Source organism: Tamandua tetradactyla, chromosome 9 (genome assembly GCF_023851605.1).
Source record: "Tamandua tetradactyla isolate mTamTet1 chromosome 9, mTamTet1.pri, whole genome shotgun sequence".
Lineage (NCBI taxonomy): Eukaryota > Metazoa > Chordata > Mammalia > Pilosa > Myrmecophagidae > Tamandua > Tamandua tetradactyla.
The window spans coordinates 13,022,811-13,164,596 of record NC_135335.1 but is presented as its reverse complement, the minus strand read 5'-3'; the positions used below and the strand labels follow the sequence as shown (position 1 = coordinate 13,164,596).

The window sequence follows — 141,786 nt, the reverse complement described above, 5'->3', positions numbered from 1 at the left end:
AAAGATTCTTCCCGCTTTTAAGTTTCTCCCTTTGTTTTTCAATAGTTTGACTCAATGTGTCTCAGTGTGGATGTCTTTGAATTCATCCTATTTGGAATTCATTGAGCTGCTTGGGCATATTCGTGTTTTCCACAAAATATGGGCATTTTGGGTCATTATTTGTTCAAATATTTTCTGCCCCTTTCTCTCTCCCTTCTTCTGGGATTCACATGATGTGCATGTTGGTATGTTTTATGGTATCTACAGGTCCCTCAGATTTGGTTCTCTTTTCTTCATTCTTTTTTCTTTGTGTTCCTCAGACTGCATCATCTCAATGTAACTAACTTTAATTTTGTTGATTCTTTCCCCTGCCTGTTCAATCTTCCATAGAACCCTTCTAGTGAATATTTTATTTCAGCTATTGTACTTTTTAGCTCCAGAATTTCTATTTGGCTTCCTTTTATAACTCTGTTTTTTTTACTGGCATTCCCTATTTTTTCATATTTCATTCTCCTGATTTCTCTTAGTTCTTTTTACATGGTTTTCTTTAGTTCACTGAGCATATTTGAACAGTTTTTTAAAGCATCTTTGACTAAAACTTTCAATGTCTGGGCTTCCTCCAGGATAGTTTTTAATTATATTTATTTTTCCCTATAAATGAGTCATATTTTCCTGTGTCTTTGTATGCTTTGTAAATTTTTTTGTTGCAAACTGGACATTTTGGGTATTATAATGTAGTGCCTCTGGAAATCTGATTCTTGGCCCCCTTGGGGATTACTTTTGAGGACTGAAATTGTCTGTTTGTATAGTGGCTTTTCTAAGCTATTTTCAAAGTCTGTATTCGTCGTTGTTTGTGGTCAATAAGTTTCTCTTCTATTATCTCTGAAGTCGATCTATGACCTGGCAGGAATTTCCTTAAATGTCTGGATAAAAATTAAAAAGGAAGTGAGTTTATATCTCTAATTATTTCAAAAGACATCAACAGGGAAACTGCAGCAGCCCAAGTGAGCCAAAGCAAAGGCAAGTATCTACACCAATCCCCTCGAATTTTTTTTTTTACATCCACCATGGTTTCAGTCATCCACTCTAAGACCAAGGCTGCTGCTTCCATGGCTTCAGGGGGCTGTATAATTGTCTATGCCAGTCTCTCAAACTGAAGTTCAGTGGTCTTTCCCTTCATCAAGCTTTTTGCTGCAAATGTCTGATAAGGTTCTAGAGGTCTGAAATAGCTTATTCTGATCATCTTTTCCAGCTGAATGGTTGTGTTGGTGGAGGGACCAATTCTTGGATCTTTCTGCTCCACCATTTTCCATGAGTCCACTCCATAAGGGACTTTTAATGTGCTGTAATGTAACCCTTTTATTTTATCAACAGGGAAATCAAGGCCCATAAAGTTTAAGGGCCTGGCTCAAATGCATGCCACGTGTGAAAATAATGCTAAATCTGAACGCAGACCTCATGACATTAATCCTGTGAGGTTTTCTCTGAGATCATTGAAGTTCCTCTAACCTAATTTACCTCAGGCTAATACCCAACATTGATAAGCTGGCTGATTAATGTGATGTTGTATGAGATTCTTAACACCAAATCCTCTTGTGAAATCTCACTTGACCATGGACTGCATAGTGGATGTCTAAACTTAATCCAAATATAAATCTTTTATCATAGTTCCTTAAGACTTAAAAGCACAACCTCTTCTGATGAAGAACCCTTGATGAAAAGAAAGTATTGCTTGGGTTATTGATTCACAGATGATATAAAGAAGCAGAAGGCAGAATTAAGTCAGTTTACCCCGACCCCCGACTTGCTAATCATCTCTTGCTAAAATCTCTTAACTTCTCTGTATTTCAATTAAGTGGCTTGGGAAAGGCAGTGGAAAGAATGAAGGCTTTGGAATCATACCAGAATTCACACATCCACTCCATCAATTAATATCTTTAAAAAATTTTTTTTATTGTAAAATAGGACATATATACAAAAGCAATAAATTTCAAAGTACATTGTGACAAATAGTTATAGAACAGATTTCAGAGTTTGGTGTGGGTTACAGTTCCACACATCAATGAATATCTTTATGGTTTTCAGTAAATTACTCATTATCCCTGAATCTTTGTCCTTCTGTAAAATGGAAATAATAAACCTACCTCAAAGTTACTGACTCATCAGTAAAACAATACAGGTAAAGAACCTTGTATAGTTCTAATACATACTAGGTGTTTATTGCCTTTTCTTTCTATTTTCTTCCCGAAAACATGATGAAGTAGCCTGGCTAAATCAGAAACATCAGAGACCTTAAAACCCTTGAGTATATAAACCCACTGGTGTTACCAATACAGCACAATGAATTAGCATTTTTCATAGAAATCTGGTAGAAGTCATAACAGCACCTTGAGAAGTTAAAAGTCCAATAAAAGTGTTTTGGTGTGGTTAAAATTGCTCTTTAGAAGTGGTGACTAAGCTTCCTGTTTCCTCTTGTCCAGGCTTTGGGACATATTATTTGGGGTGAGAAGAGAAGGAATTGTATTTCCTACCAGCACGTTAGCAGACACATAGGGGAGAAGATAGACGTTTGAAACTTATCCCAAGTAAATTACCAATAGGCTTTGTGAATTATCAAGAATGTCAACTCTGACTGGAGCCTATATGCTGGAGAATATTGGGCAGCACTCTCTGACTTTTGCCTCTTCTCTTCGCCTGCCCATGTGGGTCCTTGGTGGCAGTGCTGGGGTTTGAGTGTAGGGTGGGAGGCCCAGCTGGACAGTCTTCCAGTCGTCTGACCATCTATATGTGCATTTATATTTGTCTGCTCCTTCTTGTGACACAGATTCAGTCATGCACACTATATTGGTTTGGTAAAACTGCCAGAATGCAATATACCAGAAATGGGTTGGCTTTTACAATGGAGATTCATTGGCTTACATATTTGGAGTTTGGGGGCCATGAAATTATCCAACTCAAAGCATCAACAGGATGAAACCTGGACTCCAAAGGAAGGCTGCTGGCATCCAGGACACCTCTGTCACATAGGAAGGCACATGGCCGGCATCTGCTGGTCCTTCTCTCCCAGGTGTTGTTGCTTTCAGCTTTTGACTTCAATGGCCTCTTCTCTCAGCTTCTGTGGGGGTGTCCTTGTCTCTCAGCTTCTCTTAGCTCTGGCGGCTTTTCTTGGGTGTCATTTATCCTCTCATAAAGGACTCCAGTGAGGGAATTAAGGCCCACCTTGAATGGGATGGGTCCCATCTCAATTGAAACAACCCAATCAAAAGGTCCCACCCCACAATAGGTCTGGACCCACAGGAATGAATTAAAAGACCGTAGACTTTTCTGGGATATACGACAGCTTCAAACCACCACACACACATTGACTCACTCCACAATTCCCAAAAACCCCTCCTCTGTGGGGGTTGTGGACAAGGTGTGTCTGGCCCCTGCCTCCAGGGAGTTCACAGTTGAGTGGGAAGCTGATAAATCAGTCAACAGACCATTACGAATTGTGAAGGAAAAAAAGAGGGTGATAGAGAACAAGGGGGTGGCAGGGTGGTTAGGGAAGACTTCCTTGAGGTATGACTTTTAATCTAGATTTAGGCAGGGGGGTGAGGAAAATTTTTTTAGGCAGAGGCAGCAGTTTAGGTCAAGGCCAGAAACCAGGAAAGACTTGATTTTTCAAAAGTAGAAAGCAGGCCTGAAATACAATGGGAATGGCTTGAAGCAGGAAAGTGACAAGATTGAAGATATATTTTAAGATAATAAACTGAATGGAGTGGTGCAAGAGTGGACACTGGGAGGCCCTACTGGAGGCTCCAGAGATGGTGAAGGCTCAGACAAGGGTGGGTGCCATAGAGGAGGAGAAGGAGTTGGGAAGTGGTGCTGCTGGGGACCCTGGATGTGGTAAAAGAAGAGTTCCTAGTTCTGCTAGCACATGGGGACAGCACTAGGCTTCTAGAAGCTGGCATCAGAACATGGACTTGGCTCCTTAGAGCTGACCACATCCTACACCTGCCAACCTAGTTTCTTTCATGCAGCGAGTGCCTGGGGTGAGCTGGCAGTTTCTTAAGACAGCCTGTGGATAGCAGTGAACCCAGAAATGACCCCTGGAGAAATCAGGGCTTTGGAAATGATGGCGCAGTTGCCAGAGGCTACAGGGCATGAGAAGGGCTGAAGACTCGTGTGATGTGTCTGTCTGAAGGATGCCCAGGATTTTGATGTTTGTTGTTGCTGATAATGCAATGTGGATATTCCATTTAACCGGCCTGCAGGAGCTCACGATGCACATAAAAACGAATTTCACTGGCTTATTGCACGTCTCTACCTGATGGCAGGCCTTTAGATACTCTGGGTCTGTATGTCTTGACCCTCTTTCATTACCGCACTCCTAAAGGAGCTTTATAGACAGTTTTTTCCTACTTGTGTCCCCTCCCCCCAAAAAACCTTAATGCCACAAATATACTGTATATCTATTAACTAAATATATAAAAGGAGCAAGACTTTTGTTTTTGCCCGTGAGAGGCAATTTTTGCCTTGGGAGCAAGGTTGAAAAAAGTGTCCCCAGTTATCATGGGAGCCCCCAGAGAAATTTCCTAGAAGCTCTTTTTGTTTTGTTTTTTTTTTTCAATTATTGTTATTTTTTTGCACGGACAGGCACCAGGAACTGAACCCGAATCGCCGGCATTGCAGGCAAGAACTCTGCCACCCCTCTCTCTCCAGCCAACACAACAAGCAAACTCACCACCCTCCCCCTGTCTGCGTGGGACATGACTCCCAGGGGTGTGGACCTTCCTGGCAACGTGGGACAGAAATCCTAGAATGAGCTGAGACTCAGCATCAAGGGATTGAGAAAATCTTCTCGACCCAAAGGGGGAAGAGTGAAATGATGCAAAATAAAGTGTCCATGGCTGAGAGATTCCAAACAGAGTCGAGAGGTTACCCTGGAGGTTATTCTTACGCATTAAATAGATATCATCTTGTTAGTCAAGATGTAATGGAGAGGGCGGGCCACGGTGGCTCAGCAGGCAAGAATGCTTGCCTGCCATGCCAGAGGACTGGGTTCATTTCCCGGTGCCTGCCCACGTAAAAAAAGAAAAAACAAAAGATGTAATAGAGAGGCTGGAGGGAACTGTCTGAAAATGTAGAGCTGTGTTCCAGTAGCCATGTTTCTGGAAGATGATTGTATAATGGTATACGTTTCACAATGTGACTGTGTGATTGTGAAAACCTTGTGTCTGATGCTCCTTTTATCTACCTTATCAACAGATGAGTAAAACATGGAATAAAAATAAATAATAGGGGGAACAAATGTTAAAATAAATTTAGTTTGAAGTGATAGTGATCAATGAAAGGGGGGATAAAGGGTATGATACGTATGAATTTTTTTCTATTCTTTTTATTTCTTTTTCTGAATAGATGCAAATGCTTCAAGAAATTATCATGATGATGAATATGTAACTATGTGATGATATTGTGAATTACTGATTTTATATGTAGAACGGAAATGAGCAAAAGTTAAGAAGGTTTGTGTTTGGTGTTTTTTGGTATTTTTTAAAAATTAAAAAAAAAAAAAAGAGCTCTGCCACTGAGTCACTGTTGCCCACCCCAGGAGCTCATTTTTGCTCTATAAAGAATGTGACCCGCAGCTGCCTTGGCTAAGCACGCCCTGCAGAGAGCCATGCTTCCCAAGGCGACCCCTCTCCCACTGGCAAAGTGACAGAACCCGTGAGCTACCCGCACCAGGTCCTCTGTGGACCTCACCGAACCCAGACTGTGTGTCCCACCAAAAGGAGGAGATGAGCCCCTCCCAGTTCAGTATCTTTCTGCTCTTTGGGTCCTGAAGCAAGCAGTCCTTAGCCGAGTCTATCCTGCAGCTGGATTGAACAAGACACCGCCCTGCCTCTCCAGCTTCATCTTTGCTCCCAGGACTCACCACACACGCTGCGGGAAGACCCCTTTTGCCAGCTGCTACAGCAGCTCTGCAGGAAGCGGAGGCATGCCATTTCTTTACCCAGCCACATACAAAATGGAATGAATTGTTTGGCTGAATTAAGTGGTGGATCCAGCCCAAAGATCTTTCGTTGAGCCCCAGACAGACACAGCTTAAATTAGCAAAAGTCTGGCTTCTGGGATGGCTTCATTTATTTTTTTATTAATTATGCAATTTAATTTGCATAATTTATTTACACTCTACAAATACTGTTGAAAAACCCTCTACAAGTTCAGCGTGTTAAAATATATTTAACTAAAAATACAATCCTTGTAAAATGCTCATAGAACATTGGCATGTCAGCATGTGGCAAAACTCTCAAGGCTTACTGCCAACTCTGGGACAACAAGAATGAACTCAAACATTGTCATTTCCTCAATCACAGTCACCGATTCAGTTTTAACGACAAATGCAATATAAATCAGAAACAGATCACTCAGAAGGATGTCCCAGCAGCACGACTTGTTCACTGCATGTGTACTTTCCTGGAGCTGTTGTGCCTTCAATAATTTACAGTATCAACTTACTCTGCCAAAGGAAACATTGCCACCATAAATCTTGCAATCCAGAAATTCTTAGCCTTTGTTGTTCTCACTTTTTCTTCTTTGCTGGCCCCTCTAAGTCCACTTCACCCTTTCCCAAAGCATTCTCATCTTTTCCGTCAGCAGATTCCATGGTCTCCTCCTCTTTTGGTAGAAGCTGAGCTTTCTTAGCATTCTGTGGAGCATCATGGCCATTGGCCTGATGTATATTAGGTCACTTCAAGGGTGTGAGAGAGTGGGTTTGAATTGGGGGACTTAGAGCAATGGCAAACACCCACTGTCAGGGCCAGGGGCAGGATGAGAAGAGGTGAGGGTGGTAGCCACTTTTGCCCCAGGGTGGTCCTCTCCTACAAGCTTGTGGGCCCTCAGTGTTTGCCAGTGGGCCAATACCAGTCCAGACAGGACTCCCAAATGACTCAAAAATCTGGCAGTCAATTCCTCCTGGCAACCAGTACTCAGATAGGCAGGTCCCTGTGCAAACTACCCCCTTCTGCCTTTAGGTAGCTTCTTGAAACCAGGGAGAATCTGCCTTTGTCTTGAAACAGCCTACTGCCCTTGAATAAACAGAATCACAGGAGAACCACCAGGCCTGATAGAGCCCACGCAGCCAGAGGCCTCTGGAGATGAAGGAGGAAAACACCTTCTGGGGAGCTTCCTGAAACAAGAAGCCAGGAGAGAAAGCTAGCAGATGTCACCCTGTGCCCTTGCAGTTGAGAGAGAGACCCCGAACTTCATCAGCCTTTCTTGAGTGAAGATGCAGACAGAGAACATTCCCGTGGAAACCATTTGCAAGGGGAAGCCAAGAGAGAAAGCTAGCAGATGTCACTGTGCGCCTTCCCAGCTGACAGAGGAAGCTCAAAGATCACTGGCCCTGTCTTGAGTCAAGTCACAGAAACAGAAAATTCTCTTACCTGATGGATGAAAACAACAGAGACTGTAACAGAGGGCCAGATCAGATTTCAACTCAAGAAGTGGAATTGACCTCAACCACAACAAGGCAGGAATTCAAAGGTGTGAGGGGCTAGCTGAGTGAGCCAGGTAATGAACCTATGCAAAGAGAAGATGGAATACAGAAGATTCCTGCTGGTATCATGCTTTCCCCCACGTTGTCATACTGGCAACTTCCCACTGTCTACCTTTAAATCCAAATTCTGACACCAGCCATTAAGTTTAAAATCGACTTTGAAAAGTAAGGTTCAGAATAAATTTATTGAGCTAAGTGACACATGTGGGAGCAGAACTAAAATAAAATTACTCTGAAAGTGAAACAAAAATGAAAAAAAAAGCAGAATCACAGGTTAGAAAGGAACTGAGAGACTGTCTACTCAAAACTATTTTCTTTACAAGAAAGGAAAGAGCCAAGAGGGCAAGGTGAAAGCAATGGCCTGTTCTGCCCCATTTGTGGTTCTTCTTACAATCTTTATCAGTCATCTGGTTGACCCCTGATTCCCTTGGCCTCTGGTTAGAGATGGTGGAGGGCACTGAATGGGCAAGCAGTGATATGCCAGTGTTGGGTGTTGTCTTCCCTGTGAGTAGTACCTAGGGGGCACGGATGCTGCTATTTGCATAGGAACAGGTCATCTGAAGTTTGACAAGCCTTTGGACAGATAAGTCAACTGGTGACTGCTGCATTTTAGATGATACTTTATATACCTTATCCAGGATTGTTAGTGATTTTCAGTGAGAATGTGGATCCAGATGTCTAGAATCAGAAAACCTCTCAGTGTTCCTAACGACTGGATGACTTTGGACAAGCCATCTCTGGGCTTCAGTTTCCTTTGTCATTCTTAGGCCCCCTTCCACCCCAAGTTAAAGTGTCCCTAGGACCCATGCCTGGAGCAGGGCACCGTGGGCTCCTGCTGTGCCCGCACTCGGCCCCCTTGGCTACCTGCCACTCCCTTTCCCAGCAGTGCTTCCTCCAGCCCTCCTGAGCCTTGTAAAGTTGGTCATGCATAACCTGGACGGAGACGATGTCTGTTCCACCTCATAGCGTCCATTGAAGGAGAGCCACTGAAGCATATTGGCAAAGTTTCTGCCCAGCCCTGCTACCCCCCGAAGACTCCTGGGATAAACAGTCTGAAAACAGAAAACAAAACACATTACCTCTGGTCTTGGCTCTGCAACCACTCAACTATGAGATCAATTTTAAGTCTGGTCAAATCAGGTGATTAGATTAGATGCTAAGTGGCCTCCAGCTCTGACATTATAAGCATGTGTAGCTATCATAAATATATACCAATATCTGTGTGCCTTATGTACGTGTATCTATAACAATTTTTATTTTATTTTTTATTAGGGAATTGTAGGTTTCACCTGTAACAATCAAAAGTGTCTTTTTAAGTGCATTATTTCAAATGATCATCACAACAAACTTTTGAAGTATGCAAGATATGTATGTATCTGTCCCCGCTCTCCAATGTTTTTTGTTGTGATAAAATGCACATTAGATAAAATCTACCGTTTGAACCATCTTGAAGTACACAGTTCAGTGACATTAAACAAATTCACAACGTTGTGCAAACGTCACCACTATCTAGTCCCAGAAATTCTTTATCACCCCAAAAGGGAACCCCATACCCATTAGGCAGTTACTCCCCATTTCTCTCTCTTCCTCCAGCCACTGGAAACCCCTAATCTGCTTTCTGTCTCTATGGATTTGCTTATTCTGGATATTTTACACAAATATGGGTACATCTCAGAGATATTGCAGGTTCGGTTTTGGATCGCCGCAATGATGTTAATATTGCAATAAAATGAGTCATGAGTTTTTTGGATATCTGCTTCAGTCCCTACTTTCAGTACTTTGGGGTATATATCTAGAAGTGAGATTGTTGGGTCATATGGTAGGTCTATAGTCTATAGAACTGCCAAACTGTCTTCCATAGCGGCTGTGCCATTTTACATTCCCACCAACAATGAATGAGTAGTCCTAGTTCTCTCCATCATCTACAGCACTTGTAATTTTCCATTTTTAAAATAATAGCCATTCTAATGAGTGTGAAAAGGTATTTCTTTGTGGTTTTGATTTGCATTTCCCTGATGGCTAATGATGTTGAGCATCTTTTCCTGGGTATATCATTTGTGTATCTTCTTTGGAGAGATGTCTATTCAAGTATTTTGCCTCTCTTTAAATGGAGTGGTTTGTCTTTTTGTTAAGTTGAATGATTTCTTTATGTATTCTGGATCTTATATCCTTACATGATTTCCAAATATTTTTTCCCATTGTGTGGGTTGTCATTTTAGTTTCATGATAAAGTCCTTTGAATCACAAAAGTTTTTCATTTTGATGAGGTCCCATTTATTTTTTTCTTTTGTTGCTTGTGCTTTGGGTATAAATACTAAAAAAACACAAGGGCCTGAAGATGCTTCCCTATGTTTTCTTCTAGGAGTTTGATAGTTCTGTCTCTTATATTTAGTTCTTTGATCAATTTTGAGCTGATTTTTGTATAAGGTGTGAGATAGCATTGTCTTCCTTTCTCTTGCAAATGAAGATCCAGTTTCCCCAGTACCATTTCTTGAAGAGATTATTCTCTCCCCATTGAGTGGTCTTTTCCCCCACATCAAAAATCGGTTGTCCATAAATGTGAGGGTTGATTTCTGAGCTCTCAGTTTGATTCCATCAGTCTCTATATATCTGTCCTTGTGCCAGTACCATGCTGTTTTGATTACTGTGACTTTGTAATGAGTTTTGAGATCCTGAAGTATGAGTCCACCAACTTTGTTCTTTTTCAAGATGGTTTTGGCTATTCAGGGTCCCTCTTTCCCTTCAATGTCAATTTGACAGTTGACTTTTCCATTCCTGCAAAGAAGGCTGATGGAATTTTGATTGGAATTGCATTGAATCTATAAATTACTTGGGTAGAAATAACATCATAACAATATTTACTCTTCCAATTCATGAACACAGAATGGCTTGCCACTTATTAAGTCTTCTTTGGTTTCTTTTAGCAATTGTTTTAGTTTGGTAATGCTGTCAGAATGCAATCTACCAGAAATGGGTTGGCTTCTATCAAGGGGATTTATTAAATTACAAGTTTACAGTTCTAAAGCCATAAAAATGTCCAAGCCAAAGCATCCAGAGAAAGATACCTTGACTCAAGAAAGGTCAGTGGTGTGCAGAACACCTCTGTCAGCTGGGAAGGTACATGGTGACATCTGTTGTCTTCTTCTGGCTTCTGGTTTCAAACAGGTCTCTCAGCTTCTGGTGTCCCCTGGAGTATCTTCCTTCTGCATCTCCAAACGCCTGCCACTTCATTTCATCTCTCTGCTCTCTTTGTTTTCTGCCCTTTATTCTCTTCATAGAGGACTCCAGTAAGACCCACCTTGAATTGGGTGGGTCACATCTCCATGAAAACAACCTAATCAAGAGGCCCCACCCACAATGGGTCTGCACCCACAAGATTGGATTAGAAGAACGTGGCTTTTATGGAATACATAACAGTTGCAAACCAGCACACCAGAGTCCTATTACAATGGATGTCTTTGGAATGACATGGCCAGTAAGCGATACACCGAGCTGCTTTTCACGTGCAACGAGGCTTCAGGTCCCTGTAGGAGAGAGGCTGAGGAAAACCCCATCTAGGTGAATGAGGATAATGGACTTAACCTCAGTGACATCCATGCAATAGCTGCATTTCTTATAACTGCTTCTGCTTCTGGGTGGCTCTAACACTGAATTTAATATGCAAGTTCTGATACCATGAAATTATGGGACCAGGAACATAGATAACCTCTCAATAAATTTCTAGTATATAGAAATGGAATTTTATTTTTACTTCAGACCCTGTGACATTTCATAAATTAACAATGGCCTCTAATTTTATTTTGTAAGTTTAACACTGGTTTCTCTATATACCCAAACATGTCATCTGCAAACCAAAAATAATTTCCTCCCCACCCCAACTTTTCTGCCTTTTCTCCCGCCCTTTCACTTATTATACTGCACAAGTCTACTCTCATGTCTACAGAGTGGAAACTATGAGAGAAAACAAATATTTCTTACTCTTTATTTAGGGTAATAAATTTTCCAATAGTTCATTAAATATAAGGTGTAGTGATGAGAAGAAAAATAGTTCGTGTCCCCAATTCCAGTACAAAAGCATTTACCAGCCTTTAAAAATTATGAAAGCAGGGGGAAATTTTCATTTATGCATGTTCTGTATAATAATTTTTCAAGATTAATGTCAAGGACTGGATTTCTACGTTTGAACCATCATAATGCCACTGCCTACGGGCCCTATAGATTTTGGAATCTATTACCTCTTTCATTAATAAGATAATTATTTCAGTGAGTTCAGAATGATATTTCCTAATGGGCCATTAATGAGGGGAAATGGGAACTATCTGGACCTCTGCTTGAGTCAGCAAATTAGTGTGTACAAGACCCTCTCACCCAGTGATAAATATTGTTACTTAGATGCAGTATGGTTCCCTGGAAGATAAAAAAGAAAAGAAAAGAAAATGTATCTATTCCTACCCTTCAGATATTTAATCACTGACATAAAAAATGTCCACCATTGGTCCATTAGAGGTAAATATAGAAGCTTGTTCATTTACTCTAGAAAACTCCCAAATCACAGACTTCACATTCTCCTATCCACAAACCTGTATTATTTCCACCACTGATATCTATAACTCAGACACCACATATGCAATAATTTGCCCAATCTCCTCAAACATTATTGCTCACAGGACACAAGAACTCATTCCCTCAACCTCCCCAATTTCTGAAAAATGATTTCCCATAATTTTACATTATGAAATTTCTGCATCTCTCCAAGCATTTTTGTCCTGCTAATAAAGACATTTCCCTTTTATTTCGTGCTTATGTAACTATTCCCTCTTGTTTCATGTTTTTGTTGTAATTCTTAAATTGAGTATTCTTTAGTACACCAAGGCTTGTGTTACACAGACCTAGTGATTCATTTCTAGGGAGTCCTTATTTAAAGGATAAATTACAAATTAAGGTACTATTGAGTGTAGATATAGAATTCTTAACATATTAATTCTTGCATATCAGAGTGGTATATGAAGACTTTCCACTTCCATTAGATTTATATAGTGAGTTCTCTCATAGGGTATAGCATGAGACCAACTACCAAAGGCTTTGCTTTGAAGATGACATTCATATGAATATTCTCCTGAATAGATTTCCTTCTATTAACTGAAATAGTACTGATGACTACAGCACTACTGTGCTGGTTTGAAAGGATGTATGTACCCTAGAAAAGCCATGTTTTAATCCTAATCCCATTTTGCAAAGGAAGCCATTTCTTCTAATCCCTATTCAGTACTGAATGTTTGAAACTGTAATCAGATCATCTCCCTGGAGATTTGACTCAATCAAGAGTGGTTGTGAAACTGGATTAGGTGGAGATGTGTCTCCACCTATCCTAGGTGGGTCTTGATTACTTTACTGGAATCATATAAAAGAGGAAACATTTTGGAGAAAGGAGGAGATTCTGAGAGAGCAGAATGATTCAGTCATGAGAAGCAGAGTCCACCAGCCAGCAACCTTTGGAGATGAAGAAGGAAAACGCCTGCCGGGGAGCTTCATGTAACTAGAAGCCAGAGAGAAAGCTAGCAGATGATGCCATGCTCGCCATGTGCCCTTCCAGCTGAGAGAGAAGCCGTGACTGTGATTGCCATGTGCCTTCTCACTTGAGAGAGAAACCCTGAACTTCATTGGCCTTCTTAAACCAAGGTATCTTTCCCTGAATGCCTTAGATTGGACATTTCTATAGACTCGTTTTAATTGGGACACTTTCTTGGCTTTAAAACTGTAAACTAGCAACTTATTATATTCCTCTTTTTAAAAGCCATTCTTCTGGTATATTGCATTCTGACAGTTAGTAAACTAGAACAGCTACCATAATGATTGCAAACATAGTGTTTCTTCATTACGTGAGTTCTCTGGTGTGTTTAAAGAGGTTAAAGCTATTGCTGAAATCCTTCCATATCCAAAACATGTAGTTTGAGTTCTCTCATTCCATCTAAGGTCAAACTTTTGACTGAAGGCGTTCCCACATTGATGATACTCATAGGTTTCCTCTCATTTTTTTTAAATAATTTGATATAGTCCTCTAAAGATAGAAAATTAAAGTGTTTCCAGATAGTTGACACTCTTATGGTTTCTATTCACTGTGCATTCTCCCATGTTGCCTGAGGGCAGAACTATGAGCAAAAGCTATCCCACACAGAAGACTTTCGGGGGTCTCCAGTGTGATTTCCCTCATGTTTTCTATTGGGGGGTGCATGGTCTGAGAGCCAAATCTCTCATATTTTCTAAGAGAAGAATAATGACTGTAGGTTCCAACATAGATGACATTGATGGGGTTTCTCTCCCATGTGAGTTCTGTCATGTTGTCTAAGATGAGAATATTGACTGAAGACTTTCCCACATCTGTGGCATTCATAGGGTTTCTCTCCAGTGTGCATTCTCTCATGTTGTCTGAGGGTAGAACAAAGACAAAAGGCTTTCTCACATGTATGGCACTCATAGAGTTTCTTGCTCAAGTGTGTTTTCTCATGTTGTCTAAAATATGAATAGTTTCTGAAGTTTTTCCCACATGTGTGGCATACAGGAGGTTTCTCTACAGTGTGCATGCTCTCATAGTTTTGAAAATGAGAAGACTGACTGGAGGCTTTTCCACATAAATTACATTTACAGGGCTTCTCTCCAGTATGAGATCTCTCATGTCAACCAAAGAAAAAAATTCTGATGAAAGTTTTCCCACACTGAATGCATTCTTATGGCTTATCTCCAATTTGAGTGCCATTGTATTGTCTGTGGCCAGAGCTTTTAATAAAGGTGTAGTGTTTCTATGGCATTCATATGATTTACTTCTAGTATGAATCTGCTTACGTCGATTAAAAGATGACTGGTCACTGAAGGCTTTTCAAAGTGGTTTGCTTAAATATGGTTTCTTTCTCATAGGAGTTAATGCATGTGGAATCACTGCAGATCTCAGAATGGAATCTTCTTGCAAGTAATTACATGAAAGGAATTCTTCAGAGTGTGAGATATCTGCAATGACATGATGTCAGAATTGTCTTTCCTGTAGCTAACTTGTGTGAATATCATTTCTTGCTTTTTACAGGCACTTTTCCTGCCTGGACTCTGTTTTTGGAGAAACCCCACTTCTTCTCTCCACACTCCCTCTCATTGGGCTAAGTGGAAAAGCACATCTGATTTGCAGCCCTGACATCCCACTGAAACCAGATGATTGTGATTCTCCAGCATCACTCCTCTGAAGACTCCTGGGTGCAGTCTACAGATACATCTTTAAAGGTCTTTAACCCCTGTGGTTGCATTGTCAATAGCTCAGCTGACAACTTTCTTCCTTTGGATTTTCACTCACAACCAGACAAGCATTAGGTGAGCTCCATCGCAGTCACCTTGTGTCCCCCATGAATTTTTTTTTTGGGGGGGTGCATGGTCTGGGAACTGAACCCGGGTCTTCCACACGAAAGGCAAGCATTCTACCACTGGATCAGCCGTGCACCTTCTGACAAATGTTCTTAATGGCATTGACAATGGTGAATCCCTTCCAGAAGGTTTTTCAATTTACTGCTGAGAGCCATCAGAGGAATCACTACCTATGGCAGCGATAGCCTTAAGAAAGGTATTTTTTAAATAATAAGACTTAAACACAAAACGACTCCTTGATCCATGGGCTGCAAAATGGATGTTGAATTAATTAGAAGGTATGAAAACAACATTAATCTGATTGTACATCTCCATCAGAGCTTTTGGATAACCAGGTGCATTATCAGTGAGCAGTAATATTTTAAAAGTAATCTTTTTTGTTTTCTGAGCAGTTGCTCTCAATAGTGGGTTTTAAATATCCAGTAAGCCATGTTGTGAACACATGTGCTGTCATCCAGGTTTTGTCATTCCATTTATAGAGCACAGGCATAGTAGATTTAGCATAATTCTTAAAGGGCTCTAGGATTTGGGGAACGGTAAATGAGCATTGGCTTCCACTTAAAATCACCAGCTGCAGGAGTCTCCAACAAGAGAGTCAGGCTATCCTTTGAAGCTTTGAAACCATGCATTTATTTCTCCTCTCTAGCTATGAAAGTCATGGATGGCATCTCCTTCCAATATAAGACTGTTGCATCTACATCAAACCCTGTTGTTTAGTGTACCATCTTCATCAATTATCTTAGCTAGATCTTCTGGATGGCTTGCTGCAGCTTCTGTATCAATATTTGCTGCTTCACCTTGCACTTTCATGTTGTGGACATGGCTTCTTTCCTGAAACCTCATGAATCAACCTCTTCTAGCTTCAAACTTTTCTTCTAGAGCTTCTCAGCTTTCATAGAAATGAAGAGAGTTAGGGCCTTGCTCTGGATTAGATTTTGGCTTAAGGGAATGCTGTAGCTGATTGGATCTTCCATCCAGAACACTAAATCCTTCTCCATATCAGCCATAAAGCTATTTACTTTGTTATCATTTGTGGGTTCACTGTTTAATTTTCTTCAAGAACTTTTCCCTTGCATTCACAACTTGGCTAACAGTTTGGTGCAAGAGATCTAGTTTTTGACCTATCTCAAGTTTCCACATGCCTTCTTCACTAAGCTTAATCATGTCCAGCTTTTTATTTTTTAATTTAAAGTGAGAGGCATGCGACTCCCTCTTTCACTTGATCACTTTAAGGCCATTAGTGGGGTTACTAAATTCATTATTGTTGTGTCTCAGGGAATAGGGAGGCCCCAGGAGAGGAAGAGAGACTGGGGAATGGCCAGTTGGTGGAGCAGTCAAAACATACAACATTTATTGATTCAGTTTGCTGGCTTATATGGGTGCGGCTTATGGCACCCCAAAACATTGATAATAGTAATATCAAAGATCACAGATCATAGATCACCATAGCAGATATAAAAATAGGAAAAAGGTTGGAAATATTGCCAGAGTTACCCAGATATGACACAGAGACACAAAGTGAGCATATGGTGTGGGAAAAATGGCAGGGATAGACTTGCTCAATACAGGATCGCCATAAACCTTCAATTTGTATAAAGCACAAAATCTGTGAAGCAATAAGGCAAAGTGCAATAAAATGAGGTATGCCTATAGTATCATATGGTATGTGACCTTTTGTGTCTGGCTTCTTTTACTTGGCAAACTGTTTTCAGGGTTCATCCATGTTGTAGCATGTATCAGCATTTCATTGCTTTTTATGTCTGAATAATATTCCATTGTTATATGTATTGCATTTCTATTTTTTTTTACATGGGCAGGCACCGGGAAATGAACCTGGGTCCTCAGGCTTGGCAGGCAAGTGTTCTTACCTGCTGAGCCATCGTGGCCCGCCCGCATTTCTATTTTTTATGAACAGAGGGACTGAGCATCCAAAAGGTGAAATGGGTTTCCTGAAATAGTGCTAGTGTGGAAAGAGTTTGTACTTTGGAATTCAACCTAAAGGGCCAATCCCAGTTACACCAATCATTTAAATTCACTGAGCTTCAGTTTCCCCAACTATGAAATAACAATGGCCACTTCTCCATAGTTCCCTCTTTTATGTCACATCATGTTTGGGCACTAACAGAGGGGGTTAGCTGTACAGTGAACCAAAGGCTTGCGGGCAGAGAGCTGGAGACCAACCTGCAAGGGCCCCTCCCATCTCTATCCCAGATTGGAGCCTTCCAACTCCTGGGTCTCCAGGATGACATTCAAAGGTGAGACAAGAGACCCAGAGGCAGCAGTTGCTGCTGGAGGTGGCAGGGTGGTGGGGGGACCCTCAGGTTCCAGGCTCCGAGACCCTATGGAGCTCTTTGACTCCCCAAGCACTGTGCTCAAACACATGCATGTTTTGTGTTGTTGGATCAGGTCTCGCCCTGCATATTTATTTTGACAACTGTCAATAACTAGATCATAGATGGAAAAGCAATGACCTTTGAGTCACAAAACCTGAATTTCTAGTCCTTTCTCCATCACTACTTTCCTGCATAGCTTGGAAGTTTCTTATCTTTTCTGCAGCCACCTTGTTGAAATGAGGTACTTCCAGTTCGAAAAGCTATGCCATTGTGAAATTAGCAAATGCACTAGGACTTAGTCAACTTGAAAGCAGAACCTAAATTCTCCAGTGAAGCTCCTGGAGAAGGGCAGCTCAAATCCCTGGACATTGCCTATCTTGTTCATTCCATGTCTGGCACGAGCAGGTAGTCAATAAATATTATCTGCTGAATGAATGAATGAATGGATGGTATTAGATTTTAGCACTGCTGTAGACAAGACTCTCATTAAAGCAGTGAAATCTAGTGGAAAGAGTTACAGACAAATGCCACCTACGTTAATAAGCTGTGGGGTTGAGTCTTGACATCATCATTTGAAAAATGGGAATAACGAATCCTGCTTTGCAAGATTGTTATGAGGATTAAAATAGGATAACGGAATTAGAGCGTTCAACACAATGCTTACTGCACAGTAAGTGCACAAGAAACATTTGCTATCAGTACTGCTCGTTAAAGACATAAACATTAGCAGTGTCATCAAAGCTCTGGAAGTTCTATAATAATAACCACCACAATAGTAATAAATCCCTTATATTAAGTATCGTACTTTATAGACTGCGAAGGGTTTTTAGTTCTTGCATTTGATCTTCTCATCATAATCTTGGGAGGTAGGTATTATGTCCATGTGACAGATGAGGAGACTAAGGTCAAAGAAGGTCACACAGCCAGGAGGTGTCAGAGCTTAATTGGACTAGTATCTGGGCCTTTTGATAGCAAAATTCTCTAGAATCTGGCCCAAGGTCCTTTCTGAGGGATAGAAGGATCTTATCTCCTATGAGAATCAAAGGTGAAGCCTACCCCACCCAGCCGGGATTTCCTGAATATTTTCATTCATTTTTGTCCGGTTTCCTATTAGATGAGAGAAGCCTTATTTTCCTATGTCCAGTTGCATTAGTTCTTCTTTCCAGGTCTCAGGCTCCATTTTGGTCCTCTGGGATTTAGTGAACAGGCCTCATTCGCCCTTAGTCCATACTTCATTATTTCTTGTTTCCCTTTCAATTTTGGGGCTTACAAGGGGCATCCTTTTGCTGGAAGACACTCCTCCCCTTGGCCATTAGTTGGCTGAGACCCGTTCTTCCTGAACTGCTGTCTCAGTTTGCCAGAGCAGCTATCACAAATGCCACAACTGGTTTTGGTTTAACAACAGGGATTTATTGGCTCAAGGTTTTGAGGCTAGGAGCTAGGGAGAAGGATAAGACAGAAGCCTTCCTCATCCACGCGGCAGGTTTGGATGAGATCATGGGTTCCATCCCTTCAGACCCTGCCTGTCTAAACCACCTCCCCACTCTGCCCAGCCTTTCACCCACTTGGCTGGCAGAGAAGGCCTGGGCTCCAAGCCACGCAGGCTGGTAAACTCCAGTAATCACAATAAGCCCTGGCAAGGTCCCCAGGAAGCTGCGGTCCTTGGTGCTGCTCTGTAGGGCAGGAGGAAGTCAAGGGAACCTCATCCCTCTCTGGAATCATCCTTTTCCCTATGTGACCCTAGGTCTGCTGGATCCTGTGTAGTTTTCCCTGAGGAAACAATCTCATCAGCCCATCCAAGTAGCGAGAGCAATAAATAGAGGACCGGGAAGAGGGGAGATGGGACAAGGCCATGTCCAATATGGGCAGGCTCTCTACACCCACACATCTTCCAGACTCTGTGGTTCTCTTAGTCTCCTGAACTCTTAGTCTGGGTTCATCACTCTCCAAACTTGACCTTGCACCTTGCAGGGTCTCTTCTCTACATCCTATCCCCATTCCAACCAGCACCCAGAATTCTCTTTCAACCTCATAGCCCTGATTATAGCATGAATTTCTAAGGCTCCCAGTATCCTCCAGCATAGGGTCCTTCATCCCTGTAGAGACAGGCGAGGCCTTTCACAGTTTGAACCGTCTCACCCCAGCCATTCCTCACCATTCATTCATTCATTCATGCAACATGTTTCCCAGGACCTACTCTAGGCCATGCAGTGTTCCGTGCTGGGATATGCAGGTCCTCACTTCTCCCACACCCCCAAAGCACTGCCTTTTAGGGTCTCAAGATGTCTTTGCACACTCCTTCCTCAGCCTGCCAGGCACCCCTGTGAGGTATTCTCTGGGCCTCCCTTTCAGAAATCACTCCCTCCTCTGAGTGCCACAGCCTTCCTAAAAATTTTATTAAAGTTTTCTATGTATTGTCTTAATCTGCCTTTTGGAAATAACCAATCTTGGGTCCATTTCAGGAAACTTTTAACAGGCTATATGAAAGCCAGGGCACCCTCTGGGGGTGTTTGTTTCATTCTCTCTTATCCTGGGGTGGGGGGTGGGGAGGCGTTTTGTTAGGCTGTTCATTCCACTCCTCAAAGTCAGAGTCCTTGTTCTCTGGAGTTGGTGGGATGGAGAAGGGATGCCAGGGCTGATTCCAGCATAGAACGGCCATGCCCCAAATGGTGAGCGGTGACGATGGGAATCGCAAAGAAAGGGACCCAGCCTTAGCTTCCCACGGTGCGTCCCCGCCAGTGTGCCACAGCGCGGTTCTTAACCACCCGCCTTACCCCCACCCCTCGCCGCGGAAAATTCTACAGTGCCAAGGGAGGCAGCGTGATGTCTGGAAGGCGCGCGGCTGTGCCACTTTGCCAGCCATGAGGATTTGACTACTTCCTCTCTCTTACAACCTCCGTCTCTGTATTTTTACGTTAGATACGACTTGGGTCGTGCTTCTCTCACAGGGTTGAGTAGGGCTCAAGCACTCAGAAGCCTGTGTAGATGGATCCCACTTAAATATGAGGGCCTCCTTTTAACTCCTAACTGGCCCTCAAGAAATCTCGCACCCCCCCCCCCCCATCTCTTCCATTTGTGGGCAGCCTGCGCCGTTCGGGTTCAGGCAGGGGTTTCGCAGGCTCGGGGCACCAGCACCTAGAAACCCGCTCCCCCCACCCACCCCGGTCCCCCAACGCATCCCTTTAATATCCCCGTCTTTATTTCCTGGAGTCTGGCAGCACCATTGTCCGATTAACCGCACGGGGGCGGGTCCTGCTTCCACTTTCAGTCCTCTAAGTACGCGGCGAATTTCCTGCGTCCAGAGCAGAAAAGCAGTGCCCCGCCCCTCCCGCCCTCCACCATGGCGTCGACCATGAGGGTGGCCGAGCTGAGGTCCGGGAAGTCTTAAGATGGCCTGAACTGCAGGCTTCCCAGGGCAGGCTGAACCCAAGGCCGGCCTTGTTTGTTCCGGGGAGGCTGCAGGAGGGCGCCCAAGCAGATGGAGAGCGCCGACAACGCGGAGATCCTGGAGTCCCACCTCCGGCTGGCTGGAGACCGGAGCTCCCTGGCCCAGCCAGTCCGGGAGTGGGTGCTTGTCAGCCCCGAGGCTCCGCGCTGCCAGTCCCGGGCGCCCGGGGCCCTCCTTTGTGCATCAGGTGCACACCCGGGTAGCGCCGGGCTTGTGCGTGCGCGCACACCCGAGCGCGCAGATCCCCGCCAGCCGCCCCCGCCCGGCCCCCCGGCTCCTCTGGGATTCCCTCCCCACCCCACCCACCACCACCACCACCACCATCACCACCCCCCGCTCCGGACGCCCCGAGGTGGGGGCGGGGGGGAGGGAGGCCGTCCGACACGTAGCCTGCCTCGGGGCAGGACTCGAGTCCCCACGGGCGGGCGGGCGGGCGGGGGGGAGCCAGGGACCCGCAGCTCCAGACGGTGGCCTTCGAAAGATCCTCCTGGGCCAATGGCAGGCGGGGCGACGCGCCCGGATTGGTGCAGGCGCTCTGCTGATCACTGTGGAAACCCGGGCGGCTGGGAACGCGGGAGGTTGCGGAGCCCCGGGCGGGGGGAGGGGGGCGGAGGGCGGGGGAGGGGGCGCGCGCGCACGCGGTGGCGGGGCGGGTGGAGGAGGTGTGGTGGCCCTGAGCCGCGCGGGAGTTTTTACTGGTGGCAAAAGCCCTGCGCGGGCGGGCGGAGGGAGGAGCGGAGGACGGGAACCTCTTGGGGGCCCTGGGAAGCAAGGGATACTCCTGAAGGAAGGCAGGGGACACTCTAGAGGGAAGGCGAGGAGGCTGGGGGAGGGGGCACGGTGGGAGGAGGAGGAGGAGGAGGAGGAGGAGGAGGAGAAGACAAAAGCCGAAAGCGAGGAGGGCCCGGGCCGCACACCCGGGCCGGGGTGGGGAGCTGTCTGTACAGCCAGCAGCCCGCGCGGGGAGGACGCCTTGCCGAGGACATCCCGGTCGGTAGGCAGCATGGGCAGGGGAGGGAACCAAGGCGAGGGGGCTACCGAGCGCGAGTCGCCGATGCCCACCTTCAGCTGGGAGGAGATTCAGAAGCACAACCTGCGCACCGACAAGTGGCTCGTCATCGACCGTAAGGTCTACAACATCACCAAATGGTCCAGCAGGCACCCGGGGGGGCAGCGGGTCATCGGGCACTACGCGGGGGAAGATGCTACGGTAAGAATCCGGGTAGGTCCCCCGCCACCCTTCTCCGCTACAGGCGGCACACCAGCGCCCTGCGGCTCTGGGCGCCGACAAGCCCCCAGGCGCTGCAAGGAACCGGGTGCGTCCTGGAGGGAAGGAAGGGTGATCCGTTGTGCCCGTAACCCCCCCCCCCCCCACCGGGAATTCTCCACTGGGATGCCCGGGCCAGATTGGGGGGTGGGGGGTGGGGGTCCGCTTTGGGACCCCCGGGAGGGAGCACCGCGGTGGACACCGGGTGCCGGGTCTGCCGGGTTTCCGCGCGCGCGCGCTGGGACCCACGCGCCCGTCCCCTCCGCCGACTTCACCCGGAGCCAGAGACACCCCCCCACCCTCAGAGGGGGCGCTCGGGGGCTGGGGCTTTGGCGCCCCCGGCGTGAAAGATGGCGGGCCCCTGAGCGCCGAGGAAGGGAGCCGGAGAGCCGGCAGCCAGGTGTAGGGTCTGGGCGCGAGTCCCTCCCTCTCCCGCCAGACCAGCCGGGGCGGGGAAGGAAAGCTCTGTTCGGCGCCGGGACTCGCTGGTTCTCGCTTGGACCGTTGTCTGGGAAGGTCCGCAATGGCCGCTGCGGATAGAGACCTGGCAGCTCCGGTTCCCACGCTCGCCAGGACTACCCGGAGCCTCCGCAGGGGTCGGGCTTCTTGGAGAGTGGGGCAGGGAGGCGGAGGAAGGAGAAAGGGCTGGAGTTTGCAAAGTCCAGGTGGATGGGGCGGCTTGAACTGGGTGGATTTAGCAGCGCTGGGCTGGCTTGGCAACAGGTCGCAGCTGCATCCGAGGTTATTCTCGGACGTTCGACTCAAAGGCCCGCTCTGTTTCTAAATCCTGCCAGGAACGCCCATCCCTCATCCTGCGTCCTAAAGGTTGCATCTTACCAGCTGCAACCCTATGGCTCAGAATATACAGCATCTCTCACGTGTCCCCCCAACTCCCAGCCTGAAATCCTTGCATTCTTTTAAAATGCAGTTGCAGCACCGGGAGCCAGACCAAGCAACTGTAATTTAGGCTGTTCAATCGTGGGCTCACCGCCTTGGGGAGCAGGGCCCAAGCTTACTTAAAACTGAGAAGAAGGTCAGCCGCCTATCCTACCACTTTGCCCCACCCCCACCCCCACCCCCTGCTCTGTTTTACAAGCTCAGGATCACTGCTTGAGAACCCTGCGCTGGGAAAGCTAAATCAAAAACTGAGTGGAATGAGGTCTTTCACACAGCTTCGATGCACTGTCACTTCGGGACCTTACAACAGCCTTGTGAAGAGGTTGGGTAAGACCTGACCCCTGGTTGGGCTCTTTCCACCATTTCATGTGGCTGGATTTGTGCTGGCCTGTTGTGATAGCATAGGTAAATTTCTGATGCCCTGTCCAGGTCTTCACCAAGAAGTTTCCTCGAAGGCAGAGTCAAATACGGGGCATTGGTCCAATGATTCCCTAATTGTGAAATGAACACTTTCTTATGTGGAAACTCCATCTGACACTGCTTTGAACTTTATCATTGAATAAGGGCATCAGCTTTATTTCATTCCAGCTCTAGGGGTTCTGAGTGCTTATTTGCCCTTGGCAATGAGTTTCCTCCAAAATCTGTGCTCAGCTGGGTCTCTTTGGAGGAGGTGGTATGCCCTACTCTGGCCCCCTTCTCCATCTGGTAAGTTTGAGCTACAAATGTAAGTCTCTTCGTTTCTGACCTTGCCCCAGCTGCTGGCTGTAATTCTTGTGGACTGTAAATCTGGCATCTTGAACGTAAGCGGGAATCAGAGTGGACCAAGGGGAGATGATGTGGTCACTGGCTCATCTCCCTGCTTTGCTCACTAAGCACCCTTCTCTCAACTGTAAGATACACCTGTACCTATCTCAATGAGACCGATTCGTGGCAAAGACCTTCGTAAACTCTTAAGTGCTAGATAAGTACATTATAATGTTACCACACAAAAGAGAATGAGCGTGAGGATTATAAAGCAGCTAGACTCTTAAAGTCAGCAAAAGGAGAATTTAGAAAGATACTTTTTTAGGCTATGCCAGTTTTTATCTGATATCACAAGGTATGAAGACAATTCCTGCTCCCCAAAGCATTGAAGATGAGACTTTTGGAATGTGAACTTCACAACACTAGCTGGGAAAGGGTTGAGTAAGAGTGGGGTGAGCTGCTGGGTCCCACCCCCCAGTTTTTTTTTAACTGTCTGGGACCAAGTTAGAAGAAAGCAGGGGTGTATGGGGGGTGGTAGGGGCCTGGGGAGAAAGGCAAGAACGAGTCAGGAATCCAGAGACCCTTGTTTCCATTGAGGTTTAGCAGTGACCAAATGGCTTTGCCCCTTTGGGCACAGACTTCCTCAGAGCCTGGGGACTGGCAGAATTATTTATGGGCATTTCAAAGTCTGGTGAGGACCAATCAGCAGATAAGAGTTTGGATGTCTGAGTATTTTAATGCATTATGATGAGCCAACCATAGTGCTGATAAAATCCTAACAAAAAAGCTGGAAGAAGAGGCTGGAAATTCAGGAAACCATTCGTGGAATACATGGGGACCACAGGAGGGGAGTTTCCTGTTTCCAAAGAAGAGAAGATCTCAGCTCTCAGGATTTGCCTCTTCCCGAGGGCCAAAGAAGGTCCGAGAAGGAAGACCTAGTTGGGGGGAAAGAGCAGAAGCTGCTTCATTTCTGCAGCTCAGAGAGCTGTATGACCTCGCGTAACCTTCACATCAGCCCTGTGGGGATTCCATGCTGCTCTGAAGGGTGAAAGTCCAAGAGGCAGCGCTCGGAACCCAAACCCGAGTCTTTATCACTGAGTCTGCTGGTGTTCCTTTCCTTCCTCCTTTCTACCTTTCTTTCTCTTTCCACCTCTCCGATCCCTTTCCCTCTGGCCCTCTAGTGCTTCTTTTGTCTTTGCCTTACTGTTGGCAAAAGGAACCCTCATCCATGTTCCAAGAGGGTTCAGCAGCCTCCCATTTTCCCTACGTGGGATTTTTAATCTTCAACGCATCATCAAACATTTACTGACTGTCTCTGTGACTCTGAGCTGGGCTGTGGATAAAAGGATGAATAATTCAGATAGCAACCCAGATCTGATGAATTTGTTCCCTTCCTGTTTCTTAACCTGGGCCTCGTCTTGGCAGGTTTTCCCATCCTTCGAACCAAGAGAAGGCAAAGCAGGTCAGAGATATATTCCCTTTTCAACCCGCTGCTGTTGTTACAGAAAGCAACAGACTGAAAGTGGAATGAGCCTCTGTTCTCCTTGGGCAGGCCAGCTGTTTCAGCTCCCTGGGCCTCTTTTCTCATCTCCAAAATATGACCCATCTCACAGGGGTTGGTAATGGTTAGTGGGATTACATGTGCAAAGCCCATAGCTCACTGGCTAGTCTATAAAATCTCAACCCGCGGCAGCTATGTGAACCACTGACGTGCTTGGAGAGGGCAGAGAATTCCGGGTATTTCAGAAGCATAAGCCAAGTTGCATAAAACGGCGGAAGAGAGGAATCTGAACACTCTTCGGAGTTGAAAAAGTCATCTAGAATTAAACAGTGGGTAGCTGCAAGGTGCTGGCTCCTTCATTCACTCACGCATCCTCCTGGGTCCCGGTGTAGACACTGGGGTTACTGCAGCAAACAAGACACATGGCCCTGCCCTCGTGGAGCTTAGACCCTACTGGGAGAGACAGACAATAAAGTTGTGTGTCAGTAATACAGTTTGAGACCATGATAGTTGCTGTAGAGAAGATAAAATAGGGTAACATTCCAGAGACAACTTGGGGGTGGTGGAGGGCCATTGCAGGCTGGGTGGTTGGGTAAAGCCTCTTCAAGACTTTGTATTCAACCTAAAATTTCCCAGAGGCGGAAGCTCATTTTGATTGAGGCCTTTGCATTGCTGGAGAAAACTCTGGCATTCTGGCTGGAGAAAACCCTGACACAAACCCTGGCTCTGCTAACTCCTGAAGTGTGAGCATAGGCCAGCTGAGCTGAGGCCAAGACCTAACTGGAAGCGGCCATGGGACAAGATGGGAGCAGAGTTCCCAAGCAGAAGACAGAGTCGTGCAAAGGCCCTGAGCTCAGCGAGACTTGTGTGTTCAAGCATGGTTCACGCTAAGCCTCGGAAAGCTGCCAGATATGCCTGGTATGAGCTGATCCCACAGAGCGCTCGGTTTTTCTAACAATGGGGGAGGTATGTGGCCCTTTGGGAAGAACAGCCCTCAGAGTCTGTCTGTCCTGGATTTGATTCCTGCTCTTTGGAGCATGGAACTTCAGGTTCCTGAGCTCTAGCTTCTTTATGGGCAAGTAGAGCTCTGAGGTTTAAGATAACATAAACAGTATTCCAGGCTCTGCCCCTGGCTTCAGGGAAATGAGGCAACCTCACGGCCCTGTGAACTCTGCCCAGTGTCCTCTGGAAGTGGCTGAGAAGTGCCCTCGCAGAGCAGTCTGTCTGTCTCTCCTTCTTGGAGACATGACCTGAAAACTGGGAAAGTGGGTGCCAGCCCTGAGACGGATGTGCTTGCCAGCTCCTCCACATTACCTTTCGATGAAAAGAGGAGAGTCATCATTATCAGGCAGGGCAGCTGATCCTCAAGAAACAGGCTACCTACTCAGGAACTTTCCATTCATGGATCAAGAGCCATCTGATGTGGCATGGTCAATGAATGGACTTTTCCCAGCCCACTGCTGGGCCCTGAATTTGAAAGCATCCACTGGACCATCTCCAAGCCTCAAACCTCAGAGCTGGGAGGGTCCTTGGTTTGCAGAGGAGGCTGATGCCGAGTGGGGCCTAGGACCCCGGGCTTGGGCCTGCCTGCCCAGGAACCTGGGCATATCACTTCTTTCTTCTGTGCCTATATACATTTGACCTGACCCTCTGCCGCCATTCCTTTTTACTCAGCTAGGGGAGGGCACCAGCTTTCCTCTGCATAAAGTATGCTTTGTTCTTGACCCAAACAGAACCAGGCCAAAGGATTTAGATGCCAGTAATGTGGGAAGGAAATGGAAGGAGACCAGCAATTACTGTTGGGAGATACTTTGGCCGGGCTGGGGGTGGGGGTGGAGAGTGAAACATTTTTATGAGTTGTTAGCATTTTCTTCTCCCTGTGGCGTTTTGAAGTTTGGAATTTCCAAACATGAAAAGCTGAAAGAGTAAGTGAACACCTGTCTGTCCCCAACCTGGAGTCACTCTTCTTAACATTTCGTCTCCTTTGCTTTCTCCCCTCTTCACGCATATGCAGTTTTCTTCTGCCGAACCATTTGAAGATAAGTTGCGTCACCATGACACCACATCTCTAAATTCTTCAGCCTCATCTCCAAAGAATACAGATATTTTCTAACATAATCACAATATCATTGTCCTGTTTAAGAAAATCATTGGTAATTCTTTACTATGATCAGATATCCAGCCCATATTCAGAATTTCTCATTCAACCCCAAAAATGTCCTGTCTAGCTGGGTTTTTGTTTCCGCCTCCAAATGGACAGCCTTCCAAAGCTCCAGCATTGCACTTGTATCTTTTAATATATTTTTTTGAATCTCCTTTAATCTCAAACATGTCTCCTTCACACACACACACACCACACACACACACACCTTTTTTCTTTCCACCACTTTGATTTGCCTTACTGTTTGTGTCACTTGACTTATCCTTCAGTCCTTCTGTCTCCCAGTTTGCTCCGTTGCAGAGGAAACAGCATTCTGCTAAGGGACCCTGGTGCCAGCTCATCATCTCTCAATTAGAGATGCTGTGTTTGTTATGAGATCACTTATATGATAAGCATAATGTCTTTAGATAAAAACTGGAAGGAGATCTGCTCCAGTCTTGGCAGCGGTGGTTTCTGGGTTATGAGTGATAATCTCTGGATTATGAGTGATGTAATTTTCCTCTTTATTCTTCTGTGCCAAAATATGCACATTACAACTGTATGATCAGAAAGATGATAAAAATGCAGAACTTTTTTTTTTTTTTTCAATTTAAAAGCAGTAGAGCCATGTTAAAGAAAGTTTGGAGAGTTGTACAGATCACATGAGACAGAATCCCTGCTAGCCTAATGCACGATGACAGTTTAGTTCCTCCCGGGCTTTTTATTTTTTTTTATCCATAAATGCTGTTTACACAATTTTATGCTCTTTTTTATTTCTTTGGTCAAACAGTATAGCCTACAGACACATTTTCTGTGCGTAGGCGTCTGCGGTCCCCGCTTAATGAAAGCCCTGTGCCGCGTGCAGTTTGCACCCTGGAGACACCCAGCTTCCGCGCGTGCCCTGCCTTAGTCTGCCCCTTCCTCTGGCCATTCGGGGCATCCCCCGAAGGCGGGGATGGGGGTGGGGTGGGTGGCGCCTTTTTCAGAACTTTCCGCACATCTGGCTATACTGTACCCCGTGGGCATTGCTCAGTGTGCCCCCCACCCCCACCCCGCTTCCCGGCCACTCCAGCAGGGCAGAGGTCCGGGGGTCCGGCTGGATTCCGACACCGACGGCTGTGTCCCCTGCACGGGTCTGCGTCCACGTGCGGCGGGCAGAGGCGGGGTCTCGGCCTCACCACCTGCCCCCTCGGCCCCACAGGATGCCTTCCGCGCCTTCCACCCTGACCTTGACTTCGTGCGCAAGTTCTTAAAGCCCCTGCTGGTTGGCGAGCTGGCTCCCGAGGAGCCCAGCCAGGACCGCGGCAAGAACGTGAGTTGGGGCGAGGGGGGTCCTGGCACCCCGGGACTGGGCGGGGGGTGGGGGTGGGGGGGTTGGAATCCTTGGCCGGTACCTGGAAGGGCCGTTCCTTGCCTCCTGGTTTAATGATTCCCCTTCTCCCCCTCCTTCCTTCCGCCAAGATACTGATCCCGTCCCAATCTTCTAGGAGAGAGATAATGCAGAAACAGTGAAAAGAGAGAATCCGATAATGACCAGCTGCTCTGTTGGGGATGGGGGGGTGGGGGGTAGGGGGCTGCTGCTTTGGGGAAGAGTGATCATATTGAGTCACTTTTGTTCCCACACCCGGCTGCAACCTCCTGGGGCTGTTTTGTTCAACAATGAAATAGTGCGTGTGTAAGACCCGGTGTGCAGGACAGGGTACCCAGGCCGTAGGCTTCTGATATTTTCTCAGAGTCACTCTCGCTGGCCCTCAGCCCTCTTTCCTCAATGCCTGGCTCTACCTGAGCCCTCCCCAAGCCCACCCTGCTCAGAGGAGACCCTCTTCCTCTCTCTGACAGCCTGAGCGGGGGGCCCACCTTGAGAGTCCATGGTCCAGCGGCCCCACCTTTGTATCTGGCTTTCCCAAAGCACTCCAGGCCATTGGATCACAGGCTGGCCTTCCCTCCCCTCCCCTCTGAATCCCTGCCTCTCTGCCCCTCCTCTCACCTTTCCTGCCAGGCCAGGGTTGGAGATTGCCTTCACCCCTTGCCCAAGCTGACCTCTCCCAGCCTCCACTGGGTCCCTAGCATCCCCTTTCACCCACACCCAGCCCCCGGCAGGTGCAGCTTCTCTCCTCTCAGCTGCATCCTGCAGGCATCCTGCTTTCTGTCCTGATCCTCCTTTTCACTGCAGTTTAAGTGGTTGACACCCAATACTCCAATTGTTCATGACCTACCCACCAGTCTCCCAAGTCTGGCTTTCCTTGTTTCCCTGGCCTGCTTCCTACCTTCCTTTTTTCTCCCCCACCATGCCATCATTCCCAAGAGCCATCCTTGACTCTCTCTCTGTCCTCCAGGCTCCCCCTACCCAGTGCTCACCCCAGTTCCCTTCTGCCTTCCTTTGAGCTCTTGGGAGTGGGGAGAGGACTTTGTCCTGGACCATTGTGTCTCCCCACCTCCCCACCCCCTCAAGTCCTGGTAGAATGCCAGAGTAAGTGGGGCAGGGAAGTGTAGTGGGGAAAACGCAAGCTTTTGAGTCAAATCCTTCCTCTGCCACTTTCCTAGCTGTGGACAAATGTCCCCAATCCTCAGGGCTGTGCCAGGCACCCAGGAGGCACGCGGTTGGGTGGCAGCTGTGGGTGGCGCCGTGGTGGCAGGGCTCCTGCCGGGCTGGGACTTGTGGATTCGAACCCTCTGGCCGCAGCTTCCCAGGGCTAGCCCAGCAGGGGTGAGAAGGCCGTCCCAGTCTTCGGTCCCTTCTCAAGTGTGGCTGACGCCGTTCCCTGGGCCCTTGTCCGACAGTCTCAGATCACAGAGGACTTCCGGGTCCTGAGAAAGACGGCCGAGGACATGAACCTGTTCAAGACCAACCATGTCTTCTTCCTCCTTCTCCTGGCACACATTATCGTCATGGAGGGCATGGCGTGGGGCATCCTTTTTTACTTTGGCAATGGCTGGATTCCAACCCTTATCACAGCCGCTGTCCTTGCTACCTCTCAGGTGAGGCATGACATCCTCCCCTGTCCCCGGGCCCTCTCCCCCAACCCCCCCTCCTTCCCCAGCCTGCAGGTCCCTGGTGCCTATATGGGGGTGCCGTGACGGGATGGCCTCTCTCCCCAGGCCCAAGCTGGATGGCTGCAACATGATTATGGCCACCTGTCGGTCTATAAGAAATCCACGTGGAATCACATCGTCCACAAATTCATCATTGGCCACTTAAAGGTAAATGCCAGCGGCCCCGGGCATCCCGCTGGTCAGAGATTGGGGCAGGGCCTTCTCCTTTTACTCTGAGATCAGGCACTCTCAGGTCACGTCTCTGAGGCTGCAAGGTAACAGGGCAGGGCTCCCTGTGAGAAATGTGTGTCACGCTGCAGGACGTGCTAAGCCTCCGTGCCTCTGACTCCCTAAGCCTGTCTCTGGGGCAGCTCAGACCCACGGAATCCTGTTGTGCCTTTCTAACCTGGCTTCACTCATAGAAAGGGATGCGTGCTCCTTTCCTTTTAGCTCAGTTGATCGTGATATTGTTTGAATGCTCTTCTCTAAATCTCTTTTAGTTCAGGGACTGGAAATAAGTAGTTTCTCTTGATGAATTGGTGTGCTTTCTCTCACTGGGTGATATGAGCTATTTAATATGTTGTCTACTTCATTTTTTCCTTGGGTTCCAGGAAAATTCAAAGCAAGATTTGGAACAGGGCTACCCTTAGTCTAAATTCTTGCTTTATCTGTCCTACTTTCTTCTTGCATGCCGTTTAAGCCTTTATCTTTCTTTTAATCCTGTTGCTATATATGAGTCCTTTGTCGTAAGCCATCTCAAATATGTTTTTTTAAAAAAAAAAAAAAACATTTGCGGGCACTGGGAATTGAACCCAGGTCTCCGGCATGGCAGGCGAGAACTCTGCCAGTGAGCCACTGTGGCCCACCCTCAAATATGTTTTGAGAGTATGTGGGGTGCGTAGGGAAAGTAGATACTGTTACTATGTAAGTCCATAGACCAGGGGCATCAAGTGAAATAAATATCAGCTGAGACAAAAACTGTTTAAAACTCAGAGGGCAAAGCAGTTCTTCTCTCACCATTCTGCAGAGCAGGGGCTGGACTAACAGCAGGGTTACAGCTCAGCAAGTTTGTAAAAGGGCATGCTGGACTTGCCACTGAACTTGCTGATCTGATGGGTGTTATCGCTTTGATTTTGGAAATCAAATCCTTGCCAGCTCTCCCTCTGAAACACGGGCCGCTCCCCACCTCTGCAGCTTCTAGCAGCCTCCTACGAAAAGCTAGGTGGGTCCGAAAGACTTGCAACCACTCTGGGCCCTGGCTTACGTCTGCATAAGCTCACTACCCCTGGGGGCAGACCACACCGAATGCCTCTGTGTGTCCCTTCTGGGGTGAATCCACCAACCACCGAGCTAGTAACCAGCTCCTCAGCCAGCAGCTAGTCTGGCCCTGAGCCTGAGCTGAGTGAGAACCTGGTTTCTTTCCAGAACTTCAGGGGTGAAGGGAGAGGGGCCCATATAGTAGCACGCTTTGTTTCGTTTCGTACTCTTTTCTGTTGGATAAAACGCCCTTCAGGATTGGAAAGTGACATTTTTCTCTGGACCCATGTTTTCTCCACGCACAAACAAAGATGGGCTGTGTCCTGCTTCCAGATTCTAGGCTGGACCCAGGGGGCCCTTTCCTGCCCAATGGTCCTTGGTCCCCGAGGGGCCCTGGAGCACAGCTATTGCATCAGAGGGAAGTCAAGCCCAGGGCAAGAGGGCTGGAATCCTTGTGGGGATGTTTGCTTGTGGAATCACACTTCTGGAATGATGGGTTAAGAAAGTCCTCGGGCTCCAGGGATCAGAGGGGATTTGGGGGCATGGGCGCCACTGAGGGCTCACCAGTCCCTACTCGTCATGTCCCTTGTGCTGTGTCCTTCATTAGTGTGGCCAAGCAGCCATCCCATGGTGTGCCTCGGAGCACACAGGTGTAGGCAAGTTTTGTATGGCCATCCGAGTCTCAGTTTCCTCCTGGGTAAAGAGGGGTTCTAGCTCCCTGCCAACTCGGTGTTTTAGCACAAGCTGGTAAGGACAGCGTGCCGGATGCCTGGGGGCTTCAGGAGCTGGGCCCACTTTTTAAACCAGTAATAGATTTCTTCTGTGAGTTTCCTGCAGCCTGACTTTCCCTTTTGGCTGCGTCACTTCTGGTGGACATTTCTTCCACAAGGCGATCTTTCAGCAAGACGGTTCTCAGCAGTCACACCCTTACTTTAAAAAAGCCTTTCATCTTTCAGCATTGCACTTAGGATAAAATGCAAATGGTGAGGCCAGTGCCATCTAGACCTTGCTCCTGGAAAGGGAAATCCACTGGCCTTTATGCAGCCTCATCTCTGGCCATAAGGCTGGGACTAGGCCATGTGAGGTTCACGCCTGGGGTGCAGAATTTAAGGATGCCCCCAAAATACTCAGTAATCAAGACAATATTTTAGTGCAATAACTTTTTTTTAACTAAAGTTTGAAATATAACATACACAAAAAAATGATAAATTTCAAAGTACAGTTGACCAAGTAGTTATTGAACAAATTTCAAAGTGTGGAAAGGGTTACGGTTCTTCAATTTCAGGTGTTTCCTTCTGGCTGCTCTAAAATTCTGGAAACTAAAAAGAAGTATCTATATAATGATTCGTCAGTCACAATCAGGAATTATATAATGATTCAGAAGTTAATTCCTAACTTCTCTGTTACAACCCCTCCTTCTCGTTTTGTCATTCTCTCAATCTTCAGGGATATTTGGGCAGTGACCATTCTAACTTCTTCATGTGGAAAAGGGTGTCGACGTTATGGGGTAAGGAAATGCAACTGGTTGATGTTCTGGGAGAGATTGGTACCTCTAAGCTTCAGAATTTATCTGATGCAAGAACAATCCAGAAGTTCTAAGTATCTGAAAAATAAGCAAAACTTTTCTAGAGTCTTAGATAGAGCCCTGGGTTTTCTTTAGGGAAAATTCTTGGCTGGGGCTTGGCATCCTGTGGCATTTTGTAATAGCAGGTTGAAGCTTGCGTAAGAATGACCTCCAGTCTGAGAGATTTGAAATCTCTTAGCCACTGAATCCTTATTTTGTTAACATTTCTTTTCCCCCTTTTGGTCACGAAGGCTTTCTCAATCCCACGATGCCAGGGTCAGGCTCATCCTTGGAAGTCACGTCCCACATTGCCACTGAAAGTCATGTCCCACGTAGGGGAAGAGGGTAATGGGGCCACATCTGAGCCACAAGATGTTCTCTGGGGGTGACTCTTACGTGTGTTTATAAGTAGGCTTAGCTTCATCATTACAGAAATAAGCTTCAAAAGGGCCAGCCTCAAGATCGAGGGTTTGGCTTATTAAATTGGGAGTTCCCGGCAATGCAATACTTTAAAAAATCAAAATGACTGCAAAATAATCCATAATGAGCAATGTATCAAAATGTCAAATAAAGACCTTTAGTACTGTGCCCCATTGCAGCCAGAAATGAAATGAAAACTATGCACCCCTACACCCACCATTTGTGTGTATCTTTTAAATGTTTGATTTTTTTCCCTCCAGAACATTGAAGTCGTTGAAAAATATTCACAAATCAAAGGGCAGCGTATTAAGAGCCACATTAAGTTTAAATAGTCTATTTATAATAAAACAGACTGTTTTATCATTGTGCTTCAGTTTAAGTTAGTTACAGATTATTTAAGACTGTCATTCATTCGAGAAGAGTCAAACCCAGTCATTCTCTCCCAAGACTTTCCATGGCCTCCCTTGCTTCTCCAGCTCCCTCTTTTTACTTCACCTTCCCTAGTCCTATCTCAGCTTGGTGTGATTCACTAAACGGAAGCTCCCCAGGGGCCAGGGCTTTATGTCTTGGCTCATCATCTTGTCCCAGGCCCTTGAGTAGTAGCTGGCTAAAGAGCAGGCATAGAACATATGCTCTTATGCTCTATGGAGCATAAGAATGCTTATGTACCATTAAGCATTCGAAGAACAGGCTGGCTGGGTTGTGTTCTAGGGCAAGCAGGCTCACCACCCAGGAAGGAGCTATTCTTGAAGGGTGAAGTAGCGCTTGACCTAGCAAAGAGGTACGGAGTCACGGGCAGAGGGGATGCACAAATGCAAAACTTTTCATCATTGCATCCCATCCCAAACGCAGGGAGAGCCATGACTGTCCCACTTCATTGACTCTAGCTATTGCACTGGTATTCATGGCCCATCTGTCTCCCCTCCATTTAGTCATTCAACAAACCTGGATTAGTTGGTGTATCCTAAATATCATGCTTCTTTGTAACATGACTCGCCCCTCAGCTTCTATGTGCCAAAGAGTTTTCCATTTAACTGAAAAATAATTTTATTGTAACATACAAAATTTCCCATTTTACCCACTTTCAAATATAAAATATGATGGAATTAATTACATTTCCACTTTTGTGCTCCTGCTATCGCCATCCATTATCAAAACCTTTCCATCACCCCAAACAGAAACTCTGTACCCATTAAGCATTAATTCCCCATTCTCTCCCACCCCTGGCCCTGGAAAACTGTAATCTACTTTCTGTCTCCATGAATTTGCATGTACTAATTATTTCATATTGGTGAGATCATATAATATTTTGCATCTGCCTTATTTTGCCTAAAGTTCATGCATATCTAGCATTTATTAGAACTTCATTCCTTTTTATAACTGATTAATAATCCATTGTATAGTTATACCACATTTTGTATATCCATTCGTCTATTGCTGCATACTTGCTTTGCTTTTGGCTATTGTGAATAATGCCTCAATGACTATGTACAAATATCTGTTTAAGTCCCTGCTTTCAGTTCTTTGGGGTATATTTACCCAGAAGTGGGATTACCAGGTCCCCACCCAACTGTTTTCCACAGTGGGTGCCCCATTTTACATTCCCAGTAATAATGCATGGGGCTTCCTGTTTCTATGCACTTGTAATTTTCCATTTAATTAAATTAATTTTCCATTTAATTAAATTTAATTCCATGTAATTAAAAAATTACACTTGTAATTTTCCATTTTTTTAATAATAGCCATTCGGGTGAGTGTGGAGTGGTATCTTATTGTGGGTTTTATTTTTTTTTGATGGTCCGGGAATTGAACCCGGGTCTTCCACATAAAAGGCAATCATTCTACCACTGAACCACCTGTGTATCCTCATTGTGGTTTTGATTTGCATTTCCCTAATGGCTAATGATGTTGAGCATCTTTTCATGTGCTTATTAGGTATTTGTATATCTTCTTTGGAGAAATGTCTATTCCAGCCTTTGCCCATTTTTAAATTGGATTGTTTGTCTTTTTCTTGTTGAGTTGTAAGATTTTTTTAATATATTCTGGATATTAAACCCTTACCAGATAGATGGTGTTCTAGTTTGCTAGCTGTCAGAATGCAACACACCAGAGACGGATTGGTTTTCAATAAAAGGGGATTTGTTTTGTTAGTTCTTCAGAGGAAAGACAGCTAACTTTCCACTGAGGTTCTTTTCTTACGTGGGAAGGCTCAGGGTAGTCTCTGCTGGCCTTCTCTCCAGGCCTCTGGGTTCCAGCAGCTTTCCCCGGGGTGATTCCTTTCTGCATCTCCAAAGGCCTGGGCTGAGCTGTAAGTGCTGAGATGAGGTATGCTGAGCTGCTTGGGCTGTGCTATGTTGAGCTCTCTCATTTAAGCACCAGCCAATTAAGTCAAACATTCACTGCAGCAGACATGTCTCCTAGCCAATTGCAGATGTAATCAGCAACAGATGAGGTTCACATACCATTGGCTCATGTCCACAGCAACAGAACTAGGTGCCTTCACCTGGCCAAGTTAACAACTGAATTAACTACCACCGATGGTTTCCAAATATTTTCTCCCATTTTGCAGGTTCTCTTTTCGCTTTCTGGATAATGTCCTTTGAGGCATAAAAGTTGTACATTTTGATGAATTTCCTTTTAGTCCTTCCCAGGAATTTTGTTTTCTTTCATGCCAGAAACTCTAATGTGTCATCTGATTCTTCAGTCCTCTAAGTTTTTACTCTCTGACTCTTTTTTTTGTAAATATTGCTACTTTTGCTATCATACAGCACATCAAATTAAAGCAACTATCAGTGAAACAGCACCCATCTTAAATCTGATGTAACAAGCCTTGCACAACAAATTCCATTTATCACCTGCCCTAAATCGGTTGTTAATACTCTTGGATGCTTTAGTGTAGATAATATGCATGTCTTGTTTCCTACCCAAATGTCCAACGATGATTTGATTTCATGACTCAGAATTGGCTTTTTCGTCCTGCACTTTTGTTTTTTTCTTTCTCTGCTGGGTTTTGAGTTCTGCCTGCTTGCAGGGATCTGGGGTCTTTGCAGAGGTCACAGGTGTTCATAGCTGTCCCCATTTATGGCTTGTAGCATCCAAGGGCATGTTTTTCAGACACCGTGTTTGTGCTAAAAGCATCTTTCAAGCTCGCGCTTGACCCTTAGACAAAGAATTGATCCAGTGACTGTTCATCAGTATAATCCTGATGCTAAAGGGTGAGAAAAGTCTGTTTCCCTCTATGTGTCAGCTTTGGGCAACTTGGAGGTGACACACCTCAGCAAAATGTGTCAAGAGTTTGGGCCTTGAAATAAAAACCCATGTTATGCTTCTTGTCTCATAGAGTTATCAGCTTTTATTTAAATGTTGGAGCCAGGAAAGCTCTTAACTGCTCACCTCGGTGATTGTTTATGAAGCCATCTCTACCATTTTCATCACCCCCGAAAGGAATCCCATACCTTTATCCCTAACTTCCCCATTTCCTCCAGTCCTAGGCAACTACTGATTTCTTCTCTGCCTCCACAGATTTACTTACCTCTTTTGGACATCTTATAAATAGAGTCATACAGGGCGGGCCAACGTGTCTCAGCAGGCAGAGTTCTCGCCTGTCATGCTGGAGACCTAGGTTCAATTCCCAGTGCCTGCCCATGCAAAAAAAAAGAAAGAAAAAAAAAAATAGAGTCATACAATATGTGGTTCTTTGTGTCTCTCTTCCTTCACTTAGCATTTTTTTTTCAAGCTTCATGTTGTTGCATGCATCAGCACTTCATCTATTTCAATAACCAAATCATAGTCTATTGGGTGGATATATATTCTCCCGTCATCAGTTGTTGGGCATTTGGGTTGTTTCCACTTTTTGGCTATTATAAATAATGCTGCTATGGAGATCTGTGTACATGTTTTTGGGTGGACATATGTTTTCATTGCTCTTGGGTGTAAAGTCTACCTAGGAGTGGAAATGCTGCGACATGGGAGGGACCACCTCTTACTGTCCCTGCAGCCGCTTCTGGCATGGCCCAGGAGATGTGCAATGGAGGGTGGATGTGAGAAACTGCACCTGGTCTTGGCGGAGAGGCAGAGATCACCCATGGCCACCTTGCTCTAGCTTCCACCGTGCTGTCAACCACAGCACCCTTCGCCCACCATCACCATTTATAGTCGAACTGAGACCTAGAAGGAAGTAGTGACTGACTCCATTCATTGGTCTTGGCCAGGGGTGGGCCAGCTGCTCTGGAAAATCGGAGAGCTGAGGCGCCATGCCTAATGAGGAAGCTGGCCTTGAGTGTTGGAAGTGCTGGGAACCGGCTTGTCATAGCCGAGCTCAGGGTCCCCGGGAAGACTGCTCTGTTCACCTCCCATCCCTTCTCTCTCACAGGGTGCCTCTGCCAACTGGTGGAACCATCGCCATTTTCAGCATCATGCCAAGCCCAACATCTTCCACAAGGATCCAGACGTGAATATGCTGCATGTGTTTGTCCTGGGCGAATGGCAGCCCATTGAGGTAGGAGGAAGGGAGCGAAGTTGACGTGGGAAATGTCTGGCCTGAGCAGGGCACAGGGGAGGAGTTTTGTAGAGTGTGGATGTTCAACCAGACACGACCACATCTGATGCTCCCCAGAGACCTTTCCTAGATGCTCTGATTAGCTCCAGCTGCAGCCTGAGTGAGCCTTTGAGCCTTTAGACGTGCAAAAGGCCAAAGGCTTCACATATAAATAATGAAGTCATCTGCTTACCAGAGTGCTAGGTACCTCTTTCCCTCCCCAGCCGAGGAAGAGCATTTCCTGGTTTGTTTCTTCTTCGAGGAAAGGGAAATCTGGTTCCAGTTTAGCGGAAAGGGATGGTTCCAGGGCACAAGCTTGGTCCCCAACTGTCTGGTTCATTTGAAGGAGACCTTATCTGAAAGTCCCCTGTCCTGGGAGGATGCAGGATGGACTGGGCCATTTAGCTTTACTAACAGACGAGAAGACGAGTCCTATTAAGAAGATGGGATACAGTCAGAGTCACATAATTTAGGGACCAGTCTTTGGTTATATTAGTTCATGTTGGTTATAAATATAGAGCATACTTGTTAGAAGCATTTAAATAATACAGAAATGTACCAAATAAAAAAGGTGATCTCTTATCTCCACCACCCTCTCCTTCCCCAGATTTCAAGCCCCTGAGGGGCTGTTGTTAATCCTATGCTATTGATCCCTGCAGGTATTTTTCTCTGTGTGTATAACTGTTTTTTTTTTAAAAAAAATTTTGCATTCTCTTCTGCAAATATGGAGCTCTTTCTGTGTGCAGAATTGGCCTCATCCTTCTTGTGGACAGTACCATATCCTGTTATATTTCTCTACCAAAACGTCATCCGCACTATTTTATAAAACAGGCAAATTTGATGTCACTAATTAAGCTTCTTGTTTTTTTTTTTAAAGTTTTATTGTGATAAAATGGCTACCTAAAAGTTGCCGTTTTCCCCATTTTTAATTCAGTGGCGTTACTTATACTCTCTATGCTGTGCAACCACCACCACCATCCATTCCCAAAACTTTCTCATCCCCTCACTCTCTTAAGTTTCTTTGGCATAAAAGCAGCCCTGATGCATTGAAAGAATGTACTCATTTAACACTTGCTTTCCAGACTAAGCCTCTACGTGAGAAAGACTGCTAGGGTTCTATTTACCCCCCAAATTTGCATATGCTTTGGTTTTGTGAACCAAAGTGGAGAAGTTTCTTGGTGCTTTCATGCATATCTTAAGACTCGAGGTGCCGGACACAGAGGAGGGGTTCGATAGCACAGGCCCAAATGATCTCAGTGAAACGTGGTATCTTGAAAGTCATATTTCTGCACAGTGTAGCATCCAAGTCTTGGAATAGAGAGAGAAGAGAGCCCCCCTGTATTAGACAGGGTTCTTCAAGGAAACAGAAGTAACAGAAGATATTGATGAATAGATTATGAGGTTCATGATGGGAATTGACTCCGACTGTAGGAATGGACAAGTCCAAATGCCGTAGGGCAGACTGCAAGCTCGCAGGAACTCCGAGGAAAGTTTTTGGTGAATTTCCCAGGAGAAGCTGACTGGCTCAAGTAGAGATGAGAATTCTCCCTTCCGACAGTGGAAATCATCAGTTCTACCTTTAAGGCCTTTCAGCTGAATAATGGGACTTCTCTCATTGCTGAATGCAGTCTTGGTTAATTGTAGATGTAATTAGCTGTAGATGCAGTCAACTTACTGATGATTTAAATCCAGGAAATGTCCTCACAGTAACAGTTAGGCCAGTCCTCGCTTGACCACACACCTGAACGCCATAATATGGACAAGCTGACATTGTACCCCCTCTCTCTTGTGTCATGTCCCCCCAAAACAGTATCTGAGCAGGTACATGGGTCTTTCAGTGGAAATAAGCCAAATTTTTGTAATTTGGAAGCATTGCGTCTTCCAGGCTTGGCAGGGATTGTCTTCTCTGCCAAACTGCAGGCCTTTGTGTTCCTTCTAGGAAACAGTTTGGCTTTGATAAGAGGTGCATCGATGGCAGAGCTGATTCGCTTGTTGCCTTCTGATAAGTGGAGACAAAGCCCTCCCTTTCTCGTTGAGGGCTTCTTGTTGTAGAGTTGTTAGCTGCCCTGACAGGTGTTCTCTGTGTCTCTAACCACAGAACCCCATCAGAGGCTCCTTTCCTCTCTCTGCACCGTGGCCAGCGATGCCTCTTCTCACATCCACTCCCTTAGGCACTTCTCCAGTGTCTGGCTTCTGGGAGAAGGGTGGGGTGAGAGGGTGCAGGAATCTAGTAAGCCAGCTGCTGATAACTATTGGGAATCCGTGGAAATCCTCCTCTCTCCCACACTCCACACTTATGGGGTACAAAGGCTCATTGTTTCCTGGTCCCTGGCTGAACCATGCCCTGCTGTTCACAGAAACATGGTACCCTGGGGTGGGGTGGGGGGGTGTCTTGATTGAGGTGACGATGGATCTGATGGCACTTAGCCCATGCCAGGGCCACCCACCCAGCCCTGGACAGGGGGTCTTAACCACCATCCCTGCCTCTGGAGCAAGGATGCCTGCATTCTTGTCTCCCAAGATGGACAAATAGATCAGCACAGCCAGTCAGCTCCAGGGGGCTGCCCCAGGACATCATAACGTGAACAGGGGGCCTCTGCAGTAAAGACTCGTTTCCTAATTGATTTTCTGCCTTTTGATCTTGTTTATGACTTCCGGGAGGATTTTTTTTTTTTTTTTAGTGTAGCAAAATGTATTCATCTTTACCCCTGGAGATTCCTCTCATTTGTTTTATGCTGAGAAAGTCTTTCCTATATATTATTTTCAGCATTTTATGGTTTTACTTTATTTTTCTTTGAAGGCTCAAGGGTTTTATTTCATGGGGGGTGCATACGTGCTCTCCAGGTCTTTTAGGAACACTTACCCTTTTTGGAATTGATATTTTTTTATCCAAATTATCTTCCTCATGCCTTCTTTTTTAAACAAATATTTTTTCTTGAGAAAACTTCATACACATAACAGTCCATCCATGGTGTACAATCAGTGGCTCCCAATATCATCACATAGTTGTGTATTCATCACCATGATCATTTTTTAGAACATTTGCATCACTCCAGAAAAAGAAATAAGAAGAAAAACTCATACATCGCATACCCCTTACCCCTCCCTCTTACTGACCACTAGTATTTCCATCTACCCCATTTATTTTACCCTTTGCCGCCCCTTTTATTTGTGGTTTCACTTTTGAATGTTTTGACTTTTTCCAGATAGGATGCATTTCAGTATTCTGTGTAAGATGAGGTTCTATTGTCATAGTTTCCAGAGCCAGCCAGTTTTCCTAGCACCCCTTTTGGGTTACACCCCTTCCTTGACCAACTGTTTTTCTTCTGAATGGTAGAGTGAGAACTCCTGAACCCCAGGGTCTTGTGGGGGGCGTCTCTTCTCTCCAGGGCACTGTTTGGGTGACTCGGGTGACACATCAGTCTGTTCTTGGCACTTAATAACTCACTGTAGGCTTATGGTGGGTAACTTCCCCCTCCTAGGAAGAATTTGCAGCTTTTTTATTCAGTTTTCCACCCGGGAAAAAGGCATCTTTCTCCATTGACTCAGATCTCTCGTGAAAAGGTTTTAGATTTTTCTTTGCATGTCTTGAGGAGTTTATTTTTAAATGTTATCCTAGATTGCTTATATTTTTGCTGTGTTATGAGCAGGGTTTTGCTGGTATTCAGGAAAGCTGTTGCTACATGGCTAGTCAACTCATGTCCAGTTGACGGCCATCCACGTATGTCTCTTGGTGATGCCAGTTGTTTTTCAGTCGATCTGTTTGTGTTTCCTGGGTAGACAACACATCCTTGAAAATGATGCAAATCTAGTCTCTTCCTTTCTAATAGTTCCACTCTTATTTCTGCCTTGGGTTTTCACACATGCACTTCCAGAGCAGAGTTCAACTGAAAGGATACCAGTGACAATCTTATTCTCAAATTCTGGTGACATATATATAACATAAAGCCATCTTATTTTGCTCTTTTCTTTTCTATATCATTAAGGGGGATGAGGGGGTGGACGGTGAGACCGTGATCCCTGCAGCACTGCACATGGCCTCTTAGAAGCTGTGCTTACTTCCCACCCTCTCGGTGATTTCTTCCCCCCATCGTGGGGATGGGGGCTCCTCTCTGACCCTCCACCTGCCCGGCCCCCTGCTTCCGACAGAGCTGCACGAACAGGCCACTTGTTCGTTGTGTGTGACCACCTTGCAACAGCCTTGCCGCTGGGGTCATGCCTGGCTTGATGAGGTCGCTCCTTTCTGGCCATGCGCATTTGCAGGGTGCCCAGAGGCAGGGACTTGGCTTTGTGACAGCTCCCATCCCCCAGCCCTGGACAGACAAGGAAGGTCCTTAGCAGACCTCAAACATTTTGCTCCAAAGCTGAAAGGTCCCTTTCTTAACCTGTAATCCATGCCTGGCCCCGTAGGTCTGGGGACAGGCTCTGCGGACATCCTGAAAGCCAGGCCACCGGGGAAGGGGACATTCTCCCTCCCTCCCTCAGCCCCTGGCCTGTGTCCCCTGCTATCAGTTCGGAAGCTCACCATCCCCGCTTGAGGCGAGCCCTGTTCGTGCCCCCCTTTCCTTCCTTGGAGTCCGGCCAAAGCGAGCTGCCAGCACCCCCGTTTTGCAGATGGAACAACTGAGGCTCAGCAGGACCAAATACCTTGCTGGAGGTGACAGCTGGAAAACGGCAGCACCACCATTCAAACCCAGGCTGCCGGGCTCCAGAGCATGGCTTCTGTGTCCCCGGGGAGCCTGCCACTGAAGGTCCTGGCACCTTGTTAATTCAGGGGCTCACGTGAAGGTCCTGGGGTGGTTCCGTCTAAAACACCTCTCCCCATCACTTCCTTCCGCCCGTTACCTGCAGCTGTGGGTGGCAGACACGGGAGCCAGGAAGTTAGCCCAGGTGTGCTTCCTGATGTGCAGAGACCCCCTGCGTGTAGACGTGCCCTGGAGACCCTGCACTTGCCCTCGGCTAAGGTCATCGAGGCGGCCGCTGCATTGTTTGTCAGAACGGCTAGGTGGCGGCAGGGGTGCGTCATTGCCTACACGGGCCACCGCGACTGACGTCTCGCTGGCAGCTTCCGCTGGTCCCTGATGAAGCTAACCTCTGTTGTACAAACAAAGAACCCGAAGCTGGGGGAGATGAGGCAATTGGCTCAAATAACAAATCTGGCCCAGAAGCCTGAGCCCCTCTGCCTTCCTAAGCCTGGGAACCCACAGGCTTTGCCCCCGATTCACCACCCGGGGACCCCTGTTGGCTCTCGGGGCTCAGTCTCGGGCATCGAAGGAGAGCACGTGGAGGCCAGCAGTACTCATCAGTGGGGTGCAGCTGGAAGGTTGCTCCAGCCCCTATAACCTTTATCGCCCCACCCCCACCCTGCAGAGGTCGCCATAAATCAAGAAAAACAGGGGGTTCTCTGTGCAAATGCAGCTTCGAACAAACTCCCCAAGTGCCTCTCTCATCCAGGCCAGATCTCATGCCAGTTCGGCCACCCCTAAGTCCCTCTGGGGGACCCTCTGGGGCCCTCTGGTCTCTGCTGACCTGTCTGAGCTGTCCTTTGGGTCCTCTGGGGAGGGGGCTCCTGTCCAGGATTGGAGAGGCCTGTAGACCAAGGCTGGGCCCGTGGACCTTGATCCCTGGTTTCTGGAAGGACCCGGGGGAACCTCTTCTGTGGGCCAAGCTCACCAGAACCCCAGGCTGCTGTTCTTTCCCCAGGCTGGCCATTTCAGGGGACCCCCACCCCCCTCACCAGCGCTGGCCTCTCCTGACCCTGCCTCTGCTGGGAAATTGTCAAAGCTTCCCTCCTGGGCTCAGACTTCTCCAGGGCCAGCCTCGTCCCTGGCCTAAGGACATGCAAATGGACTTGTGCTTCGGCCCCTGTGCTGTGGACACGGCCCCCAGGGGGGCTGCAGGGCATTGAAGGGCTCCAGGGATCGTAGGGCCCCCACTCCTGCCTCATCCTTTGGACGAGGAGAATCTCCAGGTCCCGCCTGGCTCTAGGAGAGTCCTGGCGTCAGGTCGCCTTGGAGTGCAGACCCCGAGAGGGTGGGGCCCCTGTGCCCTGCTGGGACCTCGTGGGAGCCCTGGCTGCGGCCTCCTCCCCTGAGAGCCTCTTAAGGGGAGAGCCTTGGCCTGCGAAGGCATGATTAGCTTTTTGAAAATTGCAGGGAGGCTCCCCTGTGAGCGTTAACAACGGCCCAGGTCCTTGCTTTGGGTTCCCTGGGCCGCTGCAGACTCTGCTCCCCAGGGTGACTCCCAAAGGGTTGGCGACACCTCTGGGTGCCGTATCCCAGCGTGAGTCGGTTGTGCATTTACTCAACAAATATTGAGTTCGTCCCTGTCAGGGTGGGTCCGGACCCCAGCATTGGCACCGTCAGCCTCCAGCGGGACTGATGAGGCCAGGTGTGGTTGGGGTGCAGGCAGCAGCTGTGGGGTACACTTGGCTGTTAGCCACAGGGAGGGGGTGGGGGCGGTGGGGAGCCAGGGGGCTGAAGGGGCCTCAGCCTTGGCCGGACCGGGAAAGGGGACTGAAGGATGGGGGCGGCTGGGGGCGGCCAGAACCCAAGGGGAGCTGGGAGCTAAAGATTTCTCCTTTCTCCTCAGTACGGCAAGAAGAAGCTGAAATACCTGCCCTACAACCACCAACACGAGTACTTCTTCCTCAGTGAGTGCTGGGGTGCCCCAAGACGGGGGCCTCCCATATAAACCTCGGGCAGGGCCCTTATGGGAAGAGGAGAGAGGCACACAGCCATCGCCCAAACCCTGCTACCCCACTTTCTAGATGGGCACACTGAGGCATGGAGAGTCTTGCTCAAGGTCACACGCAGTGGTCCCCGTAGTGGGTGCAGGGTGAGGGGGTGATGGGACAGGGCCCCAGGCTCCCCTCCTCGGGCTCCGAGACCTGGGTGCCTCGGTGCGGAGCTGGTGCTGCCTTCCGTGTTCCAGAACCTTCTGAGCACCTCCACTCTCTCCCCTGCAGTTGGGCCGCCGCTGCTCATCCCCATCTATTTCCAGTATCAGATCATCATGACCATGATTGTCCGGAAAGACTGGGTGGTGAGTGTGGGCCGTGCCAGGCTCGGGGCGTGGGTGGCGGCCACTGGTGGGTCAATGCGGGGGTCTCCCCAGGGTCGCTCAGGAAGGGACCCCCAGGAGGCCTGAAGCCCTCCACCCCCCCCAACACACATACAGGGGGTCCTGGCTCTGCAGAGCCCCCCTTGGACAGTTCCTGATGTGGGCCGCCTTTGGCTGCAGAGGCATCCCCTGAGCCCGGTAAGAAATGGGGGACAGCCGGGCACTGGCTGAGAAGGACAGGCTCAGGGGAGCCTTCGGCATGGTGCCCATCCTGCGTCCCTGAGTTTATGTAGGTGGCAGCTGGGGGATTTCGTGTTAGGGGACAGCGCCGCGGTCACGAAGGCAGAGCCTTATTGCAGCAGCGTGGGGTTGTCTGGGCCAAAGACGGACAAATGGACACTCAGGGGGCAGCAGGTTTGGCTGGTTTGTTTGTTTTTTAAACCTGATTTCACCCAGGAGGATATTGAGGCTCTGAAAGGTTGAGACTTGCCCTGGGTGACACCCAAGGGATTTGGGGATTAGAATCGAGACCTTCTGATGCCAGGTCCTGGACTCACCCCTTCCCCCGTGCCAGCGGCCTCTATCTCTTGCAAATCACAACACCTCATATTTGTAAAGCACTTCGAGGGCTTCCAGGTACTTCAGCTGATGTGCTGTCATCGCAGTTCTGGACAGAGGGGCCTTGTCTGGTGACAGCTAGGAGGGCTCCCCCTCGGACTTCAGGAGCAGGTGGGGGGCTGGCGAGAGAGGCGGGCCCCGCCATCTCTGCCAGTCTGTCCTGATAGAACCGGTATGTGCTCAACTTCTGAGACGTCCCTTTTCCTAAAAAGCAAACATTTTGTCAGTACCTCCCATGTTCCAGGAAAGGCTAGCTGCTGCCACCTCATTACATCATTTCACCTCGTTTGACCCATGGGGCTAGGTGAGGGCTGGAGCAAGGGAAAGACAGGCCCAGGGTTTTTGGACCCGTTCAGTGACCACAACTTGAACCCAGAGCTGCCCTTATCGTATCATTCATGGCTGATTCCACAGGCCCCAGAAGTTCTCCGCAGCTGAAAAACACCCGAGCCCTGCTGTGTGGGTCAGGTGATCCCACCGAGGGTATTCTAATTAGCTTTTATGGCAGATGACTTGACATAAATATTTAATGGCTTTTACTGCACAAGGAACAAAGCAATAGATAGGGATGGTGGAAAAGAAAATCAGAGGAGGGTTCCGGAAAGGGATCAGATGGCAGAGCTAGGGAAATCTGATAGGGCCCCTCAGATCTTTTTGGGGACCCCTTACCGTCAAGCTTTTGGGGAAGCACCTGGCAATAGGGAGCCAGGCTCTGTTCTCACGGCTGGCCAGGTTTGCAGGGTTCAGGTGGATGGGGCGGGCTGGACTTGGGGTTTCAGGCTGTAAAAAGGCAGTTGGCCGATCCCCTGCTTGGTGCAAAGGATTCTAGATGGAAAGACCACATGCATCCCTTAGGAGCTCGTGACCACGTGGGAGCAGAAACAGCTTTGCACCGTGATTTTCTGATTTACGGTAACAGGGAGCTTAGGTCCAGAGTACGGCTGTGGTCTGGGGCTGTGGTTCTCAGTCAGGGGCAATTCTGCCTCCCCAGGGGACTCTGGCAGCATGGGGAGACCGTGCATCTAGCGGGTAGAAGCCAGGGAGGCAGCACATACCCTACAGTGCACACAGCAAAGGATTATCTCACCCCAAGGATCCACAATGCCAAGGCTGAGAAACTGTGCCTAGAAGAAAAGGATTGCTAAACTCTAAGAGCTTCAGGGATGCTCTAGAGACTTGTACTGTTCTACGGCCACACCCCAGGGGTGCTTTCCAGGCCTCACCTTCCTGGATTCTTGCAGCATCGGGTTATATCCCTGACCAATCCCATTGGAAATTCAACCCCATGGGCTTCCAAGTCCTTGCCTCTTCTAGTTCTCCTCCCTCCTCTGATTGCACCAGCCTGGGCTGACGGGCCAGCGCTCTCCATTTGGATCACAGATCACTCCCTACACAGAAATGGATAAGTAAGCATACACCCCCATTAGACGTAAATGTACTTGCTACTGTGTGCTACACACATACACACATAAAGCAACTTAAAAGAATGTGATGGAAAGTAGAGGCAGGACTTAGAAGATTTGCTTCCCTCACCTCCTTGGATCCTGGGGTCTTGGTGGCCCTCTAGACTTTTCCTGACCCAGCCCCTCCTGAGCTGCTCCCCCTCCTCCTTTCCTGCTCAGCCAATGGCACCCCGGCCCCCAGTCACCTAGGCCAAAGTGGGCGACCAGCTTAGAATCCTGACAACCACCAAATGCCTGTGCCCCCTAAATCCCGGAATCCGTCACCCCCCTCCCCAGCACTGTGGGTCCTGGTTTGGCCTCCGTGGTTTCTTGTCTGAGCTAAAGAAATAACCTCCTGCTCCATCCCAGCTCCAGTTGGTAGGGATCTATTTGAAGATACTCATTTGGTCACGTTGTGCCATTTTAAGCTTGTCATGGCTCTCCATTGCCACAAGATTAAGGTCACGTTCCTTAGTTTGACCTGGCCTAGCCCCAATCTGCCTCCTCAGCCTTGAGCCCTGCGACTGGAGCATAAGAAGTGTATATTCTTATATGGGTGTATAGTCCCTGCCCCCCACCCCACTCCCTACTCTGCCAGCCTGGCTTCTAGTCACATCATTCTTGTGCACATGTCCTTGCTTGGCTCACCCATGGTGGATCCTAATCCAGCTGGGGCCCCACCCCATGAGAGAGGCTTTTCCTAAATCCCAGGATCCTGGTAGCATCCCCCAAAACCTCCCCTCATCACCATCTCCATGGCCTTCCATGCAATGTTGAAGTCATCTCTTTATAGGCCTGTCCTTGTCTCAGGGTCTCAGAACCCCCTCCTGATGCTCCCAGCACCTAATTCGGTCCCCAGCACAGGGAAGTATGTGGAGGTAAGAGTGAAGGAGGCATTCGCTGAGCAGGGGAGGGGAGAAGGAGCCTCTGGGTGGATGAGACAGCCTGTCTGCAGATGCAGCCCCAGGAGTGAGCACAGCAGGGACACACGGTCAAGAGACGGGCTGCACAGGATGCTAGATCAGTAGGCAAGGCTGCAAAGGGCCAGTACACCCGATCCAGAGGCTGGATTTTATCCCATCCTCAGCGGCAAAGGAGGCCAGCGATGGCTGGGGAGGTGGCAGGGAGGTGACCCAGTTGGCAGGTTAGAAAGAGCTCTAGGCAGATGGCTCTGCTGTGGTGGGACTGGACTCAAATCATCGTGGCTCATGCTTCTCGTTGCAGCACATGCTCAACCCCCATAGTACCTGACTGCTAGGCCCTTTCCCTGTTATGCAGATGGGAAAACTGAGGCTTGGCTCAGTAGGTCACCCACAGCTCCATCAGTTGATGCTGGAGCTGGAATTTGAATGTGTGGGCAGCCTGGCTCTGGAGCCAGTACTGACCCACTTCCCTGCCAAGCCGGGGAGGAGAAGTGAGCAGGGCAGTCCAGCTCTTGTAGCAGTCCCCACAAGAGCTCCAGAAGGCTGAGCCAGTGCCATGGCAGCTGGGGTAGAAAAACATCTAGATGAGGAGCCAACAAGACAGATTATTGAGCACCAGTTATATAGCAGACTCTTGGGGTGCAGCAGAGACCAAGCCTCTCCTTACAGAGCTGGTGTTCTTGGTGTCAGGCAAGAAGCTACGATGCAAACTAAGAACAGAACAGGGAGTTATCCAATGGATATAAGATAGTCTCGTGTCCTGAAGAAACACTGGGAGCTAGTTGAAGCTGGGTGACCAGGGAAGGCTTCCCCGAGGAGGTGGCATGAAGCTGAGGTCTCAGGTTCAGGAAGGAGCCAGCCATGCAGAAACCCGGGGGTGAGCCCTTATGGCAGAGGAAAGTCCATGCAAAGGCCCTGAGGTGGGTGCGAGCTGGGCCAAGTGGGGGAGGAGAGAGTGGCTCCCTATGGGACTGAGGCTGGGGCCGAGTTCCACAGAGGGTATTCTGGTGGGATGGGAGGCATTAGCAGGGGAGAGACGGGATCTGCTCAGTTTTAAGAAACTCACTCTGGTTGCTCTGGGGTGCCTGAGGGAAAGCAGGAGACCAGTGGTGGGGGGGAGGGGGTGCTAACGCTGTGGTCCAGCTGAGACCTGTGGCCCTGGGTGAAGGGCTGCCTCTGCAGAGCCTGTGAACCTGCAGTGGAGGATGGGACGGTTGGGGGTAGCCAGAGGGGAGACGCTTGCCCAGGACCCTGGAGAAGGACGCCCCAGTGAGGAGCAGGAAGCAGAAAGCTGAGTAGAGAGGGGACAGTGTGAGAGGCAGGAGGAGAACCGGGTGGGGCAGGGGGCCGGCAGTGCCCAAGGTGGCTGGGTGGGCTCTGCGTTAAGGGACAGACGACACCTGCTGGTGTTTGCCACCCACACTGCCCTGCTTCTACGTAAGGCGAGGAAGGAGCCCCGTGAGCAGGGACAGGGCAGGTTATGTATGTATCTTCAGCGCTCCCCCAGACCCATAAAAGGGCTGCTGACCTCCGGCTCCTGCTCAGGGCTGCCCCTGCAGCTGGCATCCCCTGGGCCCACCCCTGTAAGAGCACACAGTCCCCTTCCAGCTGCTGCGACGCTCAGCATTTCCCTAGAAACACAGGCGGCACTGCAAACCCTGAGTGGGCAGGCAGTGTAGACGTGGCATCTCCAGGCACCTGTGCCAACTTCCTAGAGGCCGTGCGTGTGTGTGCCCTTCTGCGGCCGGGAGGGTGGCCAGGCCCACACCTGATCTCGTTTCTCCCTGCAGGACTTGGCCTGGGCCATCAGCTACTACACCCGTTTCTTCATCACCTACATCCCTTTCTATGGCATCCTGGGAGCCCTCCTTTTCCTCAACTTGATCAGGTGCCTGAGCTTTTGCTGGTTAACCCCGGGGGCCTCAGGAGCCCTGGTTCTGATGGGGAACCTTGACGTGAGGGTCACACGCAGAAAGCCCCACGTCCCTACCTCTTGCCTGGGATCTCCTGTGCCTGCTCTGGGCGAGTTGGGAGAGTTGGCTCTGTCCCCGCCGTGGCCCGTGCCCGGTGGGGCCTCCCGAGAACCTGGCACCGAGCCCCGCGCTCTCTTCCAGGTTCCTGGAGAGCCACTGGTTTGTGTGGGTCACACAGATGAATCACATCGTCATGGAGATTGACCGGGAGCCTTACCGCGACTGGCTCAGCAGCCAGGTGAGGCCACCAGAGCTGGTCGCCCTGGGGAGCCTGGATGGCTGCAGTCAGGTCTGCAGCCCCCCCACCTAGAGACTTGGCTTCTGTGGTCCCAGTGGACCCAGGCCCAGGGTGGGCTTTTCCTGGGGCTGCCTGGGTCCAGAGCTAAGCCACGGGAACCCTCTGAAGGGACTGGAGGGGAGTGGGGGCCGGACGAGGACTCCAGGCAGGATGGTATGATGGGGTGGGGGAGGTGGCCTGCTCATCCACGGGGCTCAGACCCTGGGCAAGGCTGAGGCTCACGGTCTCCCATCTGCTCGTGGCCTTCCGTCCCCCTTCCCTCTGCAGCTGGCAGCCACCTGCAACGTGGAGCAGTCCTTGTTCAACGACTGGTTCAGCGGGCACCTCAACTTCCAGATTGAGCACCAGTGAGCGTGGGGCACTTGGGGGGGGGGGGATTGGCCGCCAGCCCTGGGCTGGGCATAGAGCAGAGCCTGGCAGTACCTGTCTCTGCCCTGCCAAGGTCCTTGCCCCTTGCTAGCTCCCTTGTGGCATCTCTCAGAGGTGGGTGGGTGTCCCCAGCCAGGTGTAGGGTGCTTTCCCAGGCGTCTTCACTCCATCCTGCGAGGCTGGCAGGGCACAGGTCATTGATGCCGCCAGCCTTCTCTGCCACCTCCCTGTCACCGTGTCTCTTCCTCCCTCCTGCTTTTCCTCCACTTCCCCATCCCCCATCCATTGCTTCTGTTCCCTTTTCTGGAAGACACGGCATTTTGGCCATCCAGTGTCTTTCCACGCCCCTAAAGGACAAACCCCACCCACATTCACCGACGGCCCCTTTATCCCCCGCATGACTGGGCCACCTGCACGACCCTTGTCCCCTGGCAGTGCCCTGCCCCCGGGGGCCACAGCCAGCCTCTGCAGGGGCTGTGAGAGGAGGTGGGGACCGCACGGCCCTGGGCATCCTCACACACTGCCCTTCTCCTCCCAGCCTCTTCCCCACCATGCCCCGGCACAACTTCTACAAGATTGCCCCGCTGGTGAAGTCTCTGTGTGCCAAGCACGGCATTGAGTACCAGGAGAAGCCACTGGCCAGGGCTCTGCAGGACATCATCAGGTACTGGGGTGGCGGGCCCACAGCTGCCAGGACCCCTTGTGGCCGAGGGAGGCCGCGAGAGGCACACGGTCAGCTCCCGGCAGGGACCACAAGGGTATCTCCACCACCCACCCCCACCCACCCCGTGGGCACCTCCTGTTGTCTTCTAAGCCCGTGTCTGAACCGGCCTGGGCGTTTGGGCTTCTTGCTTTGGGCTGGAAGAGGACCTTTCTCTCCATCCTTTCCTGGGACGTTCCCTGGGGGCCCAAGCAAGCCCCAGCAGCTGGGTGCTGGGTGCTGGGTGGATGCCCCCGACCTCCCCAGCCTGCCCACTCCAAGGCCTCCCTGGCCTCTGTCCATCCCGGTCCCTGGCCAACCTCACCCTTCTGTCTGTTCCCAGGTCCCTGAAGAAGTCCGGGGAATTGTGGCTGGATGCCTACCTCCACAAATGAAGCTGCAGTTCTCAGGGCACCCACGGGGAAGGGGGAGCAGGTGGGCGTGATGGCCAAGGGGAGGGGTGGGCTTGGGTACTGAGGGGTGTCCGGGAAGCTTATGGAGCCCTTTTTTTTTTCACATGGGCAGGCACTGGGAATCGAACCCGGGTCTCCAGCATGGCAGGCGAGAACTTTGCCACTGAGCCACCGCAGCCCGCCCTTGGAGCCCATTTTTGACCTTCCCTCCTTCTTCCGCTTCTCTGTCCCTCCACACTTCCTCAGGGGGCCTGCCCCCCCCCACACACACCTCCAGTCAGCCCAGCCCTCTCCCTACTGCTTCCTGGCCCCCTCCCCCAAGGAGCAGAGATGGTGGCAGGACCAGTGCCGCCACCCCAAAGGACCGAGGAGACCAGAGGCCCACAGGCCGGCCTGTGGCTCCCTCCCACCCCCTGCAGCCTGGGCCCCAGGCTCACACTCGCCTTTTCTCCCTCAGGCTCTTTTTCTTGGGGGTCTGTGTGGCAGGGTCCTAATCGACTCCCCATACCCCCTCCACCCCCACTCCCCGCCACGCCCCAGGCTTGGTTCCACTCTCCTGAATGACACAGTTGCCATGCCCTTTTGTAGGGAGCTGACACCTAGAGAGGCCCAGAGCTCCATCCCACTGGTGGGATTGGTTCCTGGGCCTCCCCTCAGGTGCCCAGACCCCGAAGCCCAGGGAGATGGGCCTTCCAGCCCCCACCGCCAGCCCAGGGCCCTTGCAGGTTTTATTCCGGCCTCTTCCCCAACTCCAGAGCCTACAGCCTTGGGACCGCTGGGGGTGTCCCTAAGGTCGACCCTGCAGAGGCAGCAGCTGGGGGGAGGGGGTAGTGAGGGGTATGAGGAGCAGCCAGCCCGGAGGCTCAGCCCCGCAGACCCCCCTCGTCCACGCTCACATGCTCGTCCTGGGTGGGGACGCCTACACATCTGGAGTCATCAGAACCCACCATCTCCCAATTGTCCTGTTAACCCTGCTGGCCAGTCCCGGCCAGTCCGGGCCACTTCGTGGAGAGCTGGGGCTCTCTCATTTCAGCCGCTGCCTCACAGTGGAGTGGCTACTTTGGATATGCTGTGTCTGTCTGTCTGTCTGTCTGTCTGCAGCTCTCTTGTGTCTTGACCTTACCACTTGTTAACCGTTTGCTGCCTGGATGCATCCTAATGGGTGGATAGCAGGGGGCCTGGGCCTAATGACAATCTGCCTTTTACCAATGCTGCTCGCCAGGCCCCCTCTCCCCAGGACCCGGTGGGCTGAGCAGTGGCAGCAGAGAATGATGGGAAGGGGAGGGGTCTTGGAATGAGGCGACCCAGAAGAGCCAGGAAAGTCGGGGGGGGGGGGGGGATGTCTGATGAGGGTGGGGCTGGAGGTGAGGACAGATGAGACAGAGGGGATGGGAACGTAAGAGGGAGAGGGCACGGGCTGAAGGGCAGGGCAGCTTCCAGGACCTGCCGCACTTAAAAAATCTAACCCACTAACCAGTATTTAGATTCAGGGAACTGGGGGGTGTGGAGGGGCATGGCCAAGCTCAGAGTGCCCCCCGCCTCTGGCCAGCCAGGAGGGAATCAGCAGCAGCTGCAGGTTGCCATGGCAACATGAGACCTCCCGCTGAGAAAACAGGGCCCCCCCCCCCAGCGATTTCTTGTTCCCCCAGAGGCAGAGGGAATCCATAGGGAACTGATCTTAATTTTTATCATGTTCTTTCCCTATTCTACTTTTTTTTTTTTTTTTAATAAAAAGTAATTTTATTCTCACTTCCTTGTAGCTTGGTAAGAACAGAGCCCTTTGGGGACAGCTAGGGCTCCCTCCCAGCTCAAGTGACTGCCACCTGGGCCAGGGCACCTGGAAGAAAGCCAGCCCACCCCCTCCCTCTGCATTTTCCTTCTCCCTTCCCCCTCTCCACCACTGTGCTTGGCCTACCCTGACACCCTGTGGCCTCTGCTTAAGAAAAAACTTCTGGGTGCCCAGGTGGCTTAAAAGTGGTAGAATGCTTGCCTGCCATGCAGGAGACTGGGGTTCGATTCCCAGCTATGCACCCCTGCCCCCCCCCCCCCCCCGTCCCTAAAAAAATGAACTTCCTCTTCCTTTCCCTGAAAGGCACTCAATGCAAATGATTCAAGTGCATTGGCCCAACTTCCTCTTTCTGTGGACCCTCTTACCAGTCAATGAGAACCCAGCTTCCAAAGCTGCCAAGGAAGGGCTTGCACAGGCCACCTTCACCATCTGTCCTACCTCTCATCCACCAGGGCCTGCCCACACCTCTGGACCAACTGGCCTTCCATGACCAGGTCCCTAGCCTGGTGGGGAACCTAGTTTCTTCCAGACTTGTCCCCTCTGCCCACCTCTACCCATTTCCTGAGCAGCACACAGGGCTGGTGACAAACAGAGACCCAGTCCTTTTAGATGGGCTGAGCAAGGCCCTGGAGACCAGAGACTCCATCCTGTCCATGCAGCGGCTCCTTCAGTCCCCACAACCTGGCAGGGAGGTCAGTGTCATCATAGCTCAGGGCCACCCATTCATATGCAGTGGGTGCTAGGTCTATCTACCCCAGAGCCCATGAGCATCCAAAGGAACATGCTGGAGCACTGATAGATGTTGCTGTCCATAGGCCCCTGCCCTGCTCGGCTGGCAGGTTCGAGCTGAACATGCCAGGGAAGGTCAAGAAGGAGAGGGTAGCTTCTTGCTGTCCCAACTCCAGCTTTGCGTGTGTCAGCTCAGCCACTGGCCCTGCTGAGCGAGTGGGTGGTTCCCCAGTGCTCAGCCCCCAGGGTGTCTGAAGTAGAGTCCACTAACCCCTGACTCTGTGGTCTTGGGGTGGGCCCCTTCCCCTCTCTGAACCGTAGTCTCCCCGTTTGTCCAGTGAAGAGATGGCTGGAGGGGCTCCATGGATGCTGTCACCTCCAAACACCTCTGGGCCCTTGGCCTTGCCCTCAATGCAGGCCCCATTAGAGACGGTGGAGACCATGCCATCCATCCCTCTTTACCTGTGCCTGGGTCCCTAACTGCCAGGATGGTAGAGGACAGGGCTGGCAGTATGTCCTCCCAGCCCATGCTCCCCAACCCCTGCCAGCTGAAAGGGTACATCAGTGGTAACAACCAGGGACCCTGGAGAGGTGGGGGGCTATTGTAGGGGAAACTGAGGCCTTGGGGGGGGGTGCTATGACCATGAAGGATACCAGGTAAACTTTGGCCCAGATGCATGGACTGTTAACCATCTGCTGTGATTTCTCCTCCCCTCCACCAATCTGCCCCATTTTGACTGATCCTAAACACTACCCTTAGGTCAAGAAACTCTGCTTAATCACACCCCACTGAAGTTTTTTCCCAACACAAAATCGTGGAATTTCTGATCCCCACCCTCTGCTAAAGTCATGGCACCCAAATGTCCAGGCCCATAGGGGTCACAGGGCCCCACTGCCTCCATTCATGTAGGGAAACTGAGGCCAAGGTGGGGGAAGATGGCCCAAGGCCATACAGGGACATGGCAGCCTGCTCCCAACCCAGTCAGCCCAATAGACCTTCTGTTCTCATCTTCCATCATGTCAAACGTCACACCACTCCCATGAGGTCTGGTGGCTGGCAGTGAAGGTGGTGGAGGGCAGGTACCCCCAGGGAGATGAGACCTCACCCATCGTGGGGTGGTTACCTTGATAAAAGGTGGTCATGCCGGCATGTGCAGGGTGCCAGGCCCCTGGCAGGGGCGGCCAGGGCTGTGTCTGGAGCTGGTACACCAGGGCCAGTCATGGCCTGGCAAGGCCCTTGGACACTCAGAAACCCTAATGGTCTGTTAAGTTGGGGAGGGAGATGGCTGAGAGACCTCCCAAAGTCCTGTTCCTCCCTCCCCTCTGCCGACATCACAGGCAGGAGCTGGTTCCTGCAAATATATCTTTCCAAAGCCCGTGGGGTGGGCCCAGGAGAGACTCCTAGTAAAAGTTGGTTGATTGAAGGAACAAATGCACAAGTGAGTCATACCTTCCCTCAGTGGCTTTGCTTTTTCTCTGGGCCCAGGACTCTGTGCAGATGATAAAAAAGGGACACAGTGTCCCTTCGATGCCCCGCTAAGGCCTTCCCCTTCTTCCTTTCACAAAACTGGCCATTGCTCACTCCCTAAGGCTGAATCAAGAGACCAATAGAGGGAGAAGGGGGGCTGAGCCCACGATGAATGAAGGTCTGTCTCCAGCGGCTCTACCATGGAGGGCAGAGCGGGACAAGGGACAGGATTCCAGGCAGAGGCCTGGGGTGACTACTTTAAGGCCGGGGGCCCCCCAAATGGCCAAGTTCCTACGTAGCCACCTCCCATTTGTGGACGGAAGAGGGGGCGCACTTCCCGCGGCCGCCGCTAGGGGCAGCGCAGAGCACGGGCGCCCCAGAGCGGTGCAGACCTCTCGCGCGCGCCACGGCGGGGCAGACACCTTGGGCGCTCCCGGGCAGCGCTGCAAGATCAGCCTTCCCGCTAAGCGGGGGCAGGCTGCGGCCCCGGAGTCCTCGGTGTTAACCCCCCAATCCCATCCCCACCCCTGGTGTCCGGCAGCCAGTGCCCGGACCCCTACGGAGCCTCTGCCAGGTGCCCCAGCAGTCCACAGGAGATGGACCAGTGGACCCCCACCCCCAACCCCCCCAGCAGAGGGAACAACCTGAAGGCAGGACACGTGCTGGGCAGAAGTTTGCTTTCCAGCCAGGAGCACCCGGTTGCACCCTCAGGAAGAAATTGAGCTCAGAGAGGGCAGAAAGCTTGGCCCAGGTGACAGACCCAGTGCTGTGGGCTCAAATTGAGAACCCAGGGCCTCGACGGCAGATGTAAAATTTGGGAGCACATTTCTGGGCGCTGCGAGCTCTTGGCACGCACAAGCCCTGGCCTTTGCACAGTCTCTCTTTTAGCTTTCATCACCCCAGGGGGCGGTATCAGGGCTCTGAGCTGTTGAATGACTCCCCCGAGGCCCCAAAGCCTTGAGTTGTCCCCTGATTTGCCTGTCTCCAGGGAGAAACAGGAGGCAGGAGCTGCGCGGGGTGGGTCCAAGCGGGATGGGTGGGGTGCCTGGCACTCCTCCTGGCAAAGGGGACAAGATCCCTCCGCTCTGGCCCAGTCCTGCCTAGGAGGCTCCTGCTGGTGCTGCCCTGGGCTGGGGCAGGGTTGTTATGGGGGGCTCCAAGCTGCCTACCCCTGGGCCTCCTGGATGGTGGAAGCTGGGGGGGGTGGGGAGGGGTGCACCACCGCTCCATGCTCTCGTGACCCAGGGTAAGAGAAGCAGGATCCAAACACATTGTCTGTCTGCCTTCTCATTCATTTTCTTGGAAAACCTGCTGCAGCCTTAGGGGATCAGGCTGTGACCTGACATCCGCTGCCAGGAGTGAAAGAAGCCAGGATTGCAGGTGCTCCCCACACAGACTTGGGCCACAGGGCTGGGGAGGTGGGTGCAGGCAGGGGAGGAGCCCTGGAAGTTAGGGAAGACTACCCAGAAGGGAGATCCTAGGGAAGACCACCAGAGCCTCTGGGGTCCCTGTCTGCATAGACGCAGTACCCATTAGCATGAGGAGAGGAGGAGGCTGGTGGGGTCACTAGCTGGGGGTCCCCAGGGCAGACTTGTAGGGGCGCCTCCTCATGGGGGGCAGTAGACTTAAGAATTTAACAAGAGTTGCAGTATCTACATTGCTTCCAGGGTCAGGTCAACGAGAGCCCAGGCAAGGAGATGGGGGCATCCCTGCAGCTGGTGGGGTGACCCCGACTCCCACTGCAGAAGGAGCCTCAGAGAAACCCCAGAACAGCCTTTTCAACTCTTCTTTTTAAACTGCTGACAATTGCTTCAAAGGAAACCTCCAGCTCAGCTTGGAGGTCACCTACTCTCTCTGTCGGGCTCAGAAGAGACACCCCAAGAGGCAAATTCAAAGCCCTCCCCAGACTGTCTGAACCCCACAGGCCCAGTCCAATCACATCCATTTTCCAGCTGAGGAGCCTGCAAGCTGGGGAAGGGTGGTGCCCTGCCTGAGGACACTGCCCCCACACTCCAGGGATTCAAGGAATGGAAACACCAAGCCTGGAAGGTCCAGTTTATTCACTGCAGCAATCTCAGGCCAGCAACGGGCCCCGGGGTGGGGGTGGGGGGGGCGAGGGGCATTGCTGGCGTGGGTCTCCTGAGCACAGCCACACTGCACCTCACCTGTGCAACGCCAAGAGCGGGGACTGAGACGGCAGGTGGCCCACCTGCTCACGCAGGGCTGCAGGAGGAAGCGGGGGCAGGTCAGGAGAAACGCCGGCTTGCCACCTCCCATGCCCTGGAGGCACCTGAAGCCGAGGCCCCAGCCCCGGGCCCCCTGGCCCTCCTGCTAGGAACACCCCTGGCCCATTTTGGCAAGGACTCGAGTAAAGCTAAGCCCAGCACGACTTGCCCTGCCGCGAGCAGAGGGGAGCTCCTCAAGCCACCTCCCTCCCTGCCAAACACCCTCAGGGCCCAAGGACCTGAGCTGCCCTTGTGGAGTCTGGGGTACACTCCAGCTCCAAAATTCAAGCCAATTCAATGCTCTACTCCATAACAGAGCTGCAGAAATCTTTGCTGTAGGAGCACATGCCATGTTCCCTCTTTTGGTACCATCCCTCTACTTGAGGTCTCGGTGGGCAGGGGGAGCAGAGCGGTGGGTGGGTGGGGTGCAGGGGGTGTGTGCAATGCCGATCCTGTTTGGGGCCAGCTTGGTGGAGCCTAGGGGTCCTTACCCCTTCTCCACCTGCCTGGGTGCTGCCGTCACTGGTGGAGATAGGCTTCCAGCCAGACGTCACCAGACTTCTTCAGGGACCTGGGGAGGCAGGGGTAGGGGGTAAAGGTGGGGGTTAGGACCTCATGGGCCTTGCCCAGCCCCACTGCCCCCCTTCGCTGTGCTCCAGCTCAGCCGGCTGCCTCAGGGCCTCCACCCCTGCTGTTCCTTCAACCTGGAATGCTTTTCCTGCAGAGATCTGGTGGCGAGTCCCCTTACCACCCAGGTCCGCTTGCCTCACCTTCTGCAGATGGGCCCCCCACCCTGCCATGCTATTAAAAACTGCAGCCCCCGCCCCTGGCACTGCCCTTTTGGTGGGCGGGGGGTAGAGGGGGTGGTTTTTGTTTTTCTGGCCATAGCACTACTCCCACCCTCACGTTTTCTGCAAACTGCTTATTTAATTATTCTGTACTGCTCATTTCCTATTACCCCTGCTGGAACGTCAGCTCCAGGAAGGCAGGGGTCTCGGCCTGTCCCACTCACGGATGTACCGGTGGCACCGAGGGCAGGGCCCGGGGAGGGGATCCTACAGGCTCGCTGTGTGAGCAAGCCCAGAGAGATGGGCCAGTGCTGGCTCTCAGTGGGGAGGGAGGGGTCTGGGTAAGGGTGGACCCGGGGAGCCCCGAACGCAGATGGGGGCTGGCTGGGATGAGGCAAGCCCCCCACCTCCCCACCAAGCCGACGGGTCCCGGACGCACCCTTACCCGACAATGTCCGCCAGTGCGGTAAAGAAAGGCTTCACCTCGTAGGTGAGGCCGTGCTTGGCGCACAGCGCCCTGACCAGCGGGGCCACCCTGCGGTAGTTGTGGCGTGGCATCGTGGGGAAGAGGCTGGGGGTGGAGATGGGGAAAGAGCACACACAGCGGCGCTGGGTTGGGGGGACATGCCAGAGAGCACCCCACCCCTGCCCATTCATCCCTTCCCAGCAACCCACCACTTGCATCTTGGTCTCCCAAAGCAAAGACGGGGCTCCCAGTCCAGCCCCTGGGCTTGGGCATTCCCCCCTCCCGCCCCCATCGCACCCTCTCCGTGGCCCCAGTCTGGGCCCATACTCACTGGTGCTCAATCTGGAAATTGAGGTGCCCGCTGAACCAGTCGTTGAAGAGTGAGGGTTCCACGTTGCAGGTGGCTGCCAGCTGCCAGGAGTGGGTGGGGTGCAGGGGAGGGAGGCTGGCACAGGGTCCCGGCTCCTCCCCCCATGCCCCCCAGCTCCCGGCGGGCTGGCTCCCAGCTGGGACTCCCCCCTTTCCCCTTCTCCCCCCGCCCCCAGCACGGGCCCCGCCCACCCTGCCTCAGTCCCACCTGAGAGCTGGCCCAGTCGCGGTGCTTCTCATGGCCGATCTCCTTGGGGATGTGGTTTATCTGCGTGATCCACACGAACCAGTGGCTCTCCAGGACCCTGTGGGGGGAGTCCTTGGCACTTGGGTGCCGTGGGTGGAGGCTGGGGGGTGGGCGGTCACCCAGACCCGGGCCTCCGCTTCCACATCTGTACAATGGGACTGCAGTCACTCCTTCGCCAGGAGTTAAAGACGCTGGGGGAGGCTGAGCCCCGAGCAGCCCTGCTCTGGAGGGTGGGAACCCCCCAGGGGCCTCCTGCAAAGGCAGTAGCTGCTCCCCCCCACCCCACCTGTGGCACCTGTGCTCCCACCTCTCTCATGTTCATTCGATGCTCCCAATAACCGAGAGGTGGGGGGGGGCTGTGGTCCCCATTCTGCAATGGGGAAATGGACGCTCCGAGCCATCCTGCTGGCTGCATGGCACAACCCCCACCCCCCCACCAGCACCCTGCCATTTTCAACCAGGTCGTACCTGACAGCAACAAAGAGGAGGAGTGCCCCGGGGATGCCGTAGAAGGGGACATAGGACAAAAAGAAGCGGCAGTAGAAGCTGGCAGCCCAGAGCAGGTCCTGTGGAGATGGGGGGGGTGGCATAGGGTGTTCCAGGCAGCAGGGGTCTGGGAGGTGGGAGGGGGAGCTGGGAACATCCGCTGTCTCTGCCGTTTCATCTGCCCTGGACCCTGACAGGTCACTTGTCCCTCCCTGGGCCTTGGTTTTCTAAGCTGGATAAAGGGAAAGGATCTCTGCCCCGCCAATCTCATGGGACTAGGCACAGAGGGAAGGAGGGGGGGAGTCTGGGACACAAATGCCTGGCAGAGCTGGCCCAGGGAGGATGCCCCCACCTGGACAGACAACCATGCCCCCTGCACACATTGCTCGCTCTTCCCTTGCACACAAATACACATGACAGCGCTATGCCCACACTCCCTCTTCCCCTGCACACATACACGTACGGCACCGTCACAGCTGTCTGCATCGCAGACAGGCGCCAGCCTCCGGAAACCCCACCTGCTGCCACCCCAGCTGTGAGCCCGGGGGGGAGCCTGAGCAGGGATCGCCCCCCCGACCCCCACTCACCGTCCACTGCATGCACACGAGCATGTACGCCAGGTTTTCCACCTCGAAGTTCACCAGGGTGAGCAGTGGTGGGCCAACTGCAAGGAGCAGAGCACGTGTGTGTGTGTGTGTGTGTGTGTGTGTGTGTGTGTGTGTCTACACTCATCGCCTCGGCGTTCAAGGCCTCCCCAGGCTGGCCCTTATCCCTCACCCTCACCTCATCCCAGCCCTTAAATCCTCACTCTGTCCACCCCAACGGTTACCCAAGCCCTTTAGAGCCCTGGGCACCCCGATGTAAGGGCAGGAAGGAATTCCAACTAGGGGCTGGGAAAGCTCCAGGCAGGGCAGTGATTGCATCTGGCTGGAAGGTACCGCCAGCTAAGGAATAGCTAAGGCATCGGCCCAGCCCTAGGAGAGTCCGTACAGGCTGGGGGGACAGGGGTGTAATGGGGGTGCCCATGGCAGTGAGGGTTAGCAAGCTGGCCGCTTCCCCGGGAGGCGGCTGGGAAGACAAGCAGGTCAGGCCTGGCCACCCCCACCTCCCCAACTCCGGAGGACAAATGGGTACTCACTCAGGAAGAAGTACAGGTGTTGGTGGTTGTAAGGCAGGTATCTGCATTTCTTTTTGCCGTACTGTGGAAAGGCAGGAGGTGGCTGTGGGAGGGGTGAGGGCGGAGCAGGTCTCCAGGCTCTCCCTCTCTCGGGCAGGGTTGGGGACTGACTGTGGCCACTCAAGACTTGAGCAAATGGGGCTGTCATCCCAGCGGGCTGGGGAGGTGGGAGGGAGGGAAGGGGAACCTCTGGGGCCCGGCTCGGCCTGGAGCTTGGCAAGGGACCCGGGCTGGACCAGGCTACAGGGTTACTGCTGCCAGTCCTGCCCCCCTTTTAGCTGCAGGCCTAGGCCAAGTGGGCTCCCGCTCCTTTCCCGCCCCCCCCACCCATGCACCTCCACCGACGATTCTCCCAGGAGGAACACAGGTGCCACGGTCACATCTGGGTCCTTGTGGAAGATGTTGGGCTTGGCGTGGTGCTGGAAGTGGCGGAAGTTCCACCAGTGGGCAGAGAAGCCCTGCGGGGGTGGGGGGGACGAGGTGGGCACTCAGAGGTGGGGGACCAGGCTGTGCCCGCCCCACCCTGCCCCCACACACCTCGCCTGACCCCGCAGGGCCGCTGGCTGCGGCCTCCTACCCAGCCCCCCCCCGCCCCCACTCACCTTCAGCTGCCCCATCACAAACTGCTGGGCCACGTGGTTCCAGCGGGACTTCCGGAAGACGGAGGAGTGACCCAGGTCATGCTGCAGGCACCAGCACTGGGCCTGGGGAGACAGGCAGGGCAGGGGTGGGTCCTCCCGTGTACCTGGGAGGGTGCCTCAGCAGGACAGAAATCACAGGGTGGGGGGTGGAGTACCCGGCTCAGCCAGGGTGGAGGAAATTGGCCACCTCGGGGCCCCAGCCCTGGAGCCCCAGTGAGCCTTCCTAGCTCCCAGGGCACACCCCTACAGCTAATGATGTCAACAAGTGCGTTTCAGGGAGGTCGAGGCACCTGGAAAGCCGTGGCGGAGCTGTGGGGCAGAGCCAGCCTTCTAACTCCACGCCCTGTGCTCACCCAGGCTTTGTTAAAGAAGGAACCTCCTCAGACTCGTTTAAAATGCAGCTCAACCCACAGATGAAATGATTTCGGGGGCTCTCTGGCTGCTCATTCATTCATTCACCCATTCATTCATTCATTCAGCAAATGCGTCCAGAGTGCCCACGTGTCCGGCCCCAGGTCTGCAAGGTTAAGGCAGGTGCAACCCAGGGCTGAAAGGGGTCACCTGGGAGGTGGCTAAGATGAGGGCGGCGAAGGTGCTGGGCACCCAGCCGGGGCCCAGGAGGTAGACAATGAGCCAGGCGAGCGCCTCCATGGCGAGAATGTGGGCCAACAGGAGAGCAAAGAAAGCAGGCTTGGCCTCAAACAGCTTCATGTCCTCGGCTGCCTGGCGCAGGGCTCGGAAGTCTTCGACCAGCTGGGCCTGCCATGGGTGCAGTGACCGGTGAGCCAAGGGCATGTGATACCTGCCCCCCCCCTCACCTGAACCCCCTCCCCCCCCAGCTCCCCATGCCTCAGGCACTCCACCCAGGGCCAGGCCCAAGGTGGGGGAGTCAAATGTGATGGAAGGGGCGACGCAACAGTAGCTCAGCGCCAAGAATTCTGGCCTGCCGAGCTGGAGACCCGGGTTTGAATCCCAGAGCTGGTCCAATGCACAATAAAAAATAAAAATAAAGAAGGTGATGTTAGGCGGAGAGGACCCAGGCTGGGGTGAGAGCCGGGGAACCGGCTGGCAGAGGAGGCTCCCCCAAAGGCGTGGGGTGCATGAGAACTAGAGGAGGCCAGAGCGGGGAAAACCATAAGAGATGAGCTCATTGTGACAGGGAGGCCCAGAGGAGGGAAGGACCAGCAAGCGTCCAGCCAAACCAGATCTGGAGCTGTCACTGTGCTAGCTGGCCCCAGAAGGGACGGCCAACCCAGTGCCAGCCCAGATCCCCCCGGGGGACAACGGCAATGCTCCCACCTCCGCCAGTGCCCCCGTGGCCCCCCCACCAGGCCCCCCACTCACATTCTGGGGTCCGTCCTGGCTGGGCTCCTCTGGGGCCAGCTCGCCAACGAGCAGGGGCTGCAGGAACTTGCGCACAAAATTGAGGTCCTGGTGGAAGGCGCGGAAGGCATCCTAAAGGAGAGGCAGAGAGACAGACAGACAGCTGGAGGGACACCCAGAAGCAAAGGACAGAGACAGGGTGAACGACATTGCTGATGGGAGAGCAGGGCTGACACACAGATGGGAATTCAGCTGCCTGTTCAGTGGTGTGCGGGTTTGAAAGGATGTATGGCCCCTAGAAAAGCCACACGTTTTAATCTAAATCCCATGTCATAAAGGCAGAATAATCCCTATTCAATACTGTATGTTTGAAACTGTAATCAGATCATCTCCCTGGAGATGTGATTTAATCAAGAGGGGTTGTTAAACTGGATTAGGTGACGACATGTCTCCACCCATTTGGGTGGGTCTTGATAAGTTTCTGGAGTCCTATAAATGAGGGAACATTTTGGAGGATGAAGGAGATTCAGAGAGAGCAGAGAATGCTGCAACACCACGAAGCAGAGAGTCCACCAGCCAGCAACCTTTGGAGATGAAGAAGGAAAACACCTCCCAGGGAGCCTCATGGAACAGGAAGCCAGGAGAGAAAGCTAGCAGATGACCCTGGGCTCGCCATGTGCCCTTCCACTTGAGAGAGACCCTGAACTTCATCGGCTTTCTTGAACCAAGGTATCCTTCCCTGGATGCCTTTGATTGGACATTTCTATAGATGTGTTTTAATTGGGACATTTTTTCAGCCTTAGAACTGTACACTAGCAATTCATTAAATTCCTTTTAAAAGCCATTCTGTTTGTGGTGTATTGCATTCTGGCAGCTAGCAAACTACAACAAGTGGTCACAGAAAAAGGACCACAAGGGACAGCTGGACCCAGGATTTCCCCCACCCCCCACCCTCCATGGGCGCCCTGCTCAACAACCCTCACCCTTCTGCTCCCCCCAGCACTGGGGTGGGGTGGGGTGGGGGTGTCACCTAGGAGATGACAAGGATGAAGGAGGCAAGGGTGCTGGCCAAATCTGGTTGAATGTATCAAAATCTGATTTTGCAGGAAGGTCTGTCTCCTGGGAGACTCTGATTTCTTTCATCAAACAACTCAGCTTTTCCAAACTGAAAACTTAAAAGTTTTCTTTAAACCATCTACCTCCCTGCTGTGTGTAACATAAGATGTGGGTCACAAACGTTAGCTTTATCCAGCTTTTCCAAACACAAGCGGTAGGTAAATCTGTCTTTGAGAACCACTGGGTAACTGAGGGGTGGGGGAAATCAGCCAAAGGTCCACCTGAGTTCCTGGGGATGTGGTGGGGGGGGGGAGGCGGCTCGCGAGGAAGCCACACCAACAGTTAAAACGCTTGACTGACTGAATAAGGAAGGGCAGAGAATATAAAAGCTCCTTTTAAAAGTAAATGAGGGCGGGCCGCGGTGGCTCAGCGGACAAGAGTGCTTGCCTGCCGTGCCAGAGGACCCCGGTTCGATTCCCGGCCCCAGCCCATGTAAAAAACAAGCAAAACAAAACAAAATATAATAAAACAAGAAAATGTTTAAAAATGTTTCCCGTTCTTCCTCCCTTCCTTCCTTCCATCCTTCCTTCCTTCTCTGTCTTTCCTTCCTTTAAAAAAAAAAAAAAAAAAAAAAAAAGTAAATGAAATAAATTACCTAACATTTCTGGGACTTTCTGGAACAGCTGGGGGTAGGGGTGGGATACAATGCAAGGGAAAGAAGAGAAAAGAAAGGGGGGCCTAGAGAAAGAAAAAAGGGCTGGGGTGAGACATTAGCTGGGAAGCAGCCCTGAAGTGGCCATAACCCTTCCTCATCTCTTCCCCTACAATCTTGGTGTAATTAGCTCACAAACTGCTCAACAGCTCTTCTACAGATTTTTCACCCTTGCACCTTTCAGAGGCTTTCTCTGAATGGGCCAACCATGGCTACACCTTAGCCTGGAGGGCAGGAGGGGTGGCTGTCCCCAAGGGGGGTGACTGAGGGGTCCCCTGGCTGTTAAAGGAAGGACCCCTGAAGGAGGCTAAGCCAGAGCAGAGGCTTCCTTTGGTCCTGGAGATAATAAGCCTACTAGCTTGTGGTGTGTGTTCAAAGAGAAGTGACAGCTGGGACCCCTTAATCACCGCCCAACATCCCACACTGCCCTGGGAGAAGGAAGCCCCATAGACCCCTTCACCCCCATTTAGAGACCACCCCCAGAGAACTCTCCCCACGGCTCCCCTCTCCCTTGGGTTGCATGCTCCCTTACCAGCCCAGGGTGGCGTGGGGGCCCTGGGGCTTCTAGAATGAGCTGAGCCCTGGGGAAGGCAGACCTGGGGCCCCTGGGGCAGGGGAAGGGGCTGCACAAGTGCAGACCTCAGTTCCTCTGGGAATAGGGGAAGGGCAAACCGTGGAGGAGGGACGGCGAAACTGAGAGAGGCAGTGGTGAAGGGGAGGCTGGGAACTCACGGGAAGGTGCCTAGGTTTGGTGTCATCTGGGGGTGCCAGGGCTGGGGGGGGGGTGTTGGTGGGGCATCCAGGAGCTCTGCTGACCCCACTTGTCATGTCACCTTGAGCTAGTCCCTTCCCCATTCTACCCCTGGGCCTCGATTTCTTGGGCAAACCATAGGGGTAAGAGTTCAGGGCCTTTCTGTTTCTGGGTTGCGGAGTGTTGACTTCGATTCCCTCTTGTTTGCTTTGAGACAGGGACACAGAAACAGATGGACACAAGGGCACACTCACTGCCCCGACTGCTGTGGGTACGGCCCCAGATTTCCTCCCTCCTACCCCTGCCCTCTCCACCATCCTCTGTATCTGCTCCAGGGTCAACCCAGCACCCAGCAGACCCCTAGATGCTCCAGCCCCTTTAGCTGAGGAACTGGGGGAACAGCTAGGCCCCCCTGCTCCTTTCCTCTGGTCCGACTCATGCAGGTCCAGCCCTGCTTTGGTGGAGAACTGAGGCAGGCCCTTGGCTGGCAGGCCAGGCTCTCGGGGCTGGGCAGGCACTGTAAGCCAAGCTTCCTGCACTCTCAGCTGGCACCAGTGAAGTTCCCGGCCTCCGACTGAAACCTGATTGTTCTAGTTTGCTAGCTGCTGGAATACCACACAACAGAGATGGATTGGCTTTTATTAAAAGGGGATTTATTTCCTTAGTTCTCCAGAGGAAAGGCAGCTAACTTTCAACTGAGGTTCTTTCTCATGCGGGAAGGCACAGGGCAATCTCTGCTGGCCTTCTCTCCAGGCCTCTGGGTTCCAACAACTTTCCCTGGGGTAATTTCTTTCTACATCTCCAAAGGCCTGGGCTGAGCTGCGAGTGCTGAGATGAGGAATGCTGAGCTGGTTGGGCTGTGCTACGTTGAGCTCTCTCATTTAAGCACCAGCCAATAAATCAAACATCATTCATTGCAGCAGGCACACCTCCTAGCCGACTGCAGATGTAATCAGCAACAGATGAGGTTCACATGCCATCGGCTCATGTCCACAGCAATAGAACTAGGCACCTTCACCTGGCCAAGTTGATAACTGAATCTAACTACCACACCCAATGTACCCACCAACAGCTTCTCCTGGCACACGGACTGGGGCCCTGTGACCCTGAACAAGTGCCCACCACCCTGGGCTTCCGCTTGAGGACATGGGGATGTGCTGGAAGTTTAGACTCAGAGAAGTCAAGTCACTACCGAAGGTCACACAGCCCCATTTGGAGCAGGTCTGACTGTCAAAATGTTCTGTGGCCAGTCAGCCCTAAACATGAGCTGGCCATGCCCGAGCCACAGGGGAGCAAGGGGCTCCAAAGCGGGGTTGGGGTAGGAGGTGGGGGGAGGTTCTCATTACGAGGCAGGTCACCATCCTGAGCAAAGTCCCCACTGCTTGAACCCAGGCAGGCAAAGGGTGATCTCGGCACAAGCCGTCCTGAGTTCAGGCCACTCCAGGAAGCCCCAGGCTGGACCAGCTGGGACAAAGCACCCTCCCAGGGGCATGCGTGCCACCCCCTGGGACCCCTGAAGAAGTCGAAGGTGGACTCCAGGTGTCTGGTTGGGTCTTGAGCAGAGTTGGGTGGGACTGCTGGAATACAAAGGTCTCCCCTTAAAAGTTAAGCTCGTGATTGGGGTGTGTGTGTGTGAATCTGTCCACAACGGCATCCCTGGGGGGTCCTCGGAGCCTGGCACCCAGCTGATGCTTGGTAACTTGGGGTGAATCAGTGGAGGACAGAGCCAGCCTCCAGGAGACGGAGGCTCTGAGTGGTGGGGGACACCTGCCCGGGTCCCAGTATGCATGTGGCAGGGCTGGAACCCAACCCCAGTCCTGTCTTCAGGGATCTCCATACTCCCTCGGGGTGCATACAGCACTACCACCCAGCCCTGCCTCGGACCCTGGAAACCTCAGAGCTCCTGCCCCGCCCTGAGCATCTCAGAGGCTCCAGTGGAGGTGGGGGGCGAGGCAGAGATGGGGCGCCCTAGAATCCGCCTGCCTAGGGTGGACCCTGAGCCACCCCTTATTCGCTGTGGCACCCCAGACAAGACGGCATCCCTCCTCCATGCTGCATTTCCTCACCAGTGCAGTAGGAAGCACACGGGCCCATCTCGTGAGGTGGCTGGAGGACTGAGTGGGCAGCCCAGCACTTAGAATGGGCCAGGCGTCCGGCAAGCACTCCCCCGCCAGAGCTCTCATCCACACCCCTGCTGCCCCCACGTGTCCTTTCTTCCACTTTCTGAGGGTTAGTGCCCGCAGCAATGGGCATGGGGCAGGAGAACGGAGGTGGTCCCTGTGTGTCCAGTGCTAGGTGGGCCTGAGGCTGGAAGGCAGGAGGGGCTGGCAGCTTCCTTCCCCTCAGAAGCATAATGGGTAACAGGGAACGGTTTGGGTCACCCCCCAAAGACTCGAGAATGTTCCAGATAAGGAAGGGGGTAGAGCAGAGGATGCAGCAGGGCTGCCAGGGGCTTGGGGGGTCTGGGTCTCTCCTTAAAAGCCCCTGCAGAGGAGGTGGCAGAGGGTTGGGGAAATGTGGGGAGTTGGGGTGGGGGGGATATGCCCCAGCAGACATGCCCCAGCAGAAATCCCTCCCTCTCTCAGGAAGAATGATAAACCGGGAATTCCTGCCTGTGCTCTCTCTCTCCCTGCGCATCTAACGTGGCACATCCAACTCCCGTCTGGGCCTGTGGGGTATCCCCACTGGAGGACCGGCTCCACTCGCTGACCCAGGGGTGGCCCCAAAGCGGCTGGGTCTCCATGCACGCTGTCTTACCCACTCATGATCTTGGGCTCTTCCCAGCTATTTCATCAGAAACCCACAGTGACCCAGGCACCCTTGGAGGAAGAGCTGTTGCGGGGGTGCCCAGCAGGTTAAGAACCACCCCCCCCACACTGACATGCCAAGTTCCTCTGTGTGGCAAACCATCCCTGACTCCTCGTCTCCTCCAGGGGTGTGGGAGGGTGGGGGCATTACAGAAGGGACCCCACAGCACCCACAAAGTCACTTGTGAGGCAGCCAGCAAGGCGGGTGGGAGCAGAGTGTGGACTCTGGAGAAAGACTGTCTGGGCTCATGGCCAGCTGTACTTTTAGGACATGACCCTGAGCAGCCCCCATCCTCTGCCACACCCTCACTCCAGAGCCTCGATCCAGTCCCCTCCCCAACTCTCACCCAGACACAAACCCCACCTTCCCCACTCAAGGATGAACGTCTTCACTTCAAGCGCCCTGAGAAGGTCACAACATCTCATTCATCGGCAGCCTCAGTCTCCTCCCCTGCAAAACGGGGTAACAGTAGTTCCCACCTGAGGGGAATTAACTCAGTTACCATGTCTACAACACTCAGAACAGGACTTACTCAGTAACTCTTGGAACAGCACTTACTCAATAACGCTTGGGTGCAATTACTACGATTCAGCCTCTGGTGGCAGCATTGTAAACTCTCTCCCCCAGCTCAGATCAGGAGAGAGAGGTCATCTAGAGGAAGTTTCCTAGGTGAAAGCCACAACCCTTGAGCAGCCCTGTCAGAGCCCAGATAGAGAGGACTCGGAAAACCTACAGGCTATTGGTGTCTCTCCCAAAGCTCTAAACGGCATCAGGAGCTCGTGGGAAAACCCTCATCTTCACAGCAGCCAGGGAGATTGACTTTCTCTTGGTAATTCTGAAAGAGCTGTGGGGCTTAAAATCCCTGTATGAATAGGGCTTCAATCAACATCCAGGCATCAGCCTCCAGTTCATGTGAGAAGTACACTTGTTTTTTGTTTTTCAAAAAAAACAAAAAAGCAGAACTCCATTTTATTTTTTTTTAAAGAAAGCCATTTTTGCACACTAGTTGCAGTTTCTATTTCTAATAAGTATTGCAAAAGATTTAATTTGAGCTTTTCTACAAATTTTCGACCTCCAATAATGACTTTTCTTGCACAAGGCATACCTGATATCTTTTTACACTGCTTTTCCTTTCCTAAGAAAAGTACTGTTTCTTGAAGACAAGACTTTCCAAGATTAGGGATAAAAATATTTTTAAAGACTCTAAAGGTAGCTCACCTACAATTACCTTGATGAAGTCAAAAAATTAAAAGCCATTGAGACTAAAATAACTATATATAACACAAATATCTGCATTTAAATGATTTTTAAAACTGTTTATTTTGTAAGAGTGCACCCACAGTCCAAAGTAACCATGTTTTAAGAATCTTTTGGCCAAAAAATTACATAAAAACCCTTTTGGTTCAACCTAATAAAAGTGATATGTAGAAAATATTCCACATTCGTAAGTCTGTCTTTAAAAAGTTCAGATTCTATGAGCTGAGACTCAGCATCAAGGGATTGAGAAAAACCCTAGAATGAGCTGAGACTCAGCATCAAGGGATTGAGAAAACCTTCTGGACCAAAAGGGGTAAGAGTGAAGTGAAATGAGACAAAGTGTCAATGGCTGAGAGATTCCAAACAGAGTCGAGAGATTATTCTAGAGGTTATTCTTATGTATTAAGTAGATATCACCTTGTTAGTCAAGATGTAATGGAGAGGTTGGAGGGAACTGCCTGAAAATGTAGAGCTGTGTTCCAGTAGCCATGTCTCTTGAAGATGATTGTATAATGATATAGCTTTCACAATGTGACTGTGTGATTGTGAAAACCTTGTGTCTGATGCTCCTTTATCTACCTTGTCAACAGACAAGTAGAACATATGGAATAAAAATAAATAATAGGGGGAACAAATGTTAAAATAAATTTAGTTTGAAATGCTAGTGATCAACGAAAGGGAGGGGTAAGGGGTATGGAATGTACATATTTTTTTTCTGCTTTCGTTTTATTTCTTTTTCTGAATAGATGCAAATGTTCCAAGAAATGTTCATGATGATGAATATGCAACTATGGGATGATATTGTGAATTACTGATTATATACGTAGAACGGAATGATCAAAATAGGAGTGTTTGCGTTTGTTAGGTGTTTTTTGGTATTTAAAAAAAAAAGTTCAGATTCTAAAGTATTTCTAAGGTGCAATAGTCTGGAAACCAAATGCGTTTCTGCTGGAGAAGAGTATTCTTTTTTCCATCTCACTGACAGCACACTGAGCCCCGGAGGGGAAAGGATGTGTTTAAGGTCTTACTTAGAGCAAGGCTAGATCAGCTCCCTCTGAAAAGCCACCCTGAGCTGGTCTCTCACCATGCCTGCCACCCACTGCTCTGCTCACCCTTTGCCCTAGCCATGCTCTTCCTTCAGAGTCCAATGGAAAGGCCCCCCTCTTCCAAGAAGCTTCTCCGTTCTGTTCCCAGGCAAAAGGGGTGGTTCCATCACCCTTTCTCCTAGCCACTGCCCTTCTCCTGAGAGGCTCTGTACTGCCTTTAGGTAATTACCCAGGATACTCAGTTGCCCTAGGGTCCTCTTAGATGTACATCAGATTCCCTGTTTAGCCCTTCATGGCTCTCCATTCTGAGCACGGAGCTTAGAATGAAACCAAAGTCCTTCTAAGAGCATAAAGACCCAGCAGGAGCCAGCCCCTCTCCCCATTGCTCCCTACTCCAGCCACACTGACCACTTGGCCATGCCTTGGACATACCCAGGACAGCCCTACCTCTGAGCCTTTGCTCTAGGGAGTCCCTCTGCCCAGAACCCCCTCCCCCGGGGTCTCCTCACCTCCCCACTTTGTTTACTTGGCAGCTATATCGGCAAGCCTTAGAATACGAGTTTGGCACGTAGCAACGCTCATGAAGAGTGGCTGATGATTAAATGCTTAAATGACTGAAGGAAGGTGGGGTGGTCTGAAAGGACTTATATGTATCCTAGAAAAGCCATGTTTTAATCCTAATCAAACTCGTGGGAGCAACGGTTTCTTCTAATCCCTATTCAGCACTATAGGCTGGAAATTTGATTAGGTTATCTCCAAAGAGATGTGCCTCAATCAATTCGGGGCATGAAAACTTGAATAGATGGAGACGTGTCTCCACCCATTCTACGTGAGTCTTGATCAGTTTACTGGAATCCTATAAAAGAGGAGACATTTTTGGAGAGAGTGCCTTTTGGAGAACCATAACAGAATGGTTTTATCCATATTCTTTCCCTCATCTGTCCACATCCTGAATCAAAGGAGCAGCACGCACAAGGTTTTCACAATCCCACAGTCACACATAGCAAAAGCTATAGAGTTATACAATCACCTTCAAGAACCAAGACTACTGGGACAGAGGTCTACAGTTTCAGGTACTTCCCTCCAGCTACTCCAACACACCATGAACTAAAAAGGGGATGCAGAGCTTCATGAATTAAGAGGCGTGGAGAGAAAACCAGAAGATGTCGCCATGTTCACCACGTGCCCTTCCAGTTGAGAGAGGAACCCTGAACATCATTGGCCTTCTTGAACCAAGGTATCTTTCCCTGGATGCCTTAGACTGGACATTTCCATAGACTTGTTTAATTTGGACATTTCCACGGCCTCAAAACTGTAAACTTGCAACTTATTAAATTCCCGTTTTTTAAAAGTCATTCTGTTTCTGGTATATTGCATTCCAGCAGCTAGCAAACTAGAACAGAAGGATTCATGAGTGAAATAAGATAGCTAAGCAGCAGTGAGTCCTGGTAGCCAAGAGCTTGGGCTGAGGATCTAAATCCAAGACTGAGCACTTCATTTAAAGTCACTTTTGCCTCTCCGTGCCTCAGTTTTCTCAGCTGAAAAGTGGGAGCGACAGCAGTAGGCCCTGCCTCCTAGGGGTATTTTGAGGATTAAGAGAGCCGGTCCTTCTGTGAATGTGAAAACCTTGTGTCTGATGCTCCTTTTAGCTACTATATCAACAGAAGAGTAGAACATATGGAATAAAAATAAATAACAGGGGGAACAAATGTCAAAATAAATTTAGTTTGAAATGCTAGTGGTAAATGAAAGCGAGGGGTAAGGGGTATGGTATGTATAATTTTTTTTTCTCTATTATCGTTATATTTCTTTTTCTGTTTTTTTATTTCTTTTTCTAAATCGATGCAAATGCTCTAAGAAATGATGAATATGCAACTGTGATGATATTAAGAATTACTGATTATATATGTAGAATGGAATGATATCTTAATGTTTTGTTTGTTAATTTTTTTTAATTAATAAAAAAAAGTTAAAAAAAAAAAATGAGAGCCGGTCTTTCCCAGGGGTGTAAATTTCCCTGGCAACGTGGGACACAACTCCCAGGATAAGCCAGGACCCAACATCATGAGATTGAGAAAGTCTTTCTGATCAAAAGGGAGAAGAGAGAAATGAGACATAATAAAGTTTTAGTGGCTGAGAGATTTCAAACTGAGCCAAGAGGTTATCCTGGAGGTTATTCTTATGCATTATACAGACATCCCCTTTTTAGTTTATGGTGTATTGGAGTGGCTGGAGGGAAGCACCTGAAACTGTAGAGCTGTGTCCCAGTAGCCTTGATTCTTGAAGACAAGTGTATAACGGTATAGCTTTTACAACATGACTGTGTGATTGTGAAGACCTTGTGTCTGATGCTCCTTTTATCCAGGATATGGACAGATGAGTAAAACAATATGGATAAAATAAATAAATAAATAACAGGGGGACAAAGGGTAAAATAAATCAGGTAGATTGCAATACTAGCAGTCAATGAGAGGGGGAGGTAAGGGGTATGGGATACATGAGTTTTTTAATTTTATTTCTTTTTCTGCAGTGATGCAAACATTCTAAAAAAATGATCATGGTGATGAATACACAACTATGCGATGATATTGTGAGCCACTGATGGTACGCCATGTATGGACTGTATGTGTGCGAAGATGTGTCAATAAAAATTTTTTTTTAATTTAGGCCTAAGAGTCACCGCCAAGAGAGCCTCTTTTGTTGCTCAGATGTGGCCTCTCTCTCCAGCCAACACAACAAGCAATCTCACCACCCTCCCCCTGTCTCTGTGGGACATGACTCCCAGGGGTGTGGACCTTCCTGGCAACGTGGGACAGAAATCCTAGAATGAGCTGAGACTCAGCATTAAGGGATTGCGAAAACCTTCTCAACCAAAAGGGGGAAGAGTGAAATGAGAAAAAGTGTCAATGGCTGAGAGATTCCAAACAGAGTGGAGAGATTATCCTGGAGGTTATTCTTAAGCATTGAGAAGATATCACCTTGTTATTCAAGATGTAAGGGCGAGGCTGGAGGGAACCGCCTGAAAATGTAGAGCTGTGTTCCAGTAGCCATGTTTCTTGGAGATGATTGAATAATGATATAGCTCTCACAATGTGACTGTGTGATTGTGAAAATGTTGTGTCTGATGCTCCTTTTATCTACCTTGTCAACAGATGAGTAGAACATATGGAATAAAAATAAATAATAGGGGGAACAAATGTTAAAATAAATTTAGTTTGAAATGCTAGTGATCAGTGAAAGCAAGGGGTAAGGGGTATGGTAGGTATAATTTTTTTTTCTGTTTTTGTTTTATCTCTTTTTCTACTGTCTTTTTATTTCTTTTTCTGAATGGATGCAAATGTTCTAAGAAATGATGAATAGGCAACTAAAAAAAAATTTTTTTTTCAAAAAGAGAGGGTACCTAGAAAACGAGCACTGAGCCCAGAGCCTGACACCCAGTAGGTGCTCGGCACAGGGCCCTGGTGTACTTCTGACTAGCAGCATCCCGGCCTCGGCCTCCCTGGCCGTCTCAGGCTGCCGGTGCATCTCAGACAAACCTGGCCTGGGGCCCAAAGTGCTCTCCCCAGGGCACCTGGCTTTGCATTCCAGGGTGGCCACAGACTGACTTCACCGCACAGGAACTCTGGAATTTCCTGGCAGGAAGGCTTCTGTTGCCTGGGGAAGAGAAGAGCTGATGGGCAGCTGGGGCTGGGAGGAGGAGGCTGCTCAGAAAACCCAGGTCCGGGAGGATGGTGCCCCACTCCCACCTGAGCTCCAGGGTCCGCGATGGGGCACCGGGGGTCCGGGCTTTTGGTCACGCCCCTATAGGGCACTAAGCCGGCCCAACCCCTGGTCTGCCAGGTGGGCCCATTAAGAACAAAGACTGAGGACAGTTCTTTTTCCCTGGCCACCTTACAGCCCTTTTGGCCTAAATGGATCAGACATTTTTGGCGAAACTGGTCCAGTGTTGGGGTCTTGGGGGAGTAAGAGACTGCCTAAAGTAACCCCTCCCTGTTACAGATAGGGACAGAACCTGACAAGGTCACCTGGCAAAGGGGTGGCCGTGCCATGGCTGGTCCACTGCACTTAACAGTTTGCAAGGCGCATTTGCACTTTACCAGCCAGCAACAGGTACTGAGCACCAACTGCTATCCAACCTGGGGCCCTAGATTGAGAAGACACAGTCCTGCCCTCACAGGGCTCACTGGCAGGCCCAGTTTCCCCCATTTTACAGATGAGGAAAACTGAGGCTCAAAGAAGTGACGTGCCTCCTGGTTCAGGGTCACTCAGAGGCTCCAATGGCAGAACCAGGACCCAGCCCCAGGAGCAGAGAGGCTTTTTTTTTTTTTTTTTTAACATGGGCAGGCACCGGGAATCGAACCCGGGTCCTCTGGCATGGCAGGCAAGCATTCTTGCCTGCTGAGCCACCGTGGCCCGCCCAGAGAGGCTTTTGTTTGTTTGTTTCGTCTCGTTTTAATGGAACTGGGAACACAGAGCTTGTTGGCCACAAATCAATTAGAAAATTATCAGATGGAGGTCTCAGGGTGTCAAGCTAAATGTAAGATGAGGTTCCCACCTGGGAGAGCTCCCAGCACAAGCCTGGCCACCAAGCAGGAAAAGCATTTAATAGATGCAGTTTTCCTTTCCCTGGCTTGGCTCATCCTGTCCCACAGGTCAGAGGTTGAAAAAGCCAGAGCAGGCACCCAAGGGACCCTCGAAGGGCAGGAGGGCACAGCCAGGCCCAGTGGAGAGGAGCTGTAGACCTCACCTCCCCACCCACACACACACACGCATGCTCACGGAAATGCACACACATATGACTACACGTATATGCAACTGCATGCACATACAACCATGGGCACACACAACCACAGACACAACTGCACACAATCACACAAACAGCCTCACACACGTGCCCGCAGGCATTCACACACATACACACACCTCCCACACACAGCCCTTTGCACACACATGCAGGCAATTGCACGCACACATACAGGCCTGCGTGTGCACCCACCCAGAGGCAGAAACTGGAGCACGTGCCCATGTTCGCACACTCATTGGCCCACAGGCTGCTTCCACTCGAGGGATCTGCTGTTCTCTCGTGCCTACAACCAGCCCCTCAGCTCTCCTGGACAAGGCCTGCTGCTAGTTTCTAGAGTTTTAGGTTTCAGCTCCAGGTGGTTTCTGACCCTAATCCCTCAGCTTCCTGGGGTGCAAATGAGGAAGAGAGAGATTTTTTTCCCCTAAAAGAGTCCTGAGAATATTGCCCATGCCATATGCAGGGGATCGATCAGCAGTCCTGCCAACAGGGACACTGACAGCCCTGCAACAGGACACAATCCCTACTGCTGCCTAAAATCCCTTCCTTCCTGGTACCCAGTGTGGCCAGCCCAGAATCTGGGATGGTCAAGGTCAGTGCCTTGTGGCCCCCATCCTTCCTTCTCCCAGCGGGGGACTGAGGGAAAGGGGTCCCTAAGAAGCCTGGTCCCAATGGGCTGCCCCACTGCCAGGCTCCAGTGGACAGTCCAGGCCACCTCCCTCCTTAGCCAAAACATGTCTGGCTTGGGCTGAGAAGGGGAAGTGTGGGCTCCCCAGGGGCCAGCCTGCTCCTGTGCTCCTGGGGTGACTGTGCTTCCTGCCAAGGCCCACCCAGTCTGGCTGGCAAAGTCCCCCCGCATTCAGCTACCAGTCTAGGAGAGGTGAGTCACTGATCCTTGGAGCCATTTACAGCAGCTTTTGGGAAAGCCACAGACCTCTCCACCCTGCCCAAGTTTGGCCGTCCGGCCCCCAGTCTCTGAAGGCACATCTCTACTGGCCCCTGGCACCCAGCAAGCACCCAGTCTGGGAGAATCTCAGAGCAACAGGGAAGATCCCCGCCTATTGACAGGTTCTTTCCATCCTGGCACACCCACCCCTGAGAGTCACCCCCTACCGCACAGGCGTGCCCCACCCCAGCCTGGTACATGAATGGGGTGTGGGGACCCCCTGCAGGCACATGGCCTCTTTACCCCACCCACATCAGGCTCCAGGTTGGTCCACCTCAACTCCGGGTCCTAGGCTGAGGTCAAAGGTCAGCCAGGGTGGGAAAGAAGCACAGGCCCCGCCCACGACCCAGGCCCCAGCCAGCCAGCCCCAGGCTCGGTCCCCAAGCCAGCGGCCGGCTGCCTCACCGTGGCATCCTCGGCGCCGTGGTGGCCGATGAGGCGGCTGCCCCCGGGATGCCTCTGTGCCCAGCGGCTGATGTCGTAGACGCGGCGCTCAATGACCAGCCACTTGTCGCCGGGCAGGTCGTGCTGGCGGATCTGCTCCCAGCGGAAGGTGGGCGGCGGCGGCATCCCTCCCTGCGCGGTCCCCTCCCGCCGCCCCGGGCGTCCGCCGGGCTCCCCGACGCCGCCCATGGCTGCGCGCAAAAGTCCTGGTGAACCCGGGGGGCCTGCAGAGGCGCCGGGTGGGGGTGGGGTGGGGACACCCAGGTGGCCCTCCCGGGGGTTTCCTCGGCCGCCACCCGCCCTCTCCGGCCCCGCCCCTGGCGCTGCGGCCGCCGTACGAGCGTGCGCCTGCCCGGCTCTCCGCGCAGGGAACTTTTTCCTCCCTTATAACCGCGCCGACAGCGCCTCGCCCCCCCCATCCCGCCCCGCTCTCCCCCTCCCCCTCCCCCTCCTCCCCCCAGGCTCGCCTGCCCCGCGCCGACTCCAATCCCCGCACAGCACCGCGCCTGCCATTGGCTGCGCCCGCGCTCGGGCTGGCGGCGGAGGGCGGTGTAGAGGTGGGCACGCCCCGCCCGGGAGGGCTGCTGCCACCGCGCCCGGCCCTTGCCCACGGGGCACCGTCCCGCCCCCGCTCTTCCTCCCTCCCCCTCCCCCCCCCCCAAGGCTCGGCGGGACCGGGGGATCGGAGACACGCGGCAGCACACCCCGGGGTATGGGGGGCTGGGGAGGGGGGGCCGAGGCCGAGCCCGGGTCTGCGACCCGTGGGGGGCCTGGGATCAGAAGGGGGCTCCCCAGCCGCGCTTGCTGGAACGGCCATTCCCGAGCGCGCAGAGGTGGGGACGCTCGCTCCAGGTGGCCGTAAACAGCTTTGGAAAACGGTGGGCCCCAGAGTGTGTGTGTGGGTGGGGTGGTAGGAACTGGCCCCCGCCACCCCAACCGCTTACGGGCCACGTGACCCCACAGGGTGCCCGGCTAGGGGACAGTGGAGGTTTCCATCTCCAGGGCTGCAGGACCCGCAGAGCGGGGTTCACTGGAGAGGAAAGGAGACCCCAAAGCTTGGGGCGAGTGCTAGGATAGCCTCCCTTATATTTTACTGAAATAAATTCAAGTTCTTTGGAGAGTGTAGGCAGCTCCCTAAATCGTTCTGAATTTCTTTGAGATTAAGATGTCCCTTCCTTCTCAATCTTGGGGCTTGCCTTTATGAAACTTATTTCTGCAATGGCAAAGTTAAGCCTACTTGTAATTATGCCTAAGACTCACCCCCCAGAGAACATCTTTTGTTGCTCACATGTGGCCTCTCTCTGTAAGCCAGCTCTGTAGATGAACTCACTCCCTCCATCCCTATGTGGGACTTGACTCCCAGGGGTGTGTCTCCCTCACAATGTAGGACAGGACTCCTGGGGATGAACCTTGTCCTGGCCTCATGGGACTGAGAATGCCTTCTTGACCAAAAGGGGGGAATAAATGAAACAAAAATAAAGTTTCAGTGGCTAAGAGATCTAAAATAGAGTTGAGAGGTCAACCGTAAGAGGTTCCCTTATGCAAGCTTCAGCTAGATATTGCAGATTGCCACAGTATGCCAAGCCCCAGACAACAGTATTCCTGAAAACCCTAAAGAAAACCCTGGGCTCTATAAAAGTTTTTCTTAGGTAAGTTTTTTTTTTTTCCCCAGACACTTTAAGGCCTCCAGATTGTTCCTATGCCAGCTAAACCCTGAATCCCAGAGGTACCAGTCTCTGCAAGAACGCTGACCGGTTTCATTTCTCTCTACCCCATAAGTTTGACACCGTTTCCAGTACAAAGACGTTAAAGTGGGCATTGCCCAGATGTCCCTGAAGACTGAGAGAACGAGCAAATGAGAGGGAGGAGGTGTAATGGAGAAATTCGGATTTAACAAATGATTATAACTACTGAACCATTATATAAATATTTCTCTTTAGTTCCTAGTGTATTAAAATAGCCAGAAGGAAATACCTGAAATTGTCCAAATGTAATCCAGTAGACTTGACCTTTGATAATGATTGCATGATATATAGCTTTTATCGTGTGACTGTGTAATTGTAAAATCTTGTGATTGACACTCTCTTTAGCCAATAGATGAGGACCTGACTCCCAGGGGTGTGTCTCCCTTGCAATGTGGGACATGACTCCCAGGGATAGATGAGTTATAAAATAAAGATCAATAATAATAATAATAATAGTAAGGGGGTGTTTTGGTATACTAAAGCTGCTGGAATATAATATATTAGAAATGGGTCGGCTTTTTCAATGGACATTTATTAGGTTACAAATTTACAGTTCTAAGGCCATAAAAATATCCAAACTAAGGCATCAACAAGAGGATAACTTTCACTGAAGAAAGGCCAGTGGTATCTGGGGTTCCTTGTCACGTAGGAAGTCACATGGTGACATCTGCTGGTCCTTTGCTCCTGGCTTCTGGTTTCAGTAGCTGTCTCCAGAATGTCTCTGGGTGTTTCTTTCTCTCTTAGCATCTCCTGGGGTGTTTTCCTCTCTCCATCTCCAAACATCTCTGGTTCTGAGCTCTCTGTGTCCTCTCATAAAGGACTCCAGTAAAGGATTAAGACCACCTCGAATTGGATGGGCCACATCTCCATGGAAACAACCTGATGAAAAGGTCCCGCCCACAATGGGTCTGCACCCACAAGAATGGATCAAAAGAGCATATTCTTTTCTGGGGTGCAGAACAGTTTCAAATCAGCAAAGCGTGGATAGAAGGGGTATGTGTTGTTTTGGGTTTTTGCATTTTTATTTATTTGTTTATTTGGGGGTAATGAAAGTGTTCTCAAATTGACTGCGGTGATGAATGCACAACTATATGATGATACCGTGTGCCACTGATTGTATACTTTGGAGGGATCATACGGCGTGCAAAAACTGTATCTCAACAAAATTGCATTAAAAAAAAAAAAAGGTGCCGCTTCCTAAAAGTGAGGCATGCGTAGCCACCTAGGAATGACATCAGACTCAGGTTATTATCTCAGTTTACTATCATAGAGTGGTGATTGTCAAACTTGAGCAAGCCTTGTGAAAACCCGGATTGCTTGGCCCCACCCCTAGAGCAAGCACCTGATTCTGTAAGTCCGGGTTAGAGCCCAAGATTTTGCATTTCTAACAAGTTCCAGCTGGTACCGAGTCGCTGGGCGGAGGGCTACGTTTTGAGACTCCAAAGGCTATTTCTCTGATGTACTAATTTTTTGTCTTGGTCTAACACTCTTCTCTAGGTGATCGTGGTAGCATATTTATACGAGGGGAGGGTCAGGGCCCACAGAAAGGGGGATCCCAGAAGGGTCGCAGTTCTCCCTAAAGGGAGTCCCCCCCCCCCCACCTCGCGCATTCGGTTGCCAGGACAACCAGCACCCTCTGCGCCCCAGTTTCTGCCCTTGGGCTCGTCCCCTTCTTTCTGTGCCTGTGTGTTTTGGGAGAGGAGAGCGGCCCGGGGTGTCTGCAGCTCCTGGCCTCCTATCCCCCACCACCTACCTTCACGCCTGGGCACAGGGATGGATAAGGTAGCTCCTTGGTAGAAATGTGCTCCCTGGGGAAAAATCTAGTCTGTTGCTCTGTCGGTTTGAATCTCTTGTGTACCCCCAGAAAAGCCAAGTTCTTTAATCCTCATTCAGTGTTGCTGGGTGGGAGCTTTTTGATTATTTCCATAGAGATGTGACCCACCCGATTGCGAGTGGTTAACTTTTGATTAGATGGTTTCCATGGAGATGCGTCTCAACCCATTCAAGGTGGGGTTGCTTCCTGGAGCCCTTTAAGAGGGAACCATTTGGCAAAAGCTTTAGAGCCAACAGAGCCCACACCACACAGCCAGAGACCTTTGGAGAGGAAGAAGAAAACGTCCCCAGGAGAGCTTCATGAAACAAGGAGCCGGGAGAGAATAAAGCAGACGTCCCCATGTGCCTTCCTAGCTGAAAAGAGGTCCTTCTTAAATTGGTGTCTTCTTAAATTGGTCCTTCTTAAATTAAGGTGTCTTTCCCTGGATACCTTAGTTTGATCATGTTCATGGCCTTCGAACTGAAAATTTGTAACTTAATACATTCCCGTGTTTAAAAGCCATCCCATTTCAGGTATATTGCATTCAGACAGCTTACAAACCAGAACACTTGGTCTTCTCCCATTTTCAGCAGCCTTCAGTGGTCAGAGGCTGCTCAGCCCAGAGGCTTTCTAGAAGCTCTTTCCCTGGGCCCGTGGGCTTGGAACCCTGGGAGCTGGCCTGTCCTGCGTGTGTGTTCACGTGTCTGAGGGGAGACAGACAGAGGTGGCCAGGAGTGAGGGAGTGGGAGATGATGAAGCTGATGGCCTGAATAGGGTCTCCCAGGAGGTGAAGCCAGGACAATCCCGGGCCATGCCACACCCTCCCGCCACTTCACCCCAGCAGGATGGAGCCCTGATGGGGGGTCCTCTCCTGGGGCATATTCCAGGGAAGCCTGAGTCTCCCAAAAGTCAGAATGAAGAGCTCCCCACAGTATTTCTCAGCCAGCCTGATGGTGGGGAGGGGGACTCCACTTTACCTGTCTGTATGGTTCTTGCAACTTTTAGGGAGTTAGGGAGTCAGGGAGCCTGGAAGAGTCTGGGATCCCACTGTCCCCAAGGCCCCAAGTCAAGGCAGCTGAGGTCCCTCAGACCACCTGGAAAAGGAGAGCCACCGATGAACATTCCCGAGCTGTCATGGGGAAACTGCCAGGGTGTTGGGTTTGGGGGTGTGGGCAGCGGGAATGGACTGGCCAAAAGGCAAGGGAAGGTCTGTCCAGCTGCAGCGTTTGGGGTCTGGGGTGGAGCTTGACTTCTCTTGAAGCGCCCTGCCCCACTCCCTGCTGAACTCACTCCAGGCCCATCTTCTCCTTGCCACAAGCTGCCACACAGGCCTCTTTTTGGCTGCACTGAAATCTCCACCCTTCATGGAACCGCCAGCTCCTGTCCTGGGGTACAGTGCCAGCAAGGCTTAGACAAGCTGGAGCTTGGACTACAGCCATCGGGTCTGTAGGTCTTGTCCACTGGGCAAATTTGAGAAAAAGCTCCACCCAAAGTCCAGACCTGAGTCCCCTGCAGACATGCAAAGCCACCTCCAGCCAGAGCTGTAGGATTTGGCATTGGGTTAGAGCTGACCACACCACAACCCTCCTGAGAAGGGAGAGGTCTGGGGAAACAGCATGACACTGTGCAAGAGCTAGTTGGGCCATTTAGGGTACGGACCACCATCCTACTGGTCACAAAATTCCCATTCTTGAAGGTGTCACCACGATGGCATGACGAGCTCAGAATGCGAGAGTAAAAGGGACTGCGGAGGCCGTTTAACTCAATTGTCCCATTCACAGATGAGAGAACGGAGGCTCAGAGAGCAGTGACTTGGCTCAGATACTGCCCTGGACAGATACCAAGCAGGGCGGGCTTGTCAGATTGTAAAGTGTGACATAGTAGAAGCAAATCCCTCCATGAGGTACGTATAAGGTTTGTGTTCCATGTCCCCTCCTTCAGAGGTCAGAGGCAAGAGGGCTGACTTGTAAGAGATGGCCGAGGAGAATTGAAATAGTTCCCACGCAGCACTTAGCTCGAGAGGGGTATCTAGACAATTCACTTAAGAGGAATAACTCCAGTGTGGGTGACATCAGCTAACCCTCCCCACCCAAGCCCAGCAACCAAAGCCCAGAGCTCTTCCGGAGAGCTAATGGAGCAGGGCTGGGGCAGCTACAGTAGGGGTAAAGGATGTGGGAAACAGACCTGGATTCAAATTCCAGCTTGGCCACTGCCTGAGCATCCATTTCCACTACTCTCAAAAAGAGAGAAGGGGGCGGGCCACGGTGAGTCAGCAGGCAGAATTCTTGCCTGCCATGCCGGAGACCTGGGTTCAAGTCCCGGTGCCTCCCCATGTGAAAAAAAAAAAAAAAAAACCATGTAAGGGCCAGATTTAGCACCAGGCATGTTGTAGGTGATTAAGGAGTCTGGGAGGTTGGTTTAAGCTTGTGGTCACTAGATCTGAGCTCATTCGTTCCCATCTTGGGGCCACCGTTTCCCCACTGTGACCCCAGACTATTCGTCTGCAAAATAAGGATGATAGTTCAAAGGGACTGTGCGAATTAGTTCATTTCAGGGGCTTGGAGTCAGTCATGTCTGGGCATATGGCAAGTGCCCAGCCATATGGTGACAGGTCTGGGGGGATCCTGAGGCCAGGGCGTGTGTGTGTGTGTCCTTTCGTACCTCCCACACACGCCTCCCTACCCCCCACCGTATCCCATTATTTGCCTGTTTGGTGACGGCCCCGCCGAGGGCCTGACCACAGGCAGAGTAAGTCTGGGGCGTGGGGCCCTGCACCTACCAGCTCTCCAAAGTGTCCCCTGGGATCTCCATGGAACTGGGCAAGACTGGAGCACAGCACAGAAGCTGGGGCAGGGAGGGTGGCTCCAGGGCCCAGACCTTCACCCTTCCAAGGCCACCAGCATGCAGGATTAACACAGAGTAGGACAGAGAGAGGCGGTCACACGAGGCTGGTGTGACACATGCGGATGGTGAGGTGTGACGCACAAGGACGGTGAGGTGACACGAGGGCAGTGAGGTGTGATGCGAGGTGTGGTTGTGTGCACCCTTCCCTGCCCCCTGCCCCCCATGTCTTCCTTGCATACCTCCTTCTGACACCACGGATATGTTACTTATTTTTTTATTATGACCAGTCTCCTTCCCCCGCCCCCTTTTGCTATTCTAAGCTCAAGCGCTAGATCTCCCCAGCACCAGGGTCACTGTGGAGCACACAGACCTGGCCAGTGACCTTCAGGGAGGCTTGGGGAGCTTGGGAGGGGATGCAAGTCACAGGTGGAGCAGGGAGGGGATGTTAGAGGGGGAGAGGTGAGGAGGGGGAGATGGGAAAGGAGGAGGGGAAGGGCAGTCTGGCCCGAGGCTTTGGAGGGTGGCTCTGGGAGAGGGGAGAGACCTCTTGGGAAAAGGTTACAGGTGGGAGGGGGTAACAGGGCGAAGGACCTTGTTAAAAGCCCCAGGCAGCCCACAGCTGCCTGACTTACCAGGTGACGGACCCCAGGCCTTAGGCCAATGGGGACCACCCCCTGAGGTAGCGCCTGCCCAGAAGCTGCCGTGCTCCCCAGGAAGGGGCTCCCACCGGCCTGGACCCACACCTGCACAGCTGGGGAGGGTCAGGGCACCACTAGAAATCTCCCCAGCCCCAGCCTGGCCACTGCACTGCCCCCCTGCTAAGAACACTTCCTGGGGGTGCACGGATGGTTCGGTGGTAGAATGCTTGCCTTCCATGCAGGAGACCCAAGTTCGATTCCTGGACCATGTACACCCCAACATAAATAATAAAAATAAAGGACCTATCTAGGACTGGGGCTGGAAAACCCAGCACATCCACGCTGGGAAAAGGTGGCTGGGCTTGCCCCCCGAAACCCCAGGGACTACAGCGAGTCAGTGGCAGGGGCCGGGCAGGGGCGGGGCAAGGAAGGCTTTTGGGATTTGGGTTTAATCCCAAGCACGAGGGTGGGCAAGGAAAGGATTTGATTTCATCCCTGCAGATCCCCAAGCTCTGGCCTGGACCCCAGGGAGCAGGAGCAGGGAGGCGCGTAGCAGCCCAGTATCTACCAACAAAGCCTTCCTTTATTAAATAGAAATCGTGTTACATTCCATTAAAAGGAGGAAATCCGGACGTGGTGAGGGATGCGGCAGGCTGGAGCCCTGAAGCCCCGGGCCCGAGTGCGCTGCAAGGGGGAGTGGAGCGGAGGGGCCCAGGTCCTGCCCCCCCCGGGGGCCCCTGCTGCAGGGCTTGGTGACCTCAGCCCTCCTTGTCTAAGTGTCCCCCCCAGTTGAGGACAGGCAGGGGGAGGGGGTCTCGCTTTGGGAGAAAAGTGCCCCAGTCCTCAGGGGGATGGTGAGGGGACAGGGCCGAGACTGGGGGAGGCAGGCCACAGGGGGAGGGGGCTTGACTCATCTTAGGGACCCCTGGGGGGCCGCTTTCAACCATTGTCTGGGCTGAAGTGGGAGGGAGCCGTGGAGGCCCTGCCAGCCCCTCCCAAGTCCTGCTGTCCTTGAGTTCTCAGGCCCGTTGGGGCCACTGGGGCATCCAATGGGGAGGCCGTCTGAGAATGGGATAAGAAAAGGCCACAAGGGGTGCTGGTGGCCCGGGGCTTGGGAACGGGGGTGTATACCCCGGAGATCCGGCCACCTCGGGACAGCTCCCTTTCTGAGGACATGGCGGTGACAAGGCACCTGCAGGTGGCAGCTTCTGCCAGGTACCCCCTCCAGAGGGCTGGGCTCCCTAAGCATGGCAGTGAGCTCCTTGGTCTTTGGTGCTTTCCTGAAAGTCTCCTGGTAGTTGCAGAGTCACCCCGTGAGGTCCAGTCCTGTCTGTCTCTCCATCTGCCCTGAGATGGATGTCTGGTGCTGGCTCGGTGCTGCCCCCGCCCCCGGGGCTGGGTCGTTTGTCACTGCTGGTGCAGGTGTTTGTCTTCTGGCTCAGGGCTGGCGCCAGGACCCTGTCTCCTGGTCTGTCTGTCCATCCTGGGGCAGGTGTATGCTCCAACCCAGAGACCCCCCCTTCCAGGCCCAGCCTCTGTCCTCTAGGCCTCCTGGGGGAAGAAGCCAAGCTTGGCCAGGGACATTTCCTTCCGTAGTCTGGTGACCTCCCAGAACATTGGCTCCGCTGCGGGCAGAGAGAGGGTGACAGCTCAGTGACAGCCCGGGCAGACGGCCCTGACTTGAGCAGGACAGCCAGCTCTGCGTTGGCTTTCCCAGTCCCCCAGGAAATGGCTGGACCTCCCAGGCACTCCAGGCCCTCATCTGCAAATGGGGCTACCGGGCCTGTTGGGGAGCGGATGAGATGAGGGCTGGGTGGTGAGCACGCCTTGGAAACCACTGAGGGCACGTATAGGGCTCCATACCACACTAGTGACAGAAATGACATGCACACACTGACTGCCCTGCGCTCATCGGAGATGACCCCTAACCTGGGAACTGCACACAAGCCACAGCTTACAAATGCTTTCCACTCTCTTTCTCCAGGGGTGTCGGGCCACAGCATCAGTCTGTGTGCCTGAGAGGAGGCAACCCCCTCCGGGCCCAGCCCCTGGCCTGGAGGGAATAAATACTCTGTGCATTGCCCTTGGCCTTGGCCTTGGGCTGGGGTGGGGGGGTGGGGACGGCACATCGATGACCAAGTTTGGGAGGAGCTGCTCCCTCTGCAAAGGCTCAGATTCCAAACCGGCTGGCTTGGGAGAAGAGCCAAAGAAATGAAGGGGGAGGGGCTGGGGAGGGCGGCGGACCCCTGCTGGCTAGAAGCAGCAAAGGCCTGGAGGCAGGGGTGGGCCTGGGTTCTGGGTGACCAGGAGGCAGCCACACCTCGCGGGAGAAAGGGCCCTTCTCAGCTACTTCAGGGGAGCTGTCCCTACAGGCCCCGGGGCTGGCGGAGTTCTGGGCAGGAGAAAGGGCAGCTCCACCCTGGAACCCCCGAGCGGGGCACAGCCGGCTTCTCTGGAGAGCTTCCTGGAAGAGGCAGGGCTCGGGCGGCTCCTTCCACAGCTCATCTCCCCAAAGGCCTCGGCACCCAGGGGGTTCACGAGCCCTGTATTTAACCCACAGCCACCGCCCTCGCAGAGGAGCCCCAGGGGGGCGGGGTGGGGGGGGTGTTCTCGCGTGGGACGGGGCCCGCGGGCCCGCCTGCGCCTGCCGGCCCCGCCCCGCCCTCGCCCGGGCGCCGTGCCCCCCGCTCGCCCCCAGGGGGCGCTCACCGTCCTGCCGCACCAGGCCTTGCTGGATGTAGCGGATATAGGTGAAGAAGTTGCAGACCGCTGTGATCTGTGGGCACAAGGGGGCGGGGGTGAGCAGCCAGCCCCTCCCCTCCCCCCAAACCCGGGGCTCCCCAACAAGCCAGGGGGAAATCTGAAGCCAGAGCTGGTGGCCCCGCGTTCCCACCAGAACCAGAAAACGGTCCCGAGTCAGACAGGGCTGGGCTTCAGATTTTAATTCGTGCTAGCGCTGTGGTTAGTCTTCCAACAACATCTAATCAAACCTGCGGATCAAACGAGGCAGACGCGCTTATCCCATTTTATACGTGGAGGGGGCGGAAGGGCGCGGCTGTAAGAATGAAGTCGAAAGCCTTATACCAAAATGGGGAAGAGAGAAATGAGAAAAAAATAAATCCTCAGTGGCTGAGAGATTTCCGAGTCAAGAGGTTATCCTGGAGGTTATTCTTACGCATTACATAGCGATCCCTTTTTACTTTATGGTGCATTGGAGTGGCTGGAGGGAAGTACCTGAAACTGTTGAGCTGTGTTCCAGCCGCCTTCATTCTTGGAAGACAACCGTACAGCTATATAGCTTTTACAATGTGACTGTGTGATTGTGAAAACCTTGTGTCTGATGCTCCTTTTATCCAGGGTATGGGCAGATGAGTAAAAAATATATATATGGATAAAGAATAAATAAATAATAAGGGGGACAAAGAGTAAAATAAATTAGGTAGATGGAAATAGCGGTTAATGAAAGGGAGGGGTAAGGGGTATGGGATCCATGAGTTATTTCTTTTTCTGGAGTGATGCAAATGTTCTAAAAAATGATCATGGTGATGAATACACAACTATGTGATGATATTGTGAGCCACTGATGGAACACCATGTACGGAATGTATGTGTGTGAAGATTTAGCAGTAAAAATATTTTTTTTAATTGGAAAAAAAAAAAAGAGGATGAAGTTAGAAGCCACCCAACAAGGACTGCAGAAGTCAGAGAGCCAGGTGGCGGCCGAGCAGGGAGATGGAACCCGTGCATGGGCATATGGCAAGTCCGCCACACATCCTGGTGGGCTGCCTGTTCTGGCACCATTTGTACTGCTGGGAAAGGCAAGGGAGATTGGAAGCCACTCACCCTGGGGACTTGGAGCTGGCCCAGACCTGGACCCTGCCACCAACACCCTCCGACTGTGGGAAAGGCACTGTTGGAACCCAGGCTGCGGCCCCATCTCCCAACTATTGGCTGCTGTTGGCTCCCCTGCAGACCTCAGGCACAGACCAATTGGGATAGAGGTATAAAAGGTGGGGCCCATGGGCGGGCCACGGTGGCTCAGCAGGCAGAGTTCTCCCTGCCATGCAGGAGATCCGGGTTCAATTCCCGGTGCCTGCCCGTGCAAAAAAAAAAAAAAAAAATTGCAGGGCGCTGGCCTCAGGTAGAGCCCCCTCTGTGCTCCTGAGCCCCTAGGGCTCCTTGCCTGGCTTATCCCCTGCCCCGTCCTGCTTCCCTCACTCCCCTTCTGAGAGTTGCACAAAGGTTCTGCCTTGACTCTACTTCTAGGGATCCCAACCAAAGAGAAGGTGGAAGGGGGGTGTGCCCACAGCCTGTATGGAATGCCCAGCACCCTGTGGCAGGAGGGTCAAGGTGGGGGACACATGCAGAGTGGAGACAGTACTCCTGCTGGGACCTCAAACACACAGGGGAACTGGCCAGGAGGACAGATGGGTGCAGGGGCTTGGTGTCCCTGGCAAAGGGAGTGGGCAGGTAGCACAGGGGACAGGTGAGGTCACAGGGCTAACCTAGTGAGGCCAGAACACAGGGTACCTCCTGAAGGATGCGGGATGGGGGTGGACAGAGGAGAGGCTGCAACGAGGGTGGGGGTACAGAGGCTGGGATGGGAGAAGCTCATGTGCCAGGCTAGCGTGTAGTCTGGGCTCTCTCCAGGGGACAGCAGGGGACCCACTGGAGGCTCCAGAGCAGAGAGGAGCAGGGAGTTCCAGCTCCAAGGACAGAACACTGTGCCCTGTTGACTTCACACCCTCAGCTTCTTTCTCAGGGTGGGGATCTCATCCTAAATCTTCAGATCCTTCTTATCTCTCATCCCCAGCTCTGCCCAGCACAGCCAGGCATACAGGCCTGGGAAAAAAATAAAGTGCTACATGTAATTTTTCCAGGCATGGGAATGCCTTGCCTTGGTCTTTCTGTTGAGCCCTGGGTTGGGGCTGGGAAGGGGCAATGGGGACCAGTGGCCTGAGGGACCCTGTCAAGGGCCAGCCCAACCCTAACCACAGTGGTCCTGCTTCAGCCACTGTCCTCTCTGTACCACCCGCTGCCCAGCCATCGGGCCCCTTTCTCCACCCATGCCCTGTGTCCCCTGTGAGAAGCCTTCTGGAGGTCTGAAGGCAGGAGATGGCTCCTCAAGGAGGGAGGAGCCATCCTAGATCACATGGCAGGTGAGGGTGGAAGCTGGGAGGAGCTCCAGCCAGGAGTCGGGAGCTCTGAGCTTTAACCGAGCCTAGGTGCCACTCCCCTGTTAGGATCCAATGCCACTTCTGTGATTACGTTTTGTTGTGTAATAAGACTGTGACATAGCAGACAGGATGGCTTTGAGGAAGGCTCCAGGTTATACAGGGGCTGCCTCTACATTCTGAGAGTAGCCCCTGATCAACAGGCGGCAAGGAAGTGGGAACCTCAGTCCTACAACTGCAAGGAACTGAATTCTGCCAACAATGGCAGGAGGCTGAGAGAGGACCCTGAGTTCCAGATGGGAGGCCAGGCCAGGTGATACCTTCATTGCAGCCTTATGAGGCACTGGCCAGAGGATCCAGCTGAGGTGTGTCCAGACTCTCGACTCAGGGTAAGTGTGACATAAAAACTGGGTGTCATTTTAAGCCCCTGAGTATATGGTGATTTGTTACGTAGCACCGGGAAACGGACACAGCCAGCTTGGCTGTGTGGCCCGTGTCAGTGTCTGTACCTCTCTGAGCCTGAGCCCTGCTCTGGAGATCAAGGTGTGGTCCTGGTTGGGCTCCCAGGCGTGAGCCCCAGGGGCCCAGCTCAGGTGGGCCTGGAGGATGACTCACCCTGGCCCGGGAGGACGGCGAGATGTAGTAGTGGCTCTCAGAGTCTCCCAGCCGGATGCGGTGGCGGCAGGCCCGGGCCAGCCCACTCAGGGCACACGTGCTGGCAGGGGCGAAGGAGAGGAGGTCAGGGGGCCTTGCCCCCCCAGCTCAGGCAGGGAGGATGCACAGAGGGAGGACAGACAAACAGACCTGGGGCTGGGACCCGGCAGCCCTTCCCCACCCAGTTTCCGAGGAAGCCCAGGGCCAGGCCAAGGAGGGAGGCCAAAGCCACTCAACTCCCGGGCTAGACCGTTTCTCCCCTCATTGCTGTTGGGCAGGAGAGTGTGACCTCAGGCCAGGTGTACCAAGCCCCACCCTCTGCAGCCCCCCCCAAATGGTCCCCTTCCCTCCCCTTTACTGGGGGCTTCAGACTCAGTCACACCTCTGCTTTTCCGAGCAGGAACTGAGGTCTGCCTGCCTCTCCCTAACACGAGGGCACTCACCTGCCCTGTCTACCCGGTGTCCATGCGCCCCTATTAGCCCCTCCCTGGTTCTCAGCTGACCACACCCTAAGGGCCCCATCCTATGTCTCTCCTCCACCCTAGCCCTCGCACTCTCACTCAGCACCTCAAGCTACCCACTTGCTGCGTCTCAACTGCCACCTTTACCTGCCATGTGACCATCTGGCCCCCACTTGCAATCCCTCCAGAGGACGCACAGGATCCTGCCTCCAGAAATGGCACCAGTGCACCATCTGCTCTCTCCTCGTCAATCTTCCCTCGGGTATGGAGCCCTCAGTCCTGGTCATGCCAGCACACGCCTTCGCCCGGACCCCCTCAGCTCCTCCCAACCGGGCCCTCTCTCTCCAGTCTCACCCCATCTTTCCACATACAGCTGGGCGTCCTCCAAAAACCCATATCTAGTCCCTCATATTTCTCTGCAGGAAGTAATTATGGAGTATCCCAAGTAAAATAAGGTTAAATTGGCTTTTTGCTGCAGGACTTATCAGAGCCTTTATTGCCTCCAAGTGCATTATGGTACTCCCTGATGTGACCTGGGAGCCCTGTTTTCAGGGAGCATCTTATCAATGATTTCTGAAATGCTACCCTAGCGGGTTAAAGCCCAGACCTCATCTGAGGTGGGGTGTTTTTTCTTTTGCCACCCCCCACTCCCTGCCATGGACCCAGTGGGGTTTCCTTTACTTCTCCAGCTTCTCAAACCTTCCCTCCTTTGGTTCTCTCTGCCTGAAATGCCCTTGCCTACATGGCAAACTCCTCTTCACTCTTCAAAACCCGGCACAAACATTCCCTCCATGACGAGGTTCTCACCGCGGTGTCAGCTCTCCCCGGGCCAGAGCGGGGGCTGCCAAGGGGAATTCTCCCTGACTGCTGCCCTGGCCACTTTGCTCAGTGCCAGTCGAGGAGTTGGAAGAACAAAATGTCAGGGCTGTACGTTAGGGGATCTATTAGGAAGCTGAGCCAGCATGGATGTCACCTGCCACTTGGGGCCCAGAACCCCCACCATGGGAGAGGGGGGGAGTGTGCCAGGCCAGTCAGGAAGAGGGAGAGCCCAGAGCCCCTGGAGAGCTTAGTTGTCCCTATCCCAAAGACGCCTCCCCTTGCCCCACGTGTGCCAGCAGCTGTGCCCTCTCCTGGGCCCTGGCCAGACCTGGAGGCCACAGCCCACCCTCGGGTCCCATACTAAGACTCAGGAGGAGGCCTGGCCCGAGATTCCATCCTCCGAGACCAGGCCGGGCTTTCCCGATGGGTGGGGGGGGATGGAGGAAGCTCAGCTTACTTGGCGCTGCTGCACTCAACTGTGGCCATCTTCACGGCAGGCAGCGTCTGTGAAGCCACTGGCTCAATGGTGAGAGTGTTGTCCTCCACAGCCGCCCGCACCAGCGCCGAGAGCTGCGTGAACCGGGGGGGCGGTGGCAGGGCTGGGAGGTGAGGGGCTGGGCCACACTGGAGGTGGGGCTGTCCCACCTCCCCCCCCGGGGGCTGCTGTCCTCTGCCCCCGCCTCACCTCCTGCATTGTGAAGTCCAGGCAGGGACCCACGTCCTCCCGGTACACCCTCTCTAGGAACGGGCAGGTCTTGTCCAGGGAGGGCGACTCCCTCCAAGCTTGGAACTCTGCAAAGAGGGTTGTGTCCACCTGCGGGGAGGAGGGGGTCAGGGTGCCAAGGCCTGGGGCTGCAAAGGGAGGCTGAGCCCGAGGAGTTGGGGGGTAGGGGGGGGCAGGGAAGGGCACAACAGCCCCCCCACCCCCCAGCATGCCAGCAGTTCTGCGCCCCCGCCCCCACTCTGGGGCAGCCGGGCGGATTCCCCATAAGGTTGCCGCCCTTTGTCCCCCTTGCACCAAAGGACTGGGAACCAAAAGTTTCCTTTCCAGGCGTATTTTAATTTTTTGGCACTATAGGATAACTGGGACCGGTTTCTTATCTTAACTCTAAAGGTGAGGGAGAGACAAGTGTATGGAGGTGGAGACGTTTGCAGACATGCCAGGGTGGAGGGCACGTGGCAGGTGGCAGTCGGGGCTGGGAACAGAGCCCAGAAGATCCCTTCTGCCTCCTGGAGAAGGAGATGTCAAAGACTAAACCCACAGGTACGCGTAGGTACGCGCAGGTATGCACAGGTACATGCAGGTACGCGCAGGTACACACAGGTACATGCAGATACACGCGGCTAACATGGGCACATGTGCACAGATGGAAGGAGACTACCAGGCTCCAGGGAGGCGACTCGCCAGCCCGCCCCAGGGCGCATGCAGAGTGAGTGAGGCTGGGGCGGGCCAGGGGTGGCCCCTCCTGGGAGCCATTACCTGTCGGGAAAAGGAGAGAGAGGTAGTAGAGGTGGGGGCCGCGGGCGGGAGCTGCCAGGCCGGCTCGTAGGTGAGGTGAACCGCCCTGCTGGGAATCACACAGAGGAGCAGGGACAGGAGAGGGGCCAGCCCGGGCTGGGCGGGCCGGGGCCGGCGGGGGTGGGGGGCAGACAGACAGGTAGATGCACAGAGACAGACAGGAGGAAGGAGATGTTAGTGTCCGGTGGGCGGCGAGAAGGAGAGTGAAGTGGCTTCTCTTGCAGGATTCTGAGGTCTGGGGTAGGGGGGTTAGACCCTGCCTCAAATGGAGGAGGGGCAGGCTCCCCGGAAGCCCTGGGTGGGGGGGGCTTGGTGTCAGAGCCCCTCGGCGCCTGAATCCCACTGCGACCCTCATTGAGTGTTCCCCAGGGTCGGCCCTGAGCTGAGCTCTCTGCATCACAACTGGTTGGTTCCCACGGGTGGACCCCAGGGGGAGGGTCACCCCCATCTCCGCCGCTCAGACCATGCAGGTCACTGGGCCACCACCAGAGGGCGCCCAGGACCATCGTGTAGAGTGTCACGAAGTGGCCAGGTTCTCAGGGCTGTGGCCGGGGGAGGGTATCTCTGCAGAAACCCCAAGGCAGACCTCAGGTACAATCACACCAGGTAGCAGAGAGCAGCAAGGGGGGTGGGGGTGGGGTGGAGGTGGTGGTCAGAGCCCCCAGATGGCCCACCCCCCAGAGGCTATCACCGGTGGCTTAAGGAAAGGACCTGCCTGGCCTGCAGGACTCAGAAATCCAGAGACCATTCTCTCCGGGTCCGTGCCCACCGCCTGCCGGCCGCCCCTCACCTCCTTGCCCTCCTTGTCCGGGGCGAGGGGGTGTCCCGCGGCCGGGCACACCACCGGACAGAGGACGCTGCTGGTGCTCTTATGGCGGGAATGGCCCTTGCGTGGCACGGCCTTGGTGGGGCTCAGCAGCTGTGGGTGGAGCTCGCGGTTGGGGGAGGCTGGGGTGGACGTGATGACAAGTGTCTTCAAGGCTGTCACCTCTGCCTGTAGCATGTCGATCTGACCGGAACGGGGTGGCTCAGGGTGACCACCGCCACCCGCGGGCCGCCCCCAGCAGTGCCCGGCACGTACGTCCACCCATCACCCATTTTACAGATAGGGAAACTGAGGCTTGGAGAGGAGGCATGACCTACCCAAGGTTACTCTGCTGTGAGCTGCCTGTCTGAGAGCCCAGTTCTCACATCTTACAGCCAGGCAAGCAAGCAGGCACAGGGAAGCTACCTCCCCAGGTTGGGGAGCCTACTTTGTTGGGGGGTGGGGTGGGTTGGGGGGTAGGGAGAAGAAATTAGGGTGCTCTTAGGATCCTCCTGGTCCACGCGGGCTCCCATCCCAGCTGCTGCGTTTCTGCCGTGTGATCTCAGACACCTCTCAGGGCCTCAGTTTACCCATCCCTGCCAACCCCACTGGGCCGCGGTGAGGGTCCAACTGGGAAGCGAAGGCCAGTGTCCCCAAAAGGCGCCTCACCTTGCCCCGTGCTTCCTTCAGCTGCTTTTCTGATGCCGCTTGCTTCATGTTGGCTTCTCGAACCATCTTGTGGGCTTCCTGGGAAGAAGGGCAACCTCTGCGTGAGTGGCCAGGAGTGGACGGATGGCCGGCAACCCAACGCCCCCTCCCCCAGCCCACCCCACCGGCCGGCCGGAGCGTACCTCGAAAAGACTGGCCGTCAGTTCCTCCAGCTCTTGCTCCAGCTGTTCCCGCACCTTGGACAGTCTCTCGCATTCCTCATCCTTCAGTTTCAGTTCCTGGGGGGGGGGGGGGGGGGGGCGGACAGTGGGCATGACGCAGGCAGCTGTGAGCCCTACTGGGGATCCCCAGGGCACCCCCCCTCCCAGACCTGGCACGTGTGGGCCCTGAGCTGCTTATGATGCATTTCCCACTTAGCACAGAGCATGCAATTGAGAACCACACTGCCGCTCCTTTAGCGCTTGGCACAGGTCTTGCAAGAAGTCAAGACTTTTAAGAGCAGATTTAAAAATCACAGGAACGTGCTCTCTGCTTGTCTTCACTTGCCACGGGCACAGCACAAAAGGTGGCCTTGAAAGAGCCTCGGCCCTCTCCTTTCGGCAAATCTCTGGGCCCTCCGTGCGAGCCCAGCCCCCACCCCGCCCCTCCCCAGCCCCACCCGGGCCCCTGCCCTCAGCCCCCACCTTCTGGGCCTTGTACAGCTCTTCCTTCAGGAACTCCGAGCCCTTCTCGCGGATCTCCATGGAGGAGCTGCGCAGGCGGGCCACGTCCAGCTGGGCGGCTGCGGGGTCCCCCTCGCCTTGGGCCTGCTCCGCTGCAGAGGGCTCCGCCAGGGCTCTCAGGGACTCCCCGTGGCCTTTGCAGGGGCCCACGCTCTTCCAGGGGACAGCTGTGAGGTGGCTGCAAAGGCAAACGGGAGGACAGCAGCAGGTCCAGGGTGGGGTCGCAAGGCCCAGAGAGCTGAGCACCAGGGACCAACCCTGGGCAACGCCCCCGCCCCCCCCCCCCGGGTCTCAGTCTCCCCATCTGCAAAGCAGGGACACCTCTGGCTATTAGTGGGCTGGTCACAGGGGCAGAACGGCAGAGCATGAGGTCTACTAGGGACAGGGAGAGGATTCCTTTATCTTTGTCAACCACCCCTCCCAGCACATAGCAGACACTTCATTTGTGTTTGTCCAGCAAAACATGGTAAATGCAGAAAACTTGAGAATGGGAATTTCCATCTCTAATGTATAAAGTAGGGACAGTCCCAGTGGCCCTACTTGAAGGGCCCCCATTGGGATTATTAATGCATATTGTGTGCAAATTATACCCCCGTCAGGGTGAGCCACAGGGGACAGACCCAGCCAAGGGCAGGCAGAGCTGAGGTAGGAAGATTCTGCAAATGGCTGAGGCAAAGCAGACCCATTTCCTGCCCCCTGGAGTTTGTGGGGGACCAGTTCCTGCTCTCCTATCAGCCTGCAGAGTGACCTCAGCCAAGCATCCCCCTCTCTGGGCCTCAGGACCCTCCCTTCCCTGAAGGTAAAGACCCTGGGAATCACCAGCCTCTGGCCTCCCGTTTCCCCTTCCTCTCCCTCCCTCCCCTTCTCCTGCCCTTCCTTTGCAGCAGACCCTGAAGAGAGAGGGGGAGGCCTCAGCAGTGGTGGTTTGTGCCAAGACAGCACCTCTGGACTTGCTCACTCAGCAAAAGCTGGCGGCTCCTGAGCCAGCAGCTTCTGAGTGCCTTGGCTGGTGGGGGGTAGGGCTGGTGCTGAGCTGCTAACAGTGGGGGAAGTGTTGGGAGGGCGGTTCAGAGAGGCCCGCAAAGGAGAGAAGAGGGAGAAGGCCAAGGGGGTCATGGGATTCAGGGGGCGGGATGAGAGGCAGGGCTGGAGATGGGGTCTGCCCCCCAAACATCCATCCCCATCTCCCGGATCCTATCACAGTCATCAAGCAGCCATCCAGCCTCAGTTTGCCCCTTGGTAAGATAAAGGGACTGGGGCCCCAGGGGACCCCAGCAGTGAGTCCATTCCTAAACCTCTGCACAGCTCTATCCAGCCGTCCAGCTTAGCCCGCCCAGGGCTCTAAGTGTGGCTGCTAGGCTGGCTTCTGTCTCAGACCAGACTCTGCCTGGCAGGGACCCAGAGTTTTGATGGATAAGATTGAAACCTCTCCACCACTCCATCCACAGCATGTATGCTGGACAGGGTTTTCCAAGTACCCTGGTGGGTAAGGGATCCCTGAGGTTCAAGGGCTATGCCAGGACCCCCAACGATCCCTAGTGGACTCCTCATGCCAGACTGCACCCCAGGTGCTCCGCCCCCATTATCTCATTTACAACTCTCGCCAACACTTGTGGTATTGCATCCGTTCTACAGATGAAGAGACAGAGGGCCAGAGAGGGGAAGGACTTGCCCAGCACACACAGCGGGTCAGGGGCAGTGCTGGCATCGGTGGCCAGGTCTTTGCCCCATGAAGCCCCTCATGCCAGCCACAGCAGAATGGGGGTGTGGTGTGTTTTTTTTAGGGGGGGAGCAGAATGGTAAAGTCCATGCATCTGTCTCAGGATCAAGGGCTGCTGGGCCCAGGGGAACTCCGGAGGCTCCTCTTAGCTGTGGCAGGGAAATCAGAGCCAATTCTGGCCAGAAAAGGATTCTCAGCCTCTGCTCAGGCCCGGAAACCATCTTCCCAGGAGAAAGAGCCTGCAACTGGGGGAGCTGTGGCTAAAAGCACAGGCCCGAAAGTCGGATTAGCCCAGGTTCCATGCCAATCTCTTACCTGGGGGACACATGAGTCCCTGGGAATGTTACTGAAATAATATCATCGAACTTCTTTCCTCTCCTGTGGGGTTAGGTTAAAAACTTGCTGGAGGCGCCATAAGACTCAAACGAGAAGTTACTTTTTTGGGGGGGCATGGGCAGGTTCCGGGAATCGAACTCAGGTCTCTGGCATGGCAGGCGAGAATTCAGCCACGGGGCCACTGTGGCACCGCCCGAGATGTCACTTTTAACATATACAGTGTGGTTCGTATTGCATTTAATACGCAGCCACGTTTGGCAAAGATGCTCGCCATCTCTGCCCGGGATCTGGGTCCAGGAGCTAAAACCGCAGGCCCCTGGGGAAATGCCCCCACCGGAAGCCTACAGACCTGGGGTCCACCTCCACTGCTTCAGGTGACCATTTCCATAGAATGAGCACAACGGGAGGCCAGGGTGGGGGCTGGGGACCCAGAGGGACAGCACCGGGGGTGGCCCAGGACCTCAGGTCTTCAGCCCCCAGCCCTGGTGCATTTCCCACTGCAGGGATCTCCCGAAGCAGCCCCCACCTCCCCTGCCCAGGCAAACAGGGCTGCCAGCCCCTCCCATGAGGACCGAGCTTCTTCCACCAGTGTGGTCTGGGCTGCTGGCCACGGTGAATGCGTCCAGCTCTCCTGCTGGTCCCAAGGGCACAGGCTGGAGGTGTGGCCGGACGGTCCCCCACCATCTCCCCAGCAGTCCCCAGCTGGGGGGCGGGGGGGATGGGACCCCATTTTGCAGCCAAAGGAAACACTGACCCAAGGACGCCTGAGACAGTGTCTCTGACACCCTCCCCTCTCGCTCTCCCACCACTGGGAAAGCGCAAAGTCCACCATCTAGCCGTGGGAACTGGCAGGAGCACCCCACAATCACCAGCTCCCCAACACCTGGGCCCGGGGACAGCAGGGACAGGAGTGGAAGAAGCAGGGACCACCCTGGACTTGGGCGGGGGGTGGCGGGGGGGTGGGGCGGAATGCGAACCTTCAGACCCTTCTCCCCCTCCCACCTCCGGGCTGTGTGTGAGGCCAGATCTCCTGACTCAGACATTTCAGGGGAAGGAGGAACCCCGGGGCCCTCACATCTGTCCGGCCTGAGGGCCTGAGCCGGGATCCTCCACACATATCAGCCTCCCCAACGAGAGGCCCCAAAAACCTGGGTTTGCACCCTTCAGGAGGGGGTGTGGCCCGCTCCCTGGGCAGGCCTGGGCTGCCCCTTAGGTCCTCTGCACCCCCGCCCCCCACTGCTTCTCAGTCCAGGTCATGGCCATTGGGAAAAAGAGTTCAGCATCCAGGAGAGCTCCAGGGGCCGATGTCTCCCGGCCTGCAGGGAGGAGGGACTGTTCAGAGGCAGGCGATAGTACTGGTCAAGGTCAGAGGTGGGGGGAGCAGCTTGCATTTTCCACACACACACACACCCCCTAAGCGAGCTCCCGCTGCCTAAGCCCCCAGGCAGCTCAGACCGGAAAGGCCCCGATGGGCCACTTCCCCAGGAAACACACACAACTGGGGGAAAAAACGCAGCTCCCGCCATCCTCAGCCCACCAGGCCTGCTACAAGATGGATCAGCAGGGCTTGTGTCCCCCCTCCCCCCCCCCCGCAAAATGAGGAGGATGCCTGCACACTCGGTGGTCCTGATTTCTCAATGAGCCCCATCGGGCCAGGCCCTACTCTTCTTCCCAGGGGCCTCTGGACCCTCCCTGGCCCCAGCCGGACCAGCTGGCCACAAGGTCTTTCTGTCCCACCACCTCTGCAGTGCCAGGATGATCCAAGTAAGGTCACCTCGGAGTTAAGGGCTCCTGGGTTCCTTAAATAAGCTGGGGGAAAGTGAGGCCTGGGCAGCCTGGGAAGCATAGGAAGGGGAGGGCTGGAGGGTGCCCAGACCAGTGAGGCTGCTGCTGATCCGGTCTGCAAAAACCCTGACCCCAGGCCCAGCTCTCTGGGGGGCAGTGCCTGGCACCCACGGGTGGTCCAGGAAGGCCCCCCGGGGACTGAGCCTGACAGCACAGGGACTCGTGTCCTGCACCCCACTGGGGTCTCAGGAATGCCTTCCTGTCCGTTCTCTGGTTGCCCTGCAAGACCTGGCCCCCAGCTCAAAGCCCACAGCCCATGAGCTCTCACAGCCTCAAGTTCTCGGTCACCCCAGCCTGCCATGCCAGGCATCCACAGCTGTCCCCGGGGGCGAGCCTTGTGATGGTGTCCCAGGGTGACACTCTCACCAATCCGGCCGTGACGATGTTCAGAGCGGGAAGGCGGGCTGGGCGGGAACACCCAGCAGCAGAGCTGGGGGGTGGGGCAGGAGCAGAGCAGCGGGGTGGGATCTGAACCCAGAGCCCAGGCCCCGGCGCGGCAGGGGACCTGTCACCCAGAGAAGTCCGTGGGTGCAGAAGGGGGAAGAGGATGAATGGTGGTTTCAGAGAAGTGAGGCAGGATGCAGACGGGGCTTGAGGAAGTTTGGCAAAATGCTGCGTGGTATGGGGGGGGGGGAGTGGAGGGGGGGGTTCATGCCCAGGCTGCCATACAAGCCACTGGGCCTGGGCTGGGAGGGGACACATAGAGACAAAAATACTCCGAAGGGGAAATCGTGGTAGGACCCAGGGGCTGAAGCGGGGGACAAGAAAAAATTAAAGTAATGAATTAATTAAAAGCCAAAGTGAAGGAGAAGGAGGAAAGCAAGGGTACCCAGGACAGAAACAAGCGGGGAGGGGCCCTTCGAGGAAGGGAGAGGGGGTGGCAGAGGCGTCTAGGAGGTGGCACGTCCCGCAGGTGGCTGAATGGGAATAGGCAGGACTGGGTGAGGATGCTGGGAGGCACCAGCCCTGAGGGAGCATCACCCTTGAGGGAGCAGCAGCCCCTAGGGAGCGCCACCCCCAAGGAGCAGCAGCCCCGAGGGAGCGCCACCCCCAAGGGAGCAGCAGCCCCGAGGGAGCATCACCCCCAAGGGAGAACCACCCCCAAGGGAGCATCACCCCCGAGAGAGCACCAGCCCCAAGGGAGCACACGCCCAGCCTGTGCCCTGGCAAGGGGATGCCAGAGGAGCTGAGGGTCAGAGCGCCGATCGAGCCACCACAGGGGTCAGAAGGGAAGATTCTAGGAGGCTGGGATGCCAGCATCACATCTGAACAGAAGCATGCCGGGATGGCAGGGGGTGTCTCAAGCTTCATGGAGGGCAGGATGCAACGAGCTGAAGGCAAGGGAGGGCAGATGCACAGGAGGGAGACAGGGTGGGTTGGGCAGGGGGAGGCAGGTGGGGAGGGACATCAGGAGCAGCAGTGGGGCCTGGGAGAATGCACAGGAGGGGGAGCAGAGGGTCGAGGTGGTAAGTAGGGAGGACCGAGCCCCTGAAGCAGGGGGGTCTGGGCAAGTCTCTCCCAGGCCTGCCAGCCTGGCCCAGCCCCTCTGTCTGGAACTCCAACTCCAGCCCAGCCCGAGCTGCCTTCTCACCAATCTCATTTGTTTTTTTTTTAATGCAACTGAGTTATATTCACATACCATACAATCCATATAATCACCAATTTCATTTTGGCCCCCACTTCTCAAGGTCTGTTGGGCACAAACCCTGTGCAGACACTAGGAGAATGTGAGGAGGGGCTGAGCTGATAAAGGAACACCAGGAAAGAGCGTTCCATCTGTTGGGAGGGGGTAAGCAGGTTAAGTCACGGAGGGCTGCCGGGAGGAGGCAACCGTGAGGGTTTCACAATCACCTTCCAATAAGGAGGCTTACCTGCCTGGACCCTCGGACCCCAGGCCTACTTCACATGCTGTCTCAGAGCCTGGAGTCCCCTGTGACTTTGGTCTTACGGGTAGGAGTTCCCAGGTCCAGGTCCCTGAGTAGCCAAGGCCCTCAGAGCAGGTGAGTGACTTGCTCAAGATCACACGGGGTCAATGGCACCTACAGCCCCAGATGTCCCCAGCACCCTGCCTGCTCCAAAGACACATTCCCCCATCCTGGAAGCCTGGTGCTGTGTCATCTCATACTTGAGCAATCCACGAGAGCCTGGCCCTCCTGAGAGATAGATACTATTAGCCCCATTTGTCAGGTGGGGAAACTGAGACCAAAGGGCTGCACCAATGTCATGCGGCCACTTAGTGGCAGAAAACCAGCCCCGGAGCCAACCTCTGGCCTCTGCTAACAAGTGCCCAGCACCATATTAGACATACAAGGACCCAAGATGCTTTCCACAGGGGGGGTGGGAAGTGGAGCAGCCAAGTTTTTAGGGAAGTGTTTTAAAGCCCGACTAGATACAGGACGCAGATCCCGTGCTCAGAAAATCCCAGAGGAGAGGATCCACCAGAGTTCCTGCACAGTTCAGTCAAGCTGGGACGTGGGGAGGGCCACTGCTGTCCACCCCCCAGGGAGCAACCTCTCAGGAAGCCAAGGGGGTGAGCTGGCCCCAGGATCTCATTGTCAGCAGAGCTCAGACACCCAAGAGAGATACCTGGGCTCACTTTACAAGTGAGAAAATCGAATCCCAAAGACACCAAAGATTTAGCCAAGGTCACCTGCTCCTAATCCCAGACTCATCCCAATCTAGGATGAACAAATTCCAAGTACAACCTGCCCACAGCTGTCTTGAGCTATTGGGAGGTCAAAGAACAAGAAACTTAAATCAGAGTTACCTGGGCAGGTGTGACCCTGAGCAGAGGCCCTGTCTCTAGGATACCAGGCACCCAGGCAGGTACTAGCAAGCCTCGCCCTACATCCCTGTCTCCCAACAGCCACAGGAGGAGTCCACAAAAACACAGGGGCAGGGGTGCAAGGGTAGTCCAGTGACTATGGGGTGCCTTGCGGGAGACGCGGCTTCGATTCCTGGCCCATGCACTTTACAAAACAGACAAGCAAAGAAAGAAAACAAATAAACAAAATTCGACAAACGGCGCTGCAATAATGGGATACGCACATGGAAAAGGGATGAAACGCGACCCCTGCCATACAGCATACAAAAAAATAAAAAAATAAAGCCGCAGGTGCAGGGTCTCCATTTGGGGTGATGGAAAAGTTTGGGGAATGGGTGGGGGCGATGGTGGCATAATACTGACAATGCGATTAATGCCAATGAACGGTGTGCTTGTGAGGGGTTGAGTGGGGAAATTTATGATGCATATATGTTACCACGATTTTGAAAAAAAGACTAAAGGGACAACGGCAATTACATGCAAATCATGATCCTAGAACAGACTGAATAATAGAGGAGAAAATGTCCAAAAGGACATTATTGAGACAACTATAAAAGCTGGGATACAGACTGCATGCTTTCTATCAGTGAACATACGTGGTGAAGTGTTAAAAGTCTGTAAGCCTGCGAAGGGGGTATATTGGAGTTCTCTATTATTTTTGCATTATTTTTGCCAACTTTCCTGTAAAGTTCGAAATGCCTTCAAAATATGAAGTTTAGGGGAAAACGCAGGGTACAAGATATGGTGGGAACTCTGCTCTCACTCACCAGGAGTGCAGCCCTCCATTCTGCCCCTCGTACTTTTCACCTGCATTTACAAATGCACGCCTACTATGTGCTCTGCATCTAGCTACCCCCTGGAAGACCCCAGAAATACATACAGGAAGTGGGCTCTGCTGAGGCTAAAGCGGGAACCAGTTTGGCAGTGTGATGCATCCATGAGATCCTGGGGACAGGGCAGGGAGGCAGGTCTGGAGCCTTCTCCAGGCCCTTGTGTCTCTGACCCTGTCCTCAAAATCACCAGCCCTCTATTGACTGGCCCCCAGCCTTGTCTGTCTGGCTTGGGCCTCCAGGGAAGGACACTCTCTGGGCCTGAATAATTCCCCACCCCACAACCAGCTCATTTCGTCCAGAAACCCAGAGACGTGAGGTCACACCCTCAGCAACACAGTAGCTGTGTTCTGCCTGGATCCACCCAGCACAAGGGGTCCTAACCTTTCTGCAGCTCAGGCTGCTCGGCACATACACCTAACCCCAGGCAGGCCTGCCCTAACCTCCCCAGGCGCCACAAACCTGCCTTGACCACTTTCTTCTCCTCTAAACTCACCCTCCTTCCCTGGGGCACAATTCCAATGAACACCCACCCGGCTGTGTTTCCACTCTCTCCCTTTACGAGGCTCCCTCTCCACACCTCACTTCTTCCAGGAGCCCGTTTTCTCAGCACCCCTCTGCACGGGATGAAACCCCATCACCCCTTCAGTTCTCAGCTCAAGCTTTTTTTGCCAGGAGCCATGGAAAGTCGTGGATCTGCCTGTATCAGAAAACTCCTCTCCAGACTGCTCGCCTCCCCAGGGGCCTTCTCTCACTCCTCTGCAGTGGCTGCAGAAGGCGCCCCTGTTCTAGGGACCACTCCTGAAACCTACTTCATTACAAAAAACTCCCCAACCCCCACACTCCTGCCATTATTTCCCCACCCCCACCCCCCACCCCGGGGACCAGGTCTTTCCAGGCAGCGGGAGAGGAGAAAGTGTGTTCGTCTTTCTGCACCTAAGGGGCAGGGATCCCACACCAAGTCCACCGAAAGCTGGGCCCACACTTGAGAACCCAGGGCTCAACAGACAACAGGGGGCCACTTGCGCCGGGCCCAGAGTCCACCCCCAGGGAGGCCACCCCCACCTCTGGGCGCTCCCCCACCCCAGCTCCTGGAGTCCCAGATGGAGAAGGACCGCCTCCCCCCCACCATCAACACATCAGCATGACCGATGACCTTGGCAGAGAAACCCAGTCGCCCCTGCCCCAACTGAGCTGATTTCCAAGGCATCCTTCAGCTGGGGTGTCCCTCCTCTAGATGCGCGCCCCAGATTTACTCCTCCCACCTCACTTGCAGTCCTGGTGAGACAGGAGAAGCTGGCGCTGAAACCCTTATGCTCTCTCCCCCCACCTCCCCATCCCCCCTGTGACCAAGAGATGCCCGGTTCCCTCCCCGCGGAGTGGCCTCCCACTTCCCTGGCTGCCACACTGCTCGCGGGTCCTCGCGCTTCCACGCGCCCCCCCACCCCGCCGCCCCAGTCCAGGTGGGTGGGGGTGGGGGGGGCGGGAGCGCACACGCAGCTGGGGTGGGAGGGGTGGAGGTGGGGGAAGGGGGGAATCCCCAGCCTCTCCTCCCAGCCGGGCGCGGGGCCGCGAGCGCGCGTGGACCTACCCACTCCACATCGCGGCGCCTCCGGGCCGCCCGGGCGTCCGTTCCCCGGCGCCGCCGCGTCCTCACTGCACCGCCCCGCGCCGCGTCCACGCCCGCCGCCGGCTCCGCCCCGGCCGGTCCCGCAGCCCCGCCGCGGGGTCAGTCCTGCCGGGCCGCCTGTCTGTCTGTCTGGGCGGGCCCCAGCCCTCCCGTCCCCAGTCCCCAGCTCAGCCCCGACCCTGCCCTCCGCGGGTCACGTGGCCAAGGGGGTGGGGGGAGCGGCCCGAGGTGGGGGTGGGGGTGGGGGCATCGCCTCGCCGCCGAGGCGGCTGTCAGACGTGCCCAGCTGATGACTCCTCTCCACTCACCCCGCGCCCCAGCACGGAGAAGCACTCCTGGGCTGCCTCCAGCTCAAGAACCTGCTGTGGCTCCCAGACCCTCGACTGCCCGATCCTCACGCGGATTGTCACTTAAGGCCAGCGGACCCCCGCCCACCCCTCTCCCTGCCCTCCTGCCACTCCTTCCATGGGCTCCCTGGTCTGTGCCTGTGCCACACCCTGCCTGGTGGGGAGAGGGGACAGGCCCCAAAACAAAACGAGTTTTCTCCTTCCTATCCTAGGAGCTCTTGTCGGAGGGAAGTAACCCTTCTGCCCTAACCGCCTTACCCAGCCTCCCCCCACAGGGACCCCTCCTCTTCTGCCTCTCAACACATCTGCCCTCCACAATGCAGTGTACACGCATGCGTGCGCACGCACACACACACACACACACACACACACACACGTCAGGTCTCATATCCTCTGCAAAGCCTTTCCCTGAATCCCAGACCACTGGTCTACCTGTCCCGCAGTCCTTCTGTCCCACCTACCTGAGCCCTGACCATCAGCCTCCCGCTTCAGCCTCGGGCTGGATCCAGTTAGAGCACAATCCCTCTTCTTTCCTGTGAGGGACCTTGGCTCCCACCCATCTCCCTGTGGGTGGAGGTATTGGGGGGAGCGGCACCCCCCTTCCACAGATGCCCCCCGGAACTCTGGGCAGTCCTCTTTTAGGCCCCCAGATGCTGGGCCCCAGGCTTACGTTTGTCCCATCTCCATTTTGGGGACATGTGTCATCCATTCATCCATCCATTCAACCACCACTCCCTGAGCACAACCTGTGGACCAGGCAAGGGTCTCTCTGGGGACCCAGGAGAAACAGTGCAGACATAGGCCTTAGCCCCCTTCCTGGTGAAAGATGAGGGCTGGGGGACATACTCTCAAAGGCCCCCACTTCCAGGGCCACCGTTTGGTCAGGGCGCACCTTGTCAAGCCCGTGGGGTCTCTGTTCCGAAGAGAAAACTGTGTCCCTTCCCCAAGTAAGCACAGCCCAGACCAGCGTATCGGACTGGGGAGTGGAGGGCAGGTGGCATGTCAGGCCTTGCCCGCTCCCTCCCTTAGCTGTCCATCACCTTGTGCAGTGAACAACCTGGGCAGCCCTCCATGCCATCCCTTCTGGCTTTCCAGAATCATTCAGCCCAGATCTCCTATGCCCTTCGCTCTACAGGGCGATTGTTTCCATGACTGTGGCTTTCTAGGGGCAGGGACCAGCGCCTCAGTCCTGTGTTCCCCCGTCTGCCACTGGCTCAGCACAGAGCCTGGCCAAGAACAGGTGTCAGCATCCGTTTGTAGATGCAAATCCTTCACCAAGAAAGTCTTGAGCACCTGCCTGTGTTCCTACCTCTTTCTCTGTACACTATCTAGGGGAAGGGGGAGAAGAAGAGAAAAGGATCCCAGTAAATGTCCCTTACCCTCCAAGTCTTGACTTGGTAGATAAGCCCTGGTCCAAGTTATGGGAGCCCAGACCATGGGAGATAAGGGGTGGAGGAGGTGTCCGCCCTGGAGGAAGAGTCTTCAACCCCAGGAGAAAGGGTGGGCTGGGAAGGTCCTTTATGAGCCCTTGAAGGTCAACTGTGGGGTCATGACCCCAGAAGCAGAATGTCAGCTATCCAGGTACTGACCATGAGTATACTATCAATTATGCATCCAATCACCATGGCTTCCCCAGCCTCATCTGTCCCAGCAGCCCAGAGAGCCCCACTCCTCAGCTGAAAACAGGCTCAGAGAGGTCAAGGCACCTGCCTGTTATCACACAGCCAGGGATGGTGGGGCTGAGACCCTTTACTGCCAGGTTTCCAAAAAGACAACCAGAGCTCACTGGAAGCTGTTGCTGCATGCATGCAGGCCACAAGGGGTTCCTGAGCACTTACTAGGAACCTGGTCGAGGAGTCGGGGCAGATAGAAGTAAACGTATATTCTCTGCCTATGAGCTACTAAACACCCCTGGCCCCCAACCCAGCCTTGGAGGCAAATGAGGAGCTGGAAATAGCCAGCCTGGAGAACTCAGTCCTGGTTCTGGACTTAGGTTTGTTTTCAGCAAACTGTGTGACCCGGGATGAGTGTCTTGCCCTCTCTGAGCCTCAGCCTACACCCCTATACAACAGGCAAGCTGGACAAGGTGCTCAGCACCAGCCCTGGCTCTGACCCTTATAGGAAGCTCCTGAAACTCCTCACAGCTCTCTGCCAGCTCCCAGTCCAGAGTCCAGCTTCTCAACCTTCTGGGGCCTCCACACCCCAGCAGAGTGGCAAGATCCCCCTCCCCTCCTCGTCCCAGCTCCTTGGCTCACCTGTCTCTGTCCCAGTGCTCTTCTCCCAAGTTGCCCTCCAGGGCAGGGCCTCGGCCCAATGGGGCATAACGGACAGTCCCTGCACTGATGGCCAGGTACATGGGGCATGACCCTCGGGCAGGGCACCCAGTGGGCTCTTCCACTTTGTCCATGCTGGGGAGACCAGATCCCTGCAGGGTCCCTCTGCAGACTGCCAGGCGGGCAGATGGCCGGAGCTTTCTCCCTGCTCCCAGACTGAGCCTCACACTAACCTTTGCTATCTCTGAGGAGCAGCGGCCTGTGAAGGAGGCACCTCCTAGATAGTTGTCTATCTCCTGAAACCCCATAATTATTAACTCACATGGCTTAGCAGGCCCTGCAGAGACTAGGGCTAGGAGGAGGTTTTCCACTACCTCCTTGGGGCCCCAGGCTTCAGCCAGACCTGCCCAAGTTGGCACGTTGGAAAGATCCTGTCCTGTTCTGGCCCTGCCACTAGCAGCTGGTGTGACCTCGGGCAAGCCCCTTTTGCCCCTGTGAGCCTCGGAATCCCCTTAAAACTTTTAGCCACCAAGAAAAAGGGTGGGGGTTGTGTGTGCAGGGAACACGGGCCTGGAGTCAGACAGGCTGGATTTAAACCCCACTTCCAGACTGTGAATCTTTGGGCATGTAAGCCTCTCTGTGCCTCAGTTTCCCCACCCTCTAAGACACACCAGACCAGCTGCTTCGCCCAAACACACCCTACATACCCCCTTTCCTCACATTATCTCTTCTGTCTGCAGCCTCCCACTTGCTGATGAATTTTCCTTTTCTCATGCCTCCTCCTCCAGGAAGCCTTCCCTGTGGATTGCTTCCTTCCTTGTACAGGTGCCGGGCTAGAGCTCTCAGACAGGTGGTCAGCCCATGGAACTGATGGGCACTCCCATGAGAATGGAATGACCCTGGCTGGCCAGAGGGCTGGCCCACCCTCCTTATCAAATCCTTCTCAGTGCCCGCTTGCCTGGCCCACGGTCAACCTTGATCCACCCCTGAGATGGTTTGCATGTGCCACCCTCTCTCCTTTAGGCTGAGTTCGAATCCTGGTTGTGCCAGTCTCTGGACAAGAGTTATTCAACCTCTCTGGGACTCAGTTCCCTCATCTCTAAAATGGGAACAGTTCTCTCCTGTGAAGTTGTGAAGATCAAAGAAGTAAAGGTTGGTGAAGTGCCTGCCGCAGTGTGGACTGATGGTCCCTCCTCCTGTGCCTTCCCTCTCCTTTCCCATCAGCCTCTGGGGCCGGCTGCTGCGGAGAAGCTGCCAGTTCCGATCTGCAGTCACACCCCGCCCGGGATAACAATATCTCCCACTCGGGCTTCGAAGCTCTCAGCCTAATGCAAACCAGATGCTGGCCTCCCTTTCCTGGCAGCGAATTTTCCATGGCCTGCTCCCACCCGCTTCCTGTTTTTGGTCCTCGCTGAACCCCTGCTAAATTCTCCCGTCCCTCCACCTTCCTCTGCTGGGCAGCCTCTGGGCCCACCTGGAAACAATTAATGGAAAACAGGATGTGTGAAGGGGTGGAGGTGGGGGTGGGGGGCGGGGGGGCGGGGGGTGTCTCCCCATTGCCCTGACATGGCAGGAGGGGAAGGGGCTTAGCCTAGCTAGTGGCAGAATTGGTCAGAGTCGGTGCCTTCCTGCCAAGCCCCAGGCAGCCTCCTTGGAGGGAAACTGAGTCAGAGCTGCTCCGGGGACTCTATGAGATCAAACTTGCTACTTCCTGGACAGCTGGTTAGCTGGGAAGCTGTGAGGACCTTGGCCTTGGCTGTGATGACTTAGGAAAAAAGCAGAGTCAGAAAAGGCTCAACCCTCTCCTGTTGTGGATGAAGAAACCAAGGTTTGGAGACCCGTCCAGGGAGCCAAGAGGCAGCCGGGCCTGGGACTGCTTGCCAGTAAGAGCTGCTGCTGGGAGTCCTCTCCTGGTTTGCTATCTCAGCGTCCTTTCTCACCGCCCTCCCCTGGCCCCCACCCCTTCCCGGTGGCATTGAGCCATGAACCCAGTCACGAGGGGAGGTTCACAAGGTCACCCACCGGCCCCCCGCCTCCACTGCCCAGCCACCTCCCGGCCAGCAGGCGTCGGGCAGCCATGCCCACCTGGCTGAGGCAGCTCGATGCCCCCTGCCAGGGGCTGGGCACCCCGGAGGGAGGCCTTTGGGCAAGCCGCAGGAGGCTGGGGGCTCTTCCTTTGGGGGTGGGCCTTCAGCCCTGTGGACCCCCTCAGCCAGGAGCTGGTGCTCAGAGTAAGGACTCCCCCATTTCCATGCAAACAACAGCCCGAGGGCTCCCCAGAGCCAGACTCTGGCAGCCCTGCCCTCCGCAGCTGTGCGGAATGTTTGGACAACCGGATGGAATATTTTGCAGTGAGAGTTCTCCCTGGATCCCTGGGCTCATATTTCAAGAGGGAGGGAGGAGAGAGGATGCTGGCTCCAGGGAGAGGGGAAGAGGCTCGGGAGGTCAAACGTGAGTCTGGCCCCACCTACCCCCTTGCCCCAAGGTCTGACCAGACCACCGCCTGCCCAGCCCCACCTTGAGGGAGAGCTGGAGTCAGGCCCAGACCCCTTGGGGAAGGGCAGGACAGAGGGTGGAGGCGGTTAAATGGTGTCAGAGATTTGAGTCAGTCCAGCCTGATGAAGTCAGGCCCCAAGGACTCTCTGGGCTTGGGGAGAACTTGGAGAGCGCTAAGATCCCAGGACAGAGAGGGTTCCATCTACCATCAGCCCCATTTTACAGATGGGGAAATTTGGGTATGCAGTGGCCAGGTGCATCATCCAGGTGAAGCAGCATGCCAGGTATAAAAGGGGGCTAGAATCCAGAGCTCCTGCTTCTCAACTTACTCTTCTCACTGTGCAAGAAGTTCTTACCCTCACCCCCAGCCCCCAAAACATACCCCAGCCAGTGAATCGTCATCCTTGCCCTTCCCCCAAACAACACAGGCAAAAAACCTCCCCAAGTGCGGTACTCTAAGTTCACAGAGAATACGCAGACACCAAGCTCCCTGCTGGCCTCTGAGAGAGGACAGTAACCCACTTTTGGACAAAGGGGTAGGGACTCTGAGAAGCCAGGATTCCTGCTCTGGGGACAGAGCTCCCACAGACTCCCCAACACAGCTTTCCAGGCCTCCTGGAGCCCCTTGATGAACCCTCTTCTCTGGCTGAGGAAGACACACAAGTCCTTGACACAACTATGTGGAAGATTGCTTGAGCCTCAGTTTACCCACCTCAAAATTGGGAGATTATCCTGGCTCCACTTGATTCATCATCATGTTATGGGGGTGCTGGTGGAAAGGGAAGGGGGCTGGCGAATTCCTTTGGAGATTTAGTAGACATTTCCCAGCCACTAAGCCATGGGTGCTCAAATGAAGATGGGAGGGAGAGGATTCCTTTGGAAACAAATTGGTGTGGGAGACCCTTCCCAGGTGCCTGGGTTGCAGGACTGGATTCCTAGAGGATGAACCTGTTTGCTCACTCCCATTTCCCCAGCAGGAAATCTCAGACTGTAATGGAATTCAGGAACTGGCCGAGCCTTCAGGGGTAGACAAGACTAGTAGAGGAGGGTGTGACCTCCCAGGACAGCTGATAACTCCCTTCCAAAATCGTGGAATGCAGGGTGGGGCTGGACTGTGCAAGGATCTTTACATATAATTATCTGACATATAATTCCAATAGTTTGTGACTTCAATCACCCTCGCAGCCACCAACTGGCGTCCTTCATTGCTTTCTCTTCTCATTTTAAAGATGAGAGAACTGGGGCTTGAAGAGGCTAAAGGATTTGGCCCAAAAACCAACAAATGAAGAGAACTAGGATTTTAATACAGGTTTGACCTATTCTTATCCCCCCACCACTCACCCTTCAGGAAGGATGGGTAAGGTGAGACGTTTTAGAGGATGTGGGGCTTGATAAATAAGCACGATTTAACTATGTAGACATAGAGAAAGGGACTTCTGTGCAGAGGAACCAGCAGGAAGAAAGGCTTGGAGATGAGAAAGACCAGGGTTTTACAGATATACGCAAATTATTCACTTTGGCTGGAGTTCAGGCTAAGGTCGAGGATGCCAAAGAAAAGGCTAGAAAGACAGGCTTAGGTTGGATCAAGAAAAGCTTTGAAAGCCAAACTAGAGCATTTGAACTTTTTTCTGGAGGTTCCAGGGAAGCTGTGAAACATTTTTGAGCAAGTAAGTGGCATGATCAGAGCTCGGTTTTGGGCAGATTAAATTTACAGCAGTGAGTGCATAGAAAATAGAAGTGAACACTTATCAAATATCCCAGAGAAGGAAAGACTTTCTAAACTTAGAGGCATTTGAGAAGATCTTAACAGAAAAGATCAATATATCTGTCTACATTAAAATTTAGAACTTCTCTCTGCTCCTCTCCAGATAACCAAAATTGAAAGGCAAATAACCTGGAGGAAATATTCCCAGAAAATGACTGTGTTAGTTCACAAAAATTAATAAGAAAAACACTGTAAGTCCAGTAGAGTTGTGTTTTAGTTTGCTAAAGCTGCCAGGATGCAATATACTAGAAATGGAATGGCATTTAAAAAGGGAATTTATTGAGTTGCAAGGTTACAGTTCTAAGGCCATGAAAAATCTCCAAATTAAGGTACCAAAAAGAGGTTATCTTCACTCAAGAAATGTTGATGCCATCTGGAACACCTCTGTCAGCTGGGAAGGCATATGGCTGGCATCTGCTGGGGTTTTGGCTTCAGGACACCTCTTGCTGCTGGGAAGGCACATGGTGATGTCTGCTAGCTTTCTCTACCAGCTTCTTCAAATGGTTTCCCTGGGGCCATTTTCTTTCTGAGTCTCCAAAGGTCTTTGGCTGTGTGGGCTCTGTCCTCACTGAAGCTTTTTCCAAAATGGTTCCCTCTAAAAGGACTCCAGTAAGTGACCCCACCATGAATGAATGAAGATGCATCTCCATGGAAACTACCTAATCAAAAGGCCCCACCCACAACTGGGTAGGTCACAATCCATGGAAACAACTCAATCAGAGAGAATCCCACCCAACAATATTGAGTGAGGATTAAAGAGCATGGCTTTTCTGGGGCACACAACAGTTTTGAACTGGCACAAATTGTTCATTCATTTAACAAATAAATAATAAGCATCTACTATATGCTAGGTACTGATGATATATTAATGAACAAGACAGACAAAATTTCTGTACTAATAAAGTATACAGTTTGGGAGGAGTATGTTGGAGGAATTCAGATATCTCTTTACAACATTGTGTGACAGGTACAAGCATGAGAGAAATAAGGACTCGGGAAGACATTGAGACCCTCCTAACTTAGGTTTGCAAGATTCCCACTAGTTAATATGGAAGTATGAGCTCATAATCAGAGATTACCAGCACATATGGAGGCTCACCATTAGAATGAGAATCAGCAGAAACAACAGAGCAGATTTAGATGTAAGGAGTCCAGCTGCGGGGCTTAGGGAACACAATATGGAATTATGTATGAAACAAGATGAATAAACAACAGAATTATCAAGGAGACCCAAGCATAGTTAAAAAAAAAAGAACAAATGAAACTTTTAGAAATGAAATATATATTATATGGAAATAAAAAGACAAGGGATGGGTAAAACTTCAGTTTAGACATAGCTAAAGAGAGAATTAGAGCCCTGGAAGATATATCTAGAGAATGAATCAGAAAGCAGCACAGAGAGCAGATACATAGATGGGAAATTTGTAAAAGAAGTGAAAGGGGGCGGGTTAGAGCATAGACCTAGTAGGTCTATGAGACCCGAGAATGGAAAATAAAGAATAGAGAAGAAGGTAATATTTGAAGAGCTAAAACAATGAATTTTTCAGAACTGAATAAAAATATAAATCCACAAATTGAAAAAGCTTATTGTGCCCTAGAGAAGAAAATTTAAAAATAAATCTATTTTAGGCCTATCCTAGTCACATTGAGAAACACTAAAGAAAAAGAGACCATCTCATTAGCAGCCAGGTAGAAAAGAGAAGATTGCTTAGACTGACAGCAGACCTCTCATTTATCACAATGGAGATGAGAAGACAGTGGAATGAGAGAAAATGCTTGTTGTTCTAGAATTGTGTACCACAAAATTTATTTTCCAACCTTCTTGACCAAAAGGGGGAAGAATGAAAGGAGACAAAATAAAATGTCAATGACTGAGAGATTCCAAATAGAGTCAAGAGGTTATCCTGGAGGTTATTCTTACGCATTAAATAGATATCACCTTGTTATCCAAGATGTAATGGAGAGTCTGGAGGGAACTGCCTGAAAATGTAGAGCTGTGTTCCAGTAGCCATGTTTCTTGAAGATGATTGAATAGCTTTCGCAATGTGACTGTGTGATTGTGAAAACCTTGTATCTGATGCTCCTTTTATCTACCTTGTCAACAGACGAGTAAAGCATATGGGATACAAATAAATAATAAGGGGAACAAATGTTAAAAGAAATTTAGATCAAAATTCTGGTGATCAACGAAGGGGAGGGGTAAGGGGTATGATATGTATGAATTTTTTCTGTTGTCTTTTTATTTCTTTTTCTGAATAGATGCAAGTGTTCTAAGAAATGATCAAGATGATGAATATGCAGCTATGTGATGATATTGTGAAGTACTGATTATATATGTAGAACAGAACGATCAAAAGTTAAGAATGTTTGTGGAGGTTTTGGTATTTAAAAAAAATTAAAAATTAATTTTAAAAAAGTCCAAAAATATTTGATGAAAGAATAATTATTATCTCAAGGGTGACTTTTGTTTTGGTTGGACTCAGCTCATGTCAAAATGGAGAAACCTGCTGTAAATTTTCAAATAAATTTCAGCCCCTGGCAAAAAAAATAATAATTTTTCAAGAGTCAGAGTGAAATTTTAAAAAGGGAACTTCACAGCTAAACAATAACTGATGTTTTTTATTATCAAGAGGTCTTTTTTTAATGGAAATCCATAAAGGATGTATATAGGAAAAGGGAAAATGATCCTAGAAATCTTAGATGCAGGAAGGAATGTGAGCAAATCAAAAGAAAAACATGGAAGTAAACCTTAACAAATGTCTTTATAAATTATAATAACATCTAATTTGTACAGTTAAAAAGGAGAGAGAAGTAGAATATTAAAGCAATGAAAAATAACACTTTTTAAATTGGAAAGGGGATGTTACACCTCAAATGATTCTTTTTCTTTCTTTCTTTATTTTTTCTTTTGGTGATACAGCTTAAGATATTTAACTTTAGTCTTTGCTAAGTTAAATATGCATGGTAAAATGTCTAATAAAAGAATTAAAATAGAGTGTATGATTTCCAATCCAGTAAAAAGAACAAAAGTAGAATAAGAAAATAACAACTAAATTAAAAAGGGGCAGAAATGAGGAGGAAAAGCATAGTAAAAGTGAGACAAATAAAACTTAAAAATTAATAGATTAAAAACGAGGTCTTCCTAGATCACTGATAAATGTAATGGACTAAATTTGCCAATTAAAAAACACTGTCAGATAGGATTAAGCAATCAAACAAGCAAAATTTAATTTAAAAACAAAGAAATATTTGCAACACACCTAAGCATAAAGATATGGAAAGGATATAGATATTGAAATTGAAAAAGATAAACCAGAAAAATACAGCACAAAAGAAACTTCATATAAAAAACTGAACTTTAAGACAAACAACAACATTACTAGAGATAGATTTGGTCACTATTCAATAATAATAAATGGTGGTGATAATGTTAAATAAAATAAAATAAAAGTTAAATTCACCAGAGAGATATAAGAATTCTAAATTAATAGGGGCCTAATAAAATAGTCTAAAATATTTAAAGTAAAAATGACTAAAGCTACAGGAGGAAATTAGACAAATCTATCATTATGATGGGAAGTTTGAACAAAACTCTCTCATTTATGAGTGGGCCAAGGAGGCAAAAAAATTTAGTGAAGATATAGAAGATGTGAACAACATAATTAACAAGTTTGATCACGAATATAAGCAGAATTCTTACTCTGTGAGTAAGGAATACACATTCTACTCGGTACCAGGGGACATTTTAAAAATTGGCCATTTACTACCAAAGGTTGATTTCATTTAAGCCAGTGCTCCTCAAAGTGCCATTCATGATAAGATAAGGAGGTTGCAATAGAATGTCATTTAACATTCTGCTTATTTCTTGTCAAAATTCCATTTCATAAAGGTAGAATTATCCCTATTCAATACTGTATGTTTGAAATTGTAATCAGCTCATCTCCCTGGATGATGTGATTTAGTCAAGAGTGGTTGTTAAACTGGATTAGCTGACAACATGTCTCCACCCATTTGGGTGGGTCTTGATTGGTTTATTGGAGTCCTATAAAAGAGGAAACATTTTGGAGAATGAAGGAGATTCAGAGAGAGCAGAGCAGAACAACATAGCCACGAGAAGCAGAGTCCACCAGCCAGTGACCTCTGGAGATGAAAAAGGAAAATGCCTCCCAGGGAGCTTCATGAAATAGGAAGCCAGGAGAAGAAGCTAGCAGGTGACACCGTATTCACCATGTGCCTTCTCACTTGAGAGAGAAACCCTGAACTTCATTGGCCTCCTTGAACCAAGGTATCTTTCCCTGGATGCCTTTGATTGGACATTTCTATAGACTTGTTTTAATTGGGACATTTTCTCGGCCTTAGAATTGTAAACTAGCAACTTATTAAATTCCTCTTTTTAAAAGCCATTCCATTTCTGGTATACTGCATTCCGGCAGCTAGCAAACTAGAACATTTCTATAAGATCTTGCTATGACAACAATTTAGCTAAACTAAAGAGTATGCTTACTGATATAGTTGATCAGCATTCTGTCTCCAGCTGTACGTCATGTGGGAATTGGTAATAACCCTTTTGCAGACAAGCACTGGCTCACATTATGAATAGCAATGATACAGACCACATGCTTGGACCACAACGTAATTAAGTTAGAATTCACTATCAAAAAGAGAAATTAATTTGGAAATTTTAAAGCACCCTTCTAAATTGTTCATTGGTAAACAAGAAATCATAATGGAATTTAAAATACTTAGAGTTTGTTATGGGTTGAATTGTGACCCCCAAAAAGATATATTGAATTCCTAATCCCTCGTACCTCAGAATGTGGCCTTCTAGGGTCATTACAAATGCAATCAGCAAATTGAAATGAGGTCATATTGGAGAAGGTTGGACTCTTTATCCAGTATGACTGATATCCTAATAGGAAGGAAACCTTCAGGATGGTAGGGAGGGAAGGCAGAGGGCAAACAGTCCAGACTGGGGCTGAGCGTTGAGAGGCTGGCACATGAAAACTGTTATCACCATACCATTCACCACTGTGCCACCACTTTCAACTTTGGAACTAGTATAGGATGACTTCCACCAAAACAGGAGAGCAAACCCTGAGAGAGAAAGGAGACAGAGAAACAAAACAGATTCCAACCCAGGAGAAAGGGAAATGGTATTTCAAGTACAAAAGCAAAGCAAAACCACCAGACAATGGCAGTGTAGTACCATGAAGAACAGCCATTCCAGAGGTGCGGACCTTCCTGGCAACGTGGGACAGAAATCCTGGAATGAGCTGAGACTCAGCATCAAAGAATTGAGAAAAACCCTAGAATAAGCTGAGACTCAGCATCAAGGGATTGAGAAAAACCCTAGAATAAGCTGAGACTCAGCATCAAGGGATTGAGAAAACCTTCTCGACCAAAAGGGGGAAGAGTGAAATGAGACAAAATAAGTGTCCATGGCTGAGAGATTCCAGAGTCGAGAAGTCATCCTGGAGGTTATTCTTATGCATTAAGTAGACATCACCTTGTTAGTCAAGATGTAATGGAGAGGCTGGAGGGAACTGCCTGAAAATGTAGAGCTGTGTTCCAGTAGCCATGTTTCTTGAAGAAGATTGTATAATGATACAGCTTTCACAGTGTGACTGTGTGATTGTGAAAACCTTGTGTCTGATGTTCCTTTTATCTACCTTGTCAACAGACGAGTAAAACATATGGAATAAAGATGAATAATGGGAACAAATGTTAAAATAAAGTTAGATTGAAATGCTGGTGATTGGTGAGGGGGAGGGGTAAGGGGTGTGGTATGTATGAATTTTTTTCTGTTGTCTTTTTATTTCTTTTTCTGAATATATGCAAATGTTCCAAGAAATGATCATGATGATGAATATGCAACTATGTGACGATATTGTGAATTACTGATTATATATGTAGAACGGAATGATCAAAAGTTAAGAGTGTTTGCGTTTGTTTGGTGTTTTTTAGTATTTAAAAAAAATTAAAAATAAAAAAATAAACCCTTTCTACCAAAAAAAAAAATTGGGGCTTATATTGTAAGTCCTTATAGCAGCCACACTTAGTCTGAAGTTGTAAGTGTATTTCTAGTTTCTGAGATACTGAGCTGTACCTGGAGCAGCTGGTATTTCCCTGGGCCTTTCAGTAACTCTGTGACACCTAAGATCCCAAATGGAGTGCTGCAGCCCTGAAAGTTAGCATAACTATATACAATAACAATTAAAGTAACCAAAAAAGGGATCAGGCAATGTGAGATAAAAACAAAGTCAGTCTGGCTGGGACAAAGGTAAATCAGAATGCAGGGTAAAAGATGACAGTGTGTGTACTCTAGACCTTCACCTACTGTATGAGACCAAAGGCAGAGGGTGCATTATGTCTGGAACTTAAATTTTCTGTAACACACAACCTAAATTGACCTGTCTGGATAGCTCATTTAAGCAACCCAAGCTCCTGGAGTCCAGAACAGGAATGAGGCCTTGTAATTCTATATAGCTTAATGTAATACCAGGATACATCTCAGACTATGGTGGGCAAATAATTAAAAAGCATTGATAGACATTATATAGATATCCCCTTTTTAGTTTATGGTGTATTGAAGTGGCTGGAGGGAAGTACCTGAAACTGTTGAGCTGTGTTCCAGTAGCCCTGATTCTTGAAGATGACTGCACAGCTATATAGCTTTTACAACGTGACTGTGTGATTGTGAAAACCTGTGTCTGATGTTCCTTTTATCCAGGGTATGGACAGATGAGTTAAAAATATGGATAAAAGATAAATAAATAATAGGGGTGACAAAGGGTAAACTAAATTGGGTAGATGGAAATACTAGTGGTCAATGAGAGGGAGGAGTACAGGTAATGGCATGTTTAAGTTTTATCTTTTTCCTTTTTATTTCTTTTTCTGGAGTGATGCAAATGTTCTAAAAATGTATCATGATGATGAAGACACGACTATGTGATGACATTGTGAGCCAGTGATTGTACACCATGTATGGATTGCATGTGTGTGAAGATTTAGCAGTAAAATATTTTAAAAAAAATTTTTTTTTAAGTGTTGGTAGAGTCCTTTGAGGGTCTAAAGGAAAAAAATGGAGCCATTAAACTTTCCTGTCTGGGAAACCCTGGGTATTCTCTCAACCACTGGGGACTCCCAAGAAAATAGGCCAACCCTGGATTTTGAGGACTGATTTATAAAACTCATTTCTGTAGTGGAGAAGCTAAAACTACCTATAACAAGGCCTAAGAGTTGCTTCCAGGAAGCCTCTTCGCTACTCAGGTGTGGTCTCTCTCTCAAAGGTCTGCTCTGCAAGGAAAATCATTACCTCTCCCCTTATGTGGGACATGACATTCAGGGGTGAAAATTTCACTGACAATGTGGGACATGACGCTCAGGCATGAGTCTGGCCCTAGCACCACGGGAAGTATAATAAAATAAGGCATCAGTGGCTAAAAGAGATCAGAGTCGAGAGGCTGTTTTGGAGGCTGCTCTTATGCAAGCTTCAGTTAGATAGTGCTAATTGCTATGATTTGCTAAGCCCCAATCAACATCACTCCTGTTGGCTCTTTAGAACACCTAAGGCTCAAACTGAGGCTTTGCAAAAGTTTAATGCACTGAGTTTGCTTTCCTGGAACTTACAATTTACAAAGGGTTTGTAGGCCAGACAAATCCTGAAACCCAGAGGGACCCGCCTCTCCAAGATTATAAACTGATTATATTGTCCTGTCCTTTAGTATCGACACCTCTCCCCAACATGAAAAGGCAGAATGGGCATTGCCCAAAGATCCCTAAAGATTGGGAGAAGGCTCAAAGGAGAAGGAGGAGGTATAACAGAGAAAATGAGATTTAATAAACAAGTGTGACTGCTGAATCATTATATTGCTATTTCTTTTAGCTTCCAACTGTTTTAAAGCAGATAGAATGAAAAATCTGAAATAGTGGAATGGGAGCCCATAACAAACTCTGAAATCTGTTTTGTAACTACTTGTTGAAGTGTACTTTGAAAATTATTAGTTTTTCTTTCTTTTCTTTGTATATATGGTATATTTCACCATTAATAACACAATAAAAAATAAAAATAAATGCTTTGAATAAATCTAACAACAGATGTCCCAGATTATGGAGAGAGTTTTAAGTCTGGATATAAATTATGAAAGTTTAATCACAAAACCTAAATTATTATGTATAATCTAAATGATTATAATTCTATAAACATCAAAGTTGATATAAATTATAAAACTGTATACTTAATAAAGATGTCAATTCTCTCCAATGGGGTCTGTGGATTCAATACAATTGCAATAAAAATTCCAGGAGGTTTTTATTCTCAAGGAAGGGTAGCATTGCTTTAAATAAGCTATAAAAAGTGCTAACCAGAAAATAAAAGATTGATCAATTCAACTACACTAAAATTGAGAACTTCTTTTCATCAAAAGACCTATAATACAATAAAAAGATGTCACAACCAAATACAAGTTTTGTATCTAGAATATACAAAGAACTACAAGTTGATTAAAAAGATATAAATCACTAGAAAAACAGTCAAAGACAGCAATATGAGTTTTACAGAAGAGGAATTACAAATGGCCAATAAAGTTTTGAAAAAATGCTTAAGCTCAAAAGCACATTTGCAATCAGGGAAATGCAAAGTAAAACCACAGGGAGATGCCATTTTACACTCATTCAACTGGCATAACCTTTCAAATCTGATAATAAATGATGTGCCAGATGTGGATTAATGGGAACTAGAGTGCTGACAGGAGTGTTAATTGGTGCAAACACTTTGGTAAAATATCAGGAATTCCCTGGCCAAAATGAACATTTGGATATGCTATAACTAAGCAGTTCTACTTCCAGGTATAGACCCTAGAAAAGCTCTGTCAAGTGTAAAATGCACAAGAGACTGTTCATAATAATAACAAGCAGTGAGCAATCCAAATGTCCAGCGAGCACGAACTGGATAAATGCACTGTGTTTATGTATCAGTTTCTTACAGCTGCTATAACAGATACCACTAATGGCACTGCTTAAAACAACAGAACTTTATTTTCTCTGTCCTGGAGGCCAGAAGTCTGAAATTGCTATCGCTGACCCAAAATCAAATATCAAAAGTGTTTTGATAAAAAAAAAAGTGAGGAGAGGAGAAAAGAACCGGGTTCTTGATGGTATTCTGTATTCACTCAATCACACTACCTCTGGATTTTCCAATTATATATGCCAATAAATCCTTTAACAAGCTTGAGATGAGGATCTGGAGCAAGTAGCTTAGAAGAGTGCATTACCAAGCCAGTTTCCACTGTGGGCAACTGGAGCTCGCTCCCTTGGGACCTCTGGGTGCAGTTGGAACATCCCCATAAAGGCTGAGGTAGCTGGGTATTTCTAGAGCAGCTCTCCATCCTGCATTAGCTAAGGGCTGTTTCTGGGGTATTACCTTCTGGCCCTGCCAGTTTGTTGGTGTGCTGGCTAAGAGTGCTCCCACAGCCAGGTAACAAAAGCCCTGAAGCAGAGACTCCATGTTCACAGATAGCAGAAGCAGCCTTCCTGATCTAGAATGAATGCTCAGGGGACACAGATAGGACACCAACAGCTTCTGCTACAGATGGTTGTTCTGCTGGGAGTTTTGTGGCCAGCAAAGCCTAAACTATTTACTATGTGGCCCTTTACAGAAAATCTTGCTGACTCCTGAATGTGTCTGAAAACAGACACTTTCTAAGTAGCTGGCTGCAGTGGAGCAGAATATCCTTGGGCGTCCTTTCCTGGAAGGTGGGCTCATGGAAATACACTCCAGGTGGGTGAGCCCATCTGTGTTTAGAGGTGGATGTGTGGACATGTGCCCGAGTATGTCCAGTGCTGAGATCATCAGAGTTGGACCTGCTCAGAAGGTCCGATCCCACCAGAGATGACCCATCAGATACAAGGCATATCCCCTTTCACTAGGCAACTTTTTGGTGGGGATTTATCCAAAGGAAGCAACAGAGGGCACTTCTCAATGCAGAGCAGCAGCCCAGGTTCAGGGCCCACCCCCTGGATTCCATTCCTAGCTCCTGTGTTCTGCAGCAACTATTTAACTTCCCTGTGCCCCAAGGTTCTCATCTGTAAAGCAGGAATAAATCAACACCTGCCTCAAGGGTGGTTGGAGGCATTAAATGTGGGTCATGCAGAGTAAACAGCCTTATGCGTTAACTGTCATTAAAATCAACATCCTTTGCAAAGACAAAATGTTGGAAATAAAGATTCAACCGCAGGGACTGGTTGAATATATTCTAGTAATTGACACACTGAATTATTGTACAGCCACTATAGAAGTGTAAATGACACTACGGAAGTGTAACCATTGACACAGAGATTTGTTCATGATATAGTGTTCAACAAGATGGATTAAAGAAACAGAAAATCAGGGCTGTGCACCCTCCAAAGGCTCTTGGAGAGAATCCATTCCTTACCTCTTCCAGTTTCGGGGGGCTGCTGGCATTCCTTGACTTGTGGCCCCATCACTCCAATCCTTGCCTCAGTCTTTACATCACCTTCTCTTCTTTTGTCTGTGTCAAGTCTTCCTCTTCCTTTTATAAAGACACATTTGATTGTATTTATGGCCAATCCTGATAATCCCAAATAATATCCCCATCACAGGAGCCTGACCTTAATTAAATCTCAAATACTGTTTCCATATAGGGCATTTATAGGTCCCAAGGATTAGGACCTGATATCTTGGGGGTAGGGTGGGACATTTTCAGCAATCATAAGTCTGCCCTAGCCCCAAAAGCTTCACATCTGTCCTATATGCAAAATACATTGACCCCTAAAAGTCTCGTCCCATTACAAGCATCAAATCAAGTCCAAAATAGAATGTGAATATCATGAGCTTAAAATCTCAAATCTCATCATGCAAGTAATCTAAAACAGGTCTGGTGGGTATGATCCACCTTAGGGCAAAATTTCTCTCCATCTCTGGGCCTGTGAAACCAGAAAACAAGTTATCTGTTCCCAAAATACGATGGTGAGACAGGCATAGCATAGCAGCTTAGACACTCCCATTCCAAAAGGGAGAAAATGGATGGAAGAAAAAAGTCATCAGGTTCCAAGTCCTGGGAATAAATCCGGTGCAGCCTGAAGATCCAGCCTCTGGGTCTGAGACCGCAGCACGTTTCTGCTCTTGGAGTCACTGCTCCTTTTTTCTTGAAAGGTAGCACACGTTGGCAGTGGATCATTTTACCAGCCTATTCGCTGCCTGTAGAATTTTAGGAGCCCAACAGCCTTTCATTATTTCATTTTTGTCCCTTTCAGTCCAAGCTGGTATTGCTTCTCTATATGTAACTACCCAAAACCTGAGGGTCTTCTGTGCAATCACAGGGATTCACACCTTTAGACAAGATAGTCTTCTACCCTCTTTCCTGGACCATCCCGCCTCCATTCCTGCCTTCTGCAGAGATGGTTGAGCAGGTCCAGGAGACACACATCTAATCCCCTCAGCATTAGCTTTCCAGCCACACCCTTGACCTTTCCTTCAGAGCCTACTTCCCTAATGGTGACTCTCCTGATTTTGGCATCTTTTGCAGCTCACGTTCTCTGAAATTTTCCCAAGTCATCATGTGTTGGTTCCTTTTGGTTTAACAGCTCTTTCTTTGAATTTCTGCCTTTCTTCTTGAAAGAAGAAAGAAGCAAGAAGAATCAAGACCACATCTTCAATGCTTTTCTTGGAAATGTCCTCAGCTAAATATCTAAATTCACCACTGCCAAGTTCTGCTTTCCTCATGACTGTAGCATATAATTTGGCCAGGCTTTCTGCCACCACATAGCAAGGATCTCCTTTCCTCCAGTTTCCAATAATATTGACCTCTTTTCCATCTGAGCCCCTTACCTGGCAGGGTCTCTAACACTTGGATACCGTTTCTTCCAAGCAATCTGGGCTTTTCTATCAGGCTTGACAAGATTCTTCCAGCCTCTAGCCATTACCCAATTCCAAAGCCACTTCCACATTTTGGGTGTTTGATACAACAACATATTTCTTTGTTAGAGAAGTTGTAGGTTTACCAAAATATCATGCATAACAAATGTTCCAAGAAATGATCATGATGCTGAATATGCAACTATGTGATGACATTGTGAATTACTGATTATATATGTAGAACAAAATGATCAAAATTTATGAATATTTGTGTTTGTTTGGTATTTTAAAAAAATGAAAAAATTAATAAAGGGCGGGCCACCGTGGCTCACTGGCAGAGTTCTCACCTGCCATGCCAGAGACCTGGGTTCGATTCCCGGTGTCTGCCCATGTTAAAAAAAAATTAATAAAAAAAAGAAAATATCATGCATAAAATGCATAAAATATCCCACATGCCATCCTATTATTAATGCCTTGCATTAGTGTGGTACATTGGCTACCAGTCATAAAAAAACATTTAAATAATTGTACTGTTAACTATAGTCCATCGTTTACATAGGTCTCACTATTTGTGTTGCATGGTCATATGTTTTTTTTTATTTTAATTCTAGTAACATATATAACCTACAGTTTCCCCCTTTAACCACATTTAAATCTATAATTCAGGGCTGATAATTCCATTCACAGCGTTGAGCATCCCACTCTTGGTCCCAAATATGTATTAGTTTCTGAATTATGTATCCCAACAAGTGTTTTTAATCTTAATCTGAACCCCCCTGGGTGTGAACCCATTTTAAATAAAGCCTTTTGCAGATGTTATGTTTAGTTAAGGGATTGGAGAACTGAACCAGGTGGGATTTAGTCCAGATCATTGGATGCCTTATAAAGAGACCATGGAGGCCACAGGAGCTAGAAAGAGAGGACATTGCCATGTGATGGGAGGCAGAAAAATAAACCAAGGAACCCTGAGGATGGTCGGGGTCCAGAAACAACAGTTTTCAGGCGAGGGGAGGGGTGGGGAGCAAGCCTTGTGCATACCTTGATTTGGGACCACTAGCCTCAAAACTGGGAGTCAATAAATTTCCATTGTTTATAGCAACCCATTGTACGGTATTCGTGATAGCAGGTCAGACCAACGAAGATAGCTCCCTATGGCTATTGTACAAATTAACACAAACTGAGTGACGTAAAACAACGGGAATTTATTTGCTTACCATTTGGGAGACCAGAAGTCTGAAGTCAGTATCACTGTGTCCAAAATAAAAATGTCATCGGGGTCATGCCCCTGCCGGAGGCTCCAAAGAGAATCCATCCCTCGCTTCTTCTTGCTTCCAGTGGCTGCTGGCATTCCTGGGCTTAGAGCCGCTTCACTCCTGTCTCTTCTTCAATCTTCACTTTATCCTCTGTTGTCTGTGTCCAATCACCCTCTGGGTCCCTCTCATAAGGATACATGAGGTTGCATTTAGGGCTAACCCCAATATTCCAAAATAATCTTCCCATCTCAAGATCCTTACCTTAATCATACCTCAAAGACCCTTGTTTCTACATATGCTAACATTGACCAGTTCCAGAGCTTGAGGCCTGATGTGTTTGGGAGATATCTTTCAGGCAATCACAGTTATGTTCATACAATGGAATATTACACAGTGGTGAAAGCAAATGAATTCCAGCTACATATAAGACAGGTGGCTCTTAGAGACATAATGTTGATGGACTAGAAAAACATCCTAGAAGATGATATATTTTACTATCTAACATTCTATTCTACTCTCTTTTAATTTATTTAGTGTCTCTTATTTGTGTCCCCTTCCAGAATCTAAACTCCGTAAGAGCAGGGCCTTTGTTTGCTCACTGCTGCATACATAGTGCTTTGAAGAGTGACTACCAGGTAAAAGATGCCCAATAAATATTTGTCAAATGAACTATTACAATGGATATTTATGAGGACTGTTATAAATAAGTGAAAAATCTTATGGTACAGCATTACATTAAAAAATGTTAAATTATATATACCGAGTAATTATTTTTCTGTAAAGGACCTTTATGCCAAAAAAAAATAAAAAGACTGGGATGCCAGCAAAAAGGTGGAGTAGGGAACTCCAAAAAGTTCATTCTTCCACAACAGCAGCTAATAAACAGACCAAACTGTCAGGCTCAACCTTTTCAGAATTTCAGAGACTAGTCAAAAGTTTACAGCAACCATGCAAACAATCAGAAAATAAACAATGACTCTCAGTAAGAGAGATGTGTGGCATTTTAACTTACTCTGACACTGTCCTCTGCTCCTTATCTCAGCAGTAGCCTTAAAGACAATAACCCACATTCCCAGAATAAGTTCCTAGAATCACAGGGAATCAAGGGGTCTTATTCTTAAAGAATTGTGGTTGTTTGTTTTGACCTTTCTGATGGCTCCCTGAAGGTCCACTTCATAGCTCTTGATTTTATTTTGCCAAACTCAGAACTCTCCCAGGCCTGAAAAGGCTTACCCATGGAGCATTTGTCAAACACACTGAAGGCAAATGTATTAACTGGTACCACCTGGGGCAAGAGAAAACAGTTGGGGCATACAGTAGAAAAACCAAACCAGTAGCTTAGGTGGGAAAGCTGGGGAATGAGATGCTTCGGGAAATAAGGACTTTAAAAAGCTCCCACATATTCCTGGGAATCTAGGAAGTCCATGCATGTGGGCAGGGCTGGGCACATGCTCAGAAAAAGACCTGAGAAGACCTAAATGCTCAACTCTGGTTGACCGTCAGACTCTGTGCAAGCAAGAAGTAAAAGTTAAAGCAGACTTATAAACTTCCCGGCTGAGTGTTGAAGGCATACACCAATACACCTACAGAATCCATCGGCAAAGATGGGGAGGTTTTTGTTGTTAAGGAAATTGCTTTGGAATCACCAGCTGACCACTAAGCTAATGAACAAAAGACTTGAGTGGCCACACATGGCAAAGAATATAAACCTTAAAAAACAATTCAGAGAGTAGAAATTATGGTTAAGAAATAAATAATAGGGGGAACAAAGGCTAAAATAAATTGAGTAGATTTGAAATACTAGTTGTCCAATGAGAGGGAGGGGTAAAGGATATGGCATGTATGAGTTTTTTCTTTTTTCTTTCTTTTGCTGGAGAGATGCAAATGTTAAAAAAAAATGATCATGGTGATGAATATACAACTATTTGATGATATTGTGAGCCATTGATTGTAACCATATCAAGAATGTTTGTATGCTTGTTTGTTCTTTGAAAGGAAGTAAAATATAATAATAATTCAAAAAAGTCACTAAAACAAACAACAACTGCTACAGAAACAAACAAACAACAGCAACAACAAAAAACACAAAAAGAGGGAAGACTCTAGCTTCCAGAGTTGCCTCATTATAATATTCAAAATGTCCATTTAGAACAAAAAATCAGGAGATATGCAAAGAAACAGGCAACTATGGCTATACACAGTCAAAATAGAAATGAATAAAAACTGTCTCTGAAGAAGCACAGACATCTGACTTAGTAGGCTAAGACCTGAAATCAACCACTTTAAATATGATCAGGAAAGTAAAGGAAACCAGGAGAGTGATACCTCAGCAAACAGAGATGACCAACAATGAGACAGCAATTATAAAAATGAACCAAGTAGAAATTCTGGAGCTAAAAAGTAGAGTAATGAAAGGAAAATTTTGCTAGAGGGGTTCAATAGAAGATAAAAGTGGGCAGAAGAAAGAATTGGCAAACTTAAAGATAGGTCTTTGGAGATTACCTAGTCTCAGAAGAAAAAATAAGGAAAATTTAAAAAAGGAGCAAAGTGTGAGACCTGTGTGACCCATAAAACATGCTACTCTATGTAAAATAGAAGGCTAAGAAGGAGAAGAGGGAGAGAAAGGGGCAGAAAGCATACTTGAAGAAAAAATGGCTGAAAACTTCCCAAATTTGATGAAAAGTATGAATCTACACATCCAAGAAATTCAACAAATAGGATAAATTTTTTAAAAAGAGAGAGAGAGAGATTTCTGGGAAGATGGTGGAATAGGATAGGCTGAGTTCACCCCTGCTCCAGGGAACAGCTAGAAGAGTGACAGGAAAATGATGAGGACAGCAGTTTCAGGTTGCAAATGAACTGAGGGGTCTTCTACACGCATAGGGAGGTCCTGGATGAAAAAGCTGAGACTTGAGATGCAGAGAACAGGGTGCGGGGCTCTACTGGGAATCCACAGGGGGCAAAAGGCTGCACCCAAAGAAGTGCCTGTCCCCCAGGTAGCTTGGGATATCAGCAGCAGCTCTGCTGCTCAGAGTTCCCTTGGGGAACACAGAAGCCTGTAAATGAGATTTTCCTCCTCATAAAGACCTTCCAACACGTGCATTGAGCCTCCCGTGCTCCATCTGCCTACAACCTGTGCACCCATGACCCACCTAGCCCTGACTCTTGCATTCTGCACCCCTCACACCCCATGCACACGTGCACTTGTGCACACATGCACCCACTCCCATCCACCTCCGCCCTGGTACCCCATCTACTCTGCAACTTGTGCACCAGCATCCTGCCTCCCACCCCCATGCATGTGCATATCCATGACCCGCCCCCCCTCACCTATGCCCCCCTTGTACCCTGTTCATATGCTCATGTGCACACCCACACACTGCGCCACACCCCCCTGTGACCTGCACCCTGACCCCCACAGTCTGTGCTCCACTGCCTCATGCATCATGCACCCACAACCATGCACCTGTGCCCCATGCTCCCACTCCCTGCGCCCAACCTCCCAGTACACCAGTGCCCTGACCCCCCTCACTCTGGCCCCATGTCTCACACACCTGCACATCCCCCATGATCTGCCTCTCTCTGCACTCTGCCGCCATGTCCCCTGCGCTGGGCCCTGCCCCTGCACTTCAAGGCCAGCCTGCATGGCACCTCCCCCTGTCCACTGTGCCCTTCCCTGTGACCCCAAGCTCTGTGCCTCATGCTCCAGGGCACCAGTGAAGCACCCCTACTCCATGCCCCACCCCATGCCCATCCCACAAATACAAAACCTTAGACAACTGAGGGCAAGCAACTTCCAAAGTAACACTATCAAGATAATTAAATGCCTTGACACCAACAGAAAATCACAAAGCATATGAAGATACAGACAGATATAGCCCAGCCTAATGACCAAATCAGAACACTGGAGGAGACACTAATCAAAGATGTTCATGTAACTCTACCAAAGAAATTCAATGGGTTGGCTAATGACATAAAGGAGATCAAGAAGACTCTAGAAGAGCATAAAGACGACTTTGAAAGAATAAGTAGAAAAATAGTAGCTATCACAGAGATGAAAGATATTGTAGAACAAATAAAAAATATACTAAAGGCACACAACAGCAGATTTGAAGAGGCAGAAGAAATAACAAGTGAACTAGAAGACAGGGCAATTTAATTAACATGCACAAAAGAACAAATGGTAAAAAAAAAAAAAGAGAGAGAGAAAATTTTGAATTGGGTTTCAGGGAAACTATGGACACATGAACTGCACAAATATAAGAATCATTAGTGTTCCAGAAGGAGAAGAGTAAAGAGCTAGGAAGAATAGTTGAGGAGATAATGGGGGGAAATTTCCTAAGCCTTATAAAAGATATAAATATGCAGATCAAAGAACCCCAACAAACCCCAAATAGAATAAATCCAAAAAAGGCCTACTCCAAAACACATACTAATCAGTTTGTCAGATGTCAAGGACATAAAATCTTGAAAGTGGCAAGAGAGAAGTGATCTAATACATACAAGGGAAACCACCTAAGACTGAGTTCAGACTATCCAAAAGGCATTATGTAGGCAAGAAGGCAGTGGTATGAAATATTTAAGATCCTGAAAGAGAAAGACTTCTAGCCAAGAATTCTGTACCCAGCTAAATTGTCCTTCAAAAGTGAGGGAGAGATTAAAGCTTTTACAGACAAACAAATGCTGAAAAAAATTGTTAACAAGAAAATAGTACTACAAGAAATACTAAAGGGAGTTCTGTCAGCTGAAAAAAAATACAGGAGAGGGAATTCTGGAGGAGGGCACAAAATTGAAGAATACCAGTAAGGGGAACTTAAAGGATAAAAAGAGAAAGAGGGAAAAGAATATATAGACCTGACAAATAAAATCCAAAGGATAAGATGGTGGATTCAAGAAATGTCTTTAAAGCAATAACTGAATGTTAATGGGCTAAACTCACTAATCAAAAGGCACAGATTGGCAGAATGGATTAAGAAATATTATCCATCTATATGCTGCTTAAGATGAAGAGATTCCTCTTAGACCTAAGGGTATAAATAGATTGAAAATGAAAGGATGGAAAAAGACTTTCCATGCAAGCTGAAAACAAAAGAAAGCAGGAGTAGCAATACTAATATCAGGCAAAATAGACTTTAAATGTAAAGAAATCATAAGAGACAAAGAAGGACACTACATATTAATAAAAAGCACAATTCACCAAGGAGAAATAACGATCATAAATGTTTATGCTCCTAATCAAGAGCTCCAAAGTACATGAAGGAAACAGAGGCAAAAATGAAGGGAGCAAAAAAAATTTTTTTAAAGGGAGCAATAGATGTTTTAACAATAATAGTGAGAGACCTTAGTACACCACTCTCCTTTATAGATAGAACAAACAGACAGAGGATCAACAGGAAATAGAGAACTTAAACAATTTGATAAATGAATTAGACCTAACAGACATATATAGATCATTACACCCAAAACACCAGGATATACATTCTTCTCCAGTGCTCATGGAACATTCTCCAAGATAGATCAGATGCTGGGGCACAAAATGATATTTATAAATTTTAAAAGATTGAAATTATTCAAAATACTTTATCTGATCACAAAGGAATTGGTCTAGTTTGCTAGCTGCCAGAATGCAATATACCAGAAACGGGATGGCTTTTAAAAGGGGGAATTTAATGAGTTACTAGTTTACAGTTATAAGGCCGAGGAAATGTCCCAATTAAAACAAGTCTATAGAAATGTCCAATCAAAGGCATCCAGGGAAAGATACCTTGGTTCAAGAAGGCCAATGAAGTTCAGGGTTTCTCTCTCAAGTGAGAAGGCACATGGCGAACACAGTCAGGGCTTCTCTCTCAGCTGGAAGGGCACATGGCGAGTGTGGCATCATCTGCTAACTTTCTCTCCTGACTTCTGATTTCATGAAGCTCCATGGGAGGCATCTTCCTTCTTCATCTCCAAAGGTCGCTGGCTGGTGAACTCTCTGCTTTGTAGTGTCACTCTCTCTGAATCTCTCATTCTCCAAAATGTTTCCTCTTTTATAGGACTTCAGAAACTAATCAAGACCCACTCAAATGGGTGGAGACATGTCATCCCCTAATCCAGTTTAACAACCATTCTTAACTAAATCACATCATCCAGGGAGATGATCTCATTACAGTTTCAAACATACAGTATTGAATAGAGATTATTCTACCTTTATGAAATGGAATTTATATTAAAACATGGCTTTTCTTAGGGGGCATACTTCCTTTCAGACCAGCACAGGAATGAAGCTGGAAACCAATTACCACTAAAGAACCAGAACTTTCACAAATATATGGAGATTAAATAATACTGTCTTAAACAACCAATGGGTCAATATAGAAATTGCTAGCAAAATCGGTAACTAACTGGAGATGAATGAAAATGAGAATACAATATATCACAAGTTATAGGATGCAGCAAAAGCATGCTGAGAGGACAGGCAATGGTGGCTCAGTAGCAGAGTTCTTGCCTGCTGTGCCAGAGACCTGGGTTCTGTTCCCAGTGCCTGCCCATGTAAATAAAAAGAAAAAAGCACAGTTCTGAAGAAAAAAAAAGCATGCTGAGAGAAATTTATTACCCTAAATGCCTATATTAAAAAAGAAGCAAGAGCAAAAATTGAGGACTTAATTCTTCACCTGGAGGAGCTAAGTAAAAAACAGCAAACAAACCCCCAAAAATAGAAGACGAGAAATAGCAAAGATTAAAGCAAAATTAAATGAATTGGCAAACAAAAGAACAACAGAATCAATAAAACCAAAAACTGGTTCTTTGAGAAAATCAATAAAAATCCATGGACCCCTAGTTAGGCTGACAAAGGAAAAAAGAGAAAAGATGCAAACAAACAAAATCAGAAATGAGAGGGGAGTCGTTAACACAGACCCTTAAGAAATAAAAAAAAAAAATCAGAAGAGGTTACTATGTTATATACCAACAAACTAGGCAACTTAGATGAAATGGACAATTTCCTATAAACACATGGATGAGCTACACTGACTTGAGAAGAAATAGATCTCAACAAACTATTTGCAAGTAAAAAAATTCAATTGATCATCAAAAATCTTCCTACAAAGAAAAGCCCAGGGCCAGATGGAGAAACAGGGGGATTTTATGAAACATTCCAAAAAGAATTAACACAAATCCTGCTCAAACTCTTCCAAAAAAATGAGAGAAAAGAACACTACCTAACTCATTTTATCCTCTTCCAAAAAATTGAGGGAAAAGAACATTACCTAACTCATTTTATGAAGCTAACATCCCTCTAATACCAAAACCAGCTATAAGAAATGAAAACTACAGGCCAATCTCCCTAATGAACATAGATGCAAAATTTCTCAACAAAATACTAGCAAATAGAATCCAACAGCACATTAAAATAATTATGACCATGACCAAGTAGGGTTTATACCAGGAATGCAAGGATGGTTCAACATAAGAAAATCAATTAATGTCATACAGCACATTAACAAGTCAAAATGGAAAATCACATAATATCATCTTGATTGATGCTGAAAAAGCATTAGACAAAATTCAACATCTTTTTCTGATAAAAACATTTCAAAAGGTAGGAATCAAAGGTAACTTCCTCAATATAATAAAAGACATATATGAAAAACCCATAGCCAGCATTGTACTCAATGGTGAGAGACTGAAAGCCTTCCCCTTAAGATTGGGAATGAGACAAGGATGCCCTCAGTCACCACTATTATTCAGCATTGTACTAGAAGTTCTAGCTAGAGTAATCAAGCAGGAAAAAGAAATAAAAGGCCTCCAAATTGGAAAAGAAGAAGCAAAATTTTTATTATTTGCAGGTGACATGATACTGTACTTGGAGAAATCTATGACAAAGCTTCTTGAGCTAATAAATTCAAGAAAGAGTTGGGATATAAGATTAATGTGCAAAAATCAGTATTGTTTCTATACACAAGCAAAGACCTGAGGAGACAATTAAGGGGAAAAAAATCCATTCAGAATAGCAACCAAAGAATCAAGTATCTAGGAATAGACTTAACTAAGGATGTAAAGGACCTGTACACAGAAAACTAGATAACATTTCTAAAAGAAATCAAAGAAGATCTAAATAGGTGGAAAGACATACCCTGCTCATGGCTAGGAAGGTTAAATGTAGTTAAGATGTCAATTCTTTCCATATGGATCTACAGATGCAAAGCAACACCAATAAAAATTCCAAGAAACTGATGATCTCACAAGCAGTGGGGACAACCAAAGCAAAGGCTGAGCCCCCAATCTTCAGGTTTGTTCATAAGAAACTTAACCCTGCAAAGGATAGGCTAAGCCTACTTAAAATTAGGCCTAAGAGTTACCCCCAAGAGAACTTCTTTTGTTGCCTCTCTCTCTCAGCCAACACAGCAAGCAAACTCACTGCCCTCCCCCTGTCTATGTGGGACATGACTCCCAGGGGTGTGGACCTTCCTGGCAATGTGGGACAGAAATCCTAGAGTGAGCTGGAACTCAGCATCAAGGGATTGAGAAAATCTTCTCGAACAAAAGGGGGAAGAGCGAAATGAGACAAAATGAAGTGTCAATGGCTGAGAGATTCCAAACAGAGTTGAGAGGTTATCCTGGAGGTTATTCTTATGCATTTTTAATTAAGGTGTAATGGAGAGGCTGGAGAGAACTGCCTGAAAATGTAGAGCTGTGTTCCAGTAGCCATGTTTCTTGAAGATGATTGTATAATGATATAGCTTTCGCAATGTGACTGTCTGATGTGAAAATCTTGTTTCTGATGCTCTTTTTATCTACCTTATCAACAGATGAGTAAAACATATGAATTAAAAATAAATAAATAATAGGGGGAACAAATGTTAAAATAAATTTAGTAGATTGAAATGCTGGTCATCAATGAAAGGGAGGGGTAAGGGGTATGGTATGTATGAATTTTTTTCTGTTTTCTTTTCATTTCTTTTTCTGAATTGATGCAAATGTTCTCAGAAATTATCATGATGATGAATATACAACTATGTAATGATATTGTGAGTTATTGATTATATATCAAGAATGGAATGATCAAATGGTAAAAATGTTTGTGCTTGTATGTTGTTACGTTTAATTAATAATAAAAAAAATTCCAACAAACTCTTGTGAAGACTTGGAAAAGCTAGTTATCAAATTAGTTTGGAAGGAAAAGAGATCTCAAATAACTAAAAAAATCCTAAATATGAAGAATTAAGTGGGAGGACTAACACTTTCTGATTTTAAAGCCAAAGTGGTCAAAACAACAATGGTGGTGGCACAAAGATAGAAGAATTGATCAATGGAATTGAATTAAGAGTACAGAAATAGACCACCAAATCTGTGGTCAGCTGGCCTTTGACAAGGACCCCAAATCCACTGAATTGGAACAAAACAGTCTTTTCAATAACTGAGCATAGGAAAACTGGATATCATAGCCAAAAGAATGAAGGAGGACCCTTACCTTACACCCTATATAAAAATTTACTCAAAGTAGACCAAAGATGTAAATATAACAACCAGTACCATAAAACACCAAGAAGAAAATAGAGGAAAACATCTTCAAGACTGAGTAATAAGAGGTAGCTTCCTGAACTTTTCACCCAAAGCATAAACACTGAAAGAAAAAATAGATAAATGGGAACTCCTCAAAATCAAATGCTTCTGTGCCTCAAGAGACTGTCAAAAAGGTGAAAAGGTAGTCAACTTAATGGGAGAAAACATTTGGAAATCACGTATTGGATAAACGTTTGTTATCCTGTATATATGAGGAAATCACACAACTCAATAACAAAAGAACAAACAATCCAATTATAAAATGGGCTAAAGATATGAATAAACATTCTTCTGAAGAGCAAATGAAAGCACATAAAGATATGCTCATTTTCATGACCTATAAAGGAAATTCGGATCAAGACTACAATGAGTTATCACCTCACACCTATAAGAATGGCTGATGTTGAAACTACAAGTGTAGGAGAGGATGTGGAGAGATTGGGACACTTACACATTGCTGGTGGGAAAGTATAATGGTACAGCTGCTTTGGAAGACAGTTTGGCAGTTCCTTAGAAAATGAAGTATTGAGTTACCCTATGACCCGGCAATACCACTACTCAGGATATACCCAGAAGAGCTAAAAGCAGTGACACAAACAGACATTGCATACTGATATTTATCGCAGCATTATTCTCAATTGCTAAAAGGTGGAAACACTCCAAGTGCCCATCAACAGACGCGTGGATCAACAAAGTGTGGTACATACATATGATGGAATATTATGTGGCACTAAGACAAAATGATGTCCTGAAGCACATGATAAGATGGATAAGCCTTGAGGACATAATGCTGAGTTAAATAAGCCAGACACAAAAGAATAGATATTGTATGATTTCACTTTTATGGCTTGGTAAAGGTAAACTCAGAGGGTTATAATACAGAATATAGGGGACCTAGAGATACATGGAAGCTAGAGATGGGTGAACGGTTAGCTAATGAGGTTGAATGTAAATGTAAGAGGATGGATAGGAGTGGAGGCAGTTCATTAGTGGATCTATAAGTAATATTACCATATTGAAGATGAACATGATTGAAAGGGGTTGTATAGAGCCATGTATCCCATCTATAAACACTGTGAATATAAATAAATTCTTGCATGACCTACTTCAAAGGTATGAATTTGTACGAAGAATAAATAATATTGGGGTGTAATGGGAAAACTATTGCATGCCAGGCACCATGTTTTGCAGGAGGACATCCACAGTACCACAGCAATATCAGGGGTATATAATTGTGGGGAAGGGAAAGGAGGTTTGGATTTTCTGTTTGATAAAGGTGTGTTTATCAGTTATTTTTCTTTTGGAGCAATGAAAATCATCTAAAATTGAAAGTGTTGATGCTTACACCACGAAGTGAGTGTAATCTGAGACAAGAGCTGTGACTTTGGACATTATACATGATGCCCATCGGATGGAGGTGGCTGAAGGATACACTGAGTGAGAAGTAGAATGGTGAACCGTGGTCTATACATATTGTGCTGGTTTGAAATGATGTATGGACCCTAGAAAAACCATGTTTTAATCCTAATCCCATTCTGTAAAGGCAGCTGTTTCTTCTAATTCCTACTCAGTATTGTATGTTTGAAACCGCAATTAGATCATCTCCCTGGAGATGTGGTTTAATCAAGAGTGGTTGTCAAACTGGATTAGGTGGAGACCTGTTCCCACCCATTTGGGTGGGTCTTAATTAGGTTACTGGAATCCTATAAAAGAGGAAACATTTTGGAGAATGAACATTTTGGATTCTGAGAGAGCAGAGAATGACATAGCCACGAGAAGCAGAGTCCAGCAGCCAGCGACCTTTGGAGATGAAGAAGGAAAATGCCTCCCAAGGAGCTTCATGAAACAGGAAGCCAGGAGAAGAAACTAGCAGATGACTCTGTGTTTGCCATGTGCCCTTCCAGATGAGAGAGGAACCCTGACCATGTTCACCATGTGCCTTCTCACTTGAGAAAGAAACCCTGAACTTCATCGGCCTTCTCAAACCAAGATATCTTTCCCTGGATTCCTTTGATTGGACATTTCTATAGACTTGCTTTAATTGGGACATTTTCTCAGCCTTAGAACTGTAAACTACCAACTTATTAAATTCCCCTTTTTAAAAGTCATTCTGTTTCTGGTATATTGCATTCAGGCAGCTAGCAAACTAGCTGCATATTATCAAATATTGCACTGCTACAGAAAGGAATAAAGTCATCAGGCATGCAAACTTGCAAATGAACTCGTGGAACTTTATGTGATGCAAAATAAGCCAGAAACAAAGGAGCAAATGTTGTATGGTCTCTTTTAGAAAGTACTTACAAGAAAATTAGGGCCTAGATTGTAAGCTTTTATAGCAGTCACATTTACTCCAGAACCATAACTTTCAATTCTAGATTTGGAGAGGCTGTGCATTGTATAACTTGGAATTTCCCTGGAACTTTGGGTACTGTGTGGCCTGTAAGACTTAGAGTAGGAGTTCTGTAGGTCTGAAATCAGCATTTCCACATACAACAACTGTAAAAGAAACTAAAAAAGAGATCAGGCTTCAATTAGAGATAAGAACAAAGCTAAACAGAAGGTAAATCAGAATACAGGGGTATAGCATCATGGGATTGAGAAAGCGTTCTTGACCAAAAGGGGGAACAGAGAAATGAAACAAAACAAAGTTTCAGTTTTGAAAGGGGTTGTATAGAGCCATGTATCCCATCTATAAACACTGTGAATATAAATAAGTTCTTGCATGACCTACTTCAAAGGTAAGAATTTGTATGAAGAATAAATAATGTTGGGGTATAGGGGGAAAACTATTGCTTTTCCGAAAGATTTCAAACAGAGTTGAGAGGTTATCCTGGAGATTATTCTTATGCATTATATAGATATCCCTTTTTAGTTTATAGTATAATATAGTTGCTGGAGGGAAGTACCTGAAACTGTTGAGCTATGTTCCAGTAGCCTTGATTCTTGAAGATGATTGTATAATGATATAACTTTTACAGTTGTGACTCTGTGATTGTGAAAATGTTGTGTCTCCTAAGACTCAGAGTTAGAGCTCTGATGCTACAGAAGTTAGCAGTATCCCATACAGGAACTGTTTAAAAAGTTGAAAAAGTGATCAGAGCAGAGACAAGACATGAAGGAAGCTGATCTGGATAGGACTAAGGTAAATCAGAATGCGGGGTAAAGGATGATATTGTCCATATTTTAAAACTTCAATTTCTGTATGAGACTAAAGGGAGAGATATTTATTTGGTGCAAAATTTTTATTTGGGGTATGCATTTCCTAATTTAATTTGTATGGTTAGTTCAGTTGAACACCGTAAGTACCTGGAATCTTGAGTATGGTGTGAGATTTTGTTGGTTTGTCCAGGTTAGTGTGATGCCCTATATATATAAATATCCCAGAGTAATTTGGACAGTGAATAAAGAAGTATTTGCAAAGTCTCCCTGGAGGACTGGGGAGAAAGGAGGAAATACTTAACTTCCCCATTTGGAAGATTTCTGATATTCTTACAAGCAGTGGGGACAACCAAATTAATAGGTTGAGCCCTCCATCATGGGATTCATGCCCCTCTGGAACTTATTCCTTCAAAGAATAGGCTAAGCCTACTTATAATCAGGCCTAGGAGTTACCCCCAAAGAACCTCTTTTGTTGCTTAGATGTGGCCTCTCTCTCTAAGTCAATTAGGCAGGTGAACTCACTGCCCTCCCCTAGTTTACGTGGGACATGACTCCCAAGGGTGCAAATATCCCTGGCAACGTGGGACAGAAACACTGGGATGAGTTGGGACCCAGGATCAAGGGACTGAGAAAGCCCACTTGACCAAAAGGGGGAAGAGAGAAATGAGACAAAATCAAGTTTCGGTGGTTGAGAGATTCCAAACAGTTGAGAGGTTATCATGGGGCTTATTCTTATGTATTATATAGATATCCCTTTTTAGTTTATGGTGCATTAGAGTGACTGGAAGGAAATATTTGAAACTGTTGATCTGTGTTCCAGTAGCTTTGATTCTTGAAGATGATTGTATAATGATATAACTTTTGCAACGTGACTGTGTGATTGTGAAAACCTGTGTCTGATGCTCTGTTTATTCACGGTATGAGCAGATGAGTAAAAAAAATGGCTAAAATAAATATTAGGGGAGAAAAAGGGTAAAAAATTGGGTAGATGGAAATACTAGTGGTCAATGAGAGGGAGGGGTAAGGTGTATGGTATGTATGAGTTTTTTCTTTTTTCCTTTTATTTCTTTCTCTGGAGTGATACAAATGCTCTAAAAAATGATCGTGGTGATGAATACACAACTATGTGATGATATTTTGAGCCATTGATTGTACCCCATATATAAAATGCATGTGTGTGAAGATTTCTCAATAAAAATATTGAAAAAAAAACAGGAATGAACCACACAGCTAATGGTACCATACACCATGGACTATAGTTAAAAGTACAATTCTAAAAATGTATTTTCTTCAGTTGTAACAAATGTACTGCACCAATGTAAGGTTTCAATAATAGTATATGACCTACGGGAACTCTCTATTTTACACATGCTTTTTCTGTAAACCTACAATTTCTCTTATAAATAAATAAATAAAATTTAAATGGGCTGTAAACATTTGCATAAGTATAACAACTGTTCATTTGAGCTGTTCACTTGAATTGTGGGAAAAATAATTTTGGTGCCTCAATAGAATTATTAGCTTGAATACAAATTTTTGTTACTGGGCTCATTCATCCCAGTAAACCTGTTGAATGACTGGATGATTTTAATAATAAAACCAATGATTCTATAAACATTGTTAATCCTCTGTTAAGTGTGGATATGAATATATAAATTAAATAATATACATAAATTATATATAATTAAATATGTGTTAATTGATAAATAAAGTACATTACATATAAATATTTTTAAAAAAAGAAAACCTTGTTTCTGATGCTCCTTTTATCCAGGGTATGGACAGATGATTAAAAAAAAAAAGTATAAAAAATAAATAATAGTATTTCCATCTACCCAATTTTTTAACCTTTTTCTCCCCTATTATTTTATTTATTTTAGTCATAGTTTTTTTTACTCATCCATCCATACCCTGGATAAACAGAGCATCAGACACAGGTTTTCACAATCACACAAGGTAAAAGGTAAAAAATTGGGTAGCTGGAAATACTAGTGGTCAATAAGAGGAAGGGGTAAGGTGTATGGTATGTGTGAGCTTTTTCTTTTTTCTTTTTATTTCTTTTTCTGGAGTGATGCAAATGTTCTAAAAATGATTATGGTGATGAATACACAGCTATATGATGATATTGTGAGCCATTGATTGTACACTATGTATGGATTGCATGTGTGTGAAGATTTCTCAATAAAAATTTCTTCAACACAAGCATATAGGGGTAGGGCAGGCCACGGTGGCTCAGCAGGCAGAGTTCTCACCCACCATGCCGAAGACCCAGGCTTGATTCTCAGTGCCAGCCCGTGCAAAATATATATATATATATATTTAGGGGTAAGGAGGACATTGTCTATAGTTTAGTACTTCAACTACTATGAGACCAAGGAAAGAGAGGTTTGTTTTGCTGAAAACCTAAATTTTCTGTAGCACATAATCTAACTCAACCTTTCTGGATAGATCATTTAAACAACCCAGTCACATGGAGCCCACAATGTAAATAAGGGCTTGTAATTCTGTACAGCCCAGGTATATCTCAGAGTATGTTGAGCAGATAATTTTAAAATATTGGCAAAGTCCCTTGAGGGATGGAAGAAAAAATATGGAACTATTAAACTTCATCACCAAAAAACTCCTGATACTGTCTCAAACATTAGGGACTCCCAAGTCAATAGGCCAAGCCCTTGGTCTTGAGGATTGTTGTTGTGAAGCTTATTTGTATAGCAGAGAAGTTAAGACTACCTATAGTTATGCTTAAGAGTTGCTTCCTGAGAACCTCTTTTGTTACTCAGACATGGTCTCTCTCTCTCTCTCTCTAAGCCCAACTCTGCAAGGAAAATCATTACCCTTTCCCTACATGGGACGTGACATCCAGGGGTGAAAATCTTCCTGGCAATGTGGGATTTGATTCCCAGGGGTAAGCTTAGGCCTGGTACCATGGGATTGACAATGCCTTCCTGACCAAAAGGGGGGAAAGAATTATAACAAGATAAGATATCAGTGCTGAGCGAGATCTAACAGAGTCAAGAGACTATTCTGTAGCTACTCTTATACAAGCTTCAGCTAGATATTGCTATTTTCCATGGTTTTCTAAACCCCAACCAAAACCATTCCTGCCAACCCTAAAGAATGCCAATGGCTCTATCTGAGATTCTACAAAATTTCCATGCACTATGACTACTTTTCAGAAACCTACAACCTCCAGATGGGTTCCAAGGCCAGATAAGTCCTGAAACCTACAGGGGACAGCCTCTCCAGAACATCAGCTACTTTCATCCCCCTATCCCATATTACCAACACCCCTTTTCAACATGGAAAAGTTAGAATTGGCATAGCCCAAATGCCCCTAAAGACTGGGAAAAAGATCCAAGTAGAAGGAGGAGTTATAACGAGAAGATAGGATTTCTATTATGACTGCTAAATCATCATATTGATATTTCTTAAGTCTCTAGTGTCTTGGAACACTAGAAGGAAAAACCTAAAATTATGGAACTGTAACCCATACCAAATTCTGAAATCTGTCCTATAATTACTTGTTACAATGTACATTGAAATTTATTGCTTTTTAATATAAAAAGGTAAAATTTTTGGTCATATTTCACAATAAACATATACCTCCACACCAAGGCATTTCATAATCAAAAAATTATTTTTTATGTATTATTATTTTATTTATTTATTTATTTAGTATTTATTTTTGGCCAGAGACAAGGGATCCTCAATAAGATTAACAGTTGATTTCTCACCAGAAACCACAGAGATCAGCAGGCATTTGGATGATATATTCAAAGTACTGAAAGAAAAAAACCTTATCCACTAAGAATTATATATTCAGCAAAACTTCCTCAAAAATGAAGAAGATCCTCCTCAGATTAAACACTTTTGTGGATCAAAGAACTTTGTCAGGAAAGTAAAAAGGCAGCTTACACAATGGGAGACAATATTTGGAAACCACATATCAGGTAAGGGTTTACTATCCAGAATATATAAAGAAACTCTACAACTCAATAACAAAAAAGACAAACTAATTTAAAAATAGGAAAAAGACAAGAATAGGCACTTTTAGAAGATGCAATACAAATGGCTAAAAGTCACATGAAAAGATGCTCAACTTCACTGTCTATTAAGGAAACACAAAACAAAACCACAATGAGATATCATCTCACATCCACTAGAATGGCCATTATCAAAAACCAGAAAACAACAAGTGCTGGAGAGTATGTGGAGAAAGAGGAACACTTACCCACTGTTGGTGGGAATGAAAAATGGTACAACTGCTGTGGAAGGCAGTTTGGGAGTTACTCACGAAGTCAAGTATAGAATTATCATATGATCCAGCAACCCCATTACTAAGTGTATATTCAGAGGAACTGAAGGCAAGGACACAAATGGACATGTGCACTCCAGTGTTTATATTTACAGCATTATTTACAATTGCGAAGAGATGGGAACAGCCCAAATGTCCATCAGCAGATGAGTGGCTAAACAATCTGTGGTATACACATGTAATGGAATATTACACAGCTGTAAGGCAGGATGAAGTCATGAAGCGTGCAAAAATATGGATGGACCTTGAGGACATTATGCTGAGTGAAATTAGCCAGAAACAAAAGGACAAGTACTGTATGGTCTCACTAACATAATATGA

At 49.6% G+C, this 141,786-nt stretch overlaps 3 protein-coding genes across 8 annotated transcripts; 1 reads left to right on the top strand and 2 right to left on the bottom strand.

The window, feature by feature from the left end:
• Positions 1-21,406: 21,406 nt before the first annotated feature.
• FADS2 (fatty acid desaturase 2) lies at positions 21,407-53,199 on the top strand. 2 transcript variants are annotated; one of them, XM_077116012.1, is made up of 13 exons: positions 21,407-21,926; positions 28,455-28,565; positions 30,035-30,232; positions 30,353-30,454; positions 37,900-38,025; positions 44,656-44,716; positions 45,032-45,108; positions 49,900-49,997; positions 50,224-50,320; positions 50,648-50,727; positions 51,288-51,413; positions 51,793-51,884; positions 51,975-53,199. In XM_077116012.1, exons 1-12 carry the CDS (start codon positions 21,708-21,710, stop codon positions 51,842-51,844), a joined length of 1,347 nt encoding a protein of 448 aa, XP_076972127.1. In that variant the 5' UTR covers positions 21,407-21,707; the 3' UTR covers positions 51,845-51,884; positions 51,975-53,199. The 2 variants fall into 2 exon arrangements, with proteins under 2 accessions (XP_076972127.1, XP_076972126.1); XM_077116011.1 differs by having other exon boundaries at positions 21,590-21,914.
• Positions 53,200-57,896: 4,697 nt separating this feature from the next.
• FADS3 (fatty acid desaturase 3) lies at positions 57,897-77,580 on the bottom strand. Its single transcript, XM_077114986.1, has 13 exons — positions 77,353-77,580; positions 63,592-63,702; positions 62,809-63,006; positions 62,209-62,310; positions 61,942-62,064; positions 61,568-61,628; positions 61,017-61,093; positions 60,412-60,509; positions 59,905-60,001; positions 59,659-59,738; positions 59,307-59,432; positions 58,565-58,644; positions 57,897-58,071 (listed from the first exon to the last, which is right to left on the bottom strand). Exons 1-12 carry the CDS (start codon positions 77,578-77,580, stop codon positions 58,593-58,595), a joined length of 1,353 nt encoding a protein of 450 aa, XP_076971101.1. The 3' UTR covers positions 57,897-58,071; positions 58,565-58,592.
• Positions 77,581-85,003: 7,423 nt separating this feature from the next.
• Positions 85,004-121,892, bottom strand: RAB3IL1 (RAB3A interacting protein like 1). 5 transcript variants are annotated; one of them, XM_077116008.1, is made up of 10 exons: positions 121,754-121,892; positions 95,216-95,432; positions 94,715-94,810; positions 94,533-94,610; positions 93,849-94,067; positions 92,225-92,353; positions 91,997-92,109; positions 90,221-90,320; positions 87,141-87,207; positions 85,004-86,056 (listed from the first exon to the last, which is right to left on the bottom strand). In XM_077116008.1, exons 1-10 carry the CDS (start codon positions 121,780-121,782, stop codon positions 85,974-85,976), a joined length of 1,131 nt encoding a protein of 376 aa, XP_076972123.1. In that variant the 5' UTR covers positions 121,783-121,892; the 3' UTR covers positions 85,004-85,973. The 5 variants fall into 5 exon arrangements, with proteins under 5 accessions (XP_076972123.1, XP_076972120.1, XP_076972121.1 ...); XM_077116005.1 differs by lacking the exon at positions 121,754-121,892 and adding an exon at positions 107,042-107,295; XM_077116006.1 differs by lacking the exon at positions 121,754-121,892 and adding an exon at positions 107,042-107,295 and having other exon boundaries at positions 93,849-93,977.
• Positions 121,893-141,786: the final 19,894 nt, after the last annotated feature.

What these genes read in the sequence shown, in the direction of transcription:
- FADS2 (XM_077116012.1), top strand. Translation starts at nt 21,708, where the DNA reads ATGGGCAGGGGAGGGAACCAAGGCGAGGGGGCTACCGAGCGCGAGTCG. An exon ending in ACACGAGTACTTCTTCCTCA is followed by an intron (nt 44,717 to 45,031) that starts GTGAGTGCTGGG and finishes TCTCCCCTGCAG; the next exon opens with TTGGGCCGCCGCTGCTCATC. An exon ending in TTGTCCGGAAAGACTGGGTG is followed by an intron (nt 45,109 to 49,899) that starts GTGAGTGTGGGC and finishes TTCTCCCTGCAG; the next exon opens with GACTTGGCCTGGGCCATCAG.
- FADS3 (XM_077114986.1), bottom strand. Translation starts at nt 77,580, where the DNA reads ATGGGCGGCGTCGGGGAGCCCGGCGGACGCCCGGGGCGGCGGGAGGGG. An exon ending in ACACCTGTACTTCTTCCTGA is followed by an intron (nt 61,094 to 61,567) that starts GTGAGTACCCAT and finishes TGCTCCTTGCAG; the next exon opens with TTGGCCCACCACTGCTCACC. An exon ending in AATTTCCAGATTGAGCACCA is followed by an intron (nt 59,433 to 59,658) that starts GTGAGTATGGGC and finishes CTCCACCCCCAG; the next exon opens with CCTCTTCCCCACGATGCCAC.
- RAB3IL1 (XM_077116005.1), bottom strand. Translation starts at nt 107,193, where the DNA reads ATGGACAAAGTGGAAGAGCCCACTGGGTGCCCTGCCCGAGGGTCATGC. An exon ending in GTTGAGTGCAGCAGCGCCAA is followed by an intron (nt 90,321 to 91,996) that starts GTAAGCTGAGCT and finishes CGCCCCTGCCAG; the next exon opens with CACGTGTGCCCTGAGTGGGC. An exon ending in CGCCGTCCTCCCGGGCCAGG is followed by an intron (nt 87,208 to 90,220) that starts GTGAGTCATCCT and finishes TTGTGCCCACAG; the next exon opens with ATCACAGCGGTCTGCAACTT.